The 128,603-nt window shown below is 36.9% G+C and overlaps 7 protein-coding genes and 2 long non-coding RNA genes across 12 annotated transcripts; 5 read left to right on the top strand and 4 right to left on the bottom strand.

Moving 5' to 3' along the window:
- Window positions 1–18,315: 18,315 nt before the first annotated feature.
- On the bottom strand, window positions 18,316–21,145 carry LOC126591761 (uncharacterized). Its single transcript, XM_050257443.1, has 9 exons — window positions 20,850–21,145; window positions 20,691–20,753; window positions 20,536–20,591; window positions 20,021–20,114; window positions 19,795–19,855; window positions 19,398–19,479; window positions 19,239–19,294; window positions 18,949–19,012; window positions 18,316–18,801 (listed from the first exon to the last, which is right to left on the bottom strand). Exons 1-9 carry the CDS (start codon window positions 20,985–20,987, stop codon window positions 18,738–18,740), a joined length of 678 nt encoding a protein of 225 aa, XP_050113400.1. The 5' UTR covers window positions 20,988–21,145; the 3' UTR covers window positions 18,316–18,737.
- Window positions 21,146–40,686: 19,541 nt separating this feature from the next.
- LOC126591756 (uncharacterized) lies at window positions 40,687–45,866 on the top strand. The gene is made up of 9 exons (XM_050257438.1): window positions 40,687–41,300; window positions 41,886–42,071; window positions 42,308–42,400; window positions 42,776–42,958; window positions 43,037–43,139; window positions 43,221–43,406; window positions 43,508–44,739; window positions 44,898–45,310; window positions 45,399–45,866. The coding sequence occupies exons 1-9, from the start codon at window positions 40,998–41,000 to the stop codon at window positions 45,457–45,459; spliced, it is 2,760 nt and encodes a 919-aa protein (XP_050113395.1). The 5' UTR covers window positions 40,687–40,997; the 3' UTR covers window positions 45,460–45,866.
- Window positions 45,867–49,239: 3,373 nt separating this feature from the next.
- On the top strand, window positions 49,240–51,228 carry LOC126591765 (uncharacterized). The gene is made up of 2 exons (XR_007612502.1): window positions 49,240–49,312; window positions 49,530–51,228. It is a non-coding gene; the product is annotated as an uncharacterized LOC126591765 (long non-coding RNA).
- Window positions 51,229–53,622: 2,394 nt separating this feature from the next.
- Window positions 53,623–57,587, top strand: LOC126591758 (probable serine/threonine-protein kinase WNK5). The gene is made up of 7 exons (XM_050257440.1): window positions 53,623–54,511; window positions 55,116–55,381; window positions 55,556–55,779; window positions 55,854–56,011; window positions 56,115–56,454; window positions 56,575–56,916; window positions 57,009–57,587. The coding sequence occupies exons 1-7, from the start codon at window positions 54,410–54,412 to the stop codon at window positions 57,386–57,388; spliced, it is 1,812 nt and encodes a 603-aa protein (XP_050113397.1). The 5' UTR covers window positions 53,623–54,409; the 3' UTR covers window positions 57,389–57,587.
- Window positions 57,588–58,679: 1,092 nt separating this feature from the next.
- On the top strand, window positions 58,680–61,121 carry LOC126591760 (uncharacterized). Its single transcript, XM_050257442.1, has 3 exons — window positions 58,680–59,246; window positions 59,764–60,124; window positions 60,569–61,121. The coding sequence occupies exons 1-3, from the start codon at window positions 58,807–58,809 to the stop codon at window positions 60,776–60,778; spliced, it is 1,011 nt and encodes a 336-aa protein (XP_050113399.1). The 5' UTR covers window positions 58,680–58,806; the 3' UTR covers window positions 60,779–61,121.
- A 5,440-nt stretch (window positions 61,122–66,561) lies between these two features.
- On the top strand, window positions 66,562–66,927 carry LOC126592300 (uncharacterized mitochondrial protein AtMg00820-like). Its single transcript, XM_050258005.1, has one exon. It carries the CDS (start codon window positions 66,562–66,564, stop codon window positions 66,925–66,927), a length of 366 nt encoding a protein of 121 aa, XP_050113962.1.
- Window positions 66,928–85,075: 18,148 nt separating this feature from the next.
- Window positions 85,076–86,472, bottom strand: LOC126591759 (transcription repressor OFP2-like). The gene has a single exon (XM_050257441.1). The coding sequence runs from the start codon at window positions 86,369–86,371 to the stop codon at window positions 85,214–85,216; it is 1,158 nt and encodes a 385-aa protein (XP_050113398.1). The 5' UTR covers window positions 86,372–86,472; the 3' UTR covers window positions 85,076–85,213.
- Window positions 86,473–91,391: 4,919 nt separating this feature from the next.
- On the bottom strand, window positions 91,392–94,029 carry LOC126591757 (U-box domain-containing protein 16-like). The gene has a single exon (XM_050257439.1). It carries the CDS (start codon window positions 93,795–93,797, stop codon window positions 91,737–91,739), a length of 2,061 nt encoding a protein of 686 aa, XP_050113396.1. The 5' UTR covers window positions 93,798–94,029; the 3' UTR covers window positions 91,392–91,736.
- An 11,615-nt stretch (window positions 94,030–105,644) lies between these two features.
- LOC126591762 (uncharacterized) lies at window positions 105,645–110,008 on the bottom strand. 4 transcript variants are annotated; one of them, XR_007612498.1, is made up of 7 exons: window positions 109,780–110,008; window positions 109,529–109,589; window positions 109,074–109,223; window positions 108,883–108,973; window positions 108,719–108,777; window positions 107,007–108,420; window positions 105,645–106,884 (listed from the first exon to the last, which is right to left on the bottom strand). It is a non-coding gene; the product is annotated as an uncharacterized LOC126591762 (long non-coding RNA). The 4 variants fall into 4 exon arrangements; XR_007612499.1 differs by having other exon boundaries at window positions 105,645–105,674; window positions 107,682–108,420; window positions 109,780–109,990; XR_007612497.1 differs by lacking the exon at window positions 105,645–106,884 and adding an exon at window positions 109,348–109,415 and having other exon boundaries at window positions 108,141–108,420; window positions 109,780–109,981.
- Between the last annotated feature and the right edge of the window lie 18,595 nt (window positions 110,009–128,603).

The raw sequence follows: 128,603 nt of genomic DNA, 5'->3' as shown, positions 1-128,603 counted from the left end.
TAAAAAATAAAAGTGATGTTGGCATGGTATTTCGATCTTTTTCTCAAATGATTCAGACACAATACTCGTATGTGATTAAAGTTCTCCGTTCTGATAATGGTGGTGAGTATATTAATCTTGAGTTGTCGAAGTTTTTGTGTGATCAAGGCATTCTCCATGAAACAACCTGTCCCCATACTCCACAGCAAAATGGGGTGGCTGAAAGGAAAAATCACCATATCTTAGAAACGGCTCGTGCTCTACTTCTGCGAGCATCTGTTCCTAAGGTATTTTGGCCTGAAGCTGTCATTTATGTCGTCTACGTGATTAATCGTATACCCTCTCGGGTGGTTGATTTTCGAACTCCTCTTCAAGTTCTCACTCAACATGTTCCATTGATATCTACTAATACTCTCACTCCTCGGGTATTTGGGTGTGTGGCATATGTGCATATTCAAAAGATTCATCGTACTAAGTTGGATCCATGTGCTCTCCGATGTGTGTTTGTTGGTTTTTCCTTTCACCAAAAAGGGTATAAATGTTATCACCCTGAGACTCGACATCTGTATATTACTATGGATGTGACTTTTTCTGAGTCGGAGTTGTTTTATGCTCCGTATCTTCATCTTCAGATCACCAGGGGGAGAGCACTAGTGGTGATCTGGAATGGTTGGATCTAGAGAGAAACACTATGGTAGAGATCACACATGCCGTGCATAATAGGACTCAGGAGAATGATACTATAATAGAGATCACTAGTGTTGTACATCATAGGAATGAGCCCGTTGCAATACCATCAGAACAACCACGGCAGCCACTTGCCGAAAGTAGTATGGAGTCACGGCAATAACTTGCCGATAGCAGTATGGAGTCACGACAACAACTTGCTAATTCTGCTGATGTACCCCCTCTCTTTCTAGCTATATAATGCAGCCTAATGAATCTTCTCTGAATATACCTGAGGTAAGTATTGTGGATGATTATGTAACTAATGCAAGTAATGATGTAAATACATATAAGCTGCCACCGAGACAAAATCGAGGTGTGCCACCTGACAGGTTTTCTCCGGAAGGTAAAGTGAAGCATCCAATAGCTAACTATGTCTCATGCAATGGTCTTGCACCAGAGCGTAAGACCTTGGTGGACAATATGGAGTCTATTCGAGTACCAACCCGTGTGGATAAGGCTCTAACTAATCCAAAGTGGGCAAAAGCAATGGATGAGGAAATGTTGGCATTACAGAAGAATAATACCTGGGAGGTGACGTCTTTACTAAAAGGAAAAAAAACAGTTGGATGTCGGTAGGAGTTTACTGTCAAATACAAAGCCGATGGATCAATAGATAGGTACAAAGCAAGGTTGGTAGCTAAAGGATACACCCAAACATATGGTGTAGATTATCAAGAAACGTTCTCTCCAGTTGCCAAGATGAATATGGTACGTGTTTTGATATCTTTAGCTGCTAATATGGACTGGCCATTAAAACAATTTGATGTGAAAAATGCTTTCCTCCATGGGAACTTGGAAGAAGAAGTATATATGGATTTTCCTCCTGGGTACAGTGCTGGTAGAAATACCGGAGTTTGTTGGTTGCGTAAGTCTCTTAATGGACTTAAGCAGTCACCTCGTGCATGGTTTGATAGGTTTACTCAAGTTATGAAAAAGATTGGGTATTATCAGAGTCATTCTAATCATACATTGTTCGTTAAACGAAGACAGGGAAAAGTGACAGCCTTAATCATCTATGTAGATGACATGATTATCACTGGAGAAGATTTTTGATGAGATTTCAAAGTTAATGAGTAATCTTGCGGCTAAGTTTGAAATGAAGAACCTAGGGGATTTGAAGTATTTTCTTGGAGTTGAAGTTGCTCGATCTTCGAAAGGTATTTTCTTGTCACAATGTAAGTATGTTTTGGATTTGTTAAAAGAAACTGGTATGCTGGGATGTAAGCTAGTAGATACTCCTATTGTTGAAAAACATCATCTATGTTTGGATCCGAATCAAAAATCAGTTGATAAAGGGAGATATCAGAGACTTGTAGGGAGACTAATTTATTTGGCTCATACATGACCAGATATTGCCTATGCAGTAGGTGTAGTGAGTCAATTTATGCATTTACCGAGTGTAGATCATATGGCTGCTATTATGCAGTGGGTGTATTTGAAGTCTGCACTTGGAAAAGGAGTTTTATATCGGAAGCATGGACATTTGAGGGTTGAGGGATTCACAGATGTTGATTGGGTAGGAAGTGTGAGTGACAAACGGTCTACTTCGGGATATTTTACTTTTGTAGGAGGAAATTTGGTTACATGGCGAAGTAAAAAACAGAAGGTGGTATCGAGATCCTCAGCTGAGGCCAAGTATAGAGGGATGGCTCACGGCATTTGCGAGATTCTCTGGCTTCGCAAACTTCTTGAGGGGCTTGGGTTCAAGCCAAATGAGACCATGAGACTATATTGTGATAATAAGTCAGCGAGAGATATAGCTGATAATCCGGTACAGCATGATAGGACAAAACATATGGAAGTTGATTGACATTTTATTAAAGAGAAACTTGAGAGGAAGATTGTGTCAATACCATTTGTGAATTCGGAGGAGCAACTTGCAGATGTTTTAACTTATGCGGTATGTAGTCGAAAGTTTGATGACTCACTTGTCAAGTTGGGCATGTGTGATATCTATGCACCAACTTGAGGGGGAGTGTTAGTCGTGAATCAATATTAGGAAAAAAGGGAATGTAAATACTAGGAGTCCTTAATTAGGTAGGTTTGTTTATAAGCTTTATTATTTGTTTCCTTGTTAAACAATGATTGTACATGTATATATTTCAAAAGAAGCAATACAAGAAATTATCCCGTAAAATTTCTATTCCATTCGCAGGTCCCCTTGATCTTGGCCGGGAAAAATCGTGGTTTTAACACTACCATCTGCAAACAAGAGATGTAGGGTTTCATGCATGTTTAATTGTTGTCAATTTTGTAATTATATTGTTTCTTTCTCGTTCGTTGTATAGTTTGTAGTTGGAATAATGGTCATGCACGGAATAAACGACATTGGCTATTTAGATTGGAATTGTGTTTAGGGTTTGCTTCTCAAATCAATAAAGAAAGTATTCTTTCTCCATAATTAATTATATGGCAGTATATCTTTTGTATGGATGATTGCTTTCTCTCTCCTTTTTAAGAATAAATATTAGGGAGATTATATTTTTCGACCACATTAGTGTATCAAATAATACATATAAGTTATAACACATATCTAATGATATAAGCTTATTAATTGATTTGACACGTACACACTATTTTTCATATCATATGGTACACCAATGTGATTCAAAAATGTGATCTCTTTGGCTTTTTTTTTTTTTTGTTACGATAGAAGGGAGTCGGAACACTTGAGATACTTTGGATGCGGTCCCTAATCCTTAACATTCTTTGATTAAAACCTTAATAGTATTCAAAGTTTGATCAATGTCCCTTGACTTTGTACACCTCATTATATTACTAGTAATATTTATATTTTTATAGTTTTGACATTAATTGTTTGATATTTTATGAGATTTAAAATCCTATAACTTTAAAATCCCTCATTATAATACTATTAGAAACGGTTACAAGAAAAAAAATTCAAACATTTTGATTGAATAAATGGATAAAAACTATGTAAAAATAAGAAATAATAAATGGCAAAAGAATGTATCCATAGTGTTAAAAAAATTGGTACATTTCACATATAACAAAGTGGTACATTAATAAAGAAGAATGGGTACATTATAAATAAATTAGGGTACAGATAAAAGATTAAAAATTATGAGTACAAATCAATTTTTAAAAATATAGGCGCTAAAAGAAATTAATACATGGGTACAAAATAAAACTAAAAAAACAAATTAAAAAAAAATGTTGCAAATTAAAAATGGGTACAAACTAAAAATATAAATATATGATACAAAGTTTAGGCATAAAACATAAATATACCATATGTAATTTTTCTATCATTGATTAAATATACAATGTCACATGACGGTATACACATGGGTACAAACACAAATAAAACTTTAAAAAATATGGGCACAAAAAGAAACTAATATATGGGTACAAATTAAAAATGAAAAGAAAATTGGTACAAATTAAAAAATATTTCAAATTAAAAATAGGTACAACTAAAAATAAAAATATATGATAAAAAAATTTAGCCATAAATATAAATATACTAATTGTAACATTTTTAACACTAAAGGAATATATTTAAAAATAAATTTTTTTTTATTATTCAAATAATTAATGATGTTATTAATACCCAAGGACCTTGATCAAAAATTCAAAATGAATAGAATTTTAATCAATGGAGTAACAAAAAGAAGGATGTGAACCTAATTTTCCCCTTTATATAACTATCATCACCCACCATGTCTCATCGCTTATAGGCATTTTGGCTACTCCTAATGGATGTATATGTTCTTTTAGAATGTAAATGTTGATTTTTATGAACTTAATGTACATTAATGCTGTTTTCAAAAAAAAAATGTACATTAATGCTCATTGAACTTAATTGTAGTAATACTTTCTGAACTATACTACGAGTTTAGTATAACATAATTTTTAAATTTTGATTTTTATGAATAGGTGTTCAAAAGTAAAAATGGGAACATGCTTGGTATTTTCAAAAAAAAAAAAAAAAAGGTTGACAAACCATGTTCTCATAATCAAATTACTACATAAATAAATATATAGCCCCGTATAGAGTCTGAAAGGTATATAGCCTCTCATTGGGAGAGATTTTTTTTTTCTAAAAAAAAAAAAAATCAAATGGCATTATCTACTCAGTGGAGTGGGTAAGCCTCACAATACGCTAGCAGCAATAATGATCAAATTCGGCTTTAACGACAATTGAACCTAAGACCTCTCACTTACAAGTAAAAAGAAATACCACTAAACCGTAATACTAATTGGTAAATTGTCATACTAATTAGCACTAGTAAATAAATTGGCCTACGGGCACCTCTAGTCTGTAGCGATTGACCCCAATCCTGCTGAAGGTCATAGTTATTCATCCAGCGGGCAGGTGAACTGTGGCCTTAGGCCAGTTTTCTACTAGTGTAGTATAAGCAACTCATCTCTATTTTTTTCAAAAAGGGAGGACAACTAGTGATAAATCATGGTTATTCACCTCTTTTAGTCCTGAAGAGGCTATAGGGAATTTCACTCTACCCGTAGCTACAATCTAGCAAACTCACTAGTTCGGAGCATTAGTTTCCAAAAATATCCCTAAGCACGTGTTTCCTAAAAAAATATACACAATCAATCGGCGGTTTTTTTTTCCTTTTAACAAGGAGGACAATTGGTGGCAAGACACGGTTATCCACCCATTCCGGGGACCGGAAAGACTTAGGGCTGGTTTGGTATTGCTGTGCTTTGAAAAAAAGCTGTTGTGAGAATAAGTGGTTGTGCTGTGAGAATAAGCGGCTGTGAAATAAAACAGCAGAGTGTTTGGTAAACTTTTTTGTAAAAGTGCTTTTGAAAAAAAAAAAAAAGCAGTCTGATAGTGAGTCTTTTCATTAAAGGAGCACTGTAGCTCCATGTGCTTTGAAAAAAAACCAGTTTTCCAAAGCTGCAAATAGCAACTTCAGCTTTTTCCTTTGATTTCAGCTTATTCTCACAACAACTTCCAAAATAAGCCATTTTTTTTTAGTTTACCAAACACTTAAAACCCTCACAGCTTTTTTTCATGGGTGCTTTTTTTTAAACACCTCACTCCCAAACCACCCCTTACAGAGGCGTTTAGCCTCCCCCATGGTTAACTTGCCAAATGAGTCGCATTTCACATCTAATTAAGATCATAATATATTTCATAAAAAAATAAAAAATAAAAAATAAAAAAAATCATAATATAAACATGCAAGTTAAGTAACTAAGATATCATAATATCAAATCCCGAAATTACTGCCCAGTTAGCAAAACGTGTGGTAACATTCAATAAATTTTACGTGGCCATAGCTAATTAAGCTTAATTGTATTTAAAACATTTGTTCAAAAAAAAAATTGCATTTTAAAACACAAAAATTGTTTAATTTCTTTTTGCCATCTCTCGTCCTCCAAGAGCCTTTATATAATACACCCTTCACACCCTGCTTTCATTACACTGGTTTAGCACTCCGGCCATATATTCTCTTTCTCCAGCTCGGATCTATCTACTCATCTGTAGAAATCAACAATGGTAAATAAATGCAGTCTTTGTTTGATCGTCGCATTCACAATATCTGTTTATTTGACAGTAGCTTGTACGGTAATGTATTTCCAACTTTTCTATGGTCGCACTGAAAAGCTCAAGTATCAAGTGACCTGCCTCTGGTTAAACCAGTTTAACCTCAAAAATAATGACACCGTCCTCCAATACGACCTCACCATCAGAGTCACCGTCGAAAACCCTAACCAGAAAAGCAGCTACATAATGAATTGTACCGAAATGGTTGCTTTTCCAGCGTTCGATCAAACTTATTTGAGTCCCAACTCCACGGTGTTTCACAATGAAGTCCAAACCTACTTTCCGAGGTTCAAGGGGCAGCGGCCGGTACCCTCGAAGCGGATGAGCTTAACAAGTTTAAGCATAGTAGGATATTTGATTTCGTTTTTAGGATTTATGTCGACTATTATACTAAAATTGGAGTAAAGTTTGTGCATTACAAGCAAATTGTTTCATGCTATTTGAAAGACGTCTATATGCAGGATGTGGATTCCGACTTTCCTCAAGTTTATTTCACCGACTGTGAAGTAGATCAAACTAGGATCAGACAAATAATTAGCTAGTTAGGTACTTTCTTTCATGTTTGATGTAATTTTATGTTTAATTATTGTCTTTTCGTGGTATTGTAAAGCTAGAATAATATACAGTCGGCCATGATAATGGCCCTAATGGATTGGCTATGGCGATTAGAATTTTATGTTTAGGGTTTTGGAAATGGACCTTTCAAATCAATTAATAAAGAAGAGAATTTTTTTCTATGTTCGTTTAATTTTGTATTATATATATACAGAGAGCTTAAGGGGAGGGATCCCTATTTTTTGAAAAAAATGGGGATTAGGTGTGGGGCCCACTTCACATCAAATTTCAACGATCTAAACCGTTTATTTTGTTAGTCTCAATTCATAGATCATTCTTGCAAAAATTCAATTCAATCCGAAACCATTTGCCTATTTAATTATCAAGATCAAATTTCATTTTTTCTTATATAACAAAGTATTCGTTCATTTCCTTGAACCTAATTAGATGTCTTAAACATTTCCAATTTAGCTAATATTTTGCAAGGATGATCTATAAATCGAGATTAACAAAATAGACGGTTCGGATCGTTGAAATTCGATGTGAAGTGGGCCCCACACCTAATCCCCATTTTTTTTCAAAAAATGGGGATCCCTCCCCTTAAGCTCTATATATATATATATATATATATTTTTTTTTTTTTTCTTTTTTAACAAACGAGAGTATTAATGAGTTAAAAAAAAAACTAAAAACTGATCTCAAATTCAAGCCAAATTATGAAAACTTACAAAAGTAGCTTTAAGATTTTGATTTTCAATTATTTTAAAAACTGATCTCTATTTGATTTTCAATTCTGATTAAAGTGGTTGGCCAATCTCTCCCTATTTATTCCAGAAATTGTTTTCTCCTACCTAGGACATTATGTGAAGAACTCCAAAGTATATATCGTTTGTCGTTTCTGGTGTCGTTTCTGGTGGGGTGGTGGTGAGGATTGTCGGTGAATCCATTGGCTACCGTGGGAGAATATGTGTCGTTCGAAGAATGAATGGGGTCTCGGCTTTCATTCGTTATACCAGTTTAACCTGGCACTACTAAGTAATACTATTCATACCATTTTTTTATACCACATTTATATACCACCTTAGCTGGCATATGATGTGGACAGCCATATCATTTGAAAAATTTGCAAAACCCAAGGAAATGAAGGAGAAAGACTCTTTGTATACCACAATCATTATTTAATTAACTAGTTTTTCTTAATTATTAGTTTATTAAAAAATAAACTAAATTTAAAAATATGATTAATTCAAATGATCTGATGTCCACATCAAATGTCACCTAAAATGATATGAAAATATGGTACAAAAATATGGTATAAATAACATTATTGGGCACTACTTGCAAAACAAGGTTGGCGGCTTTTACTGAACCCGGACTCACTTGCATCTCGGCTCTTCAAAGCCAAATATTTCCCTCATATTTCATTTTGAGATGCGACTTTAGGAACTTCCCCATCTGCGTGTTGGAGAGGAATTTTGGAAGCCCTGTTAGTTCTAGAGAGAGGGTCACGCTGGAGCGTGGGTAACGGTCTGTCTATTTGCATTTGGCATGACCCGATGGTTGGATCGCCCCCACCTCTTCCGTCCCTTCTCTCCCCCTCCTGTTGGCTGTGACTTGAAGTTGGTTTCTTCTCTGATCAAGTCCGAGTCAGCGTCCTGGAACTATGAGTTGATTCATACTTAATTTCCTCCGTTGAGGCTAAAAAAATCTTGTCTATCACATTAAGTGCACGTCTGCCCCAGATCGCTTGATGAGGCATTATGATCCTAAGGGTGATTTCTCTGTTAAAAGTGCTTATAAAGTTGCCTTTGCTTTGCGTGTTCATCCCACTTCGTCGGGTTCAAAGTAGTTCTAATAAATCTTTGTGGAACTATACATGGAAGGCCGAAGTTCCTAGAAAAGTGAAATTGTGTGTATGGAAAGCTTGTTGAAACATTCTTCCCACCCATTCAAATTTGGAGAAAAAAGGTATGGCATTGGACAATACTTGTGTCTTTTGTAGTTGCTTTTCAGAATTGACGCTACATGTTTCTATTGCTTGTCCTTTTGCTCAGACTGTTTTTCTCTCTTTCAAACTGACTCTCGGCCCTAGGATGGCATGTTGTCATTTATTTTCTGACTGGTTCTCCCATTGTGATGAATCACTTCCTTCAGGTGTCAGATTAATCTTCTTTTGATGCTTATCTATGCTATTTGGCGTGCCAAAAACTCTCTCTTGTGGGAAGGTAAGTTGGAAAATCCCACTTTAGTGAGCTATTTGGCTAACCTACAACTTCATGAATTTACTACGGTCAAGCCTGCTGCTCCTTCTCGACCTCTTCAGTCGTCATCTCACTGGCTACCGCCACCACCTGGGTGGGTGAAAATTAATGTTGATGGTTCTTTTTGTGATGCTATGAACACAGGGGGTATTGGTGTGATTTTTTGCAACTAAGCCGGTAGCTATGCTGGAGGTTTCATTCGCAAAATATCTCACTCCACCACTCCCAAGTTGGTTAAAATTCTTGCTGCTCAAGAGGGCATTTGCTGGGCATTCCAATAGAACCGGACGCATATTATCCTCGAAAGTGATGCTCTCCAGGTGGTTCAAGCACTTGGTACCCTACATGGGGGTTCCTCGTCGACTGACATGTTGATTGAAGATATTCAAGTCAGTTTGAGAGCTTTGACTCTTCCAAGGTCTACCACATCCGTCGATCCACCAATGTTGCGGCACATCGAATGGCTAGGCTTAGTCTCATATTTTAATTTTTGTTGGTTTGATCCAGGATGTCCTCATTGAGGATTTTATGCTTTCTTGAATTATTGAATAAAACCACTATCGTTTCTCTTCAAAAGAAATGATCTTTCTTTGTATATTAAAAAAGTGATATTTCTTTGTATATTAAAAAACTGATATCTCTTGTATATTTAAAATCCTTCTAAATCCAACAAAATCCTTTAAAATCTATTTCTAATTAAATACACATTGTTGTAGGCCTAATTTACTGAATCATATAAATGACAGAGAGAGGGGTGCGGCACAGTAGAGAGAAAGAGAGAGATGTATAATTATGAGATGTGTGTTTTATTCCATCACATTGTACCTTTATTTATAATGGTAGGAAAGGTTAAATCATTACCTTAATAGGATTAAAACTCTAATAGGATAATATCTAACCCTAGAGAATATTCCAAGATATCACTAGATACACTAAGATTTACACAATCACATTCCTAATCTAATATGACTGCATTACTCCCCCTTGAGTTTGTAAATACTCAAGCAAATGTCGCATCAGGTCTTCAACGATGAAGTAAGTATAGTTGATGAAGTCATTGGCACAATGAGCGAATGCGAGTCTCAGATCAACGGAAGAATGCATAAAAGGTAAAACTCACAAAACCTCGCTATAGTAAAACCCAAGGTGGGAGAAAAACTCATAGACTAAGGAGAAAAATGAGAAGTTGCATTAAGTCAAAATTATACATCTTCTAGACGCAAGTAGAAGAGCTCATAAGGGTATGATTTGCCCATGATGGGTCCCTCGTCAAAACCTAGTTAGGTAGCAAAAACCCAGTAGGAAAAATGCTCCTAATTGTAGGAAAAACAGTAAATTAAGATCAAGTGAGTATACTTCTGGATACTCCCCCTGAGTTTGACATAACTTCCATATGAGAACTACAAGCATTGCATACGAATAGTTAGGCATATTGTAACGCCCCGACCCAAAAATTTATTTTCGGAAGATAATTACTATGATAGGCCCAAATTAAACTCTTGTTTATTTTCTACCATTTATCACAATTCTTTTATTTAATTCTTAGTTACTCACAAAATTTATATCCCAATTTGTTTACCAAAAACATAAGGTTAATTTTTAAATTAATCATCCAATTCCTTTCCTTAGACAAATTTTCAATAAAAGGTTAATATCGGTTATTTTTAAGGTTGCATCTAACTTCTGTTAGACTACCTATGTACCCTTGAACGGGATCAAGCCTTTCGTAGTTCACATTCATTCGTTTATCCATTTCCGAAATATTCTAATAACGGAAATATTCAACATTAGCTTTCATAATCGAATCACATCAAAAGGGTACCAATTAAGGATTTAAAATATCAAAATTTGCATGAAAATGCAACATCGGGCCACTAGCCACGCGCCGCTATGGGTGGTGGTTTCTAGTGAATGGAAACCCAATTTTTCCGACAAACTCCAAAAATTACCAAATTTTATGGGCAAGTAAAGTTCAATGAAATGAACAACTTTCATACATGGGCCGATGTCCAATTCAGCCAGGAAGCACCTCAAATCGCCCTCAATCCACTAGAAAACCCTTGAATTGGGTGTTTTCGATTCGACTCCAAAACAGCTTCGCCGCCCCCAACCTTGTTTGGGCTTTGTTCCTAGGCTCAAGAGGATACTATAGGTGGTGTTGATGGAAGGAAATTGTTTCAGAAATGGTGGATTTGAAGCCACGGTGCCATCACCCCTTCCGATGTAGGTATGACCAAATCAAAACCAAATATCTTAAATTTTGGGGTGTAATAGGTAGAGGGAACGATGGGGAATGTTTTCCCCGTGATTAGTTGACGTGGTTCACTGGAAAAACCGATGAAAAACCGTCGAAAAAGGTGAAGAGGACCGGGTCGGGTCGAAAAATGGAAACGTGCCAAAGGGGGGTCTGGGCCCCCCTCCTTCTCTCTTCCCTCATTTCCCTCCTTTCTTCTCCTTCCCATTGGTCCTCCCTTCTCTCCCCCATTTTCCCAATTCGCAGCCTCTTCTCCTTTCTTTCCCCCTCCTCCCAATCTCAGCCACACACGTGGCACCACATCCGTACTCCAACAAATCTAAAGCCTTCTAGATCAATAATTAAATTACCATTTTTGCCCCTAACTTCGTTCATTAATAACTCCTTCATTATAACTCTGTTTCACAAACGGTTTGCGCCTACACGTTCGTGAGATCGAGCTCTATCCAAATATGCCAAGAAATATGATCAAATATATGAGGTTAAAATACGTCCTCGTATAATTACGTTAAACCAACTAGGGGCATTTTCATCTTTTTCACTTATCAACAAATTTTACGACGTAAATTATAATAATTTCCGGTAACAAAATTATAAAATTTCTCAATTAAATTTTTATAACCATAAATCGATTTGTTTTCGATTTTCTCCACATATTCACAATTATGAATATCAAATTCATATACTTAAATTTTTTCAGGGTATTACACATACCAATTCCTTGGATAAGCTTCTGGAAGGTTGACTTCGACAATGACTTCATGTAGAGTTCAACAAGGTTGTCTGGGATCGGCTTGCTTGACTTCAATCTCCTGATGCTTTGCTGATGTAGATGTAGACGCAATATGTCTTGGCGTTGACTTCGTTGATATATCATGTCTTGGTCGGGTGGATACATGAGGCATAGTTTTCATGGATCGTTGTTGTGACTCAACGATGGATGAAAAACAGCAAGTACTTCAAATATACTTAACAAGAATTCCTAACCATGTCTCACTTGTGGCATAGTGAAGTGAGGTGAGTCTTGGAACATTTCGAAGATTTCGCAAATAAGGTTATATCGTGGACCTCTAAGATATTGTGATATCCCTTAACAGTAAAGGCACAACCATTCAAGAATGTGCCTTGCGTGGGTCTGATAAGTAACCAGCGTCAGCATAACAAACAAGGTAAGCATCATTCTGAGGATCAGGTGGGTCGAATCCTCTCAAGATACGTTGGGATTAGCCCAAATCCATATTACCTTTCAGGGTAGCGGAAAAACATATTTAATACCAATTTAGTGGCTACGTGTGAGCGCAGTATTGCATCTTTACCAATAGATCAACATCAAATGAGATGTCCTGTCTAATACAATAAGCTAAGTACAACAAAGCGCAAAGTTGAACTTAGATATGGAATTTTGGATTCCATAACCTCTTTAAAGGTCTTATTTGCATATAGTGCATGGAATATCATAAGTATACTCAAAAGTAACAACTTCAAGGTGTTGTTCGACCGGTAAACCAAAGTACCGTCAGAACAACGCTTGGACTTCAGGTCAAGGTATAAACGATTTTTCCCAAGATCCTTCATCTCAAATTCCATCTTCAGGTGCGAGGCAGTTTTCACAAGCTTTTCAATAGTCTTAGTGAGATTCATGTCAACGACATAAACTGTAACTCTAGCAATTCGGAATAAGACTTCATAGTTTAACATGCAAGGGCATAATTCATATCATTAACTGATCAAATAATCACTTAGACGGTTGTACCATATCAACCGGATTGCTTCAATCCATAGGTGAACGCCTCAAACCAGTTGAGAGGGTGTTCCGTGGTTTGGAACTATTTGAACCAGTCCATGTAATTCTTCGGGAACTTACATTTAAATCTCTGTATCTATATCCCCATGGAGAAACACTAACCATATTTCATAATGCTATAATCAATCATAAGGCGTTTGAGAGAAACCTTGCACCGTAAGGCGTGCATCATATCACACTATTTCATTCATCTCATTACACTTCCTTTCCCCAATTATAATACAACAGGGTTACCTTGAGCAGTGTAGGAACGATAGGTCCAAAACACACTTTGGTAAGGAATTTTAACTTGGATTGTAATTTCGGTTGTCCAATCAGTTCTACGTTGTCACTTAATCAACGGAACACGGTTTGATATCGTCGCTTTTCATTTATGTCGGTAGCTACCATATAAGTGAAAACATCATCGATTGTAACCTCATTTCAATTCCATTAACTCGTCCAAACTAGTATATTGGACCATGAACTTCAAGTCTTGGGAATAATCCGGATTAATCTCATGAGATGGAAATGATTTGAGATAATGATCGAGTATAGATTCATTATGTGCCATGTCTTTCTATTCTAGGGAAGTGAATCCTATGAACCAAGTGATCTGTCGTGCTCCAGGCCAAGACAAATTAATTTGATATCAGCCGATGTACCGAGTCATTCAACAGGAACGGCCAAACCGTCCAATAAGGGCGGCACACCCTTCGGGGATGTTGACTCGACGTCTATTAAGTATGTCTATCCTTGAAAGCATGTTTGCAGCTAGTATATAATCTCATCATTTTGGCTAGATCAGAGGAATGCGTTTGGAGCAACATTTTGAAAGCTAGAATACATCACACTTGCTTATCATACTTGTGAGGTACAAGGATCGAGATGAGATATAGTGGGCAACGTCCACGAAAGTTTGCGCCGTTCTACAGGAACGTTGACATTCTTATCTCCTCCTAACAGCAGGAAGACTATCTCATTGAAGTGACAATCCGCAATTGAGCTGTAAAGAGATCACGTGCAAGGGCTCCAAGAGAGCTAGTGTGAAAGAGAATCATAATCGACAATGATTCACATCCTTCTTTGAGGACCCATAATGGCACGTTGCGGCAACGTAACTTGGCACATGGAATGCACACCCAAAATGTGTAAATACGAAGCGTAAGGTTCGTACCCAGTAACCAACTATAACATCGAATAGGTTGGGTGGCAATGGGCCTCAAGGCAGACCAACATAGTTGCGTACAAGATTGCATAGCCCTAGGCATAAACCAAAAAAGCTTGGTACGTCACCAAGGTCCGGGCGATCATTTAAATTGCGCTCTATGATCACTCTATTAGGCTATTTGGGGTGAACATGGGAATTCGATGTTCAATTATACACCCAAAAGACATGCAATACTTTATCGAAAATCGCCGATATAAACTCTCCGGCATTATCCAGTCTTCCAGACTTTATGGGATAAGTAGGGTGGTGAACCCTTAAAATTAGCCATAAGGTTTAGCAGCAATGTGTGTGGACAAACATATGACCAGTTTATCGATTCATCAACCAAAACCATAAGTATTTATAGGGTCCGCATTTTGGTTGGAGTCCACATATATTCCCTTGAATCCACTGTGAAAAATGGTGATTTCGTATCTTTGCGAGGGATGATTTAGAAAATTAATTTTCCCAATGAGCAGGCTTGGCAAAGTGTGCTTGTAGGCACAAGATCCTTACTTCGGGTAAGGAGATGCGTCGTGGCATCATTGTTCAACCTTAATGTCCTAAATGGTTGTGCCTAAGCAAGTAAACTGCTCAATCACCAGGCTCTATGCCAGCCACATGTGGTGTATTCCCAGTTGGGAGACAACCCATTGGCCCCAAAACAAAGCTTCAGGCTCATTTTTGAAGGTGGTGCAAAGATATTTCACTCTATTTTCTTCTGTGGTTTCATTCATGATTATTGTCATCTTAAATATCCTTAAAACTCAACGATGTTCTTCCCGAACGGGGAGAAAATAAGGTCTCTTAAATGGGAATGTAGTACCATTCATACAACGAAGAGCGTGCCAATGCTTTTAATTAGGTTGAATAGATCTGAAGTCGTTGCTAAATATGTGATTTAGGTGTAAAGTTAGTGTGCGTAGTATCGCATTCATCCAGACAACTAACTTCCCCACATTCGTACCTAATCATGTGTTTAATTGAATTCGGTCACATATATACAAGAAACATGATTCAATTAACTCTTATTCGAGGACAATATCAATAAGATTATCCATAACTAAAACAAACACCAAATGTGAATCTAAGAACATAAAAAAATGTTCACAAAGTAAATGGTTTACTAAGGGGATTCGGCCAACAAGATCATCCATGTCAAAATTCTGCTCTTCCAACGGTGTTCAGTGGAGCAAAATTAGTCTCACATATTGACTATGAGAATGGTACTCCTTAATGACATTGGTAAGGGCACGAACAGGTGCATAATCTACGATCTATTCCATCAAGACGAAAGTAGATTATGCAAGGTTAAGGTTTGGGAATATTATCCCTTATTCTTGAAGTTTTAGGTCTTAGATGCCACTTTCTACACTTGTTGCTTCGAGAGCGAGTTAGAAACAAGGAAGGACGAAAACAGTATTCTCCAATCAAAATTCAATCGGATTCATAAACTTTAGAATTATACTCATTCATGGACATAATCATGGTGTACTTCAAGCAATATCATTCATGATTAAATGGGTCGTAAGAGCGAGCCAAAGAGCCATGGAATCCTTGGTTGCTAGGTACTTCAATGGGTAATGCTTCAGGCATAAGTCTTTGAATGAAAAGCATGGCGAAGGCTTATTCAGCTCTTCCATGCCATTGTTAGCTACAATAGTTTTCAGCTTCTTCATAGTCAAGTGGAGATTCACGCCTTGTACCCATATAAAGTGGTTTTGGTCAAGAAACGTCCAAATAAGTGAAATCAAACTTGTGAAGGTTTGACAATCCACATAAAGTGGGTTTTAAGACATGGTTTACATGAAAAACGTTTGGTTTTCATGGGTGTATTGTTTTATGAAAAACTTCGGGTTCAAATGCACTAAATTCGAAACTACAGGTTCGAGTTTAGTTATGAACTTCTGGTTCATAAAAGAAGGTACATGTAAGAACACATAATACAATATACAACTAACTGGAGTGGATTTGGGTTGCTTCAGGAACTTAAGTGTGAGTGTTTCGGGACTACGAAAGGATGTCAACGATTCAAAGAAGAAAAATAAATTATTGAATCGTTAATGTCCAAAAGTGAGTTTCAGGCCAATAATTTTGGATTTCTTGTCAGATTAATGTACTGCTGATCACTTTTAATTAATTAAATAGATCGGGACCAAACAAGATCGATCGTGAAAGCAAAATAATGACATGCTGGTCTTATTAGCTTCAATTGGCAATGGGCCAAGTGACAAGTGAATTAGAGCTTAATTAGAATTAACCAAAAAACGTCTCAAAAAATATTTAGGTATGGTTAATAAGCAGGGGATGTCAAAATATGACATCGGGTCGAAAAAAAGATGCGGGAATAGGCCCTTACGGCTACAGGCTTATTGAGCTACGGTGAGGGCTGCAAGTCTCTGGGTCTTGTGGTCTGGAGAGCCCAGCAGCAAAAACTGTTGGCTTTGGGCCTAAAAAACCATGCATGGGTGCAGGCCCACCGTGTGCTAGCCTATGGGTTGGTGCAGGGAAGCCCAACCGAAGTAGGGTTTCAGGTTTTTAGGTCGGAGCGAGTCAAACCCAGCAGCAAAAGCTGCTAACGAGTAAGCCGAAGGCTGGGGCGAAGCCTAACAAGCAATAGGCTGTTGCGGGCAGGCCTGTCATGGGTCAAGGAAAGCCTAGCAGCTTTGGGTTATTAAAGATGGGCTAAGGACATACGGGACAGGGCCAAGAAGGCTACAGGCTTCTTGGTTTGGGCTGGAGGACTTCAGGCCCGTGTAAGCCTACCAGGCCGAAGGCCTTGCACTTCTGTGCGTGAGAAACTAAGCCGAAAGGGCTGCTGTTGTGTGGTCCAAGGTGTCAAAACAACACCGTTCCATGATTTGCTCCACGCAATGGTTCGATGGTGGTGTCACAGCGGTGCGGTTGTCGTGCTGCATAAACCCAGATTTTTTTTTTTCCGACATGTGTAAGGTTTGAAAAACCCTAAATTGCTTCTAATTTATTTATATGCTTTGACTCACAAATTTCACATATCAATATAATTGCGTAATGCATGAAATATATATATATATATATATATATATATATTGGAAGGTAAATATAAATGTATGGGGTTCATGCATCATGGGAATGTTTTCTTACTTCATGGTTGTTTCAAATATCTTACTTTATTTTAAGCGTACCTGATTGGTAGAAAACAACAAAAGCCTTTGAATTTGTAGAAGATCCTTCTTTGAAAGCCGAAATTGCATCTCCAATGCATTGTATCACGTTCAACAAAGAAAAATTAAATTGAATCAATAGCATGTGGATCAATTCAATAAAATAATAAATTAATCATAAAAAGAATGATTAAAACGTAATACTTCCCTGATTGAAAATCAAACTCTCTTTAGCGCAACGTCAAGAGCATGCTGATAACGTGTTATGGGCCTAATTTACTAAATCGTATAAAAGACAGAGAGAGAGAGGGGTGTGGCACAGTAGAGAGCAAGAGAGAAATGTATAATTGTGAGGTGTGCTCTATTCCACCATATTGTGACTTTATTTATAGTAGTAGGGAAGGTTAAATCCTTACCTTAGTAGGATTACAACTCTAATAGAATAATATCTAACCCTAGAGAATATTCCTAAATACACTAAGATTTACACAATCATATTCCTAATTTAATAGGATTGCAACGCACATGAGATTTTATGGACTACTCTAACATTCTAGGTGAATACGTCCGTATTTTTTTTAAGTTTTATGAACTCCTTTAAAATATGATTGAATGCTCATGAACTTCTACGAATTTATTTAAAATCGTGATTTAATACCTGTGAATAAACTCTTTTAAACCCTTGAATAAGAGCCCTAACCCACAGCCAGGGGGCTTACGAACCATTCTTCATTGTATGGAAAATTAAAATCTAACTGAAACTACTATAATCTGTGTTTGATCGGAAATACTTAATAATCATAGGATTAATCTCCACATCATGATTAGATCAACGCTCACGATCGCATCTACTCCAGCCGCCTTCTGATCAAATTAATGGGTGTATATTTCATATTTGTATCTGTGTATCTGGAAATCCATGTCCAGAATGCATGACATCTCAAAAGAAACAAGTTAATCTATGCAACAAACATGTTCTTAGCATGGTTAAGTATCCTTGAGGTACAACTGTGAGAGTTTAAACCGTTTGTGACCATACATATCAATTGCGTACATAAAAAGAAGATTTCGGTCTCATTAGTTAAAACTCTGACCAGGCTTTCGGGCGTTTTAATTTCATTCAGCTTTCTTCTTCTAGAGAGATTGGAGATCGATCTTCTTGAGTGAAATCAGATAACAAAATACGTGTTCACTGAATCATACCTACCCCCATCTAGTTTCATTTTCTCTTTCGGACTAAGTTGCACATGCAGACGATATATTGACGCTTTCAATGGTGTTCTATCATTCAACCTTTGCCACACCTCCAGCAGGCATGTTGCTTTCTGCAACTCTCTCCCTCACGAACCTGGAAGGAAAAGCAAAATTTCACATTACCGGAAAAACCGGTAGAGCAAAGCTTGAATAACCATGCAATACTGACTGAAACTTTGATAGCTTGTTCCTAAACTCTATTTTCTAGGCAACAAAGTAGCCCAATATTTCAGAAACGTACCTTGCTAACTTGTCCCGTGATGATTGCAAAATGTATATCGACAGAATAAAAGAAAGCATGAGACCTGTTGAATGCATGAAAATGTTTAGTAGCAACAGTGTCAGAAAAGCTCTACATTTGGGTGTTCTCTCAACAAATATACACATTGATGACATTTAGGTGTTCTCTCACATATATTAAGCGTCAAAGTAATGGTATGTTCTTTAAACAGTTGGTTTGAAACTTTGAAGATAAGGCTTGCGGGAAGGATAATGAATACACGATGATCATACTCAAGCATTGATTTTTACCTGATCCAAACAGTACATAAAATCCAGAAGTCACGTCTATCTCTGATTGCTCCTCCCTGCGTGCATACGACAAGATTATGTCACATTTCACAAAGTGCAAATCCGAAAGCCCAAGACTTACACAAATCATAACTAAAAGATAAGTGAAGTGATGCTGACCATGTATATCTGACCAGCACATGCTTTGGCCAGTGCTGAGCATCCCAAAATTGTTTGCGAATATCTGGATGGATTTCTAAGTCTGCTCAGACAGAAGAATCCACACCACAATGGTTATAAGAACTCCTCGAACAATAGCAAAATTAACTCAAACTGTAGGTGCTTTTTGTTATCCAAAAATGATATTAAAGCTCGAAATATATCAATGACATCAGAGAGGCCTATTCCCTCCTTTTGTTTAGACTGACCTAAATGATGAAGAAACTAAACTAACCAAAAATATGATAAACGGATAAAGTGCCTGCATTACAAGACAGACCCTTCCAAAGGGACAGCTTAACTGACTATGAAAAGGATTTGAACTAGATTAAGGAAGGAGCAAAATGGCATTACGTACAGCGGTGAGGCATATCCACAACTTTAGCAGTGACACCATGCAAATCACTTCCCGAGTACCTCTGTATTGCATGCAAGTCAGTTTTCTAACAGATAGATAAACTTACAGAACCAATTGTTTGCATATATCTAGATGAAGCTATTATCCCAGTAGGCCACTACTTTCCATTTTCTCAAAAGATGATGACATCGTAAATATGTTCTAATGCTCATAACTCACAACTTACCAAATGGACATCAATCATTGGGACCTCGGAACTTTTACGATTTATCACAAAAAGCCACGGTATTAAAAACTTTTCTCTCCCAACTTGAAACGATCTGCACAAGAAAACTTTCTGTAAATAAGAATTTGACCAGACATGTTCATAACCATAAATTTCCAGAGTATATAACTGAGAACATCCAACCATTACCCAGAGAACCTAATTCAGAAGAAAATATACAATCTACAGCTCCGTTTTTATAATCAGGTGTCACATAAAACTCAATGAAACTGTTAATTTATTGGTAATTCTAACATTATGATTCCAAAATTCAATTACAAAGTAGAGACAAAAGTAAGTTCAGCTACCAAACTTCAAACTTCGAATTAAATTACACAAACTATCTCGACTACGAAATGTTTCACCCTTACTTACATAGATAGTTAGCTGAATCTTAGCAATCTAATACTGATAATATAACGAAAGAAACGAAATGTGAATCGAAAGGCGGAACTTTCAGCCTTAATTATACTCACATCTTATAAGCATCAGCTCCTGTATAACCCATCGGCTTCGCTATAGGAACTAACACCTACAAATTCATAAACCAGAAAAATGAATAAATTTACTGACTATGAAAAAACACACAAAAACCTGAAAAGAAAAACCAAATTGAAAAATACAAATTTACCTCACGATTGACAGCAAATATTGGGCAATGTCGACCGATCATATCATGCCATTCGGTTTTCATCTGAAACCACGAAATTGCACAAAACCCATTAAAATTTGAACAAAACCCATTAAAATTGAGCCGAAATTGGATGAAGCTTTTAGAGAGAGTACGGACAGAGTGATAGAGGCCCATTTTGCTCATGGGGACGATGTCGCCTGGCTTGTAAGCGGCAGATATGCAGGGAATTGAGAGAGATATCAGCAGAGGAAGAAGCAGGAGTGAGAATCTCGATCTCCTTCCAGTTCCCTCCATCTTGTAGATTCTATTGCTCTGAAACTTTAACTCGATCTTCTGAAGCTGGATACTGGAGGTCGCAGATGAAGCCGTCGCCGGGCTGAAATGTGAAGGAAAATATTATTTCGGGTTTGGGGTTTGGAGTTTGGATCATTTGGGTCCAGCCCAAAACATGTGGGAGAGTTGCATGTGGACCTGGCTATATGTAAGCTTTTTTTTTTTTTTTTTAGTACATCGATATTTTTTAGGGGTGGTTCGGTATAGGATCTCATACCGAAATCCTTGTTCCGATTCCCAAACCAAAATTTTTGGGAATCCCAATTTCAATACCGATCCCAAACCAAATTTTTGGGAATCCCAATTTTCGGAAATCCCGAAATAATTTCGGGATTTCAGGACAAATCAGGAATCCTGAAATGGTTTAGGGCTTTTGGACTAAAATTTGACATATTATCCAAATTCCCATCAATAAATAAAATAAATGGTTCAAAAATATGAGCATTCAACATAGAAGTATCGTGTATTTGAACTAGGAAGCAAATAAAAACAGCTCGTTTCTAAACAAGGAGAATATAAGTAGCCCCACCCCCACAAAGATAATACAAACATGAAAGCTAGAACCTACATACAAGATTTATCAACACTTATTTGTAGCGCTTGTATGCTAAACCTTTAAAAGTTGCTCGAGCATCAGCAGGTTCAAGAAAAGCAACATGAAGAATAATAATTCAAGAAAATAATTAGTAGAGAATCACTCTTTAACAACACAGCAACATAGTAGACTAATATGATCAGTAATCTAGAAGTTTCTTCATCACTGTAGTATGAAAAGATTGGGAGAACAAAAGTACATAATGAGGCATGATCAACCAAGTGTCAAATAGTGGTTGAAAAACTCACCTAATTAAAAAACCAAAAGCAAAGTGTCCAATTTCCTAAAACATTACAAAACTACTCTCTTCTACTCTCCTTGCCCAAACCGTGGCTTAATCAAGTGCACCACAACACATTTATTCAATTATTCTTCTCACTTGTTAGTAAATAGTGGAGCTTTCATATTTGGCATTAGTTAAGGAGTGGAACCAGGAAAAATGATTAATTTGCATTTAAATGTACATGATCGTAGACTAAATATTCATGTCATCAAACTGGTTTGACCAAACCCAAAAAATAAAATGCCTCAAAAATCAAGAAAGCACCAACCTTGATGAAATTGTTGCCTGCCTGCGATTGGGTCTTTGAATTTTGCCTCCGAGGAGATAACAGATCGAGAGAGAAAACGGTAGTGTGGCGGTCGGCCGGTGGCTGTGTAGTGAAGGAAGGCTGGAGTGGAGAGTCAGAGAGAGACGATAGTATGGTGTGGTGAGGGAGGCTTAGGGGCTGGAGATGAGGGATCAGTGAGGGAGGCTCAGGCAAGGATAATCGAACAGGGATTGCGCAACGCTTCCGCTTCCATTCCAGTTCGATAGAACAAATGGAGACGGAAGTGAAGTAATGAGATCAGACCTAAAACAAATCAACGGCACAGATTAAATCTAAAACAATGAACGGTTCAAATAATTTTCTTATAATTAAAAAATAATATATATATATATATTTTGGTTCGGTATGGGAATACCGAAAAAATGAAACGCAAAACCGAATTCCATACCGAAACTTTCGGTTTGGTTTGGGATTATATCCCGAAAATTTCGGAAATTTTGGTTTGGGATTTTTTTGGTTTGGGATCGGGATTTTTTCGGTTTGGTATGGGATTTTTGAGATTTTTTTCCAGCCCTAATATTTTTACACTAAGAGAGGAAGAGTTCAGCTAAATCACACAATGAGCAGCCTAATTTGATATCAAATTGACCATCCATGAGATTCGAACCTAAAACCTTTCACTTCTAAACGAAGTGAAATACCACCAGACCGTAGTACTAATTGACATTATAAGCTTTATATGCAAGAAACCAAACAAACATTTTACCGAATTAGGCCCAATACATTTTTTTAATGTGCAATTAATATTTTCAAAGAGGAACTATACTCTGGATCTCGAGCGCAAGGGTAAATATTTATCACCAACTAAGTTAATTACACCAACACTCTTTGAGGTTTATCAATTTTTCACAAAATCCCCTTACGTTTGAGACATTACACTAACATCCTTTCATGTTTTAATTCACTTTCACATAACCCCTTCAATTAATTTGTTAGTAGATTTTGAGTGAAGGGCCTATGTGAAAGTGAATTGAAACTTAAAGGGGTGTTAGTGTAATATTTTAAACGTGAGGGGTTTTGTGAAAACTCAATAAACTTCAGGGGGTGTTATACAACGAAATTAAATTGTAGTGAGCTAATGTACAATGGCAAAATCGACAAAATTGAATGTACAAGAACTAAAGTGGAAAATTGAACAAATTACAAAAACCGAAAATGAAATTTGACGTCTGAATACAAATTAAACGTTAGTGTTCCATGTGATGTTATGGTGTTTGTATAATCTTTTTATTTTTTGTTTGATGGGATACAAGTTGAGTGGATGAAATTTTGAATGTAACAGATATTGTTTGACTTCTTGCGTGTAAGAACTTCTTGTTTTTAGCAGACAACTTACAATTGGACACATACGATTAAACTTTTTTTATTTTTTTCGGATGTTAATAAGCTGCTACTTATACGCATCAAATTGTAATTAATAGATAAATAGCCTAACATATATGAAATTAACAGTCTCCAATTGATATTTTCCCACCTTGTTTGGTTAACGTTCCTATTTGGGCCATATCTTTTTTAGTCAATTTTTTTGCCAAATTTCTCTTTTTGGTGTAATTTTGGACCAAAATTTCTTAAAGATTAATAAATGCTCCATGTGGATGTGGACTTTTTGAGAGATTTTTCAGGGTATCAGAAACACGGCTTGATATATTAAATGTCATAATTTAAATTGTTTGACATTTGAAAAAAAATTCAACCATTTATATTATAAAATTTGATTTACCGGATCATGTTCTTCGTACACTAAAAAAATTCACCATTTATTGGTTGGTTGGGCCACTCTAGAGTCTGCACTCTAGTTGATCCTCTATGTTGCCTTCCTCCAACCCCTCATTTCCCTCTCATTATGCTTTAGGGTCGCTAGCTATCAAATTTGGAACTTATGCTAATCATCATCTATAACAAATTAATAGCATTTCTATTATATGTAATAATGCAAGAATCCTAGGTGAAGTTCTTGTTATTTCACGATGATATGTATTGTGTTCAACCCACCTAGTAAAAATAAGAACTACTTTTTCGATTAAAATCAATGAAAGACAATTTGGTGTGGTAGGCTTGTAAGTGGTGGATTGCTTTGATAGTTAGGTTTTTATTTTCAACTCATGGTATCTCAGGTTCATATCATTTCCTGCTCTATAGCGTAGATTGGTGTATTGTCAGATAGTTATGTGGTCTCCTTAAGGTTATATAACTAAAACACTGCATGCATGTAGTTGATACGTAAACACAATGAAACCCTAACTTGATGTAGCTCATGCAGCGGCCCTGGAGATAATTTGCACTGAGAAGAAAACACCGGGTCTTCTATGAATTCCTAACGTTAAAACTATGCTCAATGGGAAGCCTTTCTTGTGTATTTTAGGGTTCATATGGACCAGTATTTATATTGGTCAAAAGACTTAAATTTCCTTCCATAAAGGAAACACTAAAGGGAAAATTAGGTTCACTTCCTTCTTTTTATTACTCCATTGATTAAAACCCTATTCATTTTCAATTTTTGATCAAGGTCTTTGGGTATTAATAATATCATTAATTATTTGAATAATAAAATATACCACTTTATTATATGTGAAATGTACCAATTTTTTTGTAAAATGTACCAATTGTTTTTAACACTATGGATACATTCTTTTGCTATTTATTATTTCTTATTTTTACATAGTTTTTATCCATTTATTCAATCAAAATGTTTGAATTTTTTTATTGTAACCGTTTCTAATAGTATTATAATGAGGGATTTTTAACGCTATGGATACATTCTTTTGCCATTTATAATGAGGGATTTTTTTAACATTATGGATAAATTCTTTTGCCATTTATTATTTCTCATTTTTGCATAGTTTTTATCCATTTATTCAATCAAAATGTTTGAATTTTTTTATTGGTACATTTCACATATAATAAAGTAGTACATTAATAAAGAATAATAGGTATATTAGAAATAAATTAGGGTAAAGATAAAAGATTAAAAATTATGAATACAAATGAATTTTTAAAAATATGGGCGCTAAAAGAAATTAATACATGGGTACAAAATAAAATTAAAAAGAAAATACTACAAATTAAAAAAAAATGTTGCAAATTAAAAGTGGGTACAAACTAAAAATATAAATATATAATACAAAGTTTAGGCATAAATCATAAATATACCACAACAACAACAACAACAACAACAAAGCCTTTTCCCACTAAGTGGGGTCGGCTATATGAATCCTAGAACGCCATTGCGCTCATTTGTGTCATGTCCAAAGTTTTCTTAGGGTCTCTTCCAAAGTTTTCCTAGGTCTTCCTCTACTCCTTCGGCCCCGAACCTCTGTCCCGTAGTCACATTTTCGAACCGGAGCGTCAGTAGGCCTTCTTTGCACATGTCCAAACCACCGGAACCGATTTTCTCTTATATTTCCTTCAATTTTGGCTACTCCTACTTTACCTCGGATATCCTAATTCCCAATCTTATCCTTTCTCGTGTGCCCATACATCCCACGAAGCATCCTCATCTCCGCTACACCCATTTTGTGTACGTTGATGCTTCACCGCCCAACATTCTGTGCCATACAACATCGCTGGCCTTATTGTCGTCCTATAAAATTTTCCCTTGAGCTTCAGTGGCCTATGACGGTCACACAACACGCCGGATGCACTCTTACACTTCATCCATCCAGCTTGTATTCTATGGTTGAGATCTCCATCTAATTCTCCGTTCTCTTGCAAGATAGATCCTAGGTAGCGAAAACGGTCACTTTTTGTGATCTTCGCTAGATTGCTCTGGTCATTAGTGTGGATAAGTATATAAATGGATAGAGATAGGAAAGCAAACACAAGATGTACGTGGTTCACCCAGATTGGCTACGTTCACGGAATAGAAGAGTTCTCATTAATTGTGAAGGGTTTACACAAGTACATAGGTTCAAGCTCTCCTTTAGTGGGTACAAGTGAATGATTTAGTACAAATGACATTAGGAAATATTGTGGGAGAATGATCTCGTAGCCACGAAACTTCTAAGTACCGGAGTGTGGTATCGTCTTGACTTGCCTTATCTGTCTCATAGGTAGATGTGGCATCTTCTCTGGAGGTACTCTTCCTCCATCCAGGGGTGGTATCTGTAACTGGTGGAGATGCACAAGGTAATGTATCAATTTCACTTGAAGCTTACTTGTAGTTTCATGCTTGGTCAAGCGAGATACAAACCATGTAGTAGGAGTCCCCCAAGTCGCCGAGCTGGGGGATCTGCTGAAAGAGGTGACAGACAAGGTAAGCAATCAGAGCTCCGGCTGATTGTTCACATTCTCCCTATCTTGCAGGCAGCATGAAGGATAAAGAGAAGAAAAATGAGGAGAGATGATATGGGATACTTTTGCTTTTGAAGAAGTAACTTTCCACAGGCTTATTCTTGAACTGGGCTGGAGGGTTATCTGGTTTCCTCCAGAGTATAAGGCCGACTGAAGAATTTGAGGGTCAAAACAAGCCCATCAAATCTAGAGTACGTTCGACCCTGCTGATATGGGATACTTTTGCTTTTGATAGAGTAGTGGATGTATCGGCACGTGTGCTGTTACGCTTGTCTCCACATGCTTCCTTGTATCCTTCTCACTTGCCCTATCTGTTCCTCAGGCAGATGCGGTATCTTCCCTGGAAGCATAAGATGTTGAAGATGAGTACTCGAGAGCAATGCCAGGTAAGTAATCAGGTAAGGGGTTCCAGGCAGTCAGTTCCTGGCTGGAAGCTTGATTCCAAGTGCTGACTGATTGCTCTCTTTCTCCTTGTCTTGCAGGTAAGAACAAGGCCAAAGGAAAAGACAGGGAAAAAGCATGATATGGGATATTCTTGCTTTTAACCCTGATGATATGAGATAATCTTGCTCTAGTATAGCTTGTTTACAGAGGTATTATCGGGGGGAAAGAAAGCTGAATATTTCGAAAGGCTTTGTTGGGAGTGCCCTCTCAGATAAGAGAAAGGGTTGAGCATTTTTGCAGGTCTGCCTGTCCGTTAGGGATGGAAGTCGACATATATAGGAGTCTCCCTAACATCAAGTAATAATGCTATTCCTTTACCCTGCTTGGTTATAGCACGGTAGTGGGAGCTGTCAGCTTCACATGTTTTAACTCTGTCAGAGCACTTTGAAAAAGTGGTTTGTGGTATCTGGAAAGCTGATGTTGCGTGTGAAGATTACAGACCTGTCGGGGGTCTGGCTCTCGAGATTCGGAGAACGATGCTTCTTCGATTTTTGAGAAAGCAATCCTGCTGGGGGTCTGGCTCTCGAGATTCGGAGAGCGGTGTCTCTTCGATTTTTGAGAAAGTAATCATGTTGGGAGTCTGGCTCTCGAGATTCGGAGGGCCGTGCCTCTTCGATTTTGGAGCAAGCAATCTTGTTGGGAGTGTTTTCTCGAATGTGAGTAAAGGTTGGGCATGTTTGCTAGTCTACCTTGCCACGAAGCACAGAGGTTGACACACAGGGACTTTCCAATTATCCAGCAGTGGTACTGTTCCTTTACCCTCTCTTCGATTTTGAGAAAGTAATCATGTTGGGAGTCTGGCTCTCGAGATTCGGAGGGCGGTGCCTCTTCGATTTTGGAGCAAGCAATCTTGTTGGGAGTGTTTTCTCGAATGTGAGTAAAGGTTGGGCATGTTTGCTAGTCTACCTTGCCACGAAGCACAAAGGTTGACACACAGGGACTTTCCAATTATCCAGCAGTGGTACTGTTCCTTTACCCTCTCTTCGATTTTTGAGAAAGTAATCATGTTGGGAGTCTGGCTCTCGAGATTCAGAGGGCGGTGCCTCTTCGATTTTGGAGCAAGCAATCTTGTTAGGAGTGTTTTCTCGAATGTGAGTAAAGGTTGGGCATGTTTGCTAGTCTCCCTTGCCACGAAGCACAGAGGTTGACACACCGGGACTTTCCAATTATCCAGCAGTGGTACTGTTCCTTTACCCTTGTGGGTAATAATATGGTAGCTAGACCTTCAAAATTTATGTGTCTAAACTTTGTTAGTGTTGTTTCTTTGCAATTCTTTTACCCTTCTTGGTCAGAGCGATGTAGTGGGAGCTGCAAGCTTCACGTGTCTCAACTTTGTCAGAGAACTTTGGCAAAGTTATCTGTGGTACCCATGAGCTACTATTGCGTGTGGGAAGTGGGTGATTGAACAGTACGATTCATGTGCTTTCTACTTCGCCAGAAATCTTCGACAGAATGCACATAATTTCCGCAAAGCTGAGTGTGCGTGTGACAGGTGCTGACAAGGCTGGAAAAGTAGGTGCCTCTTCGATTTCTGAAATCGGCCCTCGTGGTCTCTGAGCAGCCCAGCTTTTGAGAAAGCAAGCCTCTTCGATTTTTGAGATCGGCCTTTGTGGTCTTTGAGCAGCCCAGCTTTTGAGAAAGCAAACACCTCTTCGATTTCTGAGATCGACCCTCGTGGTCTCTGAGCAGCCCAGCTTTTGAGAAAGCAAACGCCTCTTCGATTTCTGAGCAGGCGCCTCTTCGATTTCTGAAGCTTCGTCGAGTGCAGATTTTTATAGGGGCTGACATTAAGTTCCAAAGCACACTTGAATATCCACCAGTAGAAGCTCCATTCTTGCACTTCTAAGATCTTGATTTGTCCGACCTCTTCTCTCTTCAACACCTTTGAAAATGTCTGGCCCCTCCGACCGTCGTTTTGACTTGAACCTTGTTGAAGAGGCAGCCCCGCCTTCTCCAGACAACATATGGCGCCCATCCTTCGTCTCCCCTACTGGTCCTCTTACCGTTGGGGATTCCGTGATGAAGAATGATATGACCGCTGCGGTAGTGGCCAGGAACCTTCTCACTCCCAAAGATAACAGACTACTTTCCAAACGGTCTGATGAGTTGTCTGTTAAGGATTCTCTGGCTCTCAGTGTTCAGTGTGCAGGTTCTGTGTCTAATATGGCCCAACGCCTATTTGCTCGAACCCGCCAAGTTGAATCATTGGCGGCTGAAGTGATGAGTCTCAAACAGGAGATTAGAGGGCTCAAGCATGAGAATAAACAGTTGCACCGGCTCGCACATGACTATGCTACAAACATGAAGAGGAAGCTTGACCAGATGAAGGAATCTGATGGTCAGGTTTTACTTGATCATCAGAGATTTGTGGGTTTGTTCCAAAGGCATTTATTGCCTTCGTCTTCTGGGGCTGTACCGCGTAATGAAGCTCCAAATGATCAATCTCTGATGCCTCCTCCTTCTAGGGTTTTGTCCAATACTGAGGCTCCGAATGATCCCCCTCCGGTGCCTTCTCTTTCTGGGGCTCTACCGACTGCTGAGACTTCTCCTAAGCAACCTTTGTGAAGGCTCCCTCTTGTTTGTTTATTTTGACTCAAGTATATGTACATATTTGTAACTTATCGGGGATATCAATAAATAAGCTTTCCTTCATTTCAACGTATTGTGTTAAATACACCAAAGCCTTCTTCGCTAAGTTCTTTGAATTTTCTTTTGTTGAAGCTTGTATGTTTATTTTCATAAGGATTCGACGTGATCATGGAGTGCCGGCTGTCGACTACCTGACGCCCTCCCCCTCCTCCTTTTTCCGGGCTTGGGACCGACAATGTAAGATAAACTTACATGGCGGAGTTAAATCATAAATATACCATATGTAATTTTTCTATCATTGATTAAATATACAATGTCACATAACAGTATACACATGGGTACAAACACAAATAAAATTTTGAAAAATATGGGCACAAAAAGAAACTAATATATGGGTACAAATTAAAAATGAAAAGAAAATTGGTACAAATTAAAAAATATTTGCAAAATAAAAATAGGTACAAACTAAAAATAAAAATATATGATAAAAAATTAGCCATAAATATAAATATATTAATTGTAACATTTTTAACATTAAAGGAATATATTTAAAAATAAAAATATTTTATTATTCAAATAATTAATGATGTTATTAATATCCAAGGACCTTGATCAAAAATTGAAAATGAATAGGATTTTAATCAATGGAGTAATAAAAAGAAGGATGTGAACCTAATTTTCCTTTTTAAATTTATAAGATTATAAATCTCATAAAATATCAAACAATTAATGTCAAAATTATAAAAATATAAATATTAATAGTAATATAATGAGGTGTACAAAGTCAAGGGACCTTGATCAAACTTTGAATACTATTAGGGGCGTTTGTTTGCCCTCACTAAGTAGTACCGTACTAGACTAGACTAACAATTAGTCCAATCCAGTGTTTGTTTTGTACTAGGATTATCTTTAATGAGACTAAGAGGGACTCGCACGGACAAACTCCTTCGCTAGGAGTTCTTGGCCAGACCCCCCGATACCTATGGGATTGCTAAGACCTCGTCTACTCCGTCCTCATCGTGCTCTTATCTCTCTTGCACTCTGTTCTCTTGAGCACCATCAGGCTACAGCCACCATCACACCACAACTCGCTAACTCCAACGAGACCATACCACCAACCCACCACCACTTTCTCCCTCTCTCCTCACCCTGTACCCAAAATTTCGAACTGAGGAAGATCCCGCTCTTACCGTTGTCTGTCCAACTCTAGCCGTCCTCCGATCCACCTCCGAGGAAGATCTCGCACTCGCCATCCTCGATTCAATACCATCGAGGAGTTATGTAGGTTAATTTATTTCATTTCCTGTATTTTTTTTTTTGTTCAATTTCAAACTCGTGATGCAACTCTAAAAAGGGCAGCAAAGCCTTGACCTGCAGCTCCAACACCGTCCCCCTTCTCCAGCCATACCAGCTTGTTAATCAGGTTTGTGTAAATAGGTTTGATAAAATTACGTTAATTTGGATTAATTTATTAATTTATGGTCAATTACTCGGCTTGATTTGTGATTTTTGCTTTGTTTTTGCTACTTAGTTTCCTTGTCGTCACTTTTGAAAGAGGCTATGGTTTGATTTTGACCATAATCCATCACCAGCGCCTTACCTTTCTATAAGTGGATAACCCCAATTAAAGTCCTTAAATAAGTTACTCAGACCACAGTATATCACTGGTTAATTGAAGGTCCTTGAATAAGTTATTTGAGTATTGTGCAATCATACTTGTTCAGGTTTTTGTCATGTGGAAACATCACAAATCTATGGTATCAATATGCTTATTGTGTTAAACTTTTGGTCTTTATTTGTTTTCCTTGTATGAATGAATCTGAAAATTCTTTTGAATGTAGCCAAGATGGAATGTTTGGGTTGTGATGTTGGTCTCCATATGTGGAGGAAATTGGTGTGTTTTGGCGTTTGGTCTTCAATGGTCAAGTATTTTAGGATCAATTTTGTGGAGTAACTCAGACCGTGAAGATTTTTGTTTGAAAAGAAAAATGATGAATTACCGCACTCTGTTTCACATTCTTTTTTGTACAAGGAAAGCTGTCTTAGCTATGAGTTTGGCTATTGTAGTTGATATGGTTCTGATAGCATGCCAAGCATTCTTTGGATATGGGACATGTCACATACGCCATCTTGAACTCGTTGCTATCTTGGTGCAGAAATATCTTATTCGTGCAACAGTTTGGGACCTACGTGCACTTGTCCTATTTTTTGCACAAGAAGTTCTCGTTTGTACATAGGGCTGGTTTGGGTCAGGATCCCGAACCGAAACCCCGAACCCGATTCCCAAACCAAAATATTTCGGGATGGGATTTTATATCCCGAAACCGAACCAAAACTATTGGGATCCCGAAATTCGGGATTCCCGAAAGTGTTTCGGGAAACTTCGGGATTGGGCCTTGAAGCCCAAAATGTTGGGCTTTTATAACTTTTTACAATTTTAAGCTTTTTACAATTTTAAGCCCAAAATGTTGGGCTTTTAAAGAGTAAGCCCACCCTTTAAAGGGTAAGCCCGCCCTTTTTTCATAAAAAAAAAAAAAAAAAAGGGTTACAATTGGCAATTGCAACCAGCCACTGCCCGCACAAGCACAGGCAGCCCACTTGTTTCAATTTCATCACAATATCACAGATTCACAATACCACACCTGTTTCAATTTTCATACCAAGAAAGCAACAACTAACAAGTTAAGCTTAAGTTCACAATTGTCTAACAAACTAGTTAATTAAAAGTGCATGCAACCAAAATGAAATAAGTTAAATTTTACAAACCAAACTTCCGAATGAATTTAGATTAAATTACAAACCAAAAGCAAAACATAGTTCATTTCCTTTAGCCCCTTCGGCCTCTTCCCCTTGTTGATGAATGACTCGTTGATGTTGGTGTTGATGGTGGTGGTGGACCCCTTCCTTTTGTTGATAATTGAACCCTCATTTGTGTTGGATTAGATGCTCTTGAAATGGGTGGTCGTGGTCGTGGAGGTAATGATGGGCGGCGTTGAACTTGAGGTGGTGGAGGAGGTGGCATTTCACCTTGTGTGGGATTCTCCTCACCTTCCATATTAGGCAACTCTAAAACGATAAAAACAATAAAACACAAAATATATTTAGAAAGTGAATGCATAAATTTTAAAACTAAGAAAATGAAAACATGAAATCAAATACTTCACTTACCCTTCTCCAACTCTTCAAGTTTCTTGTAGAACATAAGATCGTCAATTGTAGGCTCCTTGTAGAAAGACATTTCATTCCCCCTTAGCCAATCACTTGTACACACCAAAGCCTCAACTGTTCTTGGTGTTAGGGAAGCTCTAAAAGGATCTACAACTCTCCCACCAAGACTAAAAGCATTCTCATTAGCAACGGTGCTACTAGGAAGAGCAAAAATGTCCTTGGCAACCTTACTAAGAGTTGGATATATTCCAGAATTGACTTTCCACCAATCCAAAATATTGAAACCCTCATAAGTTAAGCTTTGGTGATGATCATTGAAATACATATCCACTTCATTGGATATCTCATTTTGTTGGGCCGTTGCTCTTTTTTGTTGGATCTTCCTTTGCATTCTTGTAGCAACATCATCATTTTCCAACCCTGAAGAATCATCTACCACAACACTTGGCATTTGATCCACGGTAACACCACTACTACTACTAGAAACCTCTCCCTCCTTATACGCCTTAAACAAATCTGTCAAGTTTTTTTTAATAGTTGTCTTCACATCCAAGATTGCATCACATGAATAGCGGAGTTCCTCTAGACTTGCCTCCAACATTTCAAACTTGTACCTCGGGTCGAGTGCTTGGGCTATAAAGAGTATAGGGTTAACCTTTTCAATGTCCCCCCAATACTTGTCAAACTTAAGCTTCATGGAAGTTGCCACACTTTGCAAAATGGCATTAGAGGAAGTGCAAATCTTTTCTTCTATCTCCACTTGCAATGCAATCACCGTGCCAAGTCTTAAGTTTGAAGTTGGTGTCAAGGTTGCACTAAGTGTCAAGGTGGCATCATAAAACTTTTTAAGAAAGTGAGCAAAACTCACCGCCCTCTCCCAATCTTCCACCACCGGAGGACCCCACCCGTTTCACCTTGGTTGTGACCCCATTAATCTCTTTAGATACTTCCTCTTGAAAGTAAGAGATGAAAGTGTTGCACTCATCTGCCATCCTTGAGAACACTTGCTTAAATTTGAAGGCACTATTGAGCATTTCATAGGTGGCATTCCACCTTATGACAACATCAAAAGGAATATTCGACATCCTATCAAATCTCATCAAGACGCAATACTCCCTAAAAGTCTCCAACCTCGCGGGGGATGAGTGTATAAACTTGACACAATTCCTTATCCCTTCAAGCTCACGACTAAGCTCCGTCATTCCATCTTTAACTATCAAATTGAGGATGTGACAAGCACACCTCATGTGCAAGTGAGCCCCATCAAGTAAAAGAGTACCATTGGACTTGAGTCTTCTCTTCATGTAGGTAGTGGCAGTGTCATTGGCACTAGCATTGTCAACGGTAATGCTAAATACCTTGTCTATGCCCCAAGTATTCAAGCATACCTCTAGACACCTCCCAATATCATCACCATTGTGAGACGTAATTTGAACAAAATTTAGAATCCTCTTATGCAAAGCCCAATCATTATCCAAAAAATGTGCCGTCACCACCATGTAATTAATATTTTGGATTGAGGTCCAAGTATCGGTAGTGATACTCACCCTCAAACCATCAACCACCCTCTTGATTTTTTCCTTCTCTGTAAAATACAATTCTAAAACCACCGCTTCCACCTTGTGCCTATTTGGAAGCTTGTACTTTGGATTCAAGTCATGGATCCAATCTCTAAAGTCCTCTTGATCAACCGCCCTAAAAGGCATCTCCGCTTTTATTATCCACTTCACACATTTCATATCAAGTCTTTTTTTATTGAACGTGTGAGCGACAACTTGACCCCCCATCACCCCTTGTGACAACAATGGTTGTTTCAAATCCGGAGCCTCGTAAAGACTAGAATTCGGGCATTTCTTCAAATGATTAAGAATACCTTTCGTCCCATGTCTAGAGGACTCCGCTGGCACTTGCACTTTGCAATGATTGCACTCCGCCATAACCGTTGTAATTCCAAATTCATCGGTCACATTTACCTTAGTGGCATCATTCCAAGCCGGACTTGGCCCCTTAGTCCTATTACTTCTTTTCCGTTGACCCACCCTACTTGCTAATGTGGCCACCGAAGGCATCTGCCGCCTGTCCAATTCAACACTATCCTCCTCCTTCTCACCTTCTTCTTCCTCTATTTCTTCATCTATTTCTTCTAACCCTATATCAGCATCCATATCCGGATCATCATCACAATAATCTTCAAAGTATTCTTGAGTTCGAATGTACTGTGGTTTTCGTTTTACTAAAACCGAGATCCTAGGTGTACTAGTAGATTGTGATTGGCTACCACTACCACTACCAGAACCATCCATCATGACACTGAACAATAATATATCACAACACAGTTCAGCATATATATAATATTCATAAACTGATCCATAAATAAACTGATCCATAAATTAATCCATAAACACATGTATATCAGATTACATATATTGACAGAGTGCACATATATAAAAGTGTATATAAACTCAGCTGGCATTGTTATTCATTTGTGGGGAAATATACTGGATATTTTGTGACCTTGGAATTAATCCCAGATGGCAGATGCTTCCCCAGTGTTTGTTAATCATTCAAATATGGTGCAATGTTTATGTGCCACTACTACTTATATTTACAATTAGGTTATTTTCATCCACTTAAATAAAATCAAGTCATTGAGATGTAATATTTTTCAATACAAACAATATATCACAAAGTGCACATATATATCAGATTACATATATTGACAGAGAGTGCACATATATACCACATTATATATATCACATTACATATATTGACAGAGTGCAAAATCTGACCTGTTTGTTATTGAGCTCTTGTTTAAACTTAGAAGTTAGAACCTCCCTGCTAGTTATCTATGATAGCTGCTTTAAAATCTGACCTGAATACAAAATCAAATTGCCAAAATTAAGTATCACACACACTAACCAAGTCTTCACAATCGTTGCAGGGCATGCAAAGAGAAAAATATTTGCTGCCAAATAGCAGGGCATGCAAAAATGAAAATATTTGCTGGATTGAAAAATGAAAAATGGCAAGGCATCCAAATAGCAGGGCATGCCAAATGAAAAATGGACCGGAGAAAGCAAAAACAAATTAAAACTTAACATCCATATGAATGAGTAAAACGTGTTCGAAATTGAAGCCCAAGTGCTTTTCAATCCAAACGGTGACAAATTCCAATAGATTTAATGCAAAAAACTAAAGAATCTGAAAAGGGTACACCCAATTACTGGTAAAGTTTCAACTTTTACCTTGGACTTGAAGTTGGAAGGAGTTAGCTGAAAAAACTGGCAATGATGGTCCGTATAGTGCATCATAGATACTGAAGACGAAGAAAAACAAGAAGATGATTAGGAGGAATGCTCGAAATTGTTATGCTAATCAGTGAAGAAATTTCTCAAGGCACAGAGATGAAGTGTTGCATGCAACTGGGAAAGCTTCTAGGCCTACTAACCTGGATTTTAGGACTCGATTGATGTCGGATTCGAGTGTGTGAGTGTGAGTCGATGGAGAAGCGTTAGTCCATGGAGAAGCGGCGTGAGTCAATGGACGACGATGACCGGCATGGATTCGACGGAGGAGTGGAGCGGCGTGAGTCAATGGAGTGATGGACGATGAGGAGCGGCGTGGATTCGACGGAGGAGTGGAGCAGGGGGACTGTGAGAGTGACTGTGAGAGTGTGAGAGTGTGTGTGAGTGAGCCAGTGAGGTGAGAGAGGGAGAGCGACTGAGAGAGTCTGATAACCTAACAAACAAATGACCTAACTATGGACGGTTGGATTAGATTTTAACAAATCCAACGGTTCAAGTAATTTCTAATTAAAAATAAAAAATAAATAAATAAATAAATAAATATATATATATAATATTCGGTTCGGTTCGGGATTCCCGAAAGCTTTCAAAGCTGTGGCCGAATCCCAAACCGAAACTTTCGGTTCGGGATCGGTTTCGGGTACCGAATGTTTCAGGAAATTCGGATCGGGAATTTTTCGGGCTAATTTCGGGACGGGATCAGGACGGTTCGGGATTTTCGGGAAAAAATTCCACCCCTATTTGTACATGTGGACTCCTGGTGTTGCCTACAATGTGAGCATCCCGCCCTAGCCACAATTTAGCATACTTGATCTAAAATGGAATTGAGTTGGTAGTTGTCTCCTCTTGAAGGATAAAGAGTTGTTTTGCTGTATTTCTGTTGCAGTTCTTGAATTGAGTAAATATAGCTCGAATGATTGAGGCAGTTAGTTATTTTCCAGAGTTATTGTAAAAAATTGTAGAATGTACAATTATGCAGTTTACCTTGCTCTGCTGTGTACTATGTTAATGTAGTATTGGGATCTTTCATTTGTTCTAGTTGGAACATCCAATAGTTTGATTAAATTGGTGACCTTTCCCTCTCTCATTTGTTTTTCCTTTCATTGGATTAGCACTAGTGCACATGGAATTGGCTAACTGACTTGCTCCGTTGTGAGGGAAGGCATTTTAATTGCTTAGTTTAATATACAAATGGAATGCATAAATTGTTCATGATCTCTTCCTTTTGCATATTGTTACTAGTTTTCTTCAAACTAGTTGGAGCAAGCCAATTTACGTGCTAGGAATTCAAATGTAGCAATGATCACTGCGCAGCTATCCATTTGTCATTGTGCCTCGCATCATTATGGTCTTGGGATTGAATGCAATTTTCACAGTATGGACTGAAATTGGCTTATACATACAAGAGCAATTCCAAGTAATTATTTCACAATTGAGTAAAAAATTAAATTTGTTAGACATCAATTTTCGTTCTACTCAAATACAAGTATTTACCAACACCTTTAACTTTAATCTACAACTTTAAACCAAAGGTGAATAATTAAGAAAACCATCATGAACCCTGTCGATTGTTGGGAGAACACTTTGTTATATTGATGTTTGGAATAATGCTACCCTTTAATCATGTATTTTTGTTTTTGTATTTTTATTGAGTCTCACTCTCATCCAATATTATTAATTTTACTAATATCTTTAATAAAAAAATAATTAAAATATAACAATAATGTAGTCTTAGTCTGAGCAAACACCAAATTGATGACAATACTGTTTTTATTATCCTGCTTTTTAGTCCGACACTACATCAAACGCTTCACTAAGTTAGTCTAGCTTAGTCTAGTATAAGCCAAGCCAGCTTAGTCCCTGAAGCTAGTCCAGTCCGAGACAGTCCAGTGCAACAAACGCACCCTTAAGGTTTTAATTAAAGAATGTTAAGGATTAGGGATCGCATCCAAAATATCCCTAAGGTTGATTTATGTCGAACAAGTCCGACAAGTTAGTGCCTTCTTCTTTAACCCAATGCGTCTGGAATTCTAACCATCTACCTCCCAATAATACAAATTAGTATAAAATATCGCTTATCATTAAATTCAATATATTATACCAAGTGAAGCGTTCACGTCGAGGGATTTAAACGTGGGATTCTATTTTGTTCTTTAGTAATTCCATCATCTTACCACGTGGGTTAAAGGGAACGAAAGAATTAAAAAACAAGTGACTCCACCAAGAAAGGCAAAAGGAAACGATTTGAGCCATCTGTTACCTCCGTCCTAATACGTCAAAATGCAATAAGATTATGCTATGCAATGAGTCACAAGGTGGCATCTTGTAAAGTTGCAAACAATGTCATATCTACATATTGGAAAGATATCGAACTATGATTTCACTCTATTTAAACTAGAATAATTTGGAATTTCGTCTTTGTTTAAAGAACGAAATGGAAAAGAAAATAATGTTGCTCCAACTTGGATCTGTTGATCAATACTCACCAAACACGAATGGCTAAGTAGGTTTATATTAAGATAAAACCTACCTGAACTAGACTCAACCAAATTATTTTTTCTGGTTGATTTGATTTAAGGCCTTGTCGACCCAACCTGAACCCCGATTTCTAACTCAAATAATATTAAGATCATAGTACCAAGTGGTATAAAAAGAAAGTTACAATTAGTTTAATCTCACTCGTACAATCCGGCTAAGTTACATCCTTGCACTTCAAAACTTGGAGGGTAAAATGTCGACCTTTGGCGCTTGAAAATGTAAGGCCATCTCCAACCGAGGCTAGAGGGCTCGTCTTAGTCCTTTGGCCCTCCAAGAAATTAATATTTTAATGAACATTGTAAGGCCATATTTCTTACCATCTCCAACCGAGGGCCAAAGGGCCATAGGGCTCGTTTTAGCCTTGTCACAAAAAATCGCCTCCAACCGAAGGCCAAAAGGTCATAGGGCCAAATATAATTTATTATTTAAAATCTACAACTTAAATTCAAATCCAACGACTAAGTGACGTTAGCTAGCCGTTGGATTTGAATTTTTTTTTTGCTATAAATAGGGTGGATATTGGGTTATAATTCACACACATTTGAATTCAATCTATTTCAATTCAAGTTTGCAATGAATTCCAACTTTAGATCCTCTTTAGGATCCAACTGGGGGTCTTCATCTAATTCCAAATTGGAAGAAAAATGGGTGCAGATGAGACGAGAAGATGAGGAGTCTGGTGAAGAAGATGAAGCATGACGCAACACACAAAACAGAGCAGCAGCCATAACTGTGACCATGGTGTGTCAGCCAACTAAGGAACAACCTCAATAGGGTGGCTCTATTGCTGGTCACTCTTACAAACCATGAAACAGAGTGATGACACATGCCAATCTGATGAACAACTACTTCAACCCCAACTTTGTGTACACAAAAGAGGATTTAAGAAGTCGCTTCCGGATGAGGCGTCATGTCTTCAAGCGTTTACTTTATGATGTCCAACAGGTTAATCATACTTTCAGTAGAAACGGGACAGAGCATGATTTCTTGGTTTCTCACCTCATCAGAAGGTTACTGTTGCACTCTGAATGATAGCCTATGGCTCTCCAACTGATTCGATGGATGAAACCCATGGTATGTCTGAGTCTACATGCCTTGATACTCTTGCTGAATTATGTGACACAATTGTTCAGCTTTACAAAGATGAGTACCTTCGTGAGCCAAATCAAGAAGATCTAGATCGGCTCATTCGCAAAGCTGAAGGCCATGGGTTAATGTTTAATATTGTTTAATGTTGTTTAATATTGTTTAATGTTGTTTCATGTTACTTAATGTTTAATGGTTTAGAAAGTTATAGGGAAAAAAATTTACAATTTTTAAAACAAATTTTGAAAAAAAAAATTGTAAAAAAAAAATTAAAAAATAACGGCTAGCGGACATCAGCAGCTAGCCGTTGCAAATTTGAATTTCAGCTCGGCCCGGGGCCAATTGGCTGGCTGGTTTGGGTCGGCCGATTGGCCCTTTGACCCTTTTTTGTCCAGTGGGGCCCACGAGCCATTTGGCCTAGCCCTTGGTTGGAGACAATTTTAGGGCTATTTTCGACCATCTGGCCCTTTGGACCATTCGGTTGGAGATTGCCTAAATTGGCAAAGAAAACCCTTTGACACAAGAAGGAAGTGTGAACGAAAGAAAGAAGAAGAGAGATGGACAAACGACAAAGGCAACAACTATAGATTCGTTTTTATGTTTTATAGTTTTCGCTAAAAAGGAAAATTCTTCTATTTTGTGTAGCGTTAAATATCATGAGCATTGGAAGACCTAGATTGCTTTGAATTATTATGTTTATTGGGGTATTATAAATTTAGGTCATTCAATGCTCGTTGTATTTAATACTACGTAACATGAAAGTAAACAAAAGAGTAATGTTTGAAAGACCAGCTTTTAGACAAAATTTTGTAAATCATATGATTGTTGAATATTACTTAAACGTTAATTAATGTTTTTATTTTTTACTGATAACACATCACTTAATTTGCAATTCTGATGCTTGAATGTGGCCACTAATAAATTGAAATTCCACATAACGACTGTGGCCACTAATAAAAATCTAAAAATTTGCCTGTCTAACATTCTCCAAAAATAAATAAATAAAAATAAAAACCTCATAAAAAACATAAAATCGACAAACCTACTCGTACATAGTATCACTTGGAATCCTTCATCTGAGAAATTAAAAAAAAATAAAAAATAAAATTAATAACCACTTCGTCTCCCCAAAACCGCAAATTGCAAGTCGTTTCGTTCCAATCACACCGTCGTTTTGCCCAACCGTCCGTACCAATCTGTACAATCTGATCGTCCCAAATCAACCTTCGATTTTTCCAATTCGCCGACACCGCCGTTGTTGTCGTCGTTATGGTTTTACGGTCAAGCGGCGTGAGGATTTCCGGTTCGGTTTTTTTGTGATTTTTCGGTAATTTTCTGTTATTTCATGGGCGATCTTCGGGATTGGTCGCCTGAACCAAACGGCGCCGTGTTGGACGAGAGGGAGAGGGCTTCTTCGTCATCGTCGTTGTCGTCATCACCTCCTTCCCAATTTTCATCGAATCAACAGGCGGCGGCGGCTGCTTCTGCTTCTGCGCCGACGGCTATTAGCGCTGAGTACTGGCTGAGGGCGGAGGAGGCGACGCAGGGGGTCATAGCGCAGGTGCAGCCCACTGACGTGTCCGAGAGGAGGAGGAAGGCGGTCATCGATTATGCTCAGAGGCTCATCAAAAGTTGTCTTGGTTGCGAGGTCAGTATTTTTATACGTACCAAATAAATACGTATTCCGTACATACATACGAATGTGAATGAAAGAAGTTGAATTTAGTGCCGTACGATGTATTGGGCTGCAAAGATTTTTTGTTTATTTTTGTTTAAGAATTTAATGTAGGACATAAGACCAAAGCATTCGGTAGTTTAACCTCTATGGTGATTAAAGCCGTTAAATTTGATTGTATTGTTCGAAAAGTTGAAAATTTCTTCCTTTAGCTACACAAAACTTGGACCCTGAGTTTAGTTACAAGTAATGTAGTTCATTGGTTCGAATGGTCTAACATCGTTTGTATGATCAGCTCGAAAGTTTACTTAAATCCGCAATTATATCTACGTTTTATGTGAATAGGTAATGTAAGTTGGTTTAGCTTGGAAGATTTTTCCTTCGAGTGAGTTGGGTGCTTGCAAATTCAATTTCTCATTGTATCATTTTATTTTTCTCAAACTCAGCAATGGTCTTTTCGATGACTAACTTATGATGTCATGACCCTATTTGATATTTGTGGGGAGGTGGAGGGGGTGTAACCACGCAGGCATATTGATTTTACTTAAATTGTTGCAGGTGTTCCCATTTGGGTCTGTACCTCTAAAGACCTATCTGCCTGATGGAGATATTGATTTGACTGCTTTTGGTGGTATGAATGTTGAGGAGGCGCTGGCCAATGACGTCTGCGCTGTCCTTGAAAGGGAAGATCAAAATGTGGCTGCTGAGTTTATGGTGAAAGATGTCCAGTTGATTCGGGCAGAGGTTTTTAGCTTTTACCCCTTAACTTATTAGATTGATGATAGGTATAAGTTACACCTTAGTGTTGATGCTGCCATGCATGTCTAGTCAAGTTTTTGTGTTGAGTTTATGTTGTGTAACTGCCTTTCCTTTAAATTAAATTACTACATTTGAGTCGATGTGATTAATCATTATTTTGATTCTAGTTAACGCAAGTTTTGATTTTCCTCTGTAAAGAATATTTGGTTTTGTTGTGGCAGGTCAAGCTTGTAAAGTGCCTTGTGCAAAATATTGTGGTCGATATTTCCTTCAATCAGTTAGGAGGGCTATGCACACTATGCTTCCTTGAGCAGGTAGTCATTCATACAGAGCTGAACTGAAAATGAAGTTCGATTTGTTACATATGAATTGAATGCGTTCCAGATTTCGATTGTATAAACGGATTCTTTTATTGGAAGCTCTGAGTTGTCTAATGAAACTTGTTTTTCAAGTCTTTGGTAGAAAGAATATGTTGATTTATGCCTTATAACTAATAACCTTGAATGCTATTCAATTGGTACGCTTTTGAGTGGTGACTCCACCCTCTTCTATCCTTTTCAAGTCATAGTTTTACTTTTGATCGTATGTTATGCTTTTGGTGATCCGAGTGGTTTGTGATTTTTTTTGGAATTTATATCTCTTGTTCTTGAGCTTCCCTAATCATATCCATGATGCTTCTTATTGCATAGGTTGATCGCCTCATTAGCAAAGACCATCTTTTTAAACGCAGTATCATACTAATTAAGGCCTGGTGCTATTATGAGAGCCGGATTCTTGGTGCCCATCATGGTTTGATTTCGACATATGCTTTGGAGACTTTGGTTCTGTATATTTTCCACCTCTTCCATTCATCTTTGAATGGTCCTCTAGCGGTGAGTGCTTTAATGCCTTAGCACTAGTATCCTCCATACCTATGGCATAAATTTAACTCGCTGTTCAATGTTCTATAGGTCCTATATAAATTCTTGGACTACTTTAGTAAATTTGATTGGGACAGCTATTGTATCAGCTTGAGTGGTCCTGTTCGTTTATCTTCTCTTCCAGAACTCTTGGGTGAGCAACATCTTTTTGTATTGTTGCCATGCTGTATGGGAAAATGTGTTTAATTGAGAATCTTTGTCTTCCATTTTGCAGCTGAGACGCCAGAAAATGGTGGCGGTGATCTATTGCTGAGTAATGATTTTCTCAAGGGATGTGTGGAAAGGTTCTCAGTTCCTTCAAGAGGATATGAGACAAACCATAGAACATTTCAACCAAAGCATCTTAACATAGTTGATCCGCTTAAAGACAATAACAACCTTGGCCGAAGTGTGAGTAAAGGTGAATTAACGTCCCTATTGTCCTCCCGTTTTGTTATTCTGTTTTTTTTTGGCGGATTTTTCTATTGATTAGTTGATGACAACCTGCATTCCTAAATACAGGAAACTTTTACCGAATAAGAAGTGCATTCACATATGGTGCTCGAAAACTGGGGCGCATTCTTTCTCAGCCAGAAGTAAACATAGATGATGAGATCCGAAAGTTTTTCGCAAACACGTTGGACAGACATGGAAGCGGACAAAGGCCTGATGTCCAAGATCCTGCCCCATGGTCCATAAATGATGGGTATGGTAATGTGCCGTTATCGGTAGGTAGAGAGTCACAAGATCAGACACTTTATGAATCAGAATCTGCCTATTCTAGTGGCATGATTGGGGAATGTGGGTTAAATCATGAGAGATCAGGGAATGGTGAAGTTACAAGTGCTCATATATCTGGTCAAGGTCTGACTAGACCACATGAAACTGATATGAAACCTGATCAAGATGTTAATGGACCACATGAAAGCAGTATGAAGGTAGCATCCCCAACAATGTTATTGGAAGAGGACAGTTCCCCATATGGAATTGCTCTTTCCGAAAAGCGTCTTACAGGGGATGCAAAAGACCTTGCTACCTCCAGATTTCAAGGTCTTACAATTTCAAATGATGCTCAAAATCCTTTGCCGTCCAGTTGTGAAGTGAGTATATCTCCTTTAGGTAAAGTACAGCATGCACCTCATCTCTGGTCCTCTCACTCATCAACTGAAGATGGGGACATTAGCAATGGAAATCAAGATAGCAATGGAAATCAAGATCAGCAATTGCCAGAAAGCTTTTGTTCAGCTGATAATTTGGTCGGAAACCAGGATGAGTATCAGCTGGGTTGTATTCAGGAAGCTCCATCTCCTGTTGGATCTAAGCACCATCCGTCACGGTTGAGTTCTGTTGTGTGTTCCTCCGATGACTTCTATCCTAGTTATTATCCAATGTCAAGTGGTATCGCTGGAAGTCCTAAACCTTCTAACTGCTTAACAGATCTGAGTGGGGATTACAATAGTCATTTACTTAGTCTAAACTATGGGCGTTGGTGTTACGACTGTGAGCTAAATGTGGCAATTCCTCCCATTGCGCCACCACCGGTGCACCCACAGTTTCAGGGCAAGAAGCCATGGGATGCAGTTCGAGAGTCGGTGCAGCACAGGCAGAAAGCATTTTCCCAGATGAATGTCAATGGTGTTGTCCCTAGGCCACCATTCTATCCAATGAACCCACCAATGTTGCCTAATGGCATAACCTTTGGTATGGAGGAGTTGCCAAAGCCACGTGGAACTGGAACGTACTTTCCCAATACGGTATACTCATTCTAAGCCTCTGAAATTTCTTGAAGTCATAAAATTTAAGGGCCAGATTTTTGTCAATCTGCTGGTCGTTTGCAGTTTCTCCTTTCAGCTAAATGTTTCAGTCGCTGGGCCTTTTCATCTGAAGTGCTTTTATGCATAAAATTTTGCAGAACCATTTCAAAGATAGGCCTGTGACGCCAAGGGGAAGAAATCAAGCACCGCTGAGGTCTCATCGTAACAATGGCCATGCCATGATACCATCTTCAGAGAATTATACGTCCGACAGAAGCAGTCGTGATCTGTCACAACTACAAATGTCTCTTCATAAAGGTGGGGGAAAATCTGGATCTTCGGATAGCCCCGCTGGTTCCCCTAGAAGGAAAGTACACCCTAATGCGAATGGTTCAATTCATTCCTCTGAGAAAGTTGTAGAATTTGGGGCAATGGGACATGGCCCACCAGAGGGACCTGCAAATGGCAAACATACAGACGCTGGCTCATCATTCGGCCAGAACTCAAGCAGTGACCATTCATCACCAAGGATGCAGTTGACAAAAGCTGAGTTGGTTACAGATCAGGATAGGTATTACAATTTCATTTGTTTTTAAGAATTCTTAGTCACCGATAGTGAACATAGGACTCCATTTAACCTTTTGTTTTTGGACATGCAGGATCGCTGCACAGTCATACCGTTTGAAAGATGAAGAAGATTTCCCTCCTTTATCGGCCTGACAGCAGCATGAGTGATACTCTATTTATAAGGTTGGTAGAATGAAAGAGTATTTACAGTAATTGCTAACATACCGGATTGAGCCTGTTCTCTACTTATATGGCTCTGCCGCAAACTTTTTTTTGGAAGCGTTGGATATGGAGTTAGATATTCTGTTTGTTGGAAGCCATTTGTACATTTCAAGTTATAAGTTTTACACCCTTTAAAAATCTCGACAGCTGTGTGCTGCACCGAGTAGTTCATGTATAGGTTGGTTTGGTTAATCCTTTTTCCCCAGGTTTTGTTCTCGTCGTTGCCCCCCACGGATGGTTGTACGAAATGCTTGTTCGAAATATTGTTGCTGATGTTCGATGTAACTTACATTCAGAATCCTTTTAAGTAGACAGATTGTCGATTCAGTGGTGCAAAAGGGCCTTTTGGATGGTTAATTGTTTCCTTTTAATGGCGTCCACTTGGTCGACTTCGTGGCATGACTTTGGGGTATTGAAATATCTTGGTCCTTTAGCAATAGCAGAGTCAATTTGATGTGCTGAGATTTGGCCCTTGGAAAGAAAAAATCGAAGGAAAATGATTTTGGTTCAAACTTTTAAGCATTTATCTATGGGAAATATTTACAAATAAAGTCGGTTACAAACTCTTAATAAAAAATATACGGGGATATTAAATAGTCAGCGGTCTATAGATAAATCATGGTATAGTTAACTATTATTGATTTTTTAGTATATGTCCAATTCATATTTTATTTAAAAGTTCGTAATCGGTTTTGTACAGAGGTGGTGTTATCCACATACTCATTGATTTCTCACACACCCATCTCAATTTTCGACTGTCGGGTCTAATAGATTAGAAAAGATCAATGGATAAAAATTAACAAAAGTGCGTGTGAGGTGAAAACAGGTGTGTGAATAACACTATCTTATATGGGCTTATGGCCATTCACATGCTAGGGGCTAGTAGCTCCAGCCAGTTAAAGGAGTATTACCCCTGCATTTGAAATCATATGTTAAATTCCTTCCTTCCTAGTATTGCTTGTATAAACCAGTATTTAGTTTCATTGGCGGCACCAATCGTATTGGCAATTATAATTTGTTCAAATAATACATCGTTTGTCTGTTAAATACTTGTCACGTGGTGAATCATTTTGACGAGAGAATATATAACGGGAGCTTTCACATAAAATCATGATTGATTTTTGACGAATTTGGAGTTGAGGCAAGTATATACATATTTATAGGAGTTTTAACGAAAAGTCCGTGGTACTGTTTACCTTAACGAAAAACCACATTTTTACACTAAAAAGTCAAACATGGTACTATTCACTTTACCTTTTATTTTGTCCTTATCGTTAAAACTCAAAGTTTTCAAATATTTTTCATTAGTTTTCCTTATATTTACAGCCTTCCAGCTACTGTGCGGGCAATCCGGTTATATTATCGGGCCGAAATGTTGAGGTAATGCAGGAACAGGAAACATTCAACCATCAACATTGTGTTCCATAATTTCTCTTAGTTTTAATTCATTTATTGTTTAAAGCAATGTTTTATCCTTTCTTTCATTTTTTGAGACCTTCTCTTTGCCTGGGCTATTTTTTTGTTTATTTATTAAAATCAAGCGATATTCTTAGTTTAAACTACATCAAGATGAGGCAAGAGTTTGAATCCGCGATGCAGTGGGCTGAAGAAAAAAATCCTAACTACCATATCAATCCATCACTTGCTTGTCTAGACTTATTTAGGTTCAAAGAGAAAATTTCAAATTTTGAGGTCAGCATAGGTTAGATTTTTTTTAGGAGTAATTAGGTTTTCATCCTTATTTTTACTACTCTATTGATTAAAACCTTATTACTTTTCAATTTTTGATCAAGGTCCTTTGTATTAATAATATCATTAATTATTTCAATAATAAAATATTTTTTATTTCTAAATATATTCATTTAATATTAAAAATATTACAATTAGTATATTTATATTTATGGCTAAATTTTTTATCATATATTTTTATTTTTAGTTTGTACCCATTTTTAATTTGCAACCCTTTTTTAATTTGTACCAATTTTCCTTTCAGTTTTAATTTGTACCCATATATTAATTTCTTTTTGTGCCCATATTTTTTAAAGTTTTATTTGTATTGTACCCATATTTTTTTATTTATTTGTACCCATTTTTATTTTTGCTAAATGTACCCATTTTGAAGAATGTACCCATGTTTTGATACAATAATTTTTTGGTTATTTTTTATGAATGTACCCATGTTTACACACACACACACACACACACAATAGTATATTTATATTTTAATATTTTTAATCCCACAAATTATGGTTTTTTATTTAAAATCTCATTACTATAAACAACTATAAATTTTAATTTTTAATTTAAAAAATATAGTAACGTACATAGAAATAAATTATCAATTAATTTCAGGGACTTGGATCAAAAATTGAAAACCAACAAGGTTTCAGTCAAAGACTATTCATAACTAGGGACCGCATCCAAAGTCTCCCTTTTTTTTAATTATGGGAGTAATCGACCACATGCCCTAAATTTAATCTTACTTCTAAATAATTTGAATTTAGAAATTCTACTGCTTTTTATTTAAATCTATGAAGTTTCTTAGTTCTATTTTCTTTTCTTGCCCCAAAAAATGAATAAATCAAAGATTGCTGAAGTGGGTACTTGGTATTGAACCCACAACTTGGGAAGTGTAGATTTAGATTAGCCACTGACTATTCCAATTATTGTTCACCAAACGATATAAAACAGCTTCAATTATCAAGTCGGTCGATGACATAAAAATGTATATGCAGTGGTTCTTACAAAGTCTGTATTTTTATTTTTCATAAGACCAACTCTAATGGTTGGGTTAAACGTAAAATTTAAGTTTTAAATTCGACCAAAATTCCTCTAATTATTGAGCTAAAAAAAGATTTTAGGTTAAAACTTATTTTTGGGCCAAATTTAATCCAGAAAATGAGTTAATGTTAGTAGCTGAGACCTAGTTGCTAACACTTTTATATTTTATTTTTTTAAGTAAAGTCGGTCACTTATGGAAACACTACAACTATTTTTTTGATCCGACGGCCCAAGTGGTTGGACCATTGGTTGAAACAACAATCCATATTCAATTTTTTCTTTAAAAAAAATTAAATTTATAAATATATTAAATTCAACAATTGAGATCGAATACGAGCAAATCTAACAATAAAAAAAAGATCTAGCGACTCAAAATTAAATCCAACATGCTTAAAATTTTCATATATCAAAATTAACAAAATAAAAAGCTCCATTTTTTATTTTAATTCTCATTCTTTGCAATATTCTTTTGAATCCTTTTTAAGTGCATGCACAATGTTTTTTTGTCAAAGGATTACAAGGCGTGTGCCATTTGATCTGGCATATAAGAACATTATGTGCATATATAATTGTATTATGCTTTCTGAATTATTAAGTTGTTCACAAATTTGGGCAAATTGTATCATCACACATGCTACATATTATTTAATTTCCTCAAAATGTATTATTGTGTTAATTATTCAATCTTCATCGACAATAAAGTATAAAGTAAGGGTTTATTACTAATAAAACAAGTAGTTAAGGTCAACCCTACACTTGTAACAAATCACACATTCGGGACAAAGCTCATGATGTCAACAAATATTTTACTTTTAAAAATCAATTTTAGGGCATACACCTGGGAGAGATTTTGCAGTGTGTTGAGAACATAGCTTAGTACAATAATGATAATAATATAATTAGCTAGAAACAACACTAACAAAGAAACAACACTAACAAAGTTTAGACACATAAATTTTGAAGGTCTAGCTACCATATTATTACCCACAAGGGTAAAGGAACAGTACCACTGCTGGATAATTGGAAAGTCCCTGTGTGTCAACCTCTGTACTTCGTGGCAAGGTAGACTAGCAAACATGCCCAACCTTTAATCACATTCGAGAAAACACTCCCAACAAGATTGCTTGCTCCAAAATCGAAGAGGCACCGTCCTCCGAATCTCGAGAGCCAGACTCCTAACATGACTACTTTCTCAAAAATCGAAGAGGGTAAAGGAACAGTACCATTGCTGGATAATTGGAAAGTCCCTGTGTGTCAACCTCTGTGCTTCGTGGCAAGGTAGACTAGCAAACATGCCCAACCTTTACTCACATTCGAGAAAACACTCCCAACAAGATTGCTTGCTCCAAAATCGAAGAGGCACCGCCCTCCGAATCTCAAAAGCTAGACTCCCAACATGATTACTTTCTCAAAAATCGAAGAGACACCGCTCTCCGAATCTCGAGAGCCAGACCCCCAGCATGATTGCTTTCTCAAAAATCGAAGAGGCATCGTTCTCCGAATCTCGAGAGCCAGATCCCCGATAGGATTGCTTGTTCGAAAACCGAAGAGGCAACACTTTCCCAACTTCAAGAGCCGGATCTCCTTGGATAAAGCTGTCTGTAATCTTCACACGCAACATTAGCTTTCCAGATACCACAAACCACTTTTTCAAAGTGCTCTGACAGCGTTAAAACATGTGAAGCTGACAGCTCCCACTACCGTGCTATGACCAAGTAGGGTAAAGGAATAGCATTACTACTTGTTGTTAAGGAGACTCCTATATATGTCGACCTCCATCCCCAACGGACAGGCAGACCTGCAAAAATGCTCAACCCTTCCTCATATCTGAGAGGGCACTCCCAACGAAGCCTTTCGAAATATTCAGCTTTCTTTCCCCCCGATAATACCTCTGCAAACAAGCTATACTAGAGCAAGAATATCTCATATCATCAGGGTTAAAAGCAAGAGTATCCCATATCATGCTTTTTCCCTGTCTTTTCCTTTGACCTTGTTCTTACCTGCAAGACAAGGAGAAAGAGAGCAATCAGTCAGTACTTGGAATCAAGCTTCCAGCCAGGAACTGACTGCCTGGAACCCCTTACCTGATTACTTACCTGACATTGCTCTCGAGTACTCATCTTCAACATCTTATGCTTCTAGGGAAGATACCGCATCTGCCTGAGGAACAGATAAGGCAAGGGAGAAGGATACAAGGAAGCATGTGGAGACAAGCGTAACAGCACACGTGCCGATACATCCATTACTCTGTCAAAGCAAAAGTATCCCATATCAGCAGGGTCGAACGTACTCTAGATTTGATGGACTTGTTTTGACCCTCAAATTCTTCAGTCGGCCTTATACTCTGGAGGAAACCAGAAAACCATCCAGCTCAGTTCAAGAATAAGCCTGTGGAAAGTTACTTCTTCAAAAGCAAAAGTATCTCATATCATCTCTTCTCATTTTCTTCTCTTTATCCTTCATGTTGCCTGCAAGATAGGGAGACTGTGAACAATCAGCCGGAGCTATGATTGCTTACCTTGTCTGTCACCTCTTTCAGCAGATCCCCTAGCTCGGCGACTTGGGGGACTCCTACTACATGGTTTGTATCGCGCTTGACCAAGCCTGAAACTACAAGTAAGCTTCAAGTGAAATTGATACATTACCTTGTGCATCTCCACCAGTTAAAGATACCACCCCTGGATGGAGGAAGAGTACTTCCAGAGAAGATGCCACATCTACCTATGAGACAGATAAGGCACGTCAAGACGATACCACACTCCGATACTTAGAAGTTTCGTGATTACGAGATCATTCTCCCACAATATTTCCTAATGTCATTTGTACTAAATCATTCACTTGTACTCACTAAAGGAGAGCTTGAACCTATGTACTTGTGTAAACCCTTCACAATTAATGAGAACTCCTCTATTCCGTGGACGTAGCCAATCTGGGTGAACCACGTACATCCTGTGTTCGCTTTCCTATCTCTATCCATTTATATACTTATCCATACTAATGACCGGAGCAATCTAGCGAAGATCACAAAAAGCGACCGTTTTCGCTACCTAAGATCTATCGTGCAAGAGAACGGAGAATTAGATGGAGATCTCAACCATAGAATACAAGCTGGATGGATGAAGTGTAAGAGTGCATCCGGCGTGTTGTGTGACCGTCATAGGTCACTGAAGCTCAAGGGAAAATTTTATAGGACGGCAATAAGGCCAGCGATGTTGTATGGCACAGAATGTTGGGCGGTGAAGCATCAACACGTACAAAAAATGGGTGTGGCGGAGATGAGGATGCTTCGTGGGATGTGTGGGCACACGAGAAAGGATAAGATTGGGAATGAGGATATCCGAGGTAAAGTAGGAGTAGCCGAAATTGAAGGAAAGATGAGAGAAAATCGGTTCCGGTGATTTGGACATGTGCAAAGAAGGCCTACTGACGCTCCGGTTCGAAGATGTCACTACTGGACAGAGGTTCAGGGCCGAAGGGGTAGAGGAAGACCTAGGAAAACTTTGGAAGAGACTCTAAGAAAAGACTTAGAGTACTTGGATCTAACGGAGGACATGACACAAAACCGAGCGCAATGGCGTTCTAGGATTCATATAGCCGACCCCACTTAGTGGGAAAAGGCTTTGTTGTTGTTGTTGTGTTGTTGTTGTTATTGTTATGATACTTGGTGTACCGGGCCATGTTTCCGATACATTGAAAATTTTCTCCACACCAAGGATTTATACAGATAGAAGATAAAAATAAAAAATGGTGGTCGGACTCTTTCAACAAGATGAGCGTGTTCGATCAAAATGGAAAACTTGAAAATAAAATATTGTAATAATTATTTGCCAACCACATCACTAAGTAGTACCTCAGCAAAAATGGATTAGGGTTTCTTATTTCGTGGTTGAGAATTTTTAACCATTATAATATTATATGTTTATGTTTATTCACTATTCTAAAAATCCCCACCTAACGCCGCCTAGGAGCTAGGCAGTTGATCACTGCCCCGATTAATGCCTAGGCGTTTGAAAATTAAGAAAGGGCTTACTGAGGCGCCCGCCTATACCCCCTAGGCACTCGACTAGCCCACCCAGACCCACCTAGACACTCGCCTAGATTGCGACTCATTTAAACAAAAAATAGATAACTTTCATTTTGCATTTTATTTTTTCAATAAATTGTAAGAGACTTGTTGAATAGTTAAAGGAACACACATTATATACTTGTTCCCCATGTTTTCATTATGTTCCAATAGCTCATAATATATGTTATTCCATTTTGTAGTTTATGATGAAATCATATATATTTTAAATATAAACAGACACTTATTTACACGAAATATAATAAATTTAATTAAATTCACCTAGTCCGCCTAAGCGCCCGCATAGACCTCGCCTAGCCGCCTAGACGCTAGACCCTAACTCACCGCCCAGTTAGCGCCTAGCTTCTTTTAGAACCTTGTGTTTAATTAGTGCCATGCAGGCTCCATCTTAAGCAATATTTACTTGTCCAGCTTCAAAAGATAAACTTATGTATAATCAGAAATATATTCTCAAGTCATGTTAATGCAGTGACACAAAATCGAGATGGAGATCAATCTCCGATTACATATGTAAGTGTCACCCAGCCTCCAGGCTCTAGCTATGTGCAACTGAAGTTAATGACAGGTTGTTGAAGAATAAAAAAAAATTCACGTCGAAGAACTAACAAAATAAATTACAATATGTATGAATGGTGTACTGCTACCACTGAAGTCTTTTGTGATAATTCTCTCACACCTATCAGCCTTGCTAGTGGAAATATGGAAGCTGGAGAACAATATTAGCATGATTGGGAGTGAGCCGATGACTCGTTGTTCTGAAATCTTGACAATTCCCTCCTCTCAAACTATGTATGAAGCTCCAAAAATCAGATAAGGTTTAGGGTTTAAGTTAGAAAGAAACCAAAAAAGAAAGTCGAAGTCCTAGGGTAAACACGATCGAGATGAGGTATTTAATGTTATTGAGTGAATTAAAAGTCTCAAAATTGAAGTCCTGGCATCTGAGTGTTCTGAATCTTTCTGCTCTCAATACTGTGCAGTTTCCATCACAGAAAAACCTAGACTTCCCCTTCCCAATACAATCACTCACTTAAATAATATAAACCAGTTAACACTGTCAGCAATAATGTTCCTGTTCCCTTTTGGAGCAAATTTGGACTCCTTCAAATTCCGTTAGCTCCGTCAAATGGGGACCCCAAACAAAAACAAAAAAAAAAAAGAACAAAGAAAAGTCCCTCCTATTTTCTTTTATAACATGAACCCATATCCCCACATTTTTCCACCCCCACCTTCTTTTTTTCTATCCATATTATTGTTGCTTGCAAAATTTGCAAGGTTCCCATATCTTTCCAAAGTCAAGAGTCTCTCTCAAACTAATCAAATCTCAATTTTTTTTTCCATAATTTTGATTGTTATTACGGTTTTTATTACATCCACAAATGGTACCATCAAAGCACAGCCACAGATTCTTCAAGTTCAGGATTAATATTCCAGTTCCATGCCAAAATCCAACATGTGCTCATTTGATACTCTAAGTTTTTTGATATTATTGGGAAAATAGTCCTCCTCCACAAGCTAGGTTCAATTTATTTCCAGTACATTAGTTGACAAATATTGTTCTCTCTTCCCTACCACACCCTACATCTCAACAGTTTGCTCCATTTAGTCTGTCCTTTTCTGAAGAAAAATCTTTGATTAGAATCGGATCTTCTTCTCTTCCTCTATATTTAAATTCCTTGGTACACCTTCATCTTCTACCCAAATGGTTACCAAAAACTACGAAAGATCGTGTGGTGTTGTGGAAATGGCTTGGATCATGCTCAGTGTTGATTACTCGAGGCTTTTCTGGTTGCTGTATAGAGTCTTCTCTTATGAAAATCATGAGGGAAAGCCTCGGATTTCCTAGCACGTAGAGAAAAATCTTCCACAAGCCTCATAGTAAGTTAGTTAGTGTTGAATTATAAGTTTATAATTACGAGGTATTGCGTACGTACTACGTAGTATATAATCAAGCGAAAAGCTGCTGGGACTTGTTTGTGGTCGGAGAGTTTCAAAGGGTTGCTTGATTAGTTCTCAACCATGAACAAGAACAACAGCCGGATCGGAAGCAGGTCTGCCAATGGAGGCAGGCCACAATCACCTGCTTACGTTGAAACTGATCCATCTGGTCGCTATGGACGTGTAAGTTCCTTTTATTATTTCTTTTTTTATATGGTCTTTAATTAACTAGTTGCTTGGGGAGTATAATTTGTAGTTATACATATGTTTTTCTACTAAACTATTTTAGAAATTTATATAGGGAATAAGGTTTACACATATTTGACCCAAAAAAAAAAAGGCTTACACATATTTGCATGCAAGAAAATTACCATATGATGATTAATTTTTTAATTCGATACTCATTAACGTTAAAATTAAGTTTATATTTTCATTAACCAATTAGAAGAACAAGAATATAATTTATGAACCAAATAATGGATGGTTATACGTTAGTTCCCTACGTTTGCCGAGTCAAACTTTCATGTTATTTTGTACAAGATATTAATTTAAACTGATTTAAAACGGAATCATCCGATCAGTTTTATTCTTAAATTAGCCCAATTGGATGATGCAACCTGATTGATTTTTATATTCTACCCTAAATTTGTCCTGCTTGTCTATTTGTAAAGACATGCTTCCAGGGAAACTTGGAAATGGATTAATTAATTTGGATGATAATTAGTCAGATCATTAGCGCTAATTAAGAGGGCAGTTTTGTTCTTAATTGATGTTTCTTTCCAAGCAGTTCAGGGAAATGCTTGGCAAAGGAGCCATGAAGACAGTTTACAAGGCATTTGATGAGGTCCTCGGAATGGAGGTGGCTTGGAATCAAGTCAAGCTTAATGATGTCTTTAGTTCACCGGACGAACTTCAGCGCCTATACTCCGAGGTTCACCTCCTCAAGAACCTCAATCATGACTCCATCATCCAATACTACACATCTTGGATCGATGTTAATCGCCGAACCTTCAACTTCATCACCGAAATGTTCACCTCCGGCACTCTCAGAGAGTAATTAATTAACCTCACCACTTATAACTAATAGCACACAACATGACTTAAATGTGTTAAGGTAGTAGTTGATCATGGTAAAATATGGCAACTGGAACTTCTAAGTTTAAGTTATTTGTGCACACACAAAAAATAAGGGTAGCAATTTTCACACTCCTATATTAATTTAAACAGGTACAGACAGAAATACCAGCAAGTGAATATTGGAGCAGTGAAAAATTGGTCCCGACAGATCTTGCGTGGTCTGGCTTATTTGCACAAACTTGATCCACCTGTGATTCACAGAGACCTCAAGTGTGACAACATCTTTGTTAATGGCCACCTAGGGCAAGTCAAGATTGGTGATTTGGGCTTGGCTGCTATTCTTCGCCGTACGCAACATGCCCACAGTGTCATAGGTAATGATATTGAACTACATCTCTCCGATTATCTTCCTAATTTTTTCAATTTTAATTTGCTTCTGTTTCATCAGGTACACCAGAATTTATGGCGCCTGAATTGTACGATGAGGAATACAATGAGCTAGTAGACATATACGCCCTTGGCATGTGTGTGTTGGAAATGCTTACTTCAGAATATCCCTATAGCGAGTGCTCAAATCCTGCCCAAATTTACAAGAAAGTTACTTCAGTAAGTTTCGTCTTCAGTCTTCTCTTGCTCAGCAATGTGAATGTGTGACATTGCATGACACATGTATATATGACATGTTATATTATGTGACTTTTGCTTTCAGGGGAAGCTACCGAACGCATTCTACAATATTGAAGATTTGGAGGCTCAACGATTTGTAGGGAAGTGTCTGGAGAATGTTTCAAAGAGGTTGCCGGCACATGAGCTATTGCTAGACCCTTTTCTAGCCTCTGATGATGGAGAGCTACCGTCTTCCCCAAGAATCCCAATTCTGAATTTAATTCCTGATAATGATCCAGTCACGGAGGCAGAGGATGAGGAGGATGAGCTACATTTTGCCGCTGAGGTTGATTTGGAAAGAAGCACAAACATGATCATCACTGGAAAAATGAATCTAGAGGATGATACTATTACTCTCAAAGTTCGAATTTCTGACCTGGACGGTAAATCCTCAACCCTAATTTAAATATTGCACTATATGACTAACTGGTCATGTAGATTGAAATAGACCCTTAAACTTTTAAGAGTATGTAATCTTCTGTATTTGTGATGTTTTCTTGCAGGGAAAAATGCTAGGAACATATACTTTCCTTTCGACATTTTGAACGACACTGCGATTGATGTAGCAACGGAGATGGTGAAAGAATTAGAAATCAATGACTGGGAACCACTAGAGATCGCAGGGATGATAGAAAACGAGATATCTTCTTTGATTGCGGGTAGTAAGAAATGGGGCTCACCCCGAGATTATCATCCTCATCAGCACAGCTTTAACTATGAAGAAGAAGAAGATAATAATGGTGGTATCACCCATCATCCTTTCTACGCATTCTCTTCCTGCTCTTCATCCCAAAATTCTCTTCATGCTTTGAGCTTTCACTGCAAGAATCATGATTCGCTTCAAGGTACATTTATGAAAATAAAAAAATATCTATTCAATTAGTCTTGCTTGTCAAATATTTTTCAAATGCAATTGATCTGATATATTTTAATGTAGGTGATCTGTTTATGAATGATGATGTGAGTTCTCAGAGTTCATTCGACTCCTGCAACTACTCCAACATAAGTTACTACTCAGGCAATGACGATGATCTCCTTGACATGAGCTTTGGAAAGACTACTCACAAATCTACTCGGTTTTGTCCTTCAAAAGGCAGGGTTGCAAATACTTACAAACATTGCAATTCACAACTAGATAACCACAGACCTCAAAAATTGAAACATCATCATGAAAGAAAATTACCCAAAATTCAATCACTCATTGACGTGCACAGCCAATTGTTGCACAGGTCACTGGTGGAGGAGGTAAACAAGAGGCGGTTGTTTAAGACTGTTGGGACAATTGAGAACGTTGGGTTTCAAACACCAGGAAGCTAGCAGTTGTAGTTTCCTTGGGAGGCAAGTAACAAGTTTCCTCACACTTGCAATGTACTAGTGTGTGCGTAAATAAATAATGGTTGTTAAAACGTTCGAGCCATAAGAAGATTTTATGGTTCATGATAATAACCGTTGTAGATTATGATTGTTATGAACCTGAGACATAATTCTGCAGAGTGGACTTCTGTTTTGTGTAAAATTTGTTGGGTTTCGTATGCCGCTTATTAACTTATTGTGTCTAAATATACAAATCCATACTGATTCAAAATAATACGTATCATGTCGTGATCATGGAATCAGACTCCAAATCCCTGATTGATCACCTCTCAGCAAGGGCCAGACCAGTGAATCTGCGCCTCAACCCCTCATTCAGCAGAATCTCCAAGGTGGCGACAGTCTTTCAATCGATTCTCTGGAGTTGGACTGCTCGTGAAGCGAATCATGCAGCTGACCTAGTTGCCTCACTGGCCTGGAAGAAGATGAGTGATGATATTTGGGTCTCGCATCACCCATCTTCTTTGGTTCATGTTCTCTCGAGGGACGGTCTCCCATGCCCCAAGCCTCCTCTTAATCCATCATGCTTCTGGGCTCAAGCCATGGCTAGTTGCTCTCCCCCATGATCGTGAGCCTCAATGTTTTCGTAATTGCATGTTGGTTCGTACTCGAGCCTAGTGAGGTTGGTTGCTGCTGAAATTCTCTTTTTCTTTTAGTCTAGTCTGTTCTTTTAGCTTTCTATGTTTCTAGTTTTGCTTCACAAGCCGCCACGTCTTTGTTTGGGCCAGTGTTTAAAAATATTGGCATCAATGGAAATATCGATATGCAAGCTTATAAAAATATCCACGGATACTCAAATATGGATATCAATATCGGTTATTTTTTATGCAAATGATTGAAATTTAAAATGAACTTTAGGGATTTTCAAACATTGGCTTAGACAAAATATAAGAGTTTCTCCAATATTTAGCATATGTGTCAAAAATCTAGATGATATCTATTGATTTTTGCTTAAACTTAAAGAGTTTTACTGATATGAGGTGAAGTTCTCCACTTTTCTTTGATTTTGTGAATACTTCCATGGAAATTGACCGTATTGAAGAAATTTTAAACACTAGTTTGAGTCACTTTTGTTCTGTTTAAAACTTTACAACGATCAACTCATTTCGTATAAATTGTCCCAAAATTTGAGTCAATACAATCACCACCGCCACTAAGGCCCATGGGCCATGGGTCCCAAGACACCAAACTAACAACTCACAAACTCAAACAAGGCCAACGTGCAAGCAATTAAAATCAAATTAAATTAAATTAAAGAAAAAGGTGCCACCTTTTCCTTCTTCATATGAAGAACTGATCAACCAATTCCTCACCACTGATTACTGATCGCCCTCCGATTCAGTTGGCTGCCATCCAACGCCCCCATGGCTATAATGCGCGCCAAGGGCCGCTTAACCACGGCGGACCCGCCTCCTTCTCCAATCCCAACCGGTAGAGGCTCCCGCTCTGCGGCCAACCAGAACTTCATCCAATTCCTCGACAAGTCCCTGCAGATCCCGGAGCTCACCGCGTTGCCGCCTTCGGGCTCCGGCACACGTCACCAACTCCCTGCTGTCGTCGACTTCCGATCGCTCTCCGCCGAGTCCTTCGCCCGGCTTCTCGCCTCGGCCATGCAGTTCGGCGCGTTTCGGATCAGCAATCACGGGATTTCGGCCGAGGAGTTGGGATCCGTGGTTTGGGAAGCCGAGTCGGTTTCCCGAAACGACGGAGTAATCGGAAAACGATTCATTGAACGCATTGGGAATCGCGAGGACATTAAATGGCTCCCGCAGGTATCGGATGACAAAAGATATCGGGACTTATGGTAATTAAACACCCCGAAACACTAATCTCACTTATTGGTTATTGCAATTTGCAAATACAATTGTTATTAACACTTCAGAAAAGTTGTTCTCCAATACGACTTCTTACTGCAAATTCCGAGTTGCAATTTGTTATCGAAGTATTGTGTCACGTTGATTACTTGAAATTTGTCACCTACACTTAATCTAGTTAATTTTTCCATGAAAATTGTTGTTGTAGGAACTCGAAATTTTAATGAAAAATTTAACGGAGTTAGTATAGTTGAGAAACTGCAACTAATTAATATGCGAATTGCAACTCGGGTAAATATTCATGTGAAGACTTGAAAATTTTCCCAATTTGCACTCGAAATTTTAATGAAAAATTTAAGGGAGTTAGTATAGTTGAGAAACTGCAACTAATTAATATGCGAATTGCAACTCGGGTAAATATTCATGTGAAGACTTGAAAATTTTCCCAATTTGCATCTAACCCTAGTTTAGTGAAGTTCATAACTTATGTTGTTCACTGCTTTGCAGCAACAATATGGAGAAGGTTGCAAGAAAAGTTCAGGCAATTGCTGAGCAGCTGAGCCAAGTTTTTAATGGAAATGCAGAAAAGCAATTTGAGAAGATTGGAAGTGAAATGGGAAATGTAAAGTTATTAAGATACAATCACCAAGATCATTCCATGGAGCAAAACCCTAGTAAGAATTTTTTACAGAATGAGATAAATAATGGCAGTCACATTCACATGCGCGAGAGCGACGATGATCATGCTTTGTGCCTTCACCTTCCGCTTGAGCACTCTCAGTTTAATGTCCGATCAGAGGGAGGCTCTGCATTGCTGTTTGATGCAGGGCCAGAGACTCTAGTCGTCACTGTTGGAAAGCAACTAGAGGTAACTTTGCTGAGCAACTAGTCGTCACTGTTTCATTTAATGTAGAACTCGCTTGAGACTTCTTATGTAAAATACCTATCTGCCTACAAGTATCTTTGTTGAAAACTTGAAAGCGTTTTAATTGCAAATAGGTTTAAAATTTTACTAAAAATTCAAATTCCTCCTATAAAAACAATTAGAAGTGTGTCCTTGAGAAGAACGTCCTAAGGCGCTTTTCTAAAAAGAACTAAAAAACGCATTTAAAATCTTTAAATACTTGTAATATTTTTCCATCAAACACTGTCATATGCATCTTTGGTCATTTGACAGTGTATTGTAATTCATTTTCATGTGGCGCTTAATTATATGTTGTTCATGTATTAAACTCTAGCTGTCTAGCTTGTGGCATTTTGCATTCAGTGCCTAAAACTTACGTGGGTTTCTTTTGATTTGGAGCATGTGCAGGGATTTAAATGTGTTTCAGGGGAAATGATCTTTGTCCCAGACAGTAGAAGCCAAGCCTCTTTCTCCATACAACTCAAAGTTCCATTGGTTTCAAATTCTAGAAAAATTTGTAAGACAGTTTCCATTGCTGATCAAATCCTCATTGCAGTCATTCTATATGTACTGTACACATTTGTTGTATTTACATACACACACATCATCACTTCATAGAAACACACTATACTTTCTTTACTCTTTTTTTTGGGTGAGATAATTGATTGGGGTTTGAGGATTTTAAGGATTTTTCTTTCTCCTTGTCATCAAGAAACTTACACAAGGATTGTGTATATTATGGGATCCATGGCTTGAAGGGTTTTGGTTTGTTCATACCTTTGAATCGTATTGTACATCTAGATTTAAAGATTTTGTGTTTCCAGTTTGTCAATTTGTTGCAGGATTGTTGCATCTCATTATTGTATGTATTGTGTTGTGAATTTGTAAACATTTTATGCATTGTGGAGTTGTACAATGTACATGTTCAGCTTATACATGCCACTGGTTTTCATGTCTTGGAGTTGGAGCGTCTCTTGTAACAAGATCCACGAAGCGAGCATCTACCATGTGATGTGTCATGCAATAAACCATAAATGTATATTGTGTCACACAATAAAACTATAAGTAGTTACTCGGTAATGTTATCTTAACACACAACTGGAATACAACTGACTAGAAAAAGAGAGTATAATTTCTAATAATTAGAAGGGTGAAACTATATCCACTGTCAGGAATTGAAGCTGTGGTGGTGGTGGCTGCTGAATTGGCACAATCCCGAGCAGTGAGTACTGAGTACAACCACAGGAAACTTCCAAGGGTGGCAAAACGGCGCATCTTGCCCGACATGAAGGCAAGCAAAATGGATTAACCCAATTGCCAATCGTGCATAGAGAAGCACAATCCCTATGACACAACTCAGTAGGCGATTGAGCTGTTCCCAGCACAAGCATGCACATCAGAATCAGCTTAGCTCCTCTTTCTTTGGTTTTTCTTCTTTTCCATATAAATTAATTCTCCAAGTTTGATGGTGGACGAAGTGGAACCTCAAGCCACATTGCTACAACTGATAGGACCCTCTTTCTAAGAAATATTGTAGCTATCATAATTGATAGGAGGAATTGAATTTCTGCATCAATTGCATTTCCTTTGATGTAGGTTATTACTGATTACAGTGATGAGCACAGTAATTCCACCAAATTGGACCTTTTTTTTTTAGGAGGAGGTGGAGGTGGGGGAGAGATGTGCGCAAACTAAATTGATGGGTGCACCTAGAATTGTCAATCATTTTTTTGGGTGCAATGGTTGGCATAAGGCCCATTTTATGACATGCGTGACAAGGAGCAACTTTATTACTATTATATCATGTCATAGCCGTTGGGTACATTAAGAAAAAAAAGAAATAGAGTTGTTACAATTGAGTGGCATAATAACCTCACTTACCAGTGTTTCGAGTATAATGAAAAATTAATCGTTGACAAAATCCATTGCGTTCATTGTTTTTTATATATTTTGTCAATTCCACTCCATTTTTCATGATTGGCATTTTGGAAATATGAAACAACATTTTCGATGATTTGGTTACATTTTTTTCTTCGCCAAAGATTCTTGATTGATTGGCAGATTTATTCGGTTGGTTACAAATTAAAAATGAAAATAGTGAAGCTTGGTTACTTGATTAATGTTTTATATTTCCAGCTGAATAGCAATTGGCAAGAGCAGATGAGATTTGTTTGGTTGAGACGTCACTGTTAGAGCCCCATATGACATAACAAGAAAAAGATAATGAGCCCTAGAAGTGGATTGAATGTACACATCAAACTCAAATTAGCTTGTATTAGGGGGTAAATTAATCAGAGAATCGTACCATAATCTATTTAATGATGTTGTCGGGGTCACTTTAATCATTTTCTCTTGTTAAATCACTAATCAATATCAACTAATCTCTCAAGATTTGAAATTTGATATTTGACAAAAGTCCATCTACCCTTATTAAGAAAGCCTATATTTGGGACCCCCATTCATTTTTCTCCAATATACAACAACTATCAACTATGCATGCTTTAACAAGCATGTGAGCACCGGCCTATGAAGTGAAATAGGGTTCCACAACTCATACAATATATAAAAAATAAAAAAATAAAATAAAAACCTAAAAAAGACTTGCATTTGGTAAGACGGAGCCGTTACCCGATTTGCGAAACACAACTGATTAATTCAGTGAGATTCTCTTTTGGAAGCCGATCATGTTCACATAATGGTTGTTAACTATTGATGTATGTGATCGAGCCCGTTGAATCATATAGAAACAACTCGAGAATCAAGAATTGAAGAAGTTACTAGTGTTTGAAGATGACAGAGAACTGAAGAAGTTTTTCTCTAACTTTTATCGAGTGAAAATTAATCATAAAACATCGGATCTAATATAAGCTCACTTTGCAATCCTAGTATGCATATATAGTGAGATAATGATAGGATTAAAAGTGTAAGAGTAGTGAAGTGAAGAAAACCAACATCCTAATGACAGATAAATCTATGGCAGAAATGAATGACACTTATCAAAAGATTACATAGTCTGTTATAAGGTAGTTAGGCAGTTAGTTCTTAGCTTAGTGAGAAAGCTTTCTAACTAGATATAACAGTTTTTGTAAACTGTGAAACTCACTTACTGAAAACAATAGAATCATATTTTCCTCTCTTTCTCAGCTCAATTCTCTCTCTAATTCTTTCTTCTTTCTTCTGCTTCATGTATCTTTTCTTCAAGATTTCTGCAGTTCTAACATGGTATCATCGCCATAGGTGAATCCAAAGATTCCGCATACTATCTGATACATATACATATATTTCTCTCAACCCTCTGAGTTGTTGATTTTGTGTGTTTTCTGGGTTCATCAAAATCCCAGTTCTCAAGATACTCGACTCCTACACAGTTGCCCACCAACTGTTCGACAAAAGTTCGAAGTGAAGAAATTTCTTGTTGTTACAACAATGGTTACCGTAGCTCAATTGCAAATTGTGCAATCGCCCATTACAAGTCTCATCTCTACTGTGTCATCTTCTGTTACAGTCAAATTGGATGACTCAAACTATCTTGTATGGAGTTTTCAGATCAATCTTCTACTAAGCAGTCATGGAATTCTTGGTTTTGTTGATGGATCCAAGCGATTTCCTCCATGGTTTCTTGATGAGGCGAATCTTGAAGGAGTTGAAACAGATGCTTATTAGTTTTGGAAAATGCACGATCATGCACTTATGCAGCTTCTCATAGCTACATTGTCATCTACTGCAATTTCTTGTGTTCTTGGCAGTACTAGTTCTCATGCAATGTGGACAAATCTCAAAGAACGGTTCTCTATAGTTACAAAGTCTACAATTTTTTAAATGAAGACAGAGCTTCAAAACATACGAAAAGGGTCTGATTCAATATCTGTCTATCTACAAAAAAATCAAAGATGCCAGAGACCATCTTGCTGCAGCAGGTGTTCTATTTGACGATGATGATATAATCATCCTTGCTCTAAAAGGGTTGTCTGCTGATTATAACACATTTTGGTGTGTTATTAGAGGAAGAGAAATTGGGATTTCCTTGAAACAATTTCAATCACAGCTTCTTGCTGAATAAGCTATAATTGGACAATCTTGTGAGTCTTCTGTGTCTTTTGGAACTGCAATGGTTGCAAGCACTCAGTCTGAAAAAAGGAAAAGCTCTTAGTCTTGATCGTAGTTCATCTCAGCCTCAGGGATTTGACATAGGGTCTTCGAGCCAAGGCTACAGTCTCAATGGAGGATCTACTTCTAATGGATATAACTCTGGACAAGGGTCATCTTCTCAATATGGCTCTATAAATTTTAATGGCAATCATGGCAATTCATTCTCTTCTGGGGGATACAAAGGGGCAAACTATAGAGGAAAAGGAAGAGGCAAGTTTCAGTATAACAATGGTCCCAGATTTCACTCTCCAGCATACAATTCTAGTCTTGGAATTCTTGGAGCTCCAAAAGCTTTTCAACACACATGCCCTGATCATCCAAATGAGATTCCTACTTGTCAAATCTGCAACAAAAAAGGTCATGTGGCTTCAGATTGTTTTCAAAGGCATAATATACCAACTGTTGGACATGAAGCAGCAATTCAATGTCAAATTTGTTGGAAGTTGGGCACCCTGCTACTCAGTGCTATCACAAAAACAACTTTGCATACCAAGGAAGACCACCCTCAGTTAATCTCACTACGATGCAAGCAATTTACAATCCTTTTGTATTACCTGAACAGTTTTGGGTTGCGGATACTGGTGCCACATCTCATATGACTTCAGAGCTTGCAAATCTTGATTTGGCTACTCAATATCAAGGCACAGATACAATAACCACCACGAGTGGTGTAGGTTTGACAATTTCTAGTATTGGTACATCTACACTGCAAGCTCCTACTCATACTTTTACATTGAAAAATGTGTTACATGTTCTTAAACTATCACAACACTTATTATCCATATATCAACTCTGCAAGGATAACAAATGTAGATTCATATGTGATGATATTTCCTTTTGGGTTCAGGACAAAATCACAGGGAAAATCCTACTCAAGGGACTGTGTAAAGCTGGTTATTGCCCCATTCCGTTTAAATTTCCACAGAAGACACTACATGCATCATCCACATTACATGCATGCTATCTAGCCAAACCGGTTACTACAAGTTTATGGCATCAACGATTAGGGAATCCCTCAAGCATATTCACTTCTGCAATGTTGCAACACACCAAAGCTTCTGCATTCACAGATACTTATCAAACCATTTGTACTCCTTGTTTGAAAGGCAAATTTACAAAATTGCCTTTTTCTTTTCCTGCAAATAAGTATGTAACCTCATTAGAGGTGATTCATAGTGTTTTATGGGGACTTGCCCCTGTGTTGTCTTTTGAAAGGTATAGGTACTATGCTAGTTTCATTGATGAATGTACTCGATACACATGGAATTTTCCATTAAGAAATAAAGCAGAAGTATTTCAAATATTTGTTAAGTTTCATGCATTCTTAAGTACCCAATTTTCTACCCATATTAAAACCTTCCAAAGTGATGGTGGTGGTGAATATACAAGTCATCAATTTCAACACTTTCTAGCATCCAAAGGCTTTTTGCATCAAAAATCTTGCCCATACACTCCAGAGCAAAATGGATTAGCAGAAAGGAAACACAGGCACATTCTGGAAACTGCCATCACATTATTGCAAATAGCTACACTTCCATCCAAGTTCTGGTTTTTTGTTTGTTCAACAACCATTTATTTGATAAACAGAATGCCTTGTAGTTCTTTAAAAATACAATCCCCTTACAAGTTGTTAATTGGTAAACCTCCAACTCTTACACATCTCAAAGTATTTGGATGTGCCTGTTATCTTTTATTAAAACCTTATAACAGCTTAAAAACTACAACCCAAAACAACAACTTGTACATTTTTGGGATATGCAGACAATTACAAAGGTTTTCTCTATCTAGATGGGATCACAAACAAAGTTTATATTTCTAGACATGTTCTTTTTTATGAAACACAGTTTCCATATTCAACCACACCATTTGCTATACCTCAGTTGATCCAACCAACATTCGAGTCATCACTACCTTTATCTGCATCATCCATACCATCAGTTTCATTGCATAATCGAGTCACATTCCCATCATCTCATATGCATTCATCTTCATCTAGAGCTTCAGAATCCTTCAGTCCAGTTTCATCTAGTGCCACAGATTCCTTGACTGCATCTATAGCCTCAGAGTTCTTGGAAACACAATCATGTAGTGCTTCAGAGTCTATTATAACACCCTTATTACATCATTCAGCTACACAATTACTTTCTTCACCCATATAATCTAGCCACCATGAATTTACACAGTTCCCTATCCCTGATGATCCTAATTTCTAACAAGACCAACTAATTGTTGATCTTCCCATCCATATGAATATGCATCCAATGCAGACGAGGTCAAATAGTGGCATTGTCAAAAGAAAGGTTTATTCTGCATCAGTGGCTATCAATTCCCCACAACTAGAACAAAAAACATTCAAAGCAGCTGCAAAAATACCAAAGTGGCAGTCTGCAATGCAAGAGGAAATTGCTGCTCTACATTCTCAACAAACATGGTCTCTTGTTCCTCTCCCACCAAATAAAAATCTTGTTGGCTGTAAGTGGGTGTACAGAATCAAATGGAATGCAGATGGTTCAATATCCATATATAAAGCACGGCTTGTTGCAAAAGGTTACAGTCAAGAGGAGGGCATTGATTCTGGTGAAACATTCAGTCCGATGGTTAAACCAACAACCATTTGATTGATTCTAGCATTGGCAGCACAGTTTAAATGGACTCTTAGACAACTGGATGTTAAAAATGCATTCTTGCATGGTATACTCCAAGAAGAAGTGTATATGGAACAACCTCAAGGCTTTCAAAGTTCTAGTCATCCCTCCAATTATGTATGCAATCTTAAAAAATCCCTATATGGTCTGAAACAAGCTCATCGAGCTTGGAATGAGCGATTCACAAGTTTTCTGCCAGGATTGGGATTTCAACTGTCTCAAGCAGATTCTTCTTTATTTGTTAAACACACATCACAGGGCACAGTTGTTCTATTGCTCTATGTTGATGATGTGATTCTCACAGGCAAGGAAGAAAATATCGGTAATATCGGAAATATCGGTAGTCCGAAAACACGGAAATATCGATGGAAATATCGGGATAATATCGATATCGATAAAAATTACATGGAAACCACGAAAATTGTAAGAAAAACTTGGAAATTTTTAATGAAACTTTGCAGGATGTTTATTTAGTCAATTATCTATTAGTTTATCACAAAAAATGGGAAGGAAATGCATTGTATGATGGATTTAACTGATTTAAGTTGATTATATAGCGAGCTGGCAAATTTTTCACTCTTTGAGGTTCAAATTTTTCACTTTTTCCCTGAAATGATATATTTTCACTTTTTCCCTGAAATTGAGTCTTTTATCCTAATCTAATCTGGACCCTCAGATTAATTTATATTTTCACTCTTTCCCTGAAATTATATAAATTGTGCGATTGAGTCCTTTATCCTAATCTAATCTGGACCCTCCATCTTGATTCTCACTCTTTGTCACGCTGCCACATGGCAGACCACTAACCCTCACCCTATCTCTCTCTCTCTCTTTTCCCGAGTCCCTCTCGGACCCCTCATTATCTCTCAGTTCTCAACTCTATCTCTCTCTCGAACTCTCGTTCTCTCACTCCAATCCCCCGATCGCACCCACACCCAGGCACACCCAAATCCATCCACCCCGATGCCAGCGCAGCATCTCCACCACCCTCCTGAACTCTCCCTCCCTCTCCTCCGTCTCTGGGAAGCACGGCGACGGGCAGATGAAGCTCCATTTCCCCAATCGCACCCACACCCAGGCACACCCAAATCCGTCCACCCCGATGCCAGCGCAGCATCTCCACCACCCTCCTGAACTCTCCCTCCCTCTCCTCCGTCTCTGGGAAGCACGGCGACGCGCAGACGACTCCATTTCCCCGATCGCACCCACACCTAGGCACACCCAAATCCGTCCACCCTGATGCCAGCGCAACATCTCCACCACCCTCCTGAACTCTCCCTCCCTCTCCTCCGTCTCTGGGAAGCACGGCGACGCGCAGAGGAAGCTCGGCTGCCGTTGCGACGCCGACGACGGAGCCTCGGCGATATTATCGCTAATATCGATAATATCGCGATATTATCACGAAAACCATTTGGATAGTTATAAAAATATCAATTCCCTTAAAACCGATAATATCGCCGATATTATCGGCATTTTCTTCCTTGCTCACAGGCAGTGATCCTCAGTTGGTTTCTGATGTTATTACAGATTTCACAAAGGAATTTGACATGAAGGATTTGGGAGTTTTGCATTACTTCTTAGGGCTACAAATTCAATATACTTCTGATGGCTTATTTGTACCTCAATCAAAATATACACAAGAGTTAATTGACAAAGTTGATCTTCAAGATTGCAAACCTTGTGCTACTCTTTGTCTTCCCTATCACATATTGCTAAAAGATGATGGGAGACCTTATCACAGTCCTAACCAGTATCGAAGTATTGTTGGAGCACTGCAATATCTCACGTTTACTCGACTTGATATAGCATTTTCAGTTAATCAAGTTTGTCAGTTTATGCACAATCTTATGGAATCACATGTTATTGCAGTAAAAAGAATAATTAGGTATCTCAAAAGCACTTCGAAGTATGGTATTCGATTTCAATCAGGACCAATCTATCTCCAATCATATAGTGATGCAGATTGGGCTGGAGATCCAAATGACATAAGATCTACATCTGGTTTCATTGTGTTTCTTGGTTCCAATCCAATTTCGTAGGCTTCAAAGAAGCAACATACTGTTTCTAGGTCCTCAATAGAAGCTGAATATAGAGCTCTTGCCATCACTGCAGCTGAGCTTGCCTAGATAAGACAATTATTATGTGATCTTCACATTCCATTACAATTGCCTCCCATGATTCATTGTGACAATGTTTGTGTTATCGCACTATCCACAAATCCAGTGTTTCTAAGTCCAAACATATTGACATTGATTACCATTTTGTGAGAAAACGGGTAACAAGATGAGATCTTCAAATTCAACACGTTTCTTCATCTGATCAATCTGCTGATATATTGACTAAAGGGTTGTCTACACCATTGTTTCAGTTGCATTGTGGCAATCTCATGCTCAACTCCTACAAGCATGAGATTGAGGGGGGTGTAAGAGTAGTGAAGTGAAGAAAACCAACATCATAGTGAAAGATAAATCTATGGCAGAAATGAATGACACTTGTCAAGAGATTCCATAGTCCGTTATAATGTAGTTAGGCAGTTAGTTCTTAGCTTAGCGAGAAAGCTTTGTAACTAGATATAACAATTTTTGTAAACTGCGAAACTCACTTACTGAAAACAATAGAATCATATTTTTCTTTCTGTCTCAGCTCGATTCTCTCTCTAATTCTTTCTTCTTTCTTCTGCTTCCTGTATCTTTTCTTCAAGATTTCTGCAGTTCTAACAAAAAGCACATCACAAAGTAGCACACAAATGTCATATTGATTTTTCTTATTAACACTAAGATTTGTTAATTGTAGCATATGAAAATAAGGGTCTTTCCCGCAGAAGATTGTTTTATCTAACTACTTAAAATGTCACAAAAACTGGTTGTTGTCCCTACTGACCAGCCACCAAAAAATAATTATTAGACCGACTTACACTAATCTAAAGTCTACGAAGTTTTATATGAAAACACTAGACACACAAAGCTACACTCACACAAATTTTTGGGATTTTTGGAGTTGATTTTCTATTTAAATTAAATCAAACTAAAACAGGACAGAAACAAATTTTAAGTAGTTCACAAATTAAGAAAAACGAGTTAAGGGAATTGTTATCCACCACCAAATAATCATGCAAACATGTTATGTTTCATTCAAATTCCTTTTATTTCCAGATGAAGATGCTCAAGTTGGCTCAATGTTAGAACTCAACCTATTATTCTTTCTTATGTAGTATGTTAAGAGAATGGCGTTTTCAACTTAACTTAGTCCCTAGCATGCAATCTAGAATAGTGTGTTCATAGATTTAACAAATAGAAATCATTCATTAAGAACGAAAAGAGTTTGAGTCATCACAAGGCATCGTAAGTACTGACGTTGTCATACTTATCCTAGAAATTGGTTCACATGTTAATCGCAATTAACAAGTACTACTCTAGAACATATGTAGGTCCTCATTCGATAAAGGCAGGCACACACATATTCATAGCGTTAAAATCCTAGATATGCTTACTACGTATGCATCCATAGAAAACAAATAAAGAATTCATCAATGAGACAAGTAGTGAACCAATTTTCATCCATTCATAAAAGTAATTCAAACGAAATGTCATAACAAACTTGCAATCATATTTGGGGCTTCAAAACAGCCCCTAACTACTAAAAATTTAGTTACACACAATCCTTAAGTAAAAATAAAAGATAGACATGAGTTTGAGAAGATAGAACCGAAAGAAATCGACCGAGGCATCCCCCTCCTCTTTCCTTCCTTCCCCAATGCTGCTTTTAAACCAATTCTTGCTGCATCATTTTCTTCTCCTTAACTCACCCACTAATAGCCATTTAGTGATGACAATAAGTGAGAGGAAATGGTAAAACAATTGTAACTCTTTGGGTAGCCTTCATGCCAATTACTCCCTCTTAATCCTCATCTTTAATTTCATTCCCTTTCATATTTGAATAAGTGTCAGCTGACTTGTTCTTGGCTGCATTAGTTTTGGCTACTAGATTTATTGTGTTTATTGCTTTTGTCGCAGTTACAAACTGCTCAGCCTCTTGTGAACCTTTCAGTGTTAAAACGGCATAACTTCATCTAGACAAATGATATTAACAATCCGCGAAATGCTCCAGAAAACAGACATCCGTAGATTTCCAAGCATATAAGGCTCATTCTCTAATTCATTTTGAGCTGTTTGCAACTTGCTTCCAAAGTCAGCTGATCTGCACAGGCAGTTTTGACGAATTTGTTACTTAAAATCACACTTGTGCTATTTTTCTTTTCTTTACTTGACAAATCCTAGAAAACACAAAAACAAAGTAAATAGCTCAAAAATATAAGGAACTAACTAAGAAAAGACAAGTGAATTTGATGTAAAATATATATAAATATGAGCTTATCAGATAAAAGTTAGGATATTTTTTTATTATATATTATGTATTTAAGACTTCTAGTCAGATAAGGATTATGATTAATTTGTCTATTTGTTTATTGAGGTATTAGTTGATTTGCTCCCTGAACTTTAATTTTAGCCAATTATTCCTTTGAATTTTTATAATTGGCCAATTTCCCCCTTAAACTTTAATTTTAGTCAATTACCCCCATGAACTTTTATAAATAGCTAATTCCCCCTAGCGTTGGATTTTAAAAAGTTTCATTCAATTTTTCATCTATCCAATTTTCCATCCTTTTTGTCATTATACAGCTGTCATGTGTTGTTTCTGTGATCAAAATGAATGGAAAATTAGATAAATTTTTTTTAAATCTAACATCATGAGGGAAATTGGCTATTTATAAAAGTTTCAGGAGGTAATCGGCTAAAATTAAAGTTCAAGAGAGAAATTGGCTAATTATAAAAGTTCAAGGAAGTAATCAGCTAAAATTAAAGTTCAAAGGGGAAATTGGCAGTTGCATACAATTCAGGAGGCAAATAAACAAATATGTCTTGTTTATTAGGTTTTTAAGATTGCTTAATATCCCGTTTGTTTCAAAATTAGATCTTTATAAATACACATCTTGTAACTCTATAAGAATAAGTCTTATCCAGAGTTTGTAATTTTTTTTTTTTTCTCTCTCGATAATTTGTTAGCACTCACGAGAGAATACGTTAAGAATTTTCAATACACTTATGTAGCTCAATAATTTGGTAACTGGGACTGGCCACACATCTTTTTCATGCCACTGATAAACAAGATGATCGACCACCGACACATGCATGCATTAAACTATTTGTGATTGACTCCTTCAATGGTCTGAAAATTTCACGTCCATAATAGTGCATAAGAAAGACACTTTCCCAACTTATTTCCATATGAACTACAATTAAGAAGTTGATAACTTTTAGCAGTATAACATCATCTATCAGCCTCAGACTGACTCATCTGGATTTAACTGTTTTCTTTTGTGTTTGGTAGCAGGGGAATTAGACGAGTTGTCCGTTTGTGAGTTTATGACGTGCCCAAATCTTGAACTCCAAACCCAAATATCGTTTTCGTCTCTTTCCAATTGGCCAGTGGTGGGGATGTTGCATGCAATGCATGGTAATTAAATAAAGTAACAATTCAATTGACAGAGTTGAGACTTTTTAGCTAGAGACAATCTGTACATGAGTTTCTTGAGATAAATTGTCGTCTATATATAAACTCATAAATTCTCCAAAGATTTTTCTGTCTCCCTAACACACGTGCGCGCATTTGTCACCACCCCCCTCTTCTCTCTTTCGACAAATTTCTTCTCTTTTTTTCTACGTGATGACTGAACTTGTCCAATGAGGGTTTTGGATGACATGTATACAGCAACTTCATACTTGCATTATATGTGGGCTTTTTAGTCAAATGGTTTTTGAGATTAGTATAACCCCTCACATTGATTTTAAGATTCGAAGTCGACAGAAGTGTGGTCCTTGAGTTGTCCACCATATTATTTGGAACTTCCATGAAAAATCACTATTAAATAAGGTAAGGTGACAAAATGCCCTCATTTTTTTGCAAATCATTTGACCCATTGTTAATTAAGAACCAGGATCCTCTCCTGAGCAGTTCCCTAGGGATCCTAGGGATCCCGCAATCATGTCCGTTCATCGTATATCGTGCGGTCAGAAATTATTTAAAATTTAAATTTTAAAATTCAAATATGAATAGTACCTAACGAAAATTGACCGCACGATATAAAATGAACAGACAAGATTGCGGGATCCCTAGGGAACTACTCAGGAGAGGATCTGGTTCGTTAATTAAATCAAGGGTTTTTTTTTTTTCATTTTGGTCCTAAAAGTACGTTGTCACCTCATGTGGTACCATGAATGCATGAGGAGAGAAATTAGTCTGTCATATTAATTCATGTGTTAGGGGATTCCTATACTAAAAAAAATATTAAGTCAATTAGTTACACAAACTCTATGGCATGACAATGTATATTTCATGCAAATTCAACAATGATTCACAAATATTGTACAAGTTCCTACTGTAAATGTTTTTGTGAGACCTTTTTGATTAAGAGCATCTCCAAGAAATTATAAAACTAATAGAAATCTAGTTTAATTAATAAGTCAAATCCATAAAAATTCTTTCTAAGAGACTCTATAAAGGACTCGACATAATAGCAAGGTGAATAGTTGATCTTTAATTTTGTAGAGTTCCTGTTCAAATGCTACTGTTAAAAATTAATAAAATTTAAGAGTGGACCCTTGAACCAAGGGGAAAAGGAAGAGAGACAAGGTGATTCTAGAAAAATTAGTTGGTTGAGTTTTTTCTTTTTAAATGATTGATAATAAAATATTTAAAGTTTGTTTAAATAAAGAGTGCTGTTGGAGATGAAAAAGTTACTTAAATAGACTAACAAAAGTAATTTTTCAACACTGTTCATCTGCTAAACTATCAAAACTTTTAAAAAAATTGTTCGAAATGTTTTAAGTAAATTGGGGTGTTAGAAAGATGTTCCTCCATCATGTTTTTGTGCAATCAATTGGTGTTTGGGTTTGTAGACATGGCTTAGACAAATTAGCTAGAACCCGACTCATCCAAATTCAAATATCAATAGCTTAGATGAATTTTAACTAGAATATGGCTCAAACATGTTTTTCGGGTTTTGGTCCTTTTGGAGCATGGTGTGCCCGTTAGGTCTCTGCATTACTCCATTTGGTTGATTTTAAGACCGCTGTAGGAACATCCGAACATGATAGCCGCAGTTTGTGTCTAGAGATAGATTAACCTAATTCAATCATTTGATTAGTCAAACTCCATCCTTATATACCTGCACGGGCATAGTTAGTTGTTGGATTAAATATTATACTGCACGGGCACATCCAATGCATGCATGTGAAATTGTAGGTCAAGCCGCTTGTGTTTTGTGTATGCATAAAATCTTCTTCACAAGATCACTGAAATATCGTACTAAATAGATATATTTACTAGTTACTAATTTATCACATGATTAACGTTTATTAAACGAATAATTCACTTTTTAAACACAATATAAATATTAATTGAGCGAGTGAAGCTACGGAACTATATTTTAGTTGCAAAAGATGTTGAGTGGGGCTATGAATTAACAGGTGAGGAACAAACAAAAACAAAAACAAAAAAGGACATGTCGAGGTTGGCAATAGTCACACGTGGAAGAATAAGATTTTATTAAACGAATGCTCACCAATTATTGGACATTTTAGTTGAGCCCCTAGGCCCAGCTAGGGTTTAGTCTTGCTTACCAAAGTAGCCGAGGAGTGAAGAGAGCCAGAACCACCTAGCTAGCTTTCTGCATGTACATTTTACTGGTTTTACATTGCATGACAGTGGCGACGATTCGGGTCGGACGACACTACAAAAGCCCAGAATCTGCGGATAGATGTTGTGGTGCCTTTTTTTCTCTTCACGTCATCGGAAAATTTTTAGTTGTGACGGAAACACGAATGGTGCATCACGTATTTTTATGTAAGTGGTGAAAATCTTTAAATTTTAAGCTATTAACCTTTTAACACACATATCCAACCATTTACATATAAACACGTGATGTACCGTTTTGTATGACGATCACACTAAAAAATCTCTCCACGTCATCGACCCTTTCATCAGTTTCTTCTGTCCTTTGTCTTTTTTTTTTCCCTTCCGGCTCGCCGACACAACCTGGATATTAAACCTTTTAATCTCAACCGTCCAATCCTTTGAAGTTTGAATCATCTTGCAATGATACTCTAATAAATATACCCACTGCCATAGGGCCATAGCATAATAGGATAAACGTAGCCATAGCACGGTCAAATAATTATTGTATTATTAGGCCTAGATATATAGCAAGTAAAATATTATATGGTTGTACCTTGCATGTGCATAATGTATAGATTAATTAAGTGGTGAAGTCAGAATTTTAATCTAGGAGGATCCCAAAAATGTTAATCTGAAACGCTCATTTGATCTTACAAAAATTACTTTGTCGTATGGTGAGCAACCAAACACCGTCGTTTGAGTTTGATATGGTGTCGTTCTTATCATCCTTTGCTTAAACCTCCCAAGCCTCATTGAATTTCTTCATCTTCCCCTCTACAGATCCCCAAACCAGAGTCCTCCTCAAAGTGCACAAGCAACAATTGTCTAAACTCTATAGGAACCACCATCCACAAATCAAACATAATTAAAATAAATATATAAATAAATAATAGTCGGATAAGGGCCTTTACCCTACGAAGAAATCCTAAAAATCATAAGCATAGTATTAAATTTTTCTACGTGTTGGAATGGACCTGAGATCATCCTGGTCGCTTCATCGCCTTGCCTTTCGATCACTCTTTGGTCTCACCTTGGTGAAGATATATTGGTCAAAAAAAATTAAGTAGAAAGTGTGTGTGTGTGTGTGTGTGTGTGTGTACAGTATATTGTACTTGTGATATGTGGATATTTTTTTTATTTACCAGATATGATAGGTCAACTAAGTTCTAATATTGAAAATCAGTAATCTCACACATCCTATGCATGTGAAAGAAAAACGTGAAAAAGAGATGGGAGAAAAGTGTGGAAGAATTTAATTATTTTATTTGGACATGTGCAAAGAAGGCCTACTGACGCTCCGGTTAGAAGATGCGACTACGGGACAGAGGTTCAGGGCTGAAGGGGTAGAGGAAGACCTAGGAAAACTTTGGAAGAGACTCTAAGAAAAGACTTAGAGTACTTGGATCTAACGGAGGACATGACACAGGATCGAGCACAATGGCGTTCTAAGATTCATATAGCCGACCCGACTCAGTGACTTGGATTTTTCAAGTCTCCAATCGAGAAGTTTTCTCCACTCGGGAAATTAAGGGAACACTACCTCAACTTACATGCTCCACTCATAAAGCTTCAACATACAAGCTTCAACAAAAGAAAAATTCAAAGAACTTAGTGAAGAAGGCTTTGGTGTATTTAACACAATACGTTGAAATGAAACAAAGCTTATTTATTGATATCTCTAAGAAGTTACAAATATGTACATATACACGAGTCAAAATAAACAAACAAGAGGGAACTTTCACAAAGGTTGCTTAGGAGAAGTCTCAGTAGTCGGCAGAGCCACAGAAAGAGAAGGCACCGGAGGGGGATCATTCGGAGCCTCAGTACTGGACAGCACCCTAGAAGGATGAGGCATCGGAGGTTGATCATTTGGAGCTTCATTACGCGGTACAGCCCCAGAAGACGAAGGCAATAAATGCCTTTGGAACAAACCCACAAACCTCTGATGATCATGTAAAATCTGACCATCAGATTCCTTCATCTGGTCAAGCTTCCTCTTCATGTTTGTAGCATAGTCATGTGCGAGCCGGTGCAACTGTTTATTCTCATGCTTGAGCCCTCTAATCTCCTGTTTGAGACTCATCACTTCAGCCGCCAATGATTCAACTTGGCAGGTTCGAGCAAATAGGCGTTGGGCCATATTAGACACAGAACATGCACACTGAACACTGAGAGCCAGAGAATCCTTAACAGCCAACTCATCAGACCGTTTGGAAAGTAGTCTGTTATCTTTGGGAGTGAGAAGGTTCCTGGCCACCACCGCAGCGGTCATATCATTCTTCATTACGGAATCCCCAACGGTAAGAGGACCAGTAGAGGATAAGAAGGATGGGCGCCATATGTTGTCTGGAGAAGGCGTGACTGCCTCTTCAACAAGGTTCAAGTCAAAACGACCATCAGAGGGGCCAGACATTTTCAAAGGTGTTGAAGAGAAAAGAGGTCGGACAAATCAAGATCTTAGAAATGCAAGAAGGGAGCTTATGCTGGTGGAGATTCAAATGTGCTTTGGAACTTAATACAAGCCTCTATAAAAATCTGCACTCGATGGAGCTTCAGAAATCGAAGAGGCGCCTGCTCAGAAATCGAAAAGGCATTTGCTTTCTCAAAAGCTGGGCTGCTCAGAGACCACGAGGGCCGATCTCAGGAATCGAAGAGGCGTTTGCTTTCTCAAAAGCTGGGATGCTCAAAGACCACGAAGGTCGATCGCAGAAATCGAAGAAGCGCTTGCTTTCTCAAAAGCTGGGCTGCTCAAAAACCACGAGGGCCGATCTTAGAAATCGAAGAGGCACCTGTTTTTCAGCATTGTCAGCACCTGTCACATGCACACTCAACTTTGCGGAAATTACGAGCATTCTGTCGAAGATTTCTGGTGAAGTAGAAAGCACGTGAATGTTACTGTTCAATCATCCACTTTCCACATGCAACATCAGCTCACGGGTACCACAGATAACTTTGCCAAAAATCTCTGACAAAGTTTAGACACGTGAAGCTTGCAGCTCCCATTACATCGCTATGACCAAGAAGGGTAAAAGAATAGCAAAGAAACAGCACTAACAAAGTTTAGACACATAAATTTTGAAGGTCTAGCTACCATATTATTACCCACAAGGGTAAAGGAACATGACCACTGCTAGATAATTGGAAAGTCCCTGTGCGTCAACCTCTGTGCTCTGTGGCAAGGTAGACTAGCAAACAGGCCTAACCTTTACTCACATTCGAGAAAACACTCTCAACAATATTGCTTGCTTCAAGATCAAAGAGGCACCGTCCTCCGAATCTCGAGAGCCAGACTCCCAACATGATTACTTTCTCAAAAAGCGACGAGACACCACTCTCCGAATCTCGAGAGCCAAACTCCTAGCAGGATTGCTTTCTCAAAAATCGAAGAGGCACCGTTCTCCGAATCTCGAGAGACAGATCCCCGACAGGATGGCTTGTTCGAAAACCGAAAAGACACCGCTTTCTCAACTTCGAGAGCCCCTTAGATAAAGCTTGTTTGTAATCCTCACACCGCTTTCTCAACTTCGAGAGCCAGATCTCCTTGGATAAAGTTTGTCTGTAATCTTCACACGTAACATCAGCTTTCCAGATACCACAGACCACTTTTTCAAAGTGCTTTGACAGAGTTAAAACACGTGAAGTTGGCAGCTCCCATTACCGTGCTATGACCAAGCAGGGTAAAAGAATAGTATTACTCCTTCTTGTTATGGAGACTCCTATATATGTCGACCTCCATCCTCAACGGACAGGCAGACCTGCAAAAATGCTCAACCCTTCCTCATATCTGAGAGGGCACTCCCAACGAAGCCTCTCGAAATACTCAGCTTTCTTTCCCCCTAAGAATACCTCTACAAACAAGCTACACCAGAGCAAGAATATCTCATATCATCAGGGTTAAAAGCAAGAGTATCCCATATCATGCTTTTTCTCTGTCTTTTCCTTTGGCCTTGTTCTTACCTGCAAGACAAGAAGAAAGAGAGCAATCAATCAGCACTTGGAATCAAGCTTCCAATCCGGAACTGACTGCCTGGAACCCCATTGCTCTCGAGTACTCATCTTCAACATCTTATGCTTCCCGAGAAGATACCACATCTGCCTGAGGAACAAATAGGGTAAGTGAGAAGGATACAAGGAAGCATGTGGAGACAAGCGCAACAGAACACATGCCGATACATCCACTACTTTGTCAACAGCAAAAGTATCCCATATCAGCAGGGTCGAACGTACTCTAGATTTGATGGACTTGTTTTGACCCTCAAATTCTTCAGTCGACCTTATACTCTGGCGGAAACAAGAAAACCCTCAAGCCCAGTTCAAGAATAAGCCTATGGAAAGTTACTTCTTCAAAAGCAAAAGTATCTCATATCACCTTTTCTCCTTTTCTTCTCTTTATCCTTCATGCTACCTGCAAGATAAGGAGAAGGATAACAATCAGCTGGAACTCGAAATCAAACTTCTGATCTGGGACTGATTGCTTGGAGCTCTGATTGCTTACCTTGTCTGTCACCTCTTTCAGCAGACCCCCTAGCTCGGTGACTTGGGGGACTCCTACTACATGGTTTGTATCGCGCTTGACCAAGCCTGAAACTACAAGTAAGCGTTAAGTGAAATTGATACATTACCTTGTGCATCTCCACCAGTTAAAGATACCACCCCTGGAGGGAGGAAGAGTACTTCCAAAGAAGATGTCACATCTACCTATGAGACAGATAAGGCAAGTAAAGACGATACCACACTTCGGTACTTAAAAGTTTCGTGATTACGAGATCATTCTTCCACAATATTTCCTAATGTCATTTGTACTAAATCATTCACTTGTACTCACTAAAGGAGAGCTTGAACCTATATACTGTGTAAACCCTTCACAATTAATGAGAACTCCTTTACTCCGTGGACGTAGCCAATCTGGGTGAACCACGTACATCTTGTGTTTGCTTCCTGTCTCTATCCATTTACATACTCATCCACACTAATGATCGGAGCAATCTAGCGAAGATCACAAACTTAATATTTAAGATGATATTCTTTGGTGTATGCTTTTCGTAAACGATATAGTGTTGATAGATGAAACGCAGGAAGGGGTAAACGCGAAGCTTAACCTTTGGAGAAAAGTGTTGGAATCTAATGGTCTTCGCTTAAGCCGATCAAAGACAGAATATATGGAGTGCAAGTTCAGTGCAAACGGAGGCCAAAATGAGTTAGGGGTGAGGATCGAAGATCAGGAAATACCAAAGAGCGACCGTTTTCGCTACCTAGGATCTATCTTGCAAAAGAACGGAGAATTTGATGGAGATTTCACCCATAGAATACAAGTTGGATGGATGAAGTGGAAGAGTGCATCCGGCGTGTTGTGTGACCGTCGTAGGCCACTGAAGCTCAAGGGAAAATTTTATAGGACGGCAATAAGGTCGGCGATGCTGTATGGCACAGAATGTTGGGCGATGAAGCATCAACACGTACACAAAATGGGTGTAGCGGAGATGAGGATGCTTCGTTGGATGTGTGGGCACACGAAAAAGGATAAGATTAGGAATGAGGATATCCGAGGTAAAGTAGGAGTAGCCGAAATTGAAGGAAAGAGGAGAGAAAATCGGTTATGGTGGTTTGGACATGTGCAAAGAAGGCCTATGACGCTCCGGTTCGAAGATGTGACCACGAGACAGAGGTTCAGGGCCGAAGGGGTAGAGGAAGACCTAGAAAAACTTTGGAAGAGACCCTAAGAAAAGACTTAGAGTACTTGGATCTAACGGAGGACATGACACAAAACCGAGCGCAATGGCGTTCTAGGATTCATATAGCCGACCCCACTTAGTGGGAAAAGGCTTTGTTGTTGTTGTTGTTGTTGTATTCTTATTATGTCAATGTTGTTGATGTTTTTTTTGTTTTTTTGTTTTTTTAACAATGTTGTTTATTTTAAGTGAAGCGTGAAACTAATAAAGGAAAATTAGCAACATTTTTGGTATTTTCACGAAGAAATACATTGTTGGTATTTTCAAGAAGAAATTGACAAGTCCCTTTCTCATATACGAGAAAAACTTGTGTGGGGTTAAACGTGTCATTGGACAATGCCTAGTAGCACTACGATTCAATCAAAATTTGACACATGGTTAAATTTAACTACAATTTCCTATTTACATAAAAACTAAAAAATATTATTTCCAACATTAAAACAAATAAAACAAAAACACCCACTCAGACTACCTCCATCGGAAAAGCCTAAGAGATAAACTTAAATATGGGTTGACGTTGATAAGTTTCCTAAGTAAGGGATTAATTGGAATTGTATAGACTTTGGTCAAGAAAAAGATTACATATAATTGAATCCAAATTTGTTTTTTTGTTTTTGTTTTCCAATGATGAATCATTTTTTGCAAACACAAAATATTTCTGCTTTATTTTTCAAAGAATTAGGCTAACCATGACAAGAAAATATATGAAAATGGAAAATATAAAGTTTATCCCCTTGAAGTTTAGTCAAACGATACCAACATTTGCGCCGGAAGGGTGAATTCTCAGATGATGGAGGACTACTCTGATTGGGTGACTGGAGTCTATTTTTAATTTTACTAATCTTTATAATATCTTTTCAGTTTTTATGTAATTATATATGAAATCTTTAAAAGGTAACGTAACTCCAAAATCATAATTAAAAACCTTACCACATGTTAAATTTTGATTGAATCATAGTGCCATTAGATATTGTCCAGTGGTACGTTGAGCCCTTCACAAGTTTTTCTCCTCATATACAAATATTGAAGATATGCAATATATTAGAATAAACGTTCACAAGATCAATAGTTTAGCATGTGAATTAGTTATATATATCGTTTATAACAATAATCTTTTGATATCTTTAAATATTTTCGCGGTGGATAATTTTATTTAGCAGATTGTTTTTTACTTTTTACTTTATACAATTTGTTGCGACATTTAAACAATTTTTTTTTTTTTGTCTTAAGCTGCTTGCATAAGTTGTCCGTTTGGTTCCTTGGTCAGAGTTCTTCATGACATTACTGCAAAAGGGCAGGAGAGTGACGATGTGATAGATACAAGCACACACTTAATTTTTCTCTTCCTTTTTTTTTTTTATATATATTCTCGGTCTAATATCAACTCGTTTTTTTTTCTATGTGGGTCTAGGCATAGTTTCTCTGCTTATATTTTATCCGGTTACTTTCATTATAATCAATAAATTTGGTGGAGGAGGAACGGACGGAGGGTTCATCATGTTTACATTAATCATCCTCTCTCTTACATGGAGGATAGGTCATTTGCATACGACTATTGCCAAAAAGCTAATCTTGCCTCTTTCTTCATTTGAAGGGGAAAAAAGAATATTTTTGTTTTTGTCAAATGATATTCGAATAGGATTAAGATATACGTGTATATGTATATACGCACAAAAATACAACATGTTTTTTTATTGTTTTTTGATGGTTAGTATGTATCCAAATAAAATATATTTCTGGTTGCTGAATTTCAATCCGCATAGTTAATTGAACAAATAGGTTGTTCAATATTTAATCTCATGTCGTAGCCCAGTGTGTTTTGTTGACTCAACAAAAACACTAAAAATGACACAGTTTTACTCTTTGTTTTAACACTCCAAGTGTCTGTACGTAGTCTTAACCAATAAAGCTAGCTTGCTCTAGCTAAAGTTGAGGTGGGTTAAGTGTTACATCCAACTAATCTCTTGTTATACATAGAGTTTGTCTCTATATAATATTCTTAATGGAATCCTCAAATTAATAAAGTGATAATATATAGAATTCATTTAGCTATTAGGCAAAAGTTAACAAGCTACTAATTCCCATTTTCTTGGTTGTTTGGATTTGTGTAAGCTAAAGTTAACAATAGTTCAACCTAGCTAATATGGAAATGCGTGTGGACATTTTATGATTAGGTGAGGATGAGTGATAAAGAGAAATCTTTAATGGAATGGTAACAACGCCGTATAGTATTATTAATCTGTTATTTATATTATAGTTAGATAACATGATTTATATGTTTTGGACCTAGTTAGAATATTATAGTATTAATAAATACATATAGATGTTTCGAAAAAAGTGAATTTGTAATATCACATGGCGGTATAACAATCATGCGTACGCTGAAGATTTACTTGTTAATTAGTTCGACCCTACCACTTTCCTTCTTTGTGCAATTTGTGCCTATGACTCGAGCTCGACAAAGCAAGATATTGATTCTGAGGCGATTACTTATGCTCAGCAGGTGGATTCCAAGATCAGCGAGTTATAGGTAAAGTACTTCTCTCGTTTTTCTATTTCTGCATTTACTTTGAAGTGAGTTCCTTCATCTGTTATGCCATCTGCACCAAAACCTGATTATAGTTCTAAGCCTGAAGCTTTTAGAAGATTAACTGCGGAGGAAATCCAATTTAGGAAGAAAAATGGGTTGTGACTTTTGAATTGATACATTCCAAATGTCCATCGAAAATATAAGCAAATGACTGATTTTTAATTCAGTTGGTTAATAACATTGCACTTTACACTTAAAGTTCCTTTAACTTTATATGAAGTTTTTTTAGAATCTTACACCAATAATACTGAAACCGCAAAGTTAGGGACTTACAAGATTGAATAATAATATATCACATGCATGAGGATAATACATGCTCTACTTTTCTTTTGTCTAATGGAAAGAGTGTCAAGCTTGAAACTCCATGTCCCAGAAAGACACTACACTAACTGGGTGCTTTCTTTTCATGTATTGGTTAAAACTGTTGCTGCCACAGAAAACAAGTCAATTAGTCCTAAACGACAAGTGCAGGCTCAAATTACAAAAAGATAAATGTTCCGGAACTCTCACAAAAGCGTAGCTTTATATGGATCATATGTCATATCACAATTTAACGTTAATTTTTGTGTTAATATTATAAAACATTATGTTAAAAACATAAAATATTAACGAGTCTATGAAGAATTCTATTTTTGAGAAAATTCCGTCAACATTTCTCTCATAAGAATATTCGTACACAAATGGAAAACTCACCAATTACCTATAATACTTGTTTTCTTTTACGAAGCCAATCTGATTCATTCGACTGGTCCTATATAAAAACCAAACACAAAACAAATCCTCTTGCTAGGCCACATGATTCTCTTTTCATATATTGTACTGCATGCCATGTATGAATCCAAAGGTCTGAAAAGTGCATTGCGTTTGAAATACTCGAAGTCACTTTTTCTTTTGAAAAATAAAATAAAATTCGCACTTCCAACAGATTTTATAGGGTAGAAGTCTAGGCCTCTAGCAAAAGCTTTTAGTATTTGAATTTTCACTTCACTTTTACAGCTAAATAATGCAAAAATCTACTATGCTCTAGTTTATTTTATAAACCGCGATATTTGATTGTTAGATTTTGATCGTTAGTGTTAGAAAATCCTTGATGTCAAATTCTTTAATTTTAAATCATGAACGATTCTTCAATCACCTCCGAGGGATACTTGACAAAGAGTTTTTTTTTAAGTTATCTTGTCTCCTCTCTCTTTCCAGAAATGGCTGAAAGCTGAAGACCAAAGTGCCAGAAGGACCATTGAATTTTTCTGGGAAAAAAGCTTGAAAACATGAATTTTGTCCTCGAAGTGTGTCTTCTTTTCGTAGGGAAAAAACACAAGTTTGATTTGAAAAGGTGTCGGTCTTTGATGGGGTCCTCCCACAACCAGTTTGATGTGTAGTCCTGTATATGGTACCCAAAATTTGGTCGGGGTTCATGAAAATTGAAATGCTCAATTTCGGGGGAAAATTTTTAGTTGTGACAGAAACACGGATGGTTCAACATGTGTTTTTATGTAAGTAGTGAAAAATTTTAATTTTTAAGTTATTAACCTTTTAACACACATATCTAACCATTTACATAGACCATTTTATGTGACGATCACACTGAAAAATCTCTCCAATTTGAATTTCAGAAACCAAAATTCACGTATCCTCTTGGTTTCTCTAGCACGACGACAAGTGCATACATACAACACATGAGGATAACCACACACCCTCTACGCTTCAAGAAGAACTACCTGGGGATGCTATATTGTCAATATCTCAGCAAATCATATCAAATGTAAATCAATATCTCAGCGTAACATCTCAGGTGTAGAAAAGTTGCTTTGCTAATCTTTGGCCATATTCAAAACTTCTTGAGACACCGCAATGAATATACCTTAAGTCAATGACACGCTGTTATATGAATAAGTTAACCAGAACACAACGCATAATACATTTGAGATAAATCATTGTGACATCTCGGATCTCTTCTATACCCTAGCTAGGAGCGTAACATGGACAAAAACCCATCTCCACTTTCACATCCAGAAACACAAGAAACTTGTGAACAAATTAAAGACTGAATTTTGACAACAGGGCTGTCTTCCAAAACTGAAAACATGAACTCTTTGATTAAAAAGTAAGGAAATTTATTAGAAACAAGACAAACTAACCAAGAAAATTAAGACTAACAATTTACAGCTACAGTTTTTTTGGTTTTCTCGAAATTTGTAATTTGTAATTACTTGGACCCAATGTCAGTGAGATCAAACCAGATTTGCTTGAACACCTTGATGATCATCTCATGGTACTCATCAGAATTCAAGGAAAGATAACATGCAAGAAGATCTTCCAAATCCTTGGACGCCTTGATGTTGTTCTCCATGATCATCTCCACCATTGATTCCCTGAAATCCCTCTGGGGATCAAACGATGTCTTGACAATTGCAAAGCTGTCGGAGATGCTCCTCCGCTTCGAGCTCGAATTCGACGACACGCTCCGCCGGCTGAGGCAGGCCTGGTTGATCTTCCGGTTGGAAATCCTCGGCGAATTCCGAAGGCGGAAGCCAGGAGATATAGCTGCATTTGATGAAGGAAGCCTTCTACCAGCGCTGTTAGTAATATTCCTCTGTTCTTTCTTCTTGTTCTTGTTCTTCTTCACTTCGCTCACCATTTCGCTGAATTTTGCTGGCTTGGTTATAATCGGAGGGAGCTCGAGCCCGGAAAACGAATCCAAACCATCACCCGGCGATTCTGAAATTCTCACATCGGATAATTTCATGGCCAGTGACGCCTTTTCGACGTCGATAACGACGTCTTTTTCGCCGGAGTCAGCATGGTAAGCGGAGAGAACGCGGTCGCACCGGAATTCAGGCTCATCGTCGTCGTCGAGAAACTCCGTCTCTGACGGCGGGTCTGGAGAGCTGTCGAAGGAGGAAGACGACCCTGTCTCAGGTGGGGATTGGGATCTAGTCCAGACGGATTCAATGGTGGTGTAGCGGCAGCCGCAGCCGGCGGAAACAGAGGAAGTTAGGAGGTTGGGATCGGAGGAGGGCAAGGTGGTAGTTCTGTTCCTCGGTTTCTGTCTGTTGGATTTTTTTGGTGGTGGGTCATTGGTGGGGGAGGAGGAGGTGGGGCATCCGTGAGATGGGGCAGGCGCAGGGGAGGTGAGCTCTCTTGTGAAGTAGTAAGACTGTCTTGGGGGGTAGTGGAGGTGGTGGGGCAGTTGCGGCTTTGGCTTTGAGGGCTCTGTAAAAAATTTTGCTGTTGGAGAAGAAGAAGCAAATGGGGGTTGTTTTTTCTTCTTGGATTGCTTTTTTCTGGGTTTGCTCATGTCTTTCAGCTTGCTAAACCAGGAATGGGGCATCATATCTGATAATTTAAACTTATGGTTTCCCATCACAACCCCTCTCTCTCTCCTCTCTCACTTTCTCTCTCTCCAACTCAGTAATCTGTAAAACAAAGGAAGAAGGAAGGAAGAGATGAGTTTTTTGGCACTCACACTCACGCTCACGATCACGCTCACACTGCTGCTGATATTGAAAGATAAATAAGGGGGAGTTTTATTGGAATTTTCTGAGGGCAAGGGGTAGGGGTCCACCAAGGGGAAAAAATTTGGCATCAAGAAGGGGCGCCAGGTGGTGAAATGGCTATCCTTCTGGTAGCCCGCCCATAAAGAAAGTTTGTTTTCTTGTCCAATTTACCATGATGACTATTTTATTTACTTTTTTAACAACCTCTTTTATATTTAGGATGGTACCATCACACTTTCTTTTTTAACTTTTTACACATTTATTTTAAATTTTAATTGTTGAGTCGAATGAATAAAAACAATCAAAAGTTATAAATTAACAAAAAGTATGTGAAAGATAAAAATAAGTGTATATATAGCATCATTTAAAATTTATGTCTTTCAATAAAATGATGCCCTAAGTTATTGTCTTTTTAAAGAAAATGATTCTTTATTTAAAGTATTTTGCACCTTTTTTGTATTTCTTTTCTCTTGTTCTATGAGGGGTTAGGTTTATGTCCCTCCCTGTCTAGGTGTATCTTCTTTTTTCTTATCAATAAATTTCCCTCGTACCGCCGAGGTTCTCCAAAAAAAAAAAAAAAAAAAAAAAAAAAAAAAAAAAAAAAAAAAAAAAAAAAAAAAAGTATTTTGACTAATATTGTGTAACAGTCTCATCTTCCTTGATTTTATGGCTACTTCTTAATTTAACGATAAAGCAAAAAGCACAACATTAAAAGGTATATGACCACCTACCATTAGATTAAGATTGAATTGTGAGTGACAACAAATTTAATAGATCATAGAATTCAGAAGAACGAAACTCTACATTGTAACAGTATTACCCTCTTTTATAAGTAGGAGTAAGGGCGGAGCTAGGATTTTGTACGTCAGTGGGATAACATTACTTAAGAAAAAGGGAGAAAAAACCAAGGATCACCAAATATGGGCTAAATGAGTGAAACACTGGCCAAGAACCATATGCAGCAATATATCTTGAAAACTTCAATAACCATGACCACACAAAGGAGCTATATTCTAGTCAGCAAGCCAGGTCAGCTCCAAATAAATTTCGAGCAGGTCGTCGAGCAGGCCACATTTAGCTCTTTGACAAAGCTTTTATGTGGAGCTCACATGAGAGTCCTCTCTCTCTCTCTCTCTCTCTCTCTCTCTCTCTCTCTCTCTCTCTCTCTCTCTCTCTCAAAACACGAAACTATTAGTGTATAACCATATAATGCTGAAAATGAAAAAAAAATATAGTCTAAAACTACACATTCAAAATATAATATTTTAGATAGCTAAAATATAGTCCCCACTGTTAGAGATGGCCTAAAAGAAAAATGAATGATAATAAGTTTAATGTGCTTCCTTGCACATATAATGTTTATGCCATATGGGGTTAGATTGAGCTTATCAATATGGTAAGTCGTGGGCTAGATATGTCTAAAGTAAGTTGTCTTAGGCTATAATCCATCCCATGGAGGCTAAGAACAACTCCTCTCTTAAATGAAAGGTCATATGTTCGCCTCTCATTAATATGAACTCGATATCTAATTATGACTAGTTAATTGCATGACTTTGTCCAAATTTTGCCCCGCTAACATTTTATTTAAAGAAAAAAAAAACTGAATCTCTCTCTTTCTCCTTCTTTCAGTTTTGTCGCTATTTTCTTTTGGAGCTATTTTTTTCGTGACTGAGAGGTTGTTTCTGATAGTACCATGGCTTATCAGTGTTCTCCATTTCTTTTCCAACCATTTTGTCAAAATGGCTTACATGCAGCCTGGGCTGGTAGGGTCCGGAAGAGGATCCTCTTCGGATCCATTTTGTAAGGATCTTAGGAATTCTTACATTCTAACCGTTCATCGTACATCTTGCGGTCAGTTTTTATCAGGTACTATTTTTGTTTAATATAAAATAAAAAAGTCAAATGATTTCTAATCGCACGATTCACGATGAATGACTAAGATGTGGGGATCCTAGAATGGGATCCAAATCCGTTAGGTCCTAACCTGCACAGTAACACAAGGGACCCAGAATATCACAACTCTTAGGCCTTTTTGGTTACATATAGATAAAACTACCCCAAAGGACAACTTTCTTATGTTAAAACGATCACTGTTACTCTTGGACTTTGGGGACCTCTCTGAGAGTTGCCACTCATTCAACTTCAGAAGCAAACACAGATTTTTGTCGTACAATGAATGGCCATAAGCACTAGTTTTTATGCATAATCTATTGTTTGTTGGAGACTGACTGACCCATGTTTCTTTCATCATCCAAGTCCAACCCGAAATGAAAACCCTAGTCCAAGTAACAACGAAACCCTAAACCACAAACTCGTAGTACTGTACAAAATGGGACAAGGATAACTAGAAGAGCCATTGGGGTTCCAAGAAGAGGATTATATCGACAGGCATAAGTCCAAGAAAAATCGATTTTTTGGTTTTTTGAAATTGGAGACCTGGTGTTAGATATGTGACTTAATATGTTGCTTTTTTTATGAAAGTGGCAAGACTCACAAAACGCATTGCTTTGTCGTGAAATACGAGTTTTTTATTTTATCTGTGTCAATAATTTTATAATTTTTTCATGTTTAGCTAGGATTTTGTAAAGAGTTGTATCGTATTCAATTTGAAAATAATTTATAATTTTCTTCTAAATAATAAATATATTTGTACTCATTAGTTTCAAAAACGGAGAAAAGTTGAATCTAAGAAGGAAAACAGGCCCTAAAGTTTGAGTTTGTACTCCAGTTACTCTTCTCAGTTTTGTTTAATAAACTTGAGTTTTCTTATCATTATTGTTCCTAGCTAGCTAGGGTTTAAGGCTGGTTTGCCCATTTATAAGACAGTTTTAAAGTTTTTTTTATTTTTTATTTTTATTTATTTTTATTTTAAAAGCAGAGACTTGCAGATAGTACGATCATGGTGAAGTTGCTTGCTGCTGTTGGCTCTTGGATGACCACACACACACACATATATATGAAACAGTTTTAAAAGCCAGCCAACAAGCGAAACAGTGGGTACAATGGGCATGGGTTTGATTCACATTCAGAAGGTTTGAGAGCCCTATAATTCCCGGTCAAAGAATATTGGTCCCCCTTTCGTCCTGCTGCTGCTGAGCCGTCTGAAAGTAACCGGACCAAACCCAGCCAAAACGGTAAGTACTATATGATATATACATATAAAGAAGAAGAGAGGGGACCAACTGGAATTTGTCCTCCTTAGGGACAGGTTTTTGGAGTTTATCACAATTATTTGTGTGTAGAAGGAGGAGGAGGACAACAAAGAATTAAAACTCCAGGCCTGCCCAATATTTATGCCAATTCATATGTGTGAATTGCAGAAGTTTTGGGACCTTTGGTTTTGGTTTTGGTTTTGGTGGGAATGTTTGTTCGGCACATGCAAGAGTATGGCTATATATATACTTCTAGACAACTTGGTCTTGGATGGATATTAGAGTTGATGGTAGAGTGAGACAACGTAGTCCTTGGATTCATTGGAAATTTGGTTTGATCTCAACTATTGAACTGATTAAATTTAATATATTGATCATAATAACCGCCTATTGATGTATTGACAACATAGAGGTGAAAGATTGACGACTTATATCGCAAGAGTGGTGTTATCTATACACATCTTTTTACAATTCACATACTCCTCTCAATTTCCTGTCGAATCAAATAAATTGAAGAAAATCAAATAACAGAAATAATTAATAATGTGTAAGAGGTAAAGCAAGATTTGTGGATAGCACCACCCATATAGTAATCATATATCGATGCCATACTAAAATGTTGATCATTTCAGCAATCGAGGTTTAAAACTTGATCATTTTGGACAATTTCCCAAAGAGAAACCTCATTACTTTCCCTTACAAATGAGGACGCATGTATCCGGCTCTATAAAATTCCCAATTTGGAAATGGCTCAATTCCAGAAGTTTGGGCTTAGACTTAGGCCCGTTCGCACTTATTGGGCTCTTTGAACAATTATATCCAAGCACATTTTAGCGGAGGAGATGAGTAAGTTAGATTATTATGCCTCAGTCAATCAGGTACAACTACTCTTGTTAAGTGTTTAGTAGTTCATCTAATTTAAAATTGAAACTAATGTGGTTACTAAGTTAATCTTTTTCTAAATAAATAGCTTTATATGATTTTTTTTATTTTTTTTGGGAAAGCTAGACGGTACGAGGGTAATTTTATTGATAACGAAAAAATAAGTTACACCTAAACAGGGAGAACATAAAACTTATCCCTAAAAAAACAGAGACAATAAAAAGGCATACACGAAAAAGAAGGGAGAGACATAAACCATACCCTTCTAGAAACAACAAACGAGAATGATACAAAGAAAATTAGGGGGGGGCATGAAACCTAACCCCTCTAAAACCAAACCTAAAGGTCTAAACCTGCAAAACAAGTCAAACAATCCCATAAAGTTAGGAGGAAAAAAAAAGTGAGACGAACTTGGATGCCAACATGCCACTTTTTATGATAGTTAATGATAAACTAAATGGACAAAATTAGAAACTTAGAAAAAATGTGAATATATACTGAGTTGGACAAACATAGACACCTAATGGTCGTTTCTCCAGCAACCATAGTCCCGCCCTCATTTTAAGCGTCAAATTCCTCCCAACTCAAACTAAATTCTTTGAATTTCTTGATATTATGGCGTGACTTGTGTTTTCTTTCCATTTGCTTAGTAAACGTTAAAGCAATCCGTAATCATAATCTCTAATACTTTATTTTAATGAGATTGATTCTGGATTAAATATACGCGCGATGAATACCGACATTTTTTTCACATTAAGAGGAGAGATGGTGAAGATGGCAAAACAAATGCACAAGAGATATTGGTATGTTTCTCAATTCAGGAGATGTGGTGAGACGAATGGAAACAAATATATTAAAGAATGAATGGGATTTTTTATTTTCATCTAATCGTGAAACAAATCGAAACAAAGAAAATAGAAATCTTTACTATCAAATTCGATCAAATTAGAGCTCGTTTGGATGTGCTTTTAAAATGATTGAAAACGCTTTTGATGAAAATATTTTTAGAACCAATATTCAATAAATATGCAAGTAAATTCAGGAAAAGCCCTTAGTGCTTTCTGGAAGAAGCACATAACTGGTGTTTCTTGCAAAAAGTATTTAAGTGCTTTTGGAATCTAAAAATATTTTCTTTAAAAATACTTTTAATTATTTTAAAAGCACATCCAACCGACACTTTAATGACCACCAAATTTAGTCAGCTTGCCACTACTGTTGTTGTTGCCGATGTACTCACATGATTCACCGTTGAATATCCCCCCTCCGCTACCTCACTATCCAAACCGGCAGCCCATCTCCTCAGAATCCTCAATAGAGACGCCGCCTTCCGCCTCGCCCTCACCGTCCCCACCCCCATCAATTCCCATATCACCCTCTCAATCCCTGGCATTGACGCCAATTCCGCCACCATCTCCGATCCCCCTTTTCGACAGATTGTCACCAGCGTGGCCGCCGCGCTCTCCCTCGCCCTCTCCGACCCTTCTCTCAACACACTCCCCAATTTTCTAATCGCGCGATGCGCCGCCGCAATGGCCAGTAATCCGCCGCTTCTCACCACAATTTCCAACACAGTAACCGCCTCCTCCGGCAGCCCCTCCATCACTTGCACGGTCATTTCCACCACCCCGCCTTCCACCAATCTCGCCACTGCCTCCCTCTCTCCCGCCAAATTCAGTATCGCCACCATGGCGTCCTTTTTAAAACACCCGCGCTCGGGCCCATCCCTCGCCAACTCCACTAACCCCTTTATGACACGTGTCTTCTTCCCGAGTCTCTTCCTGTACGCCTGCACACCTGATAAACTGAATATCGTAGCCGCCGCATTCCCCTTCGCCTCCCAGGTGGCCCCCGACCTCAGCACCTCGATAACGCCGTTAAGAGCTCCGTCAGTCTCCATGATCCGCGTTTTGTTCGCTTCCAAGATAGAAAGGTTAAGAATCGTCGTCACGGCGTTAACCTGCAGGTTCGGATGGGTCTCTCCCACGTCGGAGCTTAAGTACCGTACAAGCAAAGGAATAGCCCCGGCCTCCGCAATGCAGGCGCGACAGTCGGAGTCCGTCTTCGCCAGACTCCGGAGCTCGTAAACGACGCCGTTCGCCGCCTCCATCGACTGAGACACCGAAAGCTTGTTGACCAAAAACGAGCCCGTCATCCGCGTAGCTTCTAGCGCCGCCTTGTTCTTTTTTACGGCGTTGACTAGCCCCTTACTATTCTCCGAGGTTTCGAAAGGGACTCTCTGCTCGCGGCACCACATGGCGATGAGATTTTTCAACGCGCGATTCGGTATGATCTCCATGTGGGCCAGGGCCTGACCTGTCTTGGGACACGTGTTGTGTCCTGATTCGATCCACAGCTTGATGGAATCACGATCGTATGTCTGGCCGGTGGCCACGGTGACCGGGTCCCGCATTAGCTCCAAACTGATCGGACACCGAAAATCTACCGGGAAACTTAATTCCGATGCCGATTTACGGCGGATTAGGTCCGATCCGGGTGTGGATGCTCCAAATAACACGCACTTGCCGTAGCGAACGAGTCCGACGAGGGAGATGAGCTGCGACTTGGGTTTCTCCTCCGTCTGGTTCTGGAACTCGTCCTGGAGGCTCTCGAGCTCCTCTCTGCAATTCGAAGCGTCGCGAATCCCTAATTGCGCGAAGATTTCAGAGAGCTTGGAGTGGTCAGGGACGATCTCGCTCCTGAGGCGGTCGAGCATGGAGCAAACCTCGCGGCGGAGGGCGTCGTCTCTCGGATCGACGAGCGATTTTGTGGTGCTGCGGGAGCACTGGCTGCGGAGGAGGGAGACGACCTCCCGGACATCGTCGTTTAATCGGAGCTCCTTGACGGGGAGGATGTCAAGCAAGGTAGAGAGGTCGAGGGTGAGCTCGTGGAAGCTGTTGGCGAGGGACTCGGTCTGGAGGAGCAGCCACATCCGGCTCCCGTTGGAGGAATCTTCCATGAGAGTCTGGATCCTCTGGAGCAGGATGTAGAGCTCCTGGAAGCAGAGGAGGGCGGAGGGGGAGAAGACGGCGGTGGAGCTCCTGATGATGTCTTCGAAGAGGATGGAGAGGAGGGTTGACTTGCGGATCATGGAGCGGGAGGTGCGGCGGCGGAGGAAGTGGAGAGGCTCGACGGAGGAGATTTCATGGGAGAGATGGTGGAGGGAGCGGAGGAGGGTCTGGTCAGAGAGCTTGGGCGACACGAACGCCCCCGCCGTGGGCCGGCGTTTTGGCGGCGGGAATGCTTTGGGAGATATTGTCATGAGAAATTAGGGAAATTACAGAAAGGGGAAGGGGTTTGGGTGGTATTTTGTACTTTACAATTTATACAGAGGGGGTGGGGGGGGCAGGGAATTTGGAGAGGGAATTTGAGTGTGTTTGGATGTATTGAGGAAAGTGATAAGCAATGGAGTTGGCGTGAGGTTGAGAGGGCAGGAAGCAGGCCTTTGTGTCGACAACAAAGGATGTGACCAGAGTTGGGAGGGTGCGGTGAAATTGGAGCCGTTGGATACTGGATGAAGTTTTGAACTGCTGCCGTGCCTTTTCTGATTTCCCAAATTTGTAAAGATCTGTTTGTACAAATGAATTATGCTGAAAATAATTGAGGGAATATTGACTTGGCAATCAAGTTAATAAACTCTTTAGGACTCTCGGTGTCTTAAGGAAATAAACATATTTGAGTCCTAATTACATGCAATCAATTAAGCGCCTTTATTAAGTAAATATAAGGAATAAGAGTCATGATGAGACTATAATTGATGAGATATGATTTGTGTTGATATCCTTTCCGATAATAGGAAGGAATTGATTGAAACCCTATCTATATAACCTAGGAGCCGTTCCTGCTTCCATACCGATAGAAACTCACAAAAACTATAAGCCTATTTCGATAGTAGAGTTCATTTAGAGGTACTGGAAGTAGAAGACTACTTCTACTTTGTTCGCAATGATCAATGGCTTCACCTTCATAATCATGTCTTCCGAATTCTACAGATAAGTTCAATATAATTAGTCGATCTCTATTTCATATTGATTTGATTTATTCGTGATCCTAATGTCTTGTTGTTGGAATTTCAGAATATGTCTTACATGTGGTATCAGAGCCACACAACAAGCTTAAGGTCTGATATAAAGGTATAAACAAAAAGAATAAATAAATAAATTGTTTATTGAAGATGATTCACATACTAAAGAAATTTTGCTTATCGTTTTGATTGGATGCCTTCTACTGTTCTATCTCATGAAAATTGGTTTTGATGCTTCCGCAATTTTGTGTTGGTGTGCAATGATTTTGTGTGGTTAATAACATATATAAAATTGGTGTTAATTATATGTGATAAATTATTTTTTATTTATATTTTGTAAAAATAATTTTTAATTTGGGTTTTTTAGTTATATAATTTTCGAGCACTACTTTACAACCTAATATTTGAAGCTTGAATTTTTCCTTATGGTTTTGGCTCTCTCGGCACTTTCCGACGAGAATAACTTATTGTTAGGAGACAACTTGGGTAAGATTTAATTTGAATTACAATTTGTATCAATTTTTCTTTTGTATAAATTACATGGATTTTGGTATTAGTTTCTGGGATTTCATGCTTCTGCTTACGTACTCTTATTCTTAATTAATATCAGTAATCCTAATGATATTCTATTGAAGGGAAGAATTGCATTAGACATGTTGCAATTTTCTAATTGTGTTAGCAATCTCCTAATCAATTTAATTTAATGTTGACTAATTTATTTTGGAGTTGTATGTAGATTTCCTTATGGAATTGGTTTTTTTTTTATAAAAAAAAATTAGTTGGTAATTATCATCTAAATTGGAGGAGATTCTAAATTTAAAATATATTCTACTAATTGTTTTATTGTGAGATTAAAAGTATTTTCATAATTATTGATATTGCCCATATAAAGAGAAATTATTTTAATACGTTTTCTTAAAAGGGAAATTAGTAGTCTCCTTTAATTTGGGTTGTGCATCACAATACAACTATTATGGGAATTTAAGCTAGATTAATATTGCAATTAAATTACCCGTTTTGTATTTGATTTGAATTAACTCATTTCATTTACTAATAAAATCTATTATAAAGAATCTTTTAGAATTAAGGAGTTACGTATTTTGGATTTCATGTTTCCATTTTTTTTTAATTTGGATATGTATCATGCACTCACAAAGCTTATGATTTCTTTTGGATTTTATGACTACTGATTGAGATCGATTAATAATGTTGAGATATTATTCCTTATATCAGCCTAATTTTGATACATATAGATTGGTTTATTTTGTCCAAACCAACTATTTTGTGACTCAACAAATTTGTTTAAGAAATTTTAGTGTTTTGAGCACATTAAAGATTGTAAATTGGTTTTATTTAAATTATGAATAAATCTGATTTTTGGTAGAGCTTGGGAAATGTTGATGGAGTTTTGCATACCTTGCAACGTTTCCTATTTGATTACGATTTTGATAGATTTTCCTAACTCCAAACTTTGTGAAAATTTGTCATGTTATATTATATAATGGATTGTATACACAGAAAAGTTTTCATCCTTTTTTGTACAAGAAATGCATTTATGGTAAATTTTTAAGTGTGATAGTATGTTGCTGGAATTTTGCAGCATAATCTGTTTGTGATATTATTTTGATATACCTACGCAACTCCTAAATTCATGAAATTTTAGTATGATATACATTGAGATATTTATTTCAAATCTGAAAATTTTGACGAGCATTGGTTTGAAAATGAATTATTGGTGAATTTGTAATCTCGAGACTGTCCTGCAGAATTTATGCGGTTTCTGCAGACAATTCCATTTCGATTTTATTTTTAACCCACTTTTAAAATCGAAAAAATCATGACATTTTGGGTAATAATAAATTTACATGTCTACTTTATTTCTGAAAATTTTCATACGCATTGGAGGAATATTGAAGTTTTGGTGAATTATTTAGTCTCAGGTATGTTTTGCAGAATTTCTGTTGTTTCAGCAGCACAACTTATTTCGAATTTGTTTTTAGTACACTTGTAAAATCTTAAAAATATGAAATTTTGGGAAATAACAGATTTTTATGTTTACTTTATATCTGTAAATTCTGATGCATATCAGATAAACAATGAATATTTGGTGAATTTGTAATCTCAGGTATGTACTGAACATTTTCTGCTGTTTCTGCAGCAACTCTCTTTTCGAATTCATTTTTTGGCTCACTTATAAGATTTTAAAAATCATGAAATTTTGCGAAATAGTAGTCATATATGTCTAGTTCATACTTGAAAATTTTCATGACAATCTAAAGAGAATTGAGTTTTTAGTGAATTTGTAAACTAAAGTAGTACTGCTGAATTTTGGTACTTCAAAACTAGTTTTGTTATGTGATATTGTTTCACTGAGTTGTGCACATCTATTGGTACTGATTATTATACAAGGTTATGGTTCCAATATGTCCTAATTATATGCAAATTCTCAATACTAATGAATTTTATATAGACAACACTGATTAAATTTTGATTTAAAGATGTATTGGTTTGTTTTGCTTAAACCAATGTTTTGTTTGGTCATCAATTCTGATTATGAGGATTGTCTTTTGAGAGAAAATTGGAAAGTGGCACCAGTTTACTAATTGATCATTTTGGTCCCTATCGAATAACTGAATAACCATGTTTCCTCTTTCGAGAACTCTATTGTTTAATGTCAATAACGACATACTTTTGTGTCTGATTGAATCTTTTGAGAATCATTGAATATCCAACAAAACGGTTATTTAATACTGTTCTAAAGGATTATTTTGAAAAATCAGAATTCTAATTTATATGGTGAATACTTTTGTCCCAATGGGAATGTCAGGAAATCACTCACCAATTATAAATTAGTATTATAGCAAATCATAAAGTACTTCTAACATACTTTTATCTAGCCAAAGTTGTTGAAGCTATATGTATTTTGTGTATTTTATGTTTTGGCTAGCTATGCAGATATTTTCTTTGCATGATTAGTTTCTACCCAAAGGTGTAACACTCATGCAATTTGAAGTTTGTTCGATCCACCACAACTCGACTACTTCCATGATGAATCTTGCATAATCGAGAATGAGTAGGTAAATTCGTCAATCTTTTGCCTTACCTTTCTCTGAGTTCTAAATTGGATAAAAATTGATGTTATTGAGATATCTAAGTGTTTATTTTAATCGACTTTGTTTTAGAGTTAAAACATAAAATTTGAGTTTGGATTTTCTTATTAGGTTTCATTTTAATTTATGACCTAATCTCTAACAAATATGTGAGTCTTCTCTCATACACTAAAATAAAATAAAATTTGTATTCATTGCATAATTTTTTATGGAACTTCTAACCTACTTTAAAAAAAAATATTATGTATTTAATCTTTATTGATTCAACTAGCCTGTATTTTGTTATAGGAAAACCACTTTCTCTAGTGTTTAATCTTGCAATTTTGAGTGTTTGCCCAAGTGGGAGAAATAATGTATTATGGGCTTCACACTCATCAATTTTTCATGTTTTTAATGGTCATAGTTTTGGTAGATAAAACGTACATAATCATACTTGTTTATATTTTATATATGCAATGAATCTTGCAGGAAATTCAAGAAGGGTTAATGAGTATATTCTGCTCAAAAGTGTTTTGCTTATTAATTCTTGTTTGTTGTTCAAGAAATTGGACTTGTGATTTATATGTTATTGATGGATAATTAATCTGCTAAAAAATGTTTTCTTATTCAGTACAAATATAAATCAATGTATAGTGAAACATGAAATTGACAAGATTGTATATACTTCATCTGCTCAAAAGTGTTGAAGCTATATACGTTTGCCCTTGTATTTTGTGTTTTAGCTATGCAAACCTAATATAATTAGTTTCTGTCCAAAGATGATTATGGAATTATATGCTTTTGATGCAATAAGAAAACATTTAGTTAAAGTTTTCTATTTTTGTCAATTGTTAGATGAACAAAACTGACCAAAAATTTTGTATAGTTTTTCAGTCACAAGAATCATTTCCCTACAAATATCTAGAATAAAGATGTTGAGCTCACAAATTTTATGTTCTAGATCCCATGACTAATGTTTTACTAATGGGAGTATTTGAAAGGTATATGTTTCGTTTTGTAGACATTTATAATGTTTTTTTTTCTTTTACTCTTTCAATCAGTGGGAGTAATAATAATTTATATAATTTTGTCTCTTTTAATCAGTGGGAGTAAAGATTACCTTTTGCATTGAAAATTTGAAGTCTTAGTGGCTGATACTTAGTAAATTTGGTTTAAATTTTGTTCATAAGTTTTAATAAGAGATCCTGATTTTGTAAACAGTATGTCGTATTTTTCTTGTTCTCTTATTATATTCTAAATTGACAGAAAAGTTGGATTTTGTTACCAACGCGGTTGAGTTCTTTTGTGAACTACTTTTGTACTGAAATATATTTTTCATATTTTCAGTTCGACTATTGTGAGCTAATGTTTTGACTATTAGCTCTTGATATCATGACTTTGTTAGTAACATAGTGCTTTGAGTTGAGTGTGCATGTAATCATGGAGTGCAAGGAACTGTCCAATGTGTGCCTTGTTTTCTTTGGTTCTGCACTTAGTCTCAAAGTGACAAGTTACTTGAAAGGTATGATTGCATACTTTGGTGGACTCAAGTGATCACCATATATATTTATCTCGTTAAGGTATTCTCATTGACATTCAAGTGGGAGAATGTAAAACCATTTTGTGAATGACAATGAATTATGCCGAGAATAATTGAGGGAATATTGACTTGGCAATCAAGTTAATAAAATCTCTAGGACTCTTGGTGCCTTAAGGAAATAAACATATTGGAGTCCTAATTACATGCAATCAATTAAGGGCCTTTATTAAGTAAATACAAGGAATAAGAGTCATGATGGGACTATAATTGATGAGATGTGATTTGGGTTGATATCCTTTCCGATAATAGGGAGGAATTGATTGAAACCCTATCTATATAACCTAGGAGCCATCCCTGCTTCCATACCGATAGAAACTCACGAAAACTATAAGCCTATTTCGATAGTAGAGTTCATTTAGAGGTACTGGAAGTAGAAGACTACTTCTACTTTGTTCGCAAGGATCAATGGCTTCAACTTCATAACCATGTCTTCCGAATTCTACAGATAAGTTCAATATAATTAGTCGATCTCTATTTGATATTGATTTGATTTATTCGTGATCCTAATGTTTTGTTGTTGTGATTTCAGAATATGTCTTACACTGTTAAATTTCTCAATGTACTGTAATTTTAGCCAATTACAACGATGAATTTTTGCAATCACAACATATAGTTTTTTTTCTTCTTCTTTTCTTTCGCTAGTTCAGTCCATACACTTTTTATTTGAACTTTAGGGTTTATGTTTAGTGGGGAAAGTAAAGTTCATGGAGAAAATTGACTAATTATAAAAGTTCAGATTGATAATCATCTAAAATTACAATTTTAGGGTGAAAACCGACCAATTATAAAAGTTCAGGGGTAATTAGATATAAACTTCAGGAGAAAATCGCCATTACCTCTTTTTCTTTAAGTCTATTGGATATATAAAAATGAGGAATGCTACCATCATTGGTCTAGAAGATCTTGGTTTGGGTTTCATAATGCGTCAATGACTCATAGTCATCTACAATGCGTTCACAATTGCTTACACACCTAAGCGTTCTGTTGCAGGTCTCACAATGCACCATTAACTTACGGTACAGTAACGAGGCTAGCAACAAGACTACCTTGGGATATAACTGAAGTATTTCTTATTCTTTAATTCTAACTCTCCATGTTTTTCTAAACTTCTCGGAAGTTCACTTGATCTGTCTTTGAAAATCATGTTAACAACAAAGCGAGTCATTCCAAGGCATCCACAATGATTTAGTCGCCTAAACACGTTTTATGTCGGGTTTCATAACACATTAACACCCCACATTCATTTACAATGCCAATTACGATTATTCAAAATTAATACCTCACAATCACACTCCAAAGAATAAAACTTGGCTGCTGAAATTTCAACAGGACCTCCTGCTGAAATGTTCAGCAGCAAAGTAGCGTCCTTTCTCTCCACCATGGGCATTCCAAACTAAATATTTTACCATTTACTTTTAGGGTTAGTGAAAGAAACAAAAGAGAAGCCCTAAAGTGACTATATCCTTTGCATATAGACTATATCCTTTGCATATAGTCATCCACATCTGTTAAGCACTAATCATCAGATATGGCCATGGCATGGCATCGCATCGCATCGCATTGGAAGGCAACGTCGGTAGGTGGAGAGTTGTTAGTGGATTTGGCTTTCCATCGTCACCCACATGCCATCTGCAAGACTGCAACCGCATCATTTCGTTTGCTTCCCACTTTTCTTTTTATCAAAGATTATTTAAGTTAGAAATCGGTTGGCACTGGCTTTTCCTTGTCCCGGACGTCATGGGGTTTTGATTAACATAAGCCACCATGTACAAGTTTGTCCCCAAAAGGACAAAGATTTAAATGAATTGATTGTTGCTTTATCTCTAATTACAAGTCACATTTCTGGTTTAATTTCAAGGTTCTTTTCATAATTGATGGAGATGGGGGACAAAAGCAACAAAAGATTGTAGGGTTAAGATACATTAGGTTCCAAAACCCTAGCTTCAAGATAAAAATAACACAGAAGATTACGATATTACATGCATATGGTCCAACATCTTAATGAATAGGGTGTCAAGTTTTCACTCATATGTCACGAGTTCAAAATTATCATCCTCTCCTAAATTATTGTAATAGTTTCGAATTCTCTCAATCTCCTTAATAATAATAAAATTTAAAAACAAATTACGATATTAACTTGATAATACTGTTTTTAAATAAATACTCACAACATTTTCTCGGTTTATGTTCTTCCATTTTTTTTCTTGTATTTTTTTTTTTTTTTTCACTTTATGAAGGGAAGGTATGCCCGCCAACTAACTTTTGTTTTCAATAAAATTTCTTCGTGCCGTTGAATGTTTTGTAAACTTCCTAAAATACGTATTTGGCCTAGCAAATTTCGTCACTTTGCCATAATAATAAAACATAAAAACCCTAAAATTAACGACACGAGATACGTAAATCACCATTTCCTTACAATGAAGAATGACACGAAATGTGGCCGAAATTGGACATCGAAGATCCCCAACTTTAGAATTCTTCAAACATGTTATTCTTAGACGTACGCATGTCGAGTTGTTCCATAATTTCCCCCACTAACTGTTCCACATCATGCATAGTACTTACATAATTTTGATGTAATGGTGCACCAAATTTTCGAGCTCTTGTCTTCATCAACCAAAAGCTGAAAAGATTACCCCCAAAACCAAACTCAGTGAAATCCTGTTATTTTTTTCTTTTTGTGGCAAACAAGTAAATAACTAATTTCAAAGTTCGTTTGGAAGTGATTTTAAAAGGACTAGAAATGTTTTTGGTGATTTTTTTTTTAAACCAATTATCTGTAAAAATGTAAGTAAATATTGAAAAAATACTTTAAGCGTTTTTTAAAACCAAAAATATTTTTTTTCTAAAAGCGTTTGCAATCATTTTTAAACCGTTTCCAAACGAACCATAAGATATCTTCACTTGTACGTCCAAACCAAATGTGTGTTGGCTAAAATAAGCACAATTGCTCTCAGGTCAAAAAAGAATACGCGCTCTGTGACCTTCGTTCTACTTTCTACGGATGTTTCCATCCTTTATGCCTTTGAATAAATAGTACTAGCTACATACTTTGTTTCCGACATCTTTAAGCTAAGTATTTTAATTAGTTATTAATTAATATATGATTAGATTAATATGGCTGTTATGGTTGGTGACAACCACCTTAATTATATGATGATTGAAAGAAGGGCACACCTGGCAGGCTGGTGCCTAATTATATAGCTAGCTAGATGGAATACATTCTCTTTTTAAAGAACCTTTACATTGAAGTATAAAATTAGGGTGGTTTTATCCACATACTTATTTTTACTTCGTATGTACTCTTCTTAATTTCCGACCATTAGATCAAATAAATCAAAAAAGATCGATCAACAAAAGTTAACAAAGATGTGTGGGAGTCAAAAAACGGTGTGTGAATAGAACTACTCTAAACTTATGAACTCCCATGTCTGCTACTTGGCCCTCAATAAGTATTAGTTTTAGCAAAAAAACACCTCAAAAATCAAACTATAAAAGAAGGGTAGTGATATACACACTCAGTTTTACTTCTCACACACCTCTCTTAATTTTCGGTTATCAAGATCGAATGAATTGGAATTTGTCAGGTTTCGCGCATTAGAAAGCAATCAGCAATTAAAATAGTTTACTTGCTTACTTAAAGCACAAGGAAACAGAGAATACGGAGGAATTATTCCACCATTGGAGAATAGGTCTCTTATTTTGGAAGGAACAATCTTCTAAAGAGCTTTAAGATTGTTCTGAGAAGCTTTCTCAGCAAACAATAGTTTAATGGATTCGTATGCAATAACAATCGATTTATGGATTAATATTTCTTTCTTCAAAGCGGTATTTTAAGTGTTTTTTACCTATAAAATTAAGGTTGTGGTAAACTTCTTCGTGACACTCCAACACGGTTGGAGTTGGATAAGAAATATGTGGCTTTTGAGCTACATATAACCAATTTGTTAGGCACCTTGAAGCCATCGAAAACGCACGACATGACAGTTCCAAGTTTCTTTAATTGCAAGGGCCAGCTGTGTTTTATGTTAAGTAGGCACTTAATATTCAATTAGAGCCAGTGTTTTGGACAATGCAATGACACTAAGCAGACCAGACAAACCAGTATGATAAAGACACTGCTTTACGAGCATCGAAATAGAACCAGTATGGGGAACCGGAGATAAACTATGTTAGTGATAGTTGGTTACCGGTCTAATCAATATTTTTTATGAACAACTTATATGACACAAGTATTATTGGTTGCATTTGTAGTTTGTTACCTCGTGGGTAACATATATCGTGTAGAGAGAAACTGACACATGCATTGTATCATTGGCACATAACATCACAATAATAGTGTACTCGTGTCATGAAAGTCATTCTCCTTAAGTAGCGTCATTTATGGTATGTTACCCACCTATTAGGTGCGGGGTGCCTCCTAACCTGTGGGCTTAGGACCTGCTTAATTTGATCTCAGTAGAAGATGATGAGGCCACAAACTCGACATATCATTCATCGTAAAACACTTGGTATTTGGTCATGACTGCAAACAATAATCGATCTCCTAACATGGAAAAAGAAATTTCTATTGTTGATTAATTAAGACTGTAGACAGCTTACCATTTACCATTTATCCTATTGGTGAGCGTTTAGAGTGTATAACCCTGCATAAGGAGTCGATTCACCTATTTATAGGCTATGATGAGTCGATCTAAGCTCTTTGACACTTCTCTGAGTCATCAGTACAAGTGGGGGTCAGTGGCAAACTACGAAAAAAGAAGAAAACTGATGGTCTGTCCGACCAGACCGACCTAGGTTAGGTACGATCGGAGAACCATGAACCGGTTTGACTGAATCGATCTGGAATCAATTGGGCCACAAAAATTGGTTAGACTACTGAGAAAGCTGGGTCTGGTCATGGGTCGTGGGTCGTGGGTTGGTTCGCAGGTTCTTGAGGCTCCAAGCGCTACGCTCTCAGGTCATAAGTCTTGATATACTGCGGTGCAGCACAGGCCTGGGTCTGGCTTTGAGCTATGGCGCCAGCTGCTTCTACAACGAATTGGGCTTGCTGTTGGTATGTTGTGTGGCAGTCGAGCTGTCTCACAGGCTATAAGAGCGACGGCTAGGTTACCGCTAATGCATGTTTGGCAATCTAAGCTCTGCTTGGAGCTGTCTCATAAACCATTGCAGCAGCAGCCACCGCTATCGTAGCCGCACTATTGTGGCCACGGTGGTGCTCTGCATTCACAAAGTTGCTCCAACAGTGACAGAAATTTCATGCAAGCATAGTCAAAGCAAACAAATTGTTACGGGAACCTATCCTAGCACGCAAATTATATGTCTCTAATAAGGTAGGCTAAGCCTTATGTGGTTATTAAGGTTTATTCGCATGGGGCGGTTACAAGTCATGAGTTCAAGATTAATGGTCACAAGCTTGAACTATATACTTTGAGTCATCCATAATATTGCACGCGACTCATTGACTCTAAAGGATCCAATGATTTAACCACTGAACTTTTGTTGCGACTATCATTTGGGAGGCAACCCAATTTTCTAACTCTTTCCTTACTTTCTTTAAGTTGTTTATTCTAAGTTTCTAGATACTTTTAATTTACTAAGCTTTATTTTATTTTAGTTTAGTTTATTTTCAACAGTTTCAAAAACAAAAAATAGAAAACCTTGAAAAATCCCAAAATATTTTGGTTTTACTTTGTTTCTTTCCTAATTAGTTCTCGTTTAATTTTGTGTCTTACATTCTGTTTTAAATTTTCAAAAAAACTTGGTTCAAAAATTCATGAGTGTTTGTGAACTTATTGTGTTGTGTAAAATTGGGTTGGAAAAACAGGCTATGGATTATAAACTTTGAGCTTTTGCAAGTAGCACACAAAACATACAAGATGGTTCTATTTTCAGCTACAACATGCAAAAAGTTAAGTTGGATCCTACATCCAGCAGCAAGTCTACCTACCATTTAAAGCATTTAAAGAGACAGAAATTTCATGCAAGCATAGTCAAAGCTATCCTAGCATGCAAATTCTACGTCTCTAAATAGGCTTGGGCTTTGCCTTATTTGGGCTTGGAGTCACCCTATGAAATTGAACTCGAGTCATTGACTCTGAAGGAACCAGTGACTCTTAACTGGATTTCTGCTGCGTCAAGCTATTGGGAGGCAACCTAACTTTTCTAACTCTTTCCTTACTTTCTTTAAGTTGTTTATTTTTAGTTTTTAGATGCTTTTAATTTCCTAAGTTTTATTTTATTTTAGTTTACTTTCAACACTTTCAAAAACAAAAAGAAAAGATAGAAAACCTTGAAAAGTAATAAAAATATTTTGTTTTTACTTTGTTTCTTTCCTAATTATAGTTTAATTTTGTGTCTTATATATTATGTTTTTAAATTTTCGAAAACACTTGGTTCAAAAATTTATGAGTGCTTGTGAACAAACTATGTTGTGTAAAATTGGGTTGGTAAAATAGCTCATGTATTAAAAAATTTAGGCTTTTGCAGGTTGCAGACAAAACTTACAAGGTGGTCCTATTTTCGACTACTGTGCACATATAGAAAAGTAAAACTGGATCCCGCATCCAGCAGCAAATCTACCATCAAGTAATTAACCACATCAGTTCTACATTACCAATTAGCAGAGAATTTAAAGTCGTTAAAGCAACAGGAATTTCATGCAAGTATAGTCAAAGCAAACAATTTTATACAGTCCCATCCTAGCTTGCAAATTCTCTGTCTCTAAGGTGGTGGGCTAGACCTTATGTGGTACTAAGGTTTATTCGCATGGGGCTGTGGAGATTAAAAATGAGGTTGCAAGTCATGAGTTCAAGGTTAATAGTTACAGGCTTGAACTGTACTTGGAGTCACCCTATGCAATTGCAGGCGAGTCATTGACTCTGAAGGATCTAGTGACTTAACCACCGAACTTCTGTTGTGTCTAGCAATAGACGTTAAATAAAATGCTTATTGGGAGGCAACCCAATTTTCAAAGTCTTTCCTTACTTTCTTTAAGTTGTTTATTTAAAGTTTTAGATGCTTTTAATTTCCTAAGCTTTATTTTATTTTAGTTTATTTTCAACAGTTTCAGAAACAAAAACAAAAGATAGAAAATCTTGAAAAGTCCAAAAATATTTTGTTTGTACATTGTTTCTTTCCGAATTAGTTCTAGTTTAATTTTGTGTCTTATATTCTTTTTTTTTTTAATTTTCAAAAACAATTGGTTAAAAAATTCATGAGTGCTTGTGAACATACTGTGTGTGTAAAGCTGGATTGGTAAAACAGGCTATGGATTGAAAAAAAATAGGGCTTTTGCAGGTAGCTGACAAGACATTTTTATTGGTCCTATTTTCAGCTACGGTGCACATACAGAAAAGTAAAACTTGATCCTGCATCCAACAACTAATTTACCATCAACCACATCAGTTCTACATTACCAATTGGCAGAGAATTTAAAGCAGTTAAAGCGACAGAAATTTCATGCAAGCATAGTCAGAGCAAACAAATTGTTACAGGGTCTTATCCTAACGTGCAAATTCTGTCTCTAAGGTAGGTTGGATCACATGGTGTTATATCCCGGCCCAGGGTCCACTACATCCCTGGCCCGCTCCACCACCGTAGCACAATATTGTCCGCTTTGGGCCCCGACTACGCCCTCACGATTTTGTTTCTGGGAACTCACACAAGAACTTCCCAGTGGGTCACCCATCATGGGATTGCTCTCGTGCGATCCACCACCGTAGCACAATATTGTCCGCTTTGGGCCCCGACTACGACCTCACGGTTTTGTTTCTGGGAACTCACACGAGAACTTTCCAGTGGATCATTCATCATGGGATTGCTCTCGCGCGATCCACCACCGTAGCACAATATTGTCCGCTTTAGGCCTCGACTACGCCCTCACGATTTTGTTTCTGGGAACTCATACAAGAATTTCCCAGTGGGTCAGACATAGGATTGCTCTCGCGCGCTACTCGCTTAACTTAGGAGTTCCGATGAACTCGGAAGCCAGTGAGCTCCCTAGGCGATGTGGGATCTTACACTTGGGGTTGTGGAGATTAAAAATGAGGTTACATGTCATGAGTTCAAGGTATTCACAAGCTCTGCACTTGAGTTATTGACTCTAAAAGATCCAGTGATTTAACCACCGTACTTCTGTTGCCACTAGCTATTGGGAAGCAATCCAATTGTCTAACTCTTTCCTTACTTTCTTTAACTTTTTTTTTTTAGAGATTCTAGATGCTTTTAATTTCTAAGCTTTATTTTATTTTTGTTTATTTTCAATAGTTTCAAAAACAAAAAACAAAAAAATAAAAGAAAATCTTGAAAAATCCAATTTTTTTTTTCTTTGTTTTCTTTCCTAATTAATTCTAGTTTAATTTTGTGTCTTGCATCATGTTTTTAATTTTCAAAAGCACGTGGTTCAAAAATTTATGAGTGCTTGTGAAAAACCAAGATGGTCTTATTTTCAGCTACAGTGCACATATAGAGAAGTAAAACTAGATCCTGCATCCAGCAGCAAGTCTACCATCAGCCACATGAGTTCTACATTACCAATTTGGCAGCGAATTTAAAGGAGTTAAAGCGACAGAAATTTCATGCAAGTACAGTCAATGCCAACCAATATGAGGTCTTATCCAAACATATTTTGTTTTTCTTTGTTTCTTTCCTAATTAGTTATAGTTTAATTTTGTGTCTTACATTTTATTTTTAATTTCAAAAACACTAGGTTCAAAAATTTATGAGAGTAAAACTGGGTTGGTGAAACAAGCTATGGATTAGTTTGGGCTTTGTAGGTAGCTGACAAAACAAACGTTCTTATTTTCAACTAATGTGCACATAGAAAAGTAAAACTGGATCCTGCATCCAGCAGCAAGTCTACATTACCATCAACCACATCAAGGCATAGAATTTAAAACAGTTAAAGCGATGGAAATATCATGCAAGCATAGTCAAAAAGCAAACAAATTGTCATTGAGGGGGGTTTTTAGAAAGCATACCAGGGCAATTCTGATGAAGTTTCTGCATTTGGACCCACACTCACTCCACTCAACTCACTCCCACCCCATAAATTATACATCACTTTGAAATTCCTAGATACACTTTCCTACAGATCGGGGGTCCAAATGCAGAAATGTCCACTATGCTGCTAGTCCAGTCAGTCCAAAGTTTCATCAGCTTTACATTTTTGCTGGATTCACGCATAAACTTTCAGTTAGGATTTCATCATATGTTCAACATTCATGCATAAAATTAAATTTCCACTCTCATGCAGTGCTTTTAGTTTTGAAGCTTATGTAAGAATTCTCAACTTTCGACATTGGTTCAATTCAAGCCATATGAGAACACAAAGTTGCAGCGTTTTTTCAATTTCTAAGCTCATCTGATCAGTGATCACACACAGACGTCCAACAAATCTTAAGCACTGGTTCCAGTGATCCATCTAATAGTAATACCATAGTATATGTTTTCAATAGCTGAAAATATACCTCAGTCTTCCCGTAGCGAGCATAATGGGGTCCTCATCCTCCACATTTTCATCCTCTTCCTGCAGTAATCAACAGAATGTACCCAGTTAGCCTTCTGATATATAAAGATGGCAACTTTTGAATAAGAAAACTGCTACTAGTACTAGACAGAAAGACACACATACCATCCTACTTCGGTTTCTTAGCTTCCTGATCAACCTCCTGCACAGCCTTCGGATTTGCAGCGAATGAACTCACAGACACTTCCTTGGTTTCCTAATTACATGTAACCAACACCAAAAATTGTAATTCGAACTAAAATCGAAAAACCAAAACGTAAACAAAAGATCCTTGTCATCGGTCTAAAAGGTACTACCTTTGGCTGCTGCTGAAGCAATTGCGCAAACCTCATATACAAACATCAAAATATAAGAATCAAATTCTTTGGATAAGAGTAAATTCAAACCCTCTCACTGGCCTATGTGGCAGATCTGGCACATTTTTCTTACATTCCGTAGCATTTTTCCTGAATAATGACGATTATAATGTCTCGAATTAGTTCATTTGTAAATGAAAGGTTAAACGAATCAAACATATTAAAACATAAACATGGAAAGAGATTCATCAGATTGTAAGAAAATGTCACAAACTTAGGAAATTCTTTTCTGGTGATGTTATGGACATCCCTCAGGCGCTGCCCCCAAACAAATTCTCGGACCTTTTCCAAAATTTCAAAGAAAATAAATGCAAACGAAGAACATAAATTTAAAAAATTCAGAAATTGAAAAATTACGTTAAATTTACATGCTGGGGTTCTGCTACGTCTCTTACCCTGGAAATTTGAAGGCCTAACGAGAGCTGGGTTGTTCTCCTTTGATCCCACTTCAGTCACCTTCAATACGAAATCACCATCAAACAACAGAAATAAAAAAACCCAAATTAAATTTGAATGAAATCAGAAAAACTCATGATCTAGAACACGAAGAACAATAAGAAAACGTCCAAATCGAAACCCAAAGCATTCAAAATTTCAAAAAAAAAAAAAAAAAGTAAGATCGAAATTTCTAAAGAAACCCACAAACCTTGAAGAGAAATCAAGGGACTTGATCAAAGTAAGGCAAATATCAAAGCTTTGAATCTTCAAAATCCCAAGAGAGAAATGAATGGCAAAGGAAGCCGCTCTCCCTCTCTCTCTCTCTCTCTCTCTCTCTCTCTCTGTCTCTCTCTCTCTACTCTGTGCGTCTGTGTTTCTTGTTGCGTTCTTTAAAAGGGGTTTTTATTTATTAATCAGATTCAAATTGGGAGAGAAGGGCATGTGCTCGTCTCGTTTTGAATATAACGGTTACTAATTGCTGACCGTTGGATCTTCATTCTACCGAAAAGTCTCGATGGTCTGTCTCTAACGGCTATCTCGCTTTTGTGCTCCGTGCCCTATTTATTAATTCAAATATTTTTTTGTAGGTCTCCGGGCTTTTTATGGCTTTTTTTTGTTTTATTAGTTGGGCTGGGCCTTTTACCTTTTTGTATCTAATGGTTTCTAATTTTACCCGCAAAAATCCAACAAAGAAAAATAATAATTTCACCAAAAAATACCTTCATAAAAATTTTTTTTCTATAGAAGTTTTAATAAAACATTTATGATATTGTTCACTTTTAACGAAAAAGACATTTTTAATTCTAAAAAGTCACCCATTGTACTATTCACTTTTAACTAAAAAAACATTTTTATTCTAAAAAGCCACTCCTGTTATTATTCAAGTTTTTTTCATTAGTTTTCTTTAGTTTCAAACCTAGAATATCACGTGCAATAATAATTTTTTCAATCAAAATAAATGATCTAATCATTTGAGCTACAAACCCCGTTGTACTATTTTTCTTTTTTCTTTTTTATGTAGCAATGAGTAAGGTGAAAGTGAAAAGGGTATATAGTGCTATCCACATACCTATTTTTACTTCCCACACACCCCTCTTGATTTTTAGTTGTTGGATCGAATGAGTTGAAAAATATCAATAACCAAAAAATTAACAAGGCTGAACAATGGATGTTTTTTTTTTCTTTTTTTGAAATGTGTGGACGTGTTTCTTTTGATGCAAGTTATTGTGCGGGATGGATTGGTCACAAGACTTCAAATGCATAAATAACTGTTTATCATTTTACATATGGTCGAATCCTTTTTCATGGAAGCAAGACATTATGGTTTATTTGCCTTGATGCAAAGATATTGGGAGGGTAGGCATATGGACTAACTCACATAACTAGAAGAAAAGTTAAAGAGATAAGTTAAAGTAGCTTTTTTTATACTCTTCACCTGCTAAACTAGTAAAAATTTAATAAAACCGTTGGAGACGCTCTAAATCCAAAATGTTCAAAGTTATGAATTCTCACAACGTAAATTTGACAAAGTAAAATCTAACGTTGAACCAACCCAAGTCAATTCAATTGGATGGGTAAGTTTAGATTGCAAAATCTCAGGTGCGCTGCTTGTGTGCATAAAAATAGAACGGTGTTGATTTGAACGAGTGTATCATATCGTATGTAGAGGATCATCCCATTGTAAGATGGGTAGACCCAAAAGAAATTAAAAAGTTGAATTAATTAAAAAATTTACACTAGAGAGTCGCGCCCTCATCAGTGACGGATCCATGATTTCAATTTCATGGGTTTTTAGTATAGTATAAATGTTAGGATAGTAGACAGTGCTAAATGTACTGAATGCTAGTTTTGAAGACTAGACAATAATCTATTAGCAACCGTATTAGACAACGAAATTGAAATATTAGGTTTGTGAAGCCAATTCATCCGTTACTAGGTTCGCATCCCGATATATATGTTTAACTTGAGGGACAACAACTAATCAATAATTTTTTAGAAGAAGCGGTGGAGTGACTTCATTAATAAGAACTAAAGAGATACAACAAGTAACAAATGAGTACAACTTCTAGCTAGTGACCAATTTCTTAATCTGAAAAGAAATTCACATAACCATGTCAAGCACTAAGAGCAACTGGCCGGTACATATCTGGAAAACCATCACTAACTAAAAAGGGGTGTGTGGATAACACATCACTTTTTACTTCATACACATCCTCTTAATTTACAGTCATCGAATCGACTGAAATAAAGAAGATCAAAAGATAAAAATTAACAAGGGATGTGTGAAAAAAGGTACGTGGACATCACACCCCAACTTAAAAACCTATAATAGCTGCAACTTCTTTACCTTTTGAACACGTTCTTTCTGTTATGAATGCCACTAGCCAACTACTGCCAAACTTTAAATCTGTTCTTAAAAATAGTGTAATGGAAATGTCTTCTGATTAATCTATTTCTTCACCAAGTCAAGTTCTTGTAATCAAATCACAATTTGAAGCTTGAGATTAGAATACAAGAAGAGACAATAGCAGAGTTTTTTTTTCTTTTTCTTTTTTTGGTCAAGAGACAATAACAGAGTTGAATAGACTTTAAGTATTTAATAAAGTTGTATTTATACATGTGGGATCTCTTGTTTACCTAACAAAGTACGCGTTTGAGTTGGATATAAACTCCAATATATTCATGTACTTCAAAGAATATTTGTAGTTGGATTAAGTTGTCTCGTTATGTATACGGAGTCATTTTATTTATAAACAAATCACAGTTTGATATGTATATAAAATTTTTACTTAAAAAATGTCAAATTGTTGAAAGATTAATTAGTCTATTACTTCACAGTACTCCTTAAAGAAAGAAACCCTAATTCATATTTGTTAGTCAGCAGGATTTAATATATACATGCCACTTAGTACTATGGTTTAGTGATATTCCTCTTCACTTGTAAGTGAGAAGTCTTAGGCTCAATTCTCACATAAGACGAATTTGAACCACATTATTGTTAGTCTATTTTAAGGTTTAGCGATTCCCTCACAAATATCGTTTGTTCAAAAAAAATTTATATAGATATATACAGTGGACTGAATAATTAGTCTTTTTTTTTTTTTTTATCAAAGACCAAATAATTAGTCTTTTTTTTTTCTCCCTCACAAATATCATATGTTCAAAAAAAAAAATTATAGATATATACAGTGGACCGAATAATTAGTCTTTATTTTATTTTATCAAAGACCGAATAATTAGTCTTTTTTTTTTAATATCAAAGACCGAATATTATATTTCCATGTCAACCCAAAACATAGAGTGCTGATCTTTTGCCAGCCGTCTGGCAGAAGATCAAGGATTCAGGATTGCCTAGGCATATGCTGCGGTAAGTATGAGACCAAAAAGTCATAGTATATTGCTAAACAAAACTTATACGAGAACTTGAAAATTTTAATGGATCAGTCAATCATTGCATAGGCTGCAGTAGCAGGTAATATACAACTTAAAAGTCCAAAAATAGGCAAAAAGCCATCGCAAAATCGTTTAAAAAACAGAAATGGTTTTGGCCAAATTTTAAACTTCGAGTCAAGCTATAAAATATATGAAAATATTTGCTTCTGGGCTTGTAGCCACCTTTCGAAACTTGTCGAAGAAAAATTCATGCATACCAAGCATACAAGTGAAAAAAGAAAACCATAACACGGATTTGCCTTTTGACAGTACTCAAAAAACAGGAATGTTTCCTGCCTCCTATTTTGAAATGGTACATTGAGGAAATAAGAAAAGGTCCAATATAGCCTTTTATTAGATGAATATTTCAATGGGACACAACACACCGATTTGTGGTGTCCTCTTATTGCATGAATGTTGAAACTTGAACATCAACGTGAAGTGTCTGCAAACTTACACTCTTTGACTGCGGAATGCGAACTGGATAATTTGTTGAGTACCACTGATGTCAAAGTCTCACATTTGAGGCAACTAAGGTTTCATATTTAAACACGCAAACCCCCCAACCCAAAACCATCCCCACGGAAAGCTATATATCTTTGTTCACCTCAATGGCAACGAACTACCGTCAACATCAAGTTAGTGTCGTATTACGTTACTAAAAAATATATTATTGTAGGATTAACTTGTATTGAGGTTCAATAATCTAAGGTGTTTGGTTTTTAAATCACCAAAGAATCATTCGATTCATTCCTACAAAAAAATAAAATTCGTTGAAATTCAAAATTGTTTGACCATATGATACATCATCATCAACATTTTATTCTTTTGGAAGCAACAGTGTGTTTTGTTGATGCACAAAATCGGAGGGGTCTTGAAACAACGTAAATCCAACCGTGAATCTGCAAGAAATGTAAATAACACAAGATGTATCATGGTTTACCCCAAGGTTTGGGCTACGTCCACACTAATATTGTATTTCTTTGTTTCTGAGAGGATTGAGAAGGAGAGAGAGCTTCCTTATGTGAGGATTAATTTCTCTGAATATGAGAGAGGATGTGAGGCTCTCATAATTGTGAGGGTAAGGGGTCCTTTTATAGAATAAAGGCTCATCACTTATTACATATTTGCCCCTTACTTTATTACATAATTACATTTAACTCTCCCGAGTATTTATACGAGGTCTAAATACAGAGGCCCTAAGTATGGTATAAACAGTCGTCTCCCAAGTCTTCAGTCAAGAGAGTCTTTTGGCTGGAGACTTGAAATTCAGTCCATGTGTAGGCTGAAGTAACTAGATATCGTCTAAGACTGATACTCGATATGAGGCGATGCTCAACTAGAAGTAGCACATGTTGCGAGATTGCTCGGCTTGTGGCTTATGTTGCCTTGGTTGGCTCAGCTTGTGGCGTTGAAGGTGAAGGAGTCCATTTTATAGAATAAGGGTTCGCTCCTCAATACATAAATGATGGGCTAGAGTTGATGCTTGCAGCGGGGTGGTTACTCAGCTGGCGGCGATGCTATCTAATAAAGGTGAGGGAGTCCCTTTTATAAAATAAAGACTCGCTCCTCAGTACATGAATAATGGGTTAGGAGTGATGCTCGCGGCGATGTGGTTGCTCAGCATGCGGCGATGCTCTCTAATGATTGTGAGGGAGTCCCTTTTATAAAATAAGGGTTCACTTCTCAGTATATGAATAATTGGTGCTCTTTAATGAAAATGAAGGAGTCCATTTTATAGAATAAGGGTTCGCTCCTCAGTACATAAATAATGGGTTAGGTCCCTTAAATATTTTTCATGAGGCTCAGTTGAGGCCCAATATATGGTGTATAGTGTAGTCCCCCAAGTCTTCGGTCATTAGAGTCTGTTGGCTGGAGACTTCAAATTGAATCCATGTATGGGCCGAAGTGGCGGTTGTTCGGAGGCAGTATTTGTATACCCTGCACTGAAGCTTTGTAGGTGAAGCTTTGCAAGTGAAGCTTTGAAGCTGGAGCTCTGTAAATGAAGCTTTTGAAGCTAGAGCTTTTGTAAATGAAGCTTTTGAAGCTAGAGCTTCTGTAAATGAAGCTTTCGAAGCTAGAGCTCTGTAAATGAAGCTTTCAAGGCTAAAGCTCTGTAAATGAAGCTTTTGAACCTAGAGCTCTGTAAATGAAGCTTTTGAAGCTGATTGACAAGAGTGATGCTCATGAATGTTTATGTTGATTGACATGAGTGATGCTCATGGATGTTGACATGAGTGATGCTCATGAATGTTAACATAAGTGATGCTCATGAATGTTTATGTATGATTGATATGAGTAATGCTCATAAATGTTTATGTATGATGGATATGAGTAATGCTCATGTATAATTTGAAGTACTGGGCGTACTTTTGATCACCTGGTTGGTGATAATAGCGGCAGGCTGCCGAATAATTTTGGAGTACTAGGCGTACTTTTAATCACTTGGTTGGTGATAATAGCAGCAGGCTGCCGAATAATTTGGAGTACTGGGCGTACTTTTGATCACCTGGTTGGCGATAATAGCGGCGGGGTGCCGAATAATTTTTTGTAGTACTGGGTGTGCTTTTGGTCACCTGGTTGGTGATAATAGCGGCAGGAAGCCGAATAATTTTTTGTAGTACTTGACGTACTTTTGGTCACCTGGTTGGTGCTATTTTAGGCTTATGGGCTTCCTTCGCCCTCCACACAACATTCCAGCCCATTTATTTTGGGCTTTGCCGTTTTTTTTTATTACCCTCTGATGGGGTTATACAGATATCTTCGAAAGATACAAAAAATAAATTACATCATTCAAAAATAAATCCGACCCTTAGCTCAATGGGTCACGCCCATAATTCTCTTTTCTGCATGTCATCACCATCGTAATTATGTCTGCTTTTACTTTCTGCTTTTACTTTCCTCTTTTTCTTTTCTGATTTGCTTTTGCTTTCTCAAAAAATGGGAACATGCATGATGAAAGTGTGGGCATCTTCTGCGCTGTCATCTAAGTTGGCTCTGCTAATCAACAAAGAGCTTGAGCTGCTGTGCATTAATCGTTCCTTTTCCTATAGCTTGACTGGTGGTCTCCTTTTTCTTTTCCTAGTGCTCCGTGGTCATGTCCCACCACAGATGCCTGTTGTCCACCAAAGTGATCAAGGAGGCCAACAAGGTCGTCGACGAGGTGGAGAATGGAGTAGGAGGTAGGGTTGAGAGGGGCGTCAGTGTCGCCATAGCCTCTCATGTCAGGAGCAACAAGAAATAGCAGGAAATGTGATATACTGAAGGTTGTTTGATTTGAAAGGTTTCCGGGTTGCTGCCAAAATAGTACACGGGTCCAACAGTATGAATTACATGAGAGGCAGGCAACTTAAAACCCGGGGTGATCCTTGCTTCTTCGGTGAGACAGCGAACACCTGGCCTGACTTCTGGGACACTATAGCATGCTTGCAGAAGATCTGGGCCAGCAGCCCCATGTATAGCTTCAATAGTCCCCCACTGTTCAGAACAATCCCAGGCCCCAAACTCTGCTCTGCGACCCAACCCACCTCTTCGAACCTCAAATTTACCGACCTTTCATCGCTATCCGCGGTGATAAACTTTGAGGCATCGTTTTCCAGTGAAATTACAGACAACCCAGACAGGTATGCCGGCAAAACGCCGCTGTCTCTTTTCTCCAGAGCCTCCACGAAGCTCTTGAATGCGTCGTGAGCGAATATGCCCACATGCAGAGGATTCCGCCAGAAAGGAATTGGGTTTAGCGGGCGCGACGGAGCTGACCTCCTGGGTCAGTGAAGCGGAGGAAGGTGAGCCCGAAGAGGAAGAGCAGGATGGGCGAGAGCGTTTGGTGTTGTCAGAATCGCAGTAGGGGCAGTGAAGCGGCTCGGTCTGCTGCGGCGGAGGGTGGCCCAGGCTGTACTGGACTCTCGTCGTCATCGACGGTCGTATTAGCGCGTCGGCAGAGTCAAAGGGCATCGTGAGTGTGGTCATTTGGAGAAGGGATGGGGGAATTTGGGCAGAGAGATGGGGGAGTTGAAGAGTAAGAGTGAGACTATGACCAAAATGACCTTCATGGTTGTTGGAAATTGCGATTGATGTTGGGTATGACTGACCGAGAGAGGAGAAAGAGAGAGATTTGGTTTTTTGGATTTTTGTGATTTTGCAGATTCACGGTGGAGGTGAAAAATTGAGAAAGAACATACATAGCTTTTCGTGTCGATTCCCACGGATAGCGCTAAATGTTGATGCACAAAACCAGAGGGGTATTGGAACAACGTAAATCCGACCGTGAATCTGTAAGAAATGTAAATAACATAAGATGTATCGTGGTTCATCCCAAGGTTTGAGCTACGTCCACACTAATATTGTATTTCTCTGTTTATGAGAGGATTGAGAGGGAGAGAGAGCTTCCTTATGTGAGGATGAGCTTCTCTGAATATGAGAGAGGATGTGAGGCTCTCCTAATTGTGAGGGTGAGGGGTCCTTTTATAGAATAAGGGCTCCTTACTTATTACATATTAGCCCCTTCCTTTATTACATAATTACATTTAAGTCCCCCGAGTATTTATACGAGGTCTAAATACGGAGGCCCTAAGTATAGTATAAACATGTTTGTCTATTTATTATGTAGTTGTTTATTAAGTAAATGACATAAGATTTAAGTGATTTTTCGTAACATGTCTTTGAATGAGATCCTATATATTAAACACCTTGAATGATAGAATTGCATTAATGGTATAATAGTAAAAAAAAAAATTTAGATTAAGAAGAAACAAGATCCATTAATTAAAAGCATGGTTACGAGAGCATCATAATTAAGCAATATAATTCGCGATCTCTTCTAACCAGTAAAGAACAAACCTCCTTCACCGAGAGCAAATCCAGCAAGCAAACAGAGCCACCATCCGATATGAGAATTTGACGTGGCAAGTTTCTCATCAACTCCTTCCAAGCAACATTTCTTAATATCATTCCTAATGACGTTAGTTATAAATTATAGCCACCAGGAAACTCAAATTTCAATCTTTCAGGAAGAGGAGGACTTGAATTATTGTGTGACCACAATTTTTGTAATCATACATGAAACTGATTTGTGTACCTATTATTCCTAGGCAGTACTTATTTCGTTGATAACATCTGTTGGGAATTATTTATGAACCATACACACAATCTCAAATTGGACAATAAATGGACCTTTCGTTTATAACATCTATGGTTTAAATTATGAACCAAACACGTATATAAACCCATTTGAACGATCAAATAATTAGCAATAGTCCAACCATATTATGAATTAGGATAAAACCCTATTTCGCGTTTGATTCTATAACTATATTTCATAATTGGTTAGAAAACTTCGCTTCTATTTTTCATCTAATATAGAACAATTATCAAATAGTTATCCTAGTTTTCTTGTAGAGTAATGCTAGAGAGAACATATTTTTTGTACCACGTACATGATATGACAAATGATTCATATAGTCAACATCTAATGAGATGATGACATTAATTAAAACGACATGTACCCATCACTTGCTATCCATTAGATGGAACACCAGTGTTTAAAAATGTGGTATTCCTAGCATTTTCTTCTCTTGTATGACTTGGCTATTTATAGAGAATAAAGTCTTTAGTCATCTAATAGCAGGGCAGTGCTAGGCAGGCTTACTAGTGGAGCAGAGGGTGGTGCGGTCTAATCCTTTTGATACATTTACGATAGTTACTCGGCTTGCAAGTTTAGTCCTAATGATGATTGAGTTTGTAATTATAGGGTTGTAGTGTTTCTTGTGGTATGCGTGACAGATTATATCTTTTCCATTGAATTTTTGGTTCTTTTATATGGTAAAATGTTCTGTAATGTACGTTTGACATACATATCCTATATACGTAAGTCCTTAAGCGTCGTTAATAAAATTTCTTTCCAACTAAAAAGATAACCAAGCGCACACATTAAATTGGGAATGACTAATAATTGTATCAAGCTATCTAGTCATGGGGTCAACATATCTACAATGGATACTTTGAATGCGGTCTTTAATCCCTAACACTTTTGACTAAAACCTTAATGGTATTCAAAGTTTGATCAAAGTTCCTTGACTTTGTACACCTCATTATATATTACTATTAATGTTTATATTTCTATAGTTTTGACTTAATTGTTTGATATTTTATGAGATTTATAATCCTATGAATTTAAAATCCTCAAATAATACTATTAGAAACGGCTATACAATAAAAAAAATTCAAACATTTTGAGTGATTAAATGGATAAAAGCTATGTAACAATATGAAAGGCAAAAGAATGTATCCATAGTGTTAAAAAATTGGTACATTTTACATATAACAAAGTGGTACATTAATAAGAGAAGAATGAGTAACATTATAAATAAATTAGGGTACAAATAAAAGATTAAAAAGTTATGAGTACAAATGAAATTTAAAAAAAATACGGGCACAAAAAGAAATTAATACATGGGTACAAATTAAAACTAAAAAGAAAATAGTACAAATTTGAAAAAATGGATGCAAATTAACAATGGATACAAACTAAAAATATAAATATATGATACAAAGTTTAGCCAAAAAATATAAATGGGGTTTTTGAACTTTAATCCCTCAAGAAGATTAAAATTTAAAAAAAACCTGATGTTAGATTAAATATTGATTTTACTCCCTAATGTGCCCTTAATTCAAAATAATTAATGTGCATTTTATTTAATGTCTCCCATTAAATATTTAAATTTATTAATACACAAATTTTAATTTAAATTTATTTTTTGACCAAAAAAGAGTTTTTTAATTTATTAATTTTATTTAACATTCTTCAAACTTGAAAGACTCAATTAATGTACCTAAATGTTAGTACCGAAATATATTATATTGAACTAATATATTTAAATGTTAGTACCGAAATGTATATACCTAAATATATGCACCGAAATGTATTAATATTAAATTAATGTACCTAAATGTATGTACCGAAATGTATGCACTGAAATGTTAGTATCGAAAATGTATTATATTGAATTAATGTACCTAAATGTTTGTATCGAAATGTATGTACCGAAATGTGTGTACCTAAATGTATGCACCGAAATGTATTATAATGAATTTAATATACCTAAATGAAGAAGATAATGTACATCAAAATATATTGTATAACAAAAATTAGTTTATCTAAATGTTCACAACAAAATATATTACAATGAATGAAATGAAAATAAAAATTATAATGAAATACAATTAATACATTAAAAATTAGAAAGAAAAAGATAAATAATTAAAAAAATAAAAATATAATTAATAAATCAGGTTATTAATGTATCAAGGGACTAAAATTAGATTTTGATCTTACTCATGGTTTTAATAAAAAAGTCATCTTTGCCAAGGATTAAAATGAAGTTTTCTAAATATAATACCATATGAAATTTTTCTCACACTAAATTAATATTTAAAAATTTAATGTAATTATTTTGTATATTGAAATAATTACATTCAATAAAACCTAAGGATCTTAATAAAAAATTACAAAGGAATAAGGTTTTAATCAATAGAATAGAAAAAAAGAGAAATGAGAACCTAATTTTTTCTATCTACAAATACATGGGCATATGGCATTGTCTTGGATCGTTTTCAACATATAATTATCCATGATCCCGTCGTACTACAAATAATCCAATAATTCAGATCTATACTACACCACAATTTTATACTTAATGGTTAATTAATTTTCATTCTGCATGGTGCATCACGTCCACATGGATCTCTTTCTATCAACAATTCATGCAAACAGCCATATGACTTAACTACTCACAAAAAAAAAAAAAAAAGACTACTACAACTTTATAATCCATGTAATCATCTGGTTCGCTTTCTTCTAATGTGAACAACCACAAGTGCTTCTGAATGTTCTCATCAATTCCAAATTGACAGGACGCGTGTACAGCTAGAGAAAGAAACCAATGACCAATCTTCCAAGTGTCGTGAACCGTGATGGGAAACAGCCAAAATGAAATTGGTAAAATGCAAACAAATAGCTAGGGTGTCATGTTAAGTGATTCTCTTATTGGATTCATTGTTTAAACACGTTAAGTTCAGTGAATAATTAATGGGCTAGTTTGCAATTAATTATGGGGTAATTAGTTTATAGGAAACTTCATTTTAATCCTTGGTAAAGATCTAATATAAAACCATGAGTAAGATCAAAATCTAATTTTAGTCTCTTAATACATTAGTCACCCCATTTATTACTTTGAATGTGGTCCTTAGTCCCTTGACTTTGTACACCTCATTATATTACTATTAATATTTATAGTTTTATTGACACACCCCGATCTTAGAATCAAGGCGTGCTGGCCATCACGTGAGTGTGACGTAACCAAAAGTGCAACGCGGAAGCAAAAGATAAGAGAAATACGAATAAACAAAAACCAAATACTAGCAATAATAAATAAGTAACGTGCTAGAGTAAGTTTAAGTGTGAAACACACAAATTCAGAGCATAAGAACTAGGTGCAGTCAAGTAGGACCATAACTCAAATACAACACGCGCAGGTGAGTCCTACATTTATGTAGTCTGTCAGTACGTCGTGGGAATCCTCGTGGGCCACCAACTTTGCTAACTAGAACTTGAAGGGGCGCAAAACAAAATTGAGTGGGTCAGTAAAACCAAAGCTTTTCGAAAACATTTCATCAAAAACAATTCTAACCCCTCGCTGTAAAACCTGTATACTTTCCCAGAAAATAACATAATAGTAAATAATTCCTCATATATCTCAAATCATCAATCTTTATCAATTCCAGAAAATATGCCATGCCATAAATGTCAATAACAGATTATGAATGCATCAATATAACAGGTGACATAATGAATCAACCGGAGACCCTGCAGTGTTGATCCTGTACGGTTAATTCCATAGCTCAATATCCAAACCAACCAGAGTCACCATGGTGACATGTACGAAACTACTCTGCACATAAGTCGGAACTACCTGAAGTAGTCTGTACAACAAGAATGGTGTAATAATACACTCTAGTGCTTCTCTCAACAATCATCTGTGCACATAATCTAAGGTCACCTACCAGTCGGAACCACCTCTAGTGATTTGTACGACTAGCATGTCGGAACCCTCTCATGGTTTGTACGACATGCACCTACTTGGATCCAAGGTGAGCGTGCGGTGCGGGTGAATAATATAAGCACTAACACTAGGGGTGCAGGTTATGAGCTCTCAACACAATTCACATCATCAACGATTCACATAAATAACATAAAACTCACCTGATACTCACCTGTGCGTCCACAACACCAATTCATATATATATATATATATATATATATATATATATATATATATATATATATATATATGCATCAATTACTAATTCATATAATTCATAATATGCTTGCATGGCATTTGAAAACATACTTTCATTTAAATTCAATTTCTGGGAAAATCAATAGTATATAGGTAATAACAGAAAATAATTGTCCAATCACTGATAAGTCAAAGGGTCGTAACCCCCGTGACGCCCTTGTATCCGCTCGTCCTCGAGATAGGTATCACTTATATGTGAAACAACTAAAACAACGTTATTTAAAGCACATAACCGACAATTCGTAATAACTTCTCATACGGTGCTCAATTTGGGTATATGAATATACCACAGTGACATACTCGACGTCACGGACGTCGAGGTATTTTTAGAAAAAAATTTTGAGGCCGCACGCGCCGGGAGGGGCACGGACCTACGCGCGTCATCTTCTTCCTCCAGTTGCCGGACTGGTTTTTCCGGTCACCGAAAAACTGGAGATTTTTCAATCTCCTTGTTCTCCGTCATTTCTCAACCATTTTTCACGCATTTTATATCAAAATGAAGCCCTAAGCATGTAGAATCATGTTACACTACTTTAAGGCTCTAAAAACTACGAAATCTCACCGGAGAAATTTGAAGAAAACCGGCCAACTTCGAACTCAACGATCCCGACGTCCAAAACCTTCAAACTAAGCACTCCGAGCTTCCTTAGGACCTCACTAAGCTCACTATAAGCTTAGAATTCCCTGAAAATCAACACATCACGAATGCATGAACAGTACTCAAATCGGACCTCGAGTTTTCAACGTGATATCGAGGGTTCTAAGTTCTAAAAATGGTACCATTCAACTCAGGAGGTCAAAATGATGAAGAACCTTACCCTTTTGGCGTCGATCCGTGATGATTGGAGGGTTTTATGCTTTGGTCCGTACGTTTTCGAGAGGGAAAGAGTGAGACTGAAACGGAGAGGAGAGAGAGAGAGCACGGGGGAGAGAGAGGAAGGGTTTGACCCGTGTGTATGTGTGTGTGGTCCATCCCAAAATAATCACCATCCGTTTCCTTAACTCCCTAACCACAAAAATACAACCTTATCCAATTTAAATTTTCCAAAACTTAGGAAATATGCATATTCAATAACATGCCACACACATACCTTAGTAACCGTCAAGGGTACTTTCGTCATTTCACAACCTCGATAAATAGAATCTTGGGACGGGCTGTGACATTTATAGTTTTGACATTAATTGTTTGATATTTTATGAGATTTATAATCATATAAATTTAAAATCCCTCATTATAATACTATTAGAAACGGATTCAATAAAGAAATTCAAACATTTTGATTGAATAAATAGATAAAAACTGTGTAACAATAAGAAATAATAAATGGCAAAAGAATGTATCCATATATAGTGTTAAAAAAATTGGTACATTTTACAAAACAAATTGGTACATTTGACATATAACAAAGTGGTACATTAATAAAAAATAATGGGTACATTGTAAATAAATTAAGGTACAAATAAAACATTAAAAAAATCATGTGTACAAATGAAAATTTTAAAAATATGGGCGCAAAAAGAAATTAATACATGGGTATAAATTAAAACTAAAAAGAAAATACTACAAATTAAAAAAAAAGGTTGCAAATTAAAATTGGGTACAAACTAAAAATATAAATATATGATACAATGTTTAGCCATAAAACATAAATATACTATATGTAATTTTTCTATCATTGATTAATTATACAATGTCACGTGACGGTAAACACATGGGCACAAATACAAATAAAACTTTAAAAAATATGGGCACAAAAAGAGATAATATATGGGTACAAATTAAAAATGAAAACGAAAATTGGTACAAATTAAAAAAGGTTTGCAAATTAAAAATGGGTACAAACTAAAAATAAAAATATATGATAAAAAATTTAGCCATAAATATAAATATACTAATTGTAACCTTTTTAACACTAAAGGAATATATTTAAAAATATTGTATTATTGAAATAATTAATGATGTTATTAATACCCAAGGACCTTGATCAAAAATTGAAAAAGAATAAAGTTTTAATCAATGAAGTAGCAAAAGGAGAGATGAGAACTTAATTTCTCCTGAATTATATTTAATGTTTTAATTATCTATTTTTCTTCCTAATTTTAATGTATTAGTTATATTTTATTATAATTACAATTTTTATTTCATTAATCATAAATATATTTTGTCGTAAACATTTAGATAAATTAATTTTTGTTATACAATATATTTCAATACACTTTGTCTTCTTCATATAGGTACATTAATTCATTTAATATATTTTAGTATATTCAGTACACACATTTAGGTACATTAATCCAATATAATACATTTCGGTACATTAAATTAGTATAATACATTTCGTTAAAAACATTTCAGTACTTACATTTCTACACTAATATTTAGGTACATTAATTGAGTCTTTCAAGTTTGAAGAATGTTAAATAAAATTAATAAATTAAAAAAAAAAATTTCAAATATTTAATGGGAGATATTGAATAAAATATACATTAATTAATGTGAATTAAGGACACATCAAAGGACTATAATCAATATGTAATCTAACACCATATTTTTTTTATTAAATTTCAATATTTTTCAAGTATTAAAGTTAAAAAAAAAACCCATTAATTTATTAGAACTTTAACTTTGCCACGCTCGAAATCAATGTAAGAGAAATGCTAAGGAGACTCTCTTAAAAGTGAAACTATCCATGGACTCTCCACCATCTCATATTTTTGGCACAATGTTCATGTCAATGTTAGAAAACATTGTGCCAAAAACATGAGGTGGTAAAGAGTCCATGGAGAGTTCCACTTTGAAAGAATCTCTTTAGCACTTCTCTCAATGTATACTAGTATATGTCCACACACAAAGTGTATGAAATATTTACTTTGGTTGTTAAAATTGAAGGAGAGAGCAAGAGAGAGAGAGGACGTGGGAGTGAGGAGAGAGGGAGAGAGGTTGTATTTTATTTATTTTTTAATTAGAGATGATAAACTTACATGTAGGTGAGATTTAAAAAAAAAACAAAATTTTGTTTTGTGAAATTACGTTATTATCCTTAACTTTTTTGCTGTGATAGAAGACAAAGATATATTTTCACCCTCTTTTGATTGACAAAGAGAATTTCATTAACATAGTTTTAGATATGCAAAGGCGAAGTGGGAGAAATCAATGATAGAGTGCTAAACCCTCATATATCTAGGTGTTTATATGGATAATTAACACAAATCGTGGAAGTGATTTTCGCCCCTTTTGTTTTTGATGCTTTTCATCTCTTTTGATCTTCTTCTAGTAATTTGAATTAAATAAATTAAGGCACAATAATAAGGGAATGGAATGCATAAAAAAACTGGTAATGTAAAAATCACTACCCTACAAATATCCAATGTGATTATTGTGATTTAAAAACCTTATCGCTTTATGATATCTCCCTGTTTCTTAATTTGACTTAGAATACATGTTCACTTTATGGTAAAGGTAGATCATAGAAGTATTATCTACTCAATCTGCTGGGAAAGGAAAGCATCTATATAATTATATATACATACTCGGTTTACTGTGCTAAATATAGTGTGCAGTGCACTAATGTGTTTCACGTTGAGGGCAACCTTGTATTATTATATAAATAGACTGGATGTGAATCAAAATGTGGGGCCAGAATCAGAGCTAACTAGGTCAAAGTGCAGTTGGAGCAGTGAAATTAAGCTACTTTACCACTACCATTCATATATTCCAAAACCCTAGCTCAATTCACATGCCATATATTTTCATTCATGCATGCATGGACCACTTGCTGCATTTTAAGGTTTTCACATTGCAACCTTTCACATGTAATTAGTGAAGGAGATTATCAAAAGTAAATAAGTTACTCTATTTTATTGGACGGGACGGTCATGTTTAAGCTATGATGCTATATATCAACAAAGAAAAGTAACTAAGTTAATCTTTTAGATTAGATGGGACGATCCTGTCTATTATTCATATCGATCTCACCAGAAATATGAAGACACAAGGAATGAAAGTTCAATCACTTCCCAAAAAAAGAATATATAGGACATTATTAGACATTTCACGGAAATTTTGATTTAGTTAATTTCTTTTAACACCATTGTTTTAATGATGTGAGTCTGATAATATAGGTGAGTTTTATTTATTAATTGTGGTACGTCTCGACTTTCCTTTGTGCCTACTCTCCTACCAGCTTGAATTAGTGTCTGCAAACTTACACCCTTTGACATGTCAAAAATAAAACCGTGAAGAAAGACTTAAGAGCAGATCCACCTTTACCTGTGACTGCAGAATGCGAACTGGATAATGTGTACCACTCATGTCAAAGTCTCATATTTGAGGCAATTGATGCCTTTGAAATGTTCGTCTCAACTCTCTTGGTTTCATATAAACACCCCCACACCCCACAAAAGAAAAGAAAAAAGGAAAGCTATCTTTGTTCACCTCAATGGCAACGAACCACCGTCAACATCAAGTTAGCGTGGTTTGAAGTTACTATCTAAAAGATATATTATTGTTTGGGATAATTCGCATTGAAGTTCAATAATTTGTCATAGTTTTTTTTTTTATTACATCGATATTTTTACACTAAGGGGAGAGAAAGTTCGGCTAAGTCACACAATAGGTAACCTAATTTGGTATCGAATTCGCCATCCATACAATTCGAACCTAAAACCTCTCAATTACAAGTGAAGATAAATATTACCAGACCGTAGTACTGAGTGGCATAATTTATCTAGTTTTTAAATCATCGTCTAAGAATCATTCCTATAAAAAATCGTTGAAATTCAAAACTGTTTGACCATATGATTATCATCATGAACATTTTATTTTTTAGAAGAAATATTGTTTTTGCCTATTTATTATGTAATTGTTTGATAAGTAATGACATTAGATCTAAGTGATTTATCGTAACATGTCTTTGAATGAGGTCCTAAATATTAAACAATTCGATCATTCAAATTGCATTAACCCGAATTGCATTAACGGTTAAGCCCACCTGCGTTCCCTCTTGATGAACAGTAAAAATATTTAGATTAAGAAGAAATGAGATCCATTAATAAGAAGCATGGGCGATCTCTTCTAACAAATAAAGAACAAACCTCCTTCACTGAGAGCAAATCCAGCAAGCAAATAACAGAGCCAGCGTCCGATATGAGAATTTGACGTGGCAGGTTTCTAATCAATTCCTTCCAAGCAACATTTCTTAAGATCATTACCACCAGAGTGGAGACTCGAATTTCAAATTTTTCAGGAAGGACTTGAATTATTGTATAACCACAATTTTTGTATTCATACATGAAAATGGTGTTTGTACCTATCATTCCTAGGCAATACTTATTCCGTTGATAACTTCTGTTGGGAATTATGAACCATACACGCAATCTGAAATCAGACAATAAATGGACTTTCTGTTGATAACATCTTATATGTTTTGAATTATGAACCAAATAGATATATAAACTCATATCAATTACCAAATAATTAGAATTAGTGCAACAATATTATGGATAGGATAAAACCCTATTTAACGTTTGCTTCTGTAACTATATTTCATTATTGTTAGAAACCTTTGCTTCTATATTTCACTTAATATAGAACAATTATCAATAATTATCCTATTTTTCATCTATATATATAAAGTGAGCACCCTAAAATGGTGAAACATTCAAAATACCATAAATTGCCCTTTAAGAATTTCATAAATTACAATTGAACCAAAAGAAGATAAAGTATTTAACCATATTTTTATTTTGAATGAATTTAATATTTAACATTATAGAAAAAACAAAAACTAAAACAAAACCGCCCACGTTAGTGGGTGGTTTCAAGTCATTAATTCATTTCTTTTTTTTTAATAATTTTTTAAAAATATGTAAATTAATTATTTAAATAAAAAATTATAAAAAGGCCAATTGCCACATGAGTATGCGTGTGGCAAGAGGCTAGTGTAGAATAATGCAAGGCCAGCCTTGAGATTTCAGGGACCCTGTGCGAAAGTGAATTGGAGGCCCTAAAAAGTACTAAGAATTTTTTTTTTTGTTCAAAAAAATAATTTTAGTTTTCAATTGAGCTTCTATAAATTCTAATAGCACAAACAAATTTAACAAATCAACAAGTGGAAAGGTGGCATATTGGTTTTTCCTTAACTATTTAGAGGGTCAGGGTTCAAATTTTCATGTTATTGTGTGGAATTTTTATATTATTTTGTGGAAGCTTATGCATTTAATAAACATAAACTGAAAAAAAAAT

This window comes from Malus sylvestris, chromosome 12 (genome assembly GCF_916048215.2).
Source record: "Malus sylvestris chromosome 12, drMalSylv7.2, whole genome shotgun sequence".
Lineage (NCBI taxonomy): Eukaryota > Viridiplantae > Streptophyta > Magnoliopsida > Rosales > Rosaceae > Malus > Malus sylvestris.
This window is presented reverse-complemented; position numbering and strand designations above follow the sequence as displayed.

Bases quoted from the DNA above. Each gene is read 5' to 3' on its own strand.
- LOC126591760 (XM_050257442.1), top strand. From the start codon at position 58,807: ATGGCTATAATGCGCGCCAAGGGCCGCTTAACCACGGCGGACCCGCCT. The intron at 59,247-59,763 runs GTAATTAAACAC...ACTGCTTTGCAG, and splicing joins AAAAGATATCGGGACTTATG to CAACAATATGGAGAAGGTTG. The intron at 60,125-60,568 runs GTAACTTTGCTG...GAGCATGTGCAG, and splicing joins CTGTTGGAAAGCAACTAGAG to GGATTTAAATGTGTTTCAGG.
- LOC126591759 (XM_050257441.1), bottom strand. From the start codon at position 86,371: ATGGGAAACCATAAGTTTAAATTATCAGATATGATGCCCCATTCCTGG.
- LOC126592300 (XM_050258005.1), top strand. From the start codon at position 66,562: ATGCATCCAATGCAGACGAGGTCAAATAGTGGCATTGTCAAAAGAAAG.
- LOC126591757 (XM_050257439.1), bottom strand. From the start codon at position 93,797: ATGACAATATCTCCCAAAGCATTCCCGCCGCCAAAACGCCGGCCCACG.
- LOC126591756 (XM_050257438.1), top strand. From the start codon at position 40,998: ATGGGCGATCTTCGGGATTGGTCGCCTGAACCAAACGGCGCCGTGTTG. The intron at 42,072-42,307 runs GTTTTTAGCTTT...TTGTTGTGGCAG, and splicing joins TCCAGTTGATTCGGGCAGAG to GTCAAGCTTGTAAAGTGCCT. The intron at 42,401-42,775 runs GTAGTCATTCAT...CTTATTGCATAG, and splicing joins CACTATGCTTCCTTGAGCAG to GTTGATCGCCTCATTAGCAA.
- LOC126591761 (XM_050257443.1), bottom strand. From the start codon at position 20,987: ATGGAGGGAACTGGAAGGAGATCGAGATTCTCACTCCTGCTTCTTCCT. The intron at 19,013-19,238 runs GTAAAAATCAAT...TGCATTCAACAG, and splicing joins TTATGTACTGTTTGGATCAG to GTCTCATGCTTTCTTTTATT. The intron at 18,802-18,948 runs GTACGTTTCTGA...TTTTCCTTCCAG, and splicing joins TCACGGGACAAGTTAGCAAG to GTTCGTGAGGGAGAGAGTTG.
- LOC126591758 (XM_050257440.1), top strand. From the start codon at position 54,410: ATGAACAAGAACAACAGCCGGATCGGAAGCAGGTCTGCCAATGGAGGC. The intron at 54,512-55,115 runs GTAAGTTCCTTT...CTTTCCAAGCAG, and splicing joins CATCTGGTCGCTATGGACGT to TTCAGGGAAATGCTTGGCAA. The intron at 55,382-55,555 runs GTAATTAATTAA...TAATTTAAACAG, and splicing joins ACCTCCGGCACTCTCAGAGA to GTACAGACAGAAATACCAGC.